Genomic DNA, 114485 nt, shown 5'->3' on the forward strand with positions numbered 1-114485 from the left:
AACCTCCTGTACAAAAAATTTTGGGGGGATTTTGCCGTCTTCTAATTCATTATTTGTGCAGAGCTTAGGGAGGTGTCGTTTTTTGAGGCTTTTGATGACATTTACAATGTTAGCATTTTTAGGACTGTACGCCTTTTAAATTTTAAATTTTTTTTAAATGGCAAAAAAGTTCCATTTTGGACTTTGGGCGCGATTTTCCGTTACGGGGTTAAACGCATTGAAAAATCGTTATCATATTTTGATAGATCAGCATTTTTGGACGCGGCGATACCTAATGCGTTTATGATTTTTACAGTTTATTTATATTTATATCAGTTCTAGGGAAAGGGGGGTGATTTGAGATTTTAGTTTTTTTTTTAATTATTATTTTTTTTTACTTTTTTTTATTTTTACTATTTTTAAGACACCCTAGGGTACTTTAACCCTAGGGTGTCTGTACGATCCTATCATATACTGCCATACTAAGGTTTTACTCCTCATTCATTACAATGTGCTGACTGTAACAGGAAAAGGAAAAGGACCTGTTCTATCCTTTGCATCTCGGGCAACCGGCAGTCTGTTCCGGCCTTAACATTTTCAGTTCTTCTATTCACCAAACATCCAGTACAAGATAAGACCTCCTGTGGCGCTCCATGTTTTGCTTAGAGTTCCTTGAGTCTCTTCCTATAGTAGTGTGCTTGGATGAATTTTTTTTGTAGATCTTACATTTACCAGCAGAAAACTGAATGGGGTAGGGGATTATCCTCCTTTATTGAAAGCTGGTCTACCATTCAGGTATTTCCACGGTTTAAATTTAGTGTTTAGATCTTGATGGTTGTCAACTGGTACCTTCCCAAACAGGACCATATTAGAGTCCTTAACCAATTCTTCTGTGCTTTCGCTAACTTAGTTGAGGGAGTTGTCATGGGTGACTTCAATTTTACTCTGGACTTGGATTCCTTGGATCAACTTACGCCTTCAGTTAAATTGAAGACCATTAAAAACATAAAATTGCAAAAAATAATTCCCTTACTTAACCAAATCCATACTCTAGAAACTTCCCACAAAGGGGATAAATCCCCAATTACTCTGCATGACTTTCTCTCTACTTGAGAAGAACTCTCACACTATTCTTTAGTGTGTAAGGTTGACTGCTGGGGCCCCCTGACACTGCAGGCCCAATAGTAGCTGCCAGGGTCGGACTGGGGTGCCTGGGGCCGGCCAGAGAAATTAATTCTGAGGGACCACCATACTTCTACCTGGAAATATTCCATAGTTCACAGGAGTTTACAGTGGCTGCATTGATGATTTTATGCCAGGGCATAAATATTAGGGATGTAAGTGTCAGTGCTCATCACTAACTTACCAATAAGAATAACTAACAATGACCCTTCATCTCCTCCGTATTCTCGCTGCACCACATAAAGAAGACTAGGTACTGACATTAAGGAAATAGTCTAGATAATTAGTCAGTAATTAAGGTTATTAAACTAAGAAGTGGGATTCAGTACCTCACATGTCACACGTCTTCTCCTTTGGGTGCTGAACTGCAGGACAACTTCTCCTTGTTTCTACTTTTCTTCAGATATCTTCAGCTCCGGGCGGCACATCTCCACACTGTGCAACTAAAAGTATCATAGCCACTACAATATAAAGGCACCTGGATAACAATGTCCCATCCTGTGCTCCTAAATAATACTTACCCATCACAACACAACTGACCACAATTTACCTCCCACAAATATCAAATATACCCCCATAATAAGACCATACTGCCCCCTCTCCATATATCAAATATTACATTGCGACTCCTCAGTATATTACAATACACACTATAGCCCTTGAGTAAATAATACTGTACACCTAATAAATTAAATTGAACATCTGTCCCATAATAAATTACATACTATATAATTTCCAAGTTATCATTTCATCTATAGTCTTACAGTGCTCCTACTTATTAATTATGTTTTACATAATGCTCTCCTTAGTTATTCTGCTTCTATTGCGTTTCCCTCTTATGAAATATTTTATGTAAAAGTCCGAATAAATGTTATACAACTATTCTGTATCTATGGGCACTGCACAGTACTACTACTTATAACCTGTATATAAGGGCACAGCACAGTACAACTACTCCTATCCTGTGTTTATGAGCACAGCACAGTACATCTACTCCTATCCTGTATATATAGGCATAGCACAGTACTACTACTCTTATCCTGTATATATAAGCACAGCACAGTACAACTAATCCTATCCTGTATATATGGAAAATAGCACAGTACTACTACTCCTATCCTGTATGTGTGGGAATAGCACAGTACTACTACTTCTATCCTGTATGTATGGGAATAGCACAGTACTACTACTTCTATCCTGTATGTGTGGGAATAGCACAGTACTACTACTTCTATCCTGTATGTATGGGAATAGCACAGTACTAGTATCTTTAATCTAAACAATCCTGCAATTGTTTCTCTTATAATTTATAGTACAGTAGTGCCCCCCTTAGTATATGCAGTCCTGCAATGACCCCCTCATTTAATATAGTCCTCTAGCGACCCTTTACTATTATATATACAATACTGCCATCCTTATTACATATTTAGTTTAGTAACACCCCTAATATAATGGCCCCACACATTTACAAAAGCCCCAGATAGGACTGCATCACCACTCTGCCGTGCAACAGGGGCAGGTGCGCCGCGCGCTGAGGAAAGTTCCCAGCCGCGTCGCACAAACAGGGTAAATGGCAGTGCCATTGACCGCTGTGTAACATCAGCGGTAGTACTCGAGCGGCCGCTTATGGCCGCATCGAGTACCAATGCTTTCACTGGCAGGGGCCACAGATGGCCATCAAGAAATTTAATCTTTTTGTGAGGAAGCACTTTGTTAAAAAAAATAAAAAATCTGCAAGGCTTTCAGTATTCCTTATCTGTTGGTTGATGTTACATTACTATTTAGTTTAGAAGCAAATCTGATGGCAGAGGGCTGTTTACAGACCTCAGACCCAAAAAACGTTAAAACTCCTCCTTTGGTGGAAATGTTGCAGATTTATCACGAGACATCACAAGGGATATTGATTCACTGATGAGTGAGTTTGTACTGTTTAACTGTAGCCGAGAAGAGCACTTAGAGCCCTTGTGCAGAATACCACGGTTACATTTAAACCACCTGACAAGGGTGGGAATAAAGTTGTTTTTGACGCTGCCCAGTATTCAGAGATATGATACAATCTCCTTCGGGATAGATCTACTTATGATATTGTAAATCCCACTGAGAACTCAAAGAAATGTTAAGCCATGCCCTTAATGAAAGGCTTATTAACAAAACTAAATATAATTTTATTTGCCCCGACACACCAATGACAGTAACATTTTATGGCCCTCCGAAGGTCCACAAGGGCATCAATCCAAGGTATCATGTCATAATAGGACGCAAAATTTAGGATCTATTTGGATAGGGTGTTATGGCAGTAATTGAAGGGTCTCACTTTAAAGGAATGGTGTATGTTGGGTAGCATTGACGTGGAAGCATTATTTTCGTCTATTCCTCACCAAACTGGGCTTCAGGTGGTAGCACATTTTATTAGATCTAGGAGTGTGCAAACCCCGGAGTTTTGTGTCACAAGGAATTGTTTTCTTTTTTCTAACAAGGTCTACCACCAGCTTAGAGGCATGGCCATGCGCCGTACACCAACCTATGCTTACTTGCCCCTGGGCTGGTGGGAGGAGACTTCTTCACTAACGAAATAGGCCCCGACAGTACCTGCATTGATCTATGGCTTAGGTACATAGACAATGTCTTTGTTATCTAGAAAGGGACCACAGATTTCTTTGTTGATTTTGTAATAAAACTCAAGGAGAATCCTATTGGTCTCAGCTTCATCTCAGAGATAAATTTGCCTTCCTTGACGTTTTTATACCAAGAGGCACCTGTGGTAACATTCAAATAGAAGTATATCATAAAGCTACTACCACTAACACTCTTTTGCGCTGGGAAAGCAATTACCCACTTCCATTGAAACAAGGAATTCCACGTGGACAGTATCTTCGTTTGCGGAGGAATTGTTACAGATACATCTACTTTCTTACATCAGACACGCAATCTCCGTGTGAGGTTTAGACATAAAAGCTATCCTGATTGGATATTGAGAAAAGCTTCACCATAATCAAAGAGATACACCATTGGCTAGACATGTGAACCAAGAAACATGATGGCTTCATAGAAGTCATTAAGTTTTATGGGATCACGAAAGTTCCTCGAAACACCAGAAAAGGCAATTGGGATAAGGCTATCCCTCAATGTAAAACTAAATGGATTTTTTGTTTGAGAACGGTGATCCCATTGGACCTTAATGCTTTGCATCTTTTATTGACTAGCTAGTTAACATGAGTTATGTATAATCTGTTCCCATGTATGGACCCACAGTGCATTTACATCCTTGAGGACAGTATCTTCCTCTGTTCTTCACTACGACTGTCTTGTTTTCTGAATAATCATGTTTTGTCAGTAAAATTTTGTCAGTATCTACAGTATGTCTAGTGTTTGTGTTTCATCATTGGTCCCCCTTCGAGATACTTGCCTAAAATGCTATTGCGATTTGGTTGATCTATTCCAGTGTGCACTCTGCCTTCTGGTTAGGATGAGTCTCTTATTTGTTCTTGGAGCATTATCTTATACTTGACAAATTACTACATCCTCCCAGCTCAGAGTGAGCTACGCGATGTTTGCTCTAACCTCGGCACAGAGTATACACAACCCTGTTCCTCCCACTGGTATGATGTACTAAGAGGTGTGGTTATTTTACGAGCCAGACAAATGGCCGGTTACCTCACACTACATTCGGGCAATCAAGCCACTGTGGTTACACCGGCATCAACCCACCACAATAAAGAGCTGTATGGGTCACTGTCCAAGGCTTAGTTTTAATGTTGCCCCCACATGGTTATACCTGGTGGGGATAACTTTCGTACACCCGATCTTGGAGCCCCTGAGGAATCTGGGGCTTCAGGTTATACTCCATTAATGGACACTTTCATGATATGTCCCTCCTGTCAATCTCCCCCCGTATAGGCTACTGGAGTGTCTACTAGCCTGGAACCTAAGGCTAGTGCACGCCCCAATAGCCTCTGCGGTTAATTTACATATTATTAAAATAAAGTTTTTTAACAAATTAGGTTAGGTTCCAGGATTATTAAATTACCGATTTGGGCAGAAGCAGGCAGGAGGAATCTACCATCATATATATTTCTTGTGGTAGGTTTCCTTTAAGGAAGCTTTTAAAGCTCGATTCTCAGATGATGTGATAGCTCATGTAATTAATCTCCTGCGGGTAAATCTACGGGACCTGATGGGTCTATGCTCAAATTTTTTAAAACATGCAGGGATATGCAGTCCTGCCTAGAACATACAATGGGATTGCTGACACAACCCTTTTGGCCATCAGACCTTTTACACAGTCATAACAGTCATCTCCAAACCTTGGAAAGATCATTCAATATGTTGAAACTATCAGTCTCAGAGCTTTGCTGACATTGTGGCACAGATGTTGGAACAATGTTGGGATAATGTTCTCAAAGACAAAAGCCCCCCCCAAAATATGGGACTTTTTCTCATATATTCTGAAAAAGTACTGTAAGAAACACATACCTTATGGGAAAAAGCATAAGAGGAACAAGAAAAAGCCTATGTGGCTAACTGGTCTTGTAAGGAAAGCAATAAGCGAGAAAGATAAGACATTTAAGGTGCTAAAACGTGAAGGTAGCGATGAGGCATTACAGGATTATAGTGAGAAAAATAAATCCTGTAAAAAGCAGATAAAGGCCGCAAAAATAGAGACTGAGAGAAATATTGCCAGGGAGAGCAAAAATAATCCCAAATTATTTTTCAAGTATATAAATGATAAGAAACTAAAAACAGAGAGTGTGGGTCCCCTTAGAAATAACATGGGGGTCATGGTGGAAGGAGATGAGGAAAGGGCCAATCTACTGAATGTCGCCTTCTCAACTGTCTTTACCCAGGAAAATCCCCTGGTGGAAGACACAATGAGGAATAATGTAAATTCTTTTTATAATGTTAACAGTTTAACCCAGGAAGCCTCCTCGCAACCACTAAGATAGGTAAATCACCGGGGGCAGATGGCATACACCCCCGGGTTCTGCATGAACTATGTACCGTGATAGACAGACCGTTATTTTTAATATTTGAAGATTCACTGAGGACTGGTTATGTTCCACAGGACTGGCGCATAGCAAATGTGGTACCAATATACAAAAAAGGATCAAATAGCGATCCTGGAAACTACAGACACGTAAGTCTAACTGCTGTGGTGGGGAAAATATTTGAGGGGTTTGTTAGAGATGCTATCCTGGAGTATCTCACTGTGCACAACCTTATAACCCAGCGTCAGCATGGGTTTATGAGAGATCGGTCCTGTCAGACTAATCTGATTGGTTTCTACGAGGAGGTAAGTTCAAGACTGGATCTGGGGGACACTGTGGATGTGTATATCTGGACTTTTCAAAGGCCTTTGACACCGTGCCACATAAAAGGTTGGTATATAAAATGAGACTGCTGAGAATAGGAGAAAATCTGTGTATTTGGGTAAGTAATTGGCTTAGTGATAGAAAACAGAGGGTGGTCATTAATGGCACATTCTCAGATTGGGTTGACGTTAGCAGTGGAGTGCCACAGGGGTCAGTATTGGGGCCACTTCTTTTTAATATTTTTATTAATGACCTTGTAGTGGGTTTACACAGTCAAGTTTCAATATTTGCAGATGATACTAAGCTGTGTAAAGTAATAAATACTGAGGTCGATAGTGTAGCATTACAGAGGGATTTGTGGAAGCTTGAGGAGTGGGCAGAGAAATGGTTGATGAGGTTAAATGTAAATAAATGTAAAGTTATGCACTTGGGCCATGAAAACAAAAAGTATAATTATGTTCTAAATGGTCAATTACTTAGTAAAACTAGATATGAAAAGGACTTGGGGGTATTGGTGGATGGTAGACTTAATTTTAGTGACCAGAGCCAGGCGGCTGCTGCTAAAGCAAATAAAATTATGGGATGTATCAAGAGAGGAATAGATTCTCATGATAAAAACATAGTTTTGCCCTTATACAAATCCCTGGTCAGACCACACATGGAATATTGTGTACAGTTTTGGGCACCAGTGTATAAAAAGGATATAGTAGAGCTGGAACGGGTGCAGAGGAGAGCAACCAGGATTATTAGGGGAATGGGGGGATTAGACTACACTGACAGATTACAAAATTTGGGATTATTCAGTTTAGAAAAAAGACGACTGAGGGGAGACCTCATTACAATGTACAAATACCTGAACGGACAGTACAAGGATCTCTCCAAAGATCTTTTTATACCTAGGCCTGTGACCAGGACAAGGGGGCATCCTCTACGCCTAGAGGAGAGGCAATTTTACCATCAACATAGACAAAGGTTCTTTACTGTAAGAGCAGTGAGACTATGGAACTCTCTGCCGCAGGAGGTTGTTATGGCGGACTCTATGTACATGTTCAAGAGATGCCTGGATGCCTTTCTGGAGAGAAAAAAATAGCACGGGTTATGGGGATAAAACATTTATTTAATTCTTAAAGGTTGGACTTGATGGACTTGCGTCTTTTTCCAGCCTTATATACTATGATATCTGGTAGGACTGTCCCATTCTGGAACTCTGTTTTTGAGATGTACTCCCAAATGATTGGCTGCCTCATTGCAGCTATTCCTCCGCTTGCCAGTCTTTATGTCCTCCCCAGGCCTTTTCAGATGGTGAAATGTGTCATTCTTTGACAAAATGAGAAAAACTGTGGAAAAAAAAATTATATGAATGAAATCCAAAAGGGCTACTTCTTTGGGATCATTTACAATAAGGTCTCTTAATAGTAAATAGAAAAATATGTCCCTCCAGCAAAAATAATACACATAAAGATATACACCTGAAATCTATATACCACAAATATTAATATATTCCAGCAAAATACCAGACACATAGATACCAATGACTAAGCCGCACATATAAATGTTTACCAGCAATGAATAGACAGCACATAATAATATCCTGCACATATAAATATATACCAAAAATGAATAAACTGCAGCATAAATATATATCAGCAGTGAATAACCACAGATAAATAAATACTTGATGTTAGGCTGCAGCTGCTTCCTTCTGTCTGTGTCCATCCCGCTCTTCTTTAAGTAGTCTCCTCATAGTCGTCAAACCTTTTCCATCAGGTAGAGAACGGCATGGAAACTTCTCCCGGTCGTGACTTATCACTGCAGAATTTACCACTCTGGTGACTGTGGCCTCTGGAGAACATCTCTAAAAAAAAAATCAGTTCATATAATGTCCCCTAGATAACAGCTAAGTGCTCTATAATGTGCCCCCTGCAAGATATTATAATATATATTACTGCCCAGCAGTACACAGGTAGCCCCAACACATGCCTCAGCAGTATATTGCGGTCCCCACATGTGTCACATCAATATATAGTGGCTCCCACATATGCCCCAGCAGTATGTAGGTAGCGCCCACACATGCCCCAGCAATATATAGGGTCCCCACATGAGCCCCAGCAGTATATAGTGGCACCCAAACATGCCCCAGCAGTATATAGGTAGCCCCCACATATGCCCCAGTAGCATGTAGGTAGCCCCCACACATGCCCCAGCAGTCTTCAGCGGACCCCACATGCGCCCCAGCAGTATATAGTGGCTCCCACACGTGCCCCAGCTGTATATAGTAGCCCCCACACATACCCCAGCAGTATAAAGTGCCCTCACACATGCCCCAGCAGTATACAGGCACCCCCCACGCATGCCGCAGCAGCATATAGAAGACCCCACACATACCTTAGTAGCATATAGAAGCCCCAACACGTGCCCCATCAATATAGTAGCCCCACAGGTGCCCAGCAGTATATAGTGGCCCCAACACAGGCACCAACAGTGTATAGTAGCCCCCACACATGCCCCAGCAGTATATAGTGGCCCCCCCAAGAAGTATATATGCAGCACTACCAAATTAAATTTAAAAAAATGAATACTCACCTGCTTGCATGCCCTGCAGCTTGCTACATGGTTCCAAGATATTCTTCTCCAGGCACTGACATCATTGCTTAGGCAACGGCGTCTGGATCATAGAGATGAGTCCTCTCTATGACCCATGCTCCATCGGACAATGGAGGCAGGCAGCAATAGCCTCCCTGCCTGTGTCCTATGATGAGCGATGTGTGTGTCTATAGACGCACATAACTGATCACTATGGAGAGCCGGGACGGTGCCCGTAGAGCAAGCAGGCTATCACCTAACCCTCGTCCCAGCCCTGTGTCCCTAGAAGCTATGTTCTCCCCCTGTCGCACCAGTAGCTTTGCCACTGCCTACAGATTATACAGTATAAAAAGGATGACTAAATTGAGGTTACTTTGCACCACTTTTTTAAGTGGACATCAATATTTGTTTGCCAGGCCTGCTTTTTGGTCCCAATCTGGCCCTGTTACATATGCTGAGAGTTGTCTACGAATCTACACTCACCGGCCACTTTATTAGGTACACCATGCTAGTAACGGGTTGGACCCCCTTTTGCCTTCAGAACTGCCTCAATTCTTCATGGCAGATTTTGGTCCATATTGACATGATGGCATCACGCAGTTGCCGCAGATTTGTCGGCTACACATCCATGATGCGAATCTCCCGTTCCACCACATCCCAAAGATGCTCTATTGGATTGAGATCTGGTGACTGTGGAGGCCATTTGAGTACAGTGAACTCATTGTCATGTTCAAGAAACCAGTCTGAGATGATTCCAGCTTTGTGACATGGCGCATTATCCTGCTGAAAGTAGCCATCAGATGTTGGGTACATTGTGGTCATAAAGGGATGGACATGGTCAGCAACAATACTCAGGTAGGCTGTGGCGTTGCAACGATGCTCAATTGGTACCAAGGGGCCCAAAGAGTGCCAAGAAAATATTCCCCACACCATGACACCACCACCACCAGCCTGAACCGTTGATACAAGGCAGGATGGATCCATGCTTTCATGTTGTTGACGCCAAATTCTGACCCTACCATCCGAATGTTGCAGCAAAAATCGAGACTCATCAGACCAGGCAACGTTTTTCCAATCTTCTACTGTCCAATTTCGATGAGCTTGTGCAAATTGTAGCCTCAGTTTCCTGTTCTTAGCTGAAAGGAGTGGCACCCAGTGTGGTCTTCTGCTGCTGTAGCCCATCTGCCTCAAAGTTCGACGTACTGTGCGTTCAGAGATGCTCTTCTGCCTACCTTGGTTGTAACGGGTGGCGATTCTAGTCACTGTTGCCTTTCTATCAGCTCGAACCAGTCTGCCCATTTCCGCTCACAGAACTGCCGCTCACTGGATGTTTTTTCTTTTTCGGACCATTCTCTGTAAACCCTAGAGATGGTTGTGCGTGAAAATCCCAGTAGATCAGCAGTTTCTGAAATACTCAGAGCAGCCCTTCTGGCACCAACAACCATGCCACGTTCAAAGGCACTCAAATCACCTTTCTTCCCCATACTGATGCTCGGTTTGAACTGCAGGAGATTGTCTTGACCATGTCTACATGCCTAAATGCACTGAGTTGCCGCCATGTGATTGGCTAATTAGAAATTAAGTGTTAACGAGCAGTTGGACAGGTGTACCTAATAAAGTGGCCGGTGAGTGTAGATGGTAAGTTACTACAATACTGATCAGACACAGGAATAGCTGGTTCCATTGGGTTCCGAACTGCACAATGATTTCACCCAGCCAAGACTTATCCCTGCAGAATTTGCTCCCATAGATGTGTTTGGCCCCTTGCATCACTTGCTTCCCTACCCATAGGAATTCTCTTCAGCCAGGATAGCAGTGTCAATGAGAGGGTGGCATAGATTGTCTGTATACTGTAGCTCCACGCCTCCATCACAGGAACAGGGGACATCTATAAAAGTCCTTTTTTTAGAAGAGGGGTAGATCTAATCCCATGAATAAAGGCATCTAAAAGGTATTGTGTGTGGTTTGGGGGGGAAGGGGCGTTTCTGCTGGTGATCGGTTCTCTTTAGGCGATGAATTTAGGTAACACCTCTTCTGAGTTCATGGAATTGTTAGAACACAAGAAGACTCTTATTAAAGTGAAGTTTTAATATAAAAAAGGACAGTGCTTACAAAGAAAGGCGATATCAAACAAAAGGGTATCAGAAAATAAACAGACATATAGAAACAATGCAAAAATAACAGTTTGTTAAAATACAAATGATAAAACACAGAACTTTTATACGCCTTATCATAAAAATCATTATATGATATCTTGCCATGCAGGAATCCTAGGAACTTGATCTTAATTCCATCCTTTAGCTCATAATGTCCCACACACATAAACACTAAACATGATAACAGTAATAATTTGTGAAATATTAATTGGTCCCTGTTGCTGGGGTGTGATTTATTTACCTCTGATACAGTGACCACTGTAGCCACATTACATTTATATGTATGGAGGTTTTTTTTTTTTTAATAGATGTGACCTCAGGTATACCCGCCTTTAGTTGAGGGTAGAATCCCCCCAAGGATCATGAGGTTTTCTGATAGTGTCTGTTGACTGTGGGCACTTGTTTATGACACAAGCACATGGCCTGGTTTAGGGATAAGTAGAGGAAATTGAAAGAAGGGGGAGCCTACTTATTTTCGTAATTTTGAAGTTTCCCTATATTTATCACCACATACTGTATAGTGCCACAACATTCTGGTCTAGTTGCCCTTGGCCACCAATCAGAGCTCATTTTCCCACAGTTTATAGAATTACAGTTAAGCTCTGATTGGTTGCTATCAGCAACTAGAAACATTTTTTTCTCTCCGTTTTGATAAGATAGAGTAGCCCATAACTGGTGTACCAGTGTCATAAAGATACCATTATTGCTCCTTGCCCACCAGGGACACCCCTCCCCAATAATTAATTGTAAATTATTTATTTTGCCCACATAATAAACCACTTCTACCTTCTCTATAGGGTCTTCTGCTATCTGACAGCCAGAGACCTGCCCTTACAATTTGTGCTGTAGCAGGAGAAACTGCAAGGACTCCGAAATATGACATTAGAAACTAGAACCCCCAACCCTCCGTTAAAAAAGAAGTTAAAACAAGCTGAAAAGTAAAACAAATAGTTACTTACAAAGTGCATACATGGTGAAAATACACATGCGTTTAGTGATTGTAACACTTCACAGATCATTTGCATGTGCCTCATTTTATTTGCATATGACTCTTTTAAGCTTATTTGCATATGCCTTTGAAGCCATTTTTTTGGAAGGTAAATGGGCAAGTTTGAACATAAATGACACTTTTTAGAACCCAACCTGAGGGTTCTTTTAGTTTAGTTCTAAAAATCCCGGAGATAAGTTCCCTTTAGGTAACGCCTGATATTTAGTTGTCTTCTCTTATTGCAGTACTTAGATATAACGAGATAAATCTCTGCTTAAACGCAGAGAAATCTGCGGTCTCTGGCGACATCTCCTCTCCCCGGGCCCTCACTCCTTCCTGACCGCCCAGCATCCGCCCCGCCCGCTCCCTCCTTAGTGTTTGTCTCCGCCCCGGAAGTGACGTATCGGCGGATGGCGGCCCGTTCTGTAGTGGTGGGCCGAAGCTGAGCCCGAAAGTGACAGGAGGAGGGGACATGGGGCGCGGCGGACTGTGGTGACCGGACAGCGGGTATGACTGGTATAAGGGAGGGCTGGCAGTGCGGGCACGAGGTGGCAGCACAGGCTGCGGTGTCCGGACCCCGGGTGTTATTGTTACGTAATGTGTAAACATCTGCTGCGGGCACTGCACGGCTCCTACATCATGTGCCACCTGTGGCGCTGCCAGGGAGCAGGGGGCATGCAGCGTGGCACCGGGGGCATTGTCACTATGATGTGAGTGCACATGGAGAGGGGTAAATAAACTTGTGTAGGAAGCCTGAGCCATGCGGCACCTTGTAGGACGGAAAACTATGTTGTTATGTGAATAAAGTTAATTCTAGTTCTCCAGAAACAATCTGTGTTAATTCCTTAAGAACAGCTCTACTTGTTGTCACTGAATGGAAAGCTGACATTTACTTGCAGAAGCTAAGTAAAGTGGATGTTCCTCGCTGTGTTATAGTTGGATTCTGGCTGCTTTTGCAGTGTACTGTACATTTGGTGCATCTGGATGAGTGGTTTCATGTGGACCGACCCACCAGATGTCAAAGGAGCGTCCTACTGAAAAGGGGCAGCCTGGTCCATGACTACATAAAAAATTGTTTAAGAATACCGCAGTTATATTGAAACTTACCCCATTTCCCTGAGGCAGTCCTATGGTGTCCCCGGTCTGTCACCTCCTAAAACACTGGTCCCAGACAGAACTTCCAATGAGTGACCTTCTGGGACCACGGGACTTTATTTTCTGTATTGTTCCCTTGTTCGGTGTGTACTCTCATTGGATGAAGTAGGATGGAGCCGAGAGCAGTTGAAATGTCTTTCCCCCCCCCCCCCAAAAAAAAAATAACTAATTTTATTAGGAAGTACACATTTGGGGCATCGTGGATGGCATGTGTCTAGAGACACAGCTGCATTTGTATTATTATGCTGTAAGGCTTGGTCCTTATCTATATAGTGGAGCCTGGATGGATCTTTTATATGTCTGACACAAATGGACCCTGATGAACAACTGTTTCCATGATCTTTTCTGTGATTTTGTTGAATAATACAATAAGTTCAGGCCAGTTATAGTGGCCTAGCTGTGGCTCTACTATGCTGTGACACTGTGAATAAAGGACACTAGGGCCACATCCAGGTTGGGACTCGCTGCATTATAACTCACCACTGTGCTGTGTTTTAATGATGATGTTAGTACAGGACACTGGAGCCATAGTTGGTCTGGAACTCTATACTGTGCATTTAGCGCAGCCAAACTATGTTCAGTTCTAGAAGTGAATTGGCCCTTAGGTTACTTTCCAGTCCTGTTTTGCAGTTTCTTGCACCCATGCATTTGGAGGGTTTCCCTACTTATACCCCTGACTCATGCCACAGTGAATATCACAAACATATGTTGTAGTATTTTTTTCCTTTTCTGAACTTCCCTTATAGAACAGCATTAGCCTTGTCTGATACTGTTCTATACAGTAACATATTATTACTAACATTTATCATCATGATAAATAGCTACTTTCTGCTATATTTGAAAAAACTAACACATATAAGTACATGTTAAAAATCTTTGCTGTTTTTGACTTAAAGGAAACTCCTCGTAGATTTGTCCTCATAAGTGTGCATTCACACGTGGTATGCCTGCCACTCCTCCCTCCATAGAAAACAGCGGCACATGGCCGCACACTAGGGAAAAGATAGAGCATGTTCTATCTTTTCCTGGTGTGCGGCGCGGAACAGCGCTGTGCCGCCATTGCCGTCTATCGGGACGTATATGTGCCCGCAGATTTATGGCCGCATGTACGTCCCTGCAGACGGCCGTGTGAATGAACTCTAAAGAAGGACACTTCAGTAGAGTCATAAAAAGTATGGTAATTAGCGTGGGGCCCCTGGCTACGTCACCACAGAGCATGAGAGTGCCTCGTCTGATAATTGATTCACCCCCCCCCCCAATCCCATCCCATCCCATCCCCCTGGCTGGTGCCTCCTATTACCTATTCTATGCACTGAAGGGCGGAACTGCCAGCGCAACTGGGGGAGTGAATAAATTATCGTACAAGGCATTCTGAAGCGTTCCAGTGACATGGCTGTAGCGCCACAGGCTTATTAGCATAATTCTTGGAACTCTATATTGTCGCAATTACGACGTATAGAGTTATAATCAAAGAAGTTCAGAGGAACATTGTTCCTCAAGAGCTTATTAGGACACTGCAAAACTGATGATAGATGTCCTTTAAAGTAAAATCTACCATCGAAATCCATCATAATAAACCAGGCACACTTGCTTATAGATCCAGGTATGTGACTGGTAATCTTCTTATATTTGTTATCCATCGCCTCCTTCCTTCTTAGATCATTCAATTATGATAATGAGCCTGAGGGCGTTAACAGAATCCCTCCATGTTGTTGCTGCAACATCTGTTACACTGTGCAGAAGCACAGGGAGCATGGGAAAGTGCCGAGGGAGCAGGAGAGAGGGTAAATGTCTGTGTAGCTACAGCTCGGGGGAGTTCTGGTAACATACCCCAGAGCCCTTGTGGCTCATGAGCTGAATGTTAATGTTGATTGTAGAAGGAAGGGAGACCATTATAGCCAATTTAAGAAGATTACCACAGTCACATGATGGTAGATTTGCTTTAAAGCAGTGGTCCCCAACCTTTTTTTGCCCAGGGGCAAACTGTAAATTTAATTTTCTCTAGGGTCTGGTGTCATAGTTTCATAGCCAAAAATGTATATTTGCATGCCCTACGATAACTCCCTGCATGCCTAGTTTTATTTGTCCCACTTGCTGAAGAAGCAACCCCCACTTATATTGTCCCCTTTCCTGCAGCATGCCCCCTCCCATTTCTCCTTTCCTGCAGCATGCCCCCTCCCATTTCTCCTTTCCTGCAGCATGCCTTCCTCCCATGTAAGTCCACTTTCCCAGCCGTACTCTGTCAAAAAAAAAAAAAAAAAATACACGCCTTACTCATTCCCCTGCAACAGTCTTCTCTTCCACATCAATGCATGGTTCGATTGCCGGTAGACACAATGTGATGACATCATGGCGCTCGCCGTCAAGAGAGCATTGCATTAGTGTGGGAATTAATTAAAGGAAGATAAGACTGCTGCAGGGGAACGGGAAAGGTGTTGTTTTTTTTTTTGTCTTTACGAAGGCCGGCCGCGGACCAGAACCAGGTGCTCCACGGCCCGGTCTTGGACCAGTAGTATGGGAACACTGCTTTAAAGGACTTTGCCCATGAACAAAAGTTTTCATCACACTAGTGGTTATCAGACAATAAAGATAATTTTTAACCCTCTACTTTTCAATTTTTTATTGCTTTTTTTTTTTTTTTTGTTCTATCACTTGGTGATGGTCAGTGTAAATTTACAGAGTGTGGGCAAGCACTAGCTGAGCAGACACTTCATGATACCTCTATGTACTGTGAGATACTTTGTGCTAACAATGTGGTTAGATACTCTTTTATTTAGCTTCTGAACTTTGAACTAGTATCTGAAACACAGAGAAAGTGAGATCAGACAGATCAGAGATGATGAGATCCATGAGATGGATACAAGACACAATGACTAAATCAGCTATGTTACCTAACGTACAAAACACAGTCAGCACTGCTATGCTCCCCTTGGTAGAAGAGCTTATCTTGTCTGTAGAGCTGCTGTTGTCTCCTCTGCACCTGCTGAAAGTCTGTGGCTTTAGTTCTCTCTGCTCCTCTCCCTGCAGTGCAAGAGAAGCTATTCATGCCAGAGGAATCTCCCCGACCATAGTCAGGAGTTTATGGTTGTATCCAGGGACAACCAAAATGCAAACACCAGGAATGATAGAGACAGGCTGTCCTATCTGTGAAATGCTGATATTTGTTAATAACAGTGAATGTGTTATTTTGTTATCCTGAGCATATTGAAGAATCTTGTCTTTGTGGGAATATCCTTTAAAGTTTGTTCTATGTTTACATCTCAGAAAATACACCTATTAATGCCTCTTATTTTATATTTATGTGATCTATCTAACAAGTTTCCAGAGTGCCCTTTGATACCAGATTTTTTTTGTCTCTTCTTAGTTTGTTTTTGTTAATACTGAGTGTTTTTTGCCCTTTGTTATGGTCAGTGAACTGTGCTTCCTGTCACAGTGGTATTGTGGAAACTATCAATATCAGGAAGCTCGTAGATGGAATTATTTAGCTTTGTGTCATTTTATAGAATAAGTCGTTTAAACCAAAAACATACTTTTGGGTTGTGACCAATGAGCTAAATAAATTAGTAAATTATATAAACTTTATAGATTTCTACAGAGAAGAACATATGGTTAATGTCAAAAACTGAATTACAGCTCCTTGTTGAAATGCAGATGGCAGCTGTGTGTAGATAGTTCAGTAGCATTACACAACATAAATGAACGTAGCTGTGTTCTATTTCCCAGGGATTAGCAATGGACAGCGCCATTACTTTGTGGCAGTTCCTGCTCCAGCTCCTAGAGGAACCTGGGAATGATGATTTGATTTGCTGGACGTCGAATGATGGAGAGTTTAAGCTCCTGAAGGCTGAAGAAGTGGCCAGGTTATGGGGGGAGCGCAAGAACAAGCCAAGCATGAACTATGACAAGCTAAGCAGGGCGCTACGCTATTACTATGTCAAGGTAAACAGTAGTTGATCATTGATGGACATCACTACACATTTCTTTTGACTACAGAATTTTGGTTTTTGACTCGGACTGGATTCACATTATTTAAACTGACTGTTTTACAGGTCATGGGGTACATATACAGATATATTAAGATATCATAGAGCATTAACATTTCAGATGAAACAATAGGAGTGAGGGCTCTCCTCACAAGAGCTTATAATGTTACATTTTAATAACCATCCTAAGAGTGTTTCCATACCGTAGAATTTTCAGTACCACAAACTATGCATTCTAACACTGCGCACACCTTCCCAGCCATAGCGAATTTTATGCCCTCTATGTAAATAAAGCCTTTATACTTTGGATTTCCTGGCGTGCTGTGGCTTCCTCCATCGATGTCCCGGACTACAGGTTCATGTACCAGAACCTTTGGCTGCGAGCACCAAACTATATGAACTCACGTGCAGGTTTTGGATTGCTGTCTTTCCTTCCCTCTTCCAGGTTTCCTTTAATGCTCATCTTCAGAATATGTCCATATGCGGTTAATAGGAGTCCAACGTATGGACCCTTCACCAATCTGCTCATCTGGCTGGCTCTGCACACCATTCGGGCCTGGTGCTTGACTTCCTTATTCCTGACAATCTGTCATCATTATGAAAAGTGGCCAGTTAGCCAGATAACCCTTTTCATTTTCATGCTATAATTTATATGGTGTGCAATGTTCAGGTCACTTACTTAAAGGGGTTTGTCCATGAAAGCAAATTCTGAAATTTCAATCCCCTATTGATATTTATACAATAAAGATCATTTTAACCCTCTCACTTTGCAATTGTATTCAGTTTTATTGACTTTTTAGCTCCTATCACTTAGTGATGGCCATTGTAAAATTCCAGATTGTTGGCGGGGACTATCTATGCAGACACTTCATGATTACCCTATGAGATGCTGTGTGCTGACAATGTGGTTAGATTATCAGGGTACAGGGTTGATCTGCACTTTTATTTAGCTTCTGAACATTGTACTAGTATCTAACACCTAGAAAAAGAGAGATGATGAGATCCATGAGATGGATATAAAGTACATTGACACACTCAGCCAGAACATGCACAACTCTGCTATATGCCTCCCCTCGTTAATGATCTTATCTGTCTATAGTGATATGTTGCTTGCTGGCAGGAAGTCTCAGTGTGTGTGAGCTCGAGTGCAGGGAGCAGCCCAGTGAAACATCAGACAGGAGAACAATATTTCTTCCTGACCCTAAAGTCAGAAGATTCAGGGTTTAGTCAAGGGGCAACCAATATTGTGTACATGAGGACTGATGGAGACTGGCTGGAATTATATCTGTGAAATGCTGTATTTTTGTGAATTAGATAATGTGTTATTTTGTTATCCTGACTATATTTAAGAATCTTATCTTTGTGGGAATACCCCTTTGAGCAGACAATTGACCAAAATTTGAGTGCATTACCATTAAAATAAATTATCTTTATATAAATCCACAGAATTCCAAGTTGTAGATCTTATTTTAAAGGGCATCTACCACCAGTATTTTTTGCAAATGAGCCTTCATATTCAGCTTCTCCTGAAGTGGGCGGGCACCTACTGGTTCTGGTATCTACGAAGGACAGTGAGGCCAGAGCACTAAGGGCATTTATATCAATCAGCACAGCATGGTTGTAATTTGCTGACCTGAAGCATGTGATCAGTCAAGGTCCTGTTTTCTTGCACTCCTCTACTACTGCCCCTCCCAACAAGCCTCCTCTCGTACTGTATGGATTCCCATGGTTACAGACAGAAGGAGATCAGCTTGGGGGGGGGGGGTGCAAAGTAAAACCTCTGCTAGTAGCTAAACACCTGCAGAGAGCTAATTAGAGTAAAGTAGAGAGATGCTTATTTTGCATAGTTCAGAGTTAGACAAAAGTTTTTATACTTATACTTTTATGTATTTCAATGGTTATGTTCTCACATATTTCCATTTTCTGCAGAGTTTGTGTCCAACATTCTTTTTTAAGAAGAAGATGAAATGTACTATGTAATGCAGTGTCACATTGACTATCTGCCTATATGTGATGTTTTATTAGCTGTTTTATTAGCTGTTGTCCAATGTCATGAAAAACTTTTATTGTAACTGATTCTTTTTTTTCCTCCAGAACATAATCAAAAAGGTAAATGGGCAGAAGTTTGTTTACAAGTTTGTTTCATATCCCGATATCTTGACCATGGATCCAGCAACACTGAATAAAGGAGAAGGAGATATTGATGGGAATGCAACCAATCCTGTAAGCACATGCATCCTGCGTGACAAGGAGAACTGTAGTAAGGAGCGACTAACGTGTCCTCCAGCCAAATCCTCAGGACGCAATGATTACATCCATTCGGGTCTGTATACATCATTCACTCTCAATTCCTTGAATTCTGCAGGTGTAAAACTCTTTAAAACCTCACATTTAGACTATACAGGTGATAAGAAAATCACCCATGAGGTTTCTCCATCAGTCATTAGGTTTGTGACAACGCCAGCTAAACACCCAGAGCCCATGTCCATTGTATCTTCAGCTCCATCCCAGGCTCCAGAACCCAATGAAAAACCCGCCGAGCCTCCACCAGGAGTAACCATTGGTACAATTCTCACTCTTCCAAGCACTTCCATCTCACCCATTCCAGAACATTCTCCAGCTTTATCTCCTGGTTTGTCTAATCAGGATATAGCTGATGAGACCAATTTGGGTTCCCCACAGCCGCTTGATTTTCCTAATGACATGGATATGGAGATCGAGGACACAGAATCAGAATCAAAGGCAGAACCAGAGCCTGAAGCAGAGTCTGAGCCAGAACCCTATGTACTGGACAATAAAAGCACCAAGTCTAAAAAGCCCAAAGAGCTCGAGTTGACTCCGACAGTGGTCATCACAAGTAGTGATTCTGGCACCCTTGGCATCCTCAGCCCTTCACTGCCAACAGCATCTCTCACACCAGCATTTTTTTCACAGGTAATGCCACTGGTTTGTATTTCTTACATTCTGATGAGAAAGTCTTTAAAACTTTATAGTGGGGGATGTGTATATAAAACATTTTTTGTAAACTTTTATTTAAAAAAAAAAAAAAAAAGAAAATACCTGACTGCAAAGTGTTCCCTGTGCATTTTTTTTAAAATGAACATTGACAGGGAGAAGCTGTATGGACCCTGTACAAGGCTATAGCAGGCAGTCCCCGGGTTACGTACAAGATAGGGTCTGTAGGTTTGTTCTTAAGTTGAATTTGTATGTAAGTCGGAATTGTATATTTTATCATTGTAATCCCAGACAGAACTTTTTTGGTCTCTGTGACAATTGGATTTTAAAAATGTTGGGCTGTCATAAGAATCAATTTTAACACTAAAGCTTCATTACAGACACCTGTGATAACTATTATAGCTGATTATTATAGCCTAGAACTAAAGTACAATAAATTACGTTTGTAACTAGGCCTCGTATTTAAGTCGAGTGTTCTTAAGTAGGGGACCGCCTGTACTTGCTGGTTCTATATATAAACATAGGACTGACTGAATTTCTCCCTTTGCTACTAATAATGATTTCTCCCTGGGTTACCCGGACTGACAGTTCCGATACACAAGCTTTACAAGAAAGGCGGTGGGTAATGATCAGAGCTCACAGCAAAGTGCACTCTTGATTGTAAATGTAAAGTTTTCCGCTGACTGTGAAGTCTGATCCCTGCCTGCCTCACTCCCTTAGTAGGACATCAGCAGCGGGGACAGTATAGAAATCGCACAAAGGGTGTCATTTTGCAGTCAGTTCTTAATAAGTTTATAAAACTCCCTTATAGAATATATTATAATACATTCTCTACATATATAAAAAGTGAAGAGACTGTTTCACTTTGGTTTGTACTTTTACTTTGTTTATATTGAAAATAAAGGAATTGGTTCAGCATATTTCCAGGAATAATGTTTGAAATACCTGTTTGCCCAGTGCTTGACATAGCAAGTCTGCTTGTGCATGCCATGAAATCACATCTGTTCTGCAGTAAGTTGAGTGTCTTGTACCCGTGATTTTTAAAGGGGTTCTCTGCAGTCCCCTAGACTGATGGCCACAGGATTGTTTCTGCCTCCGTTAATCGGATACTTTTGTTATGGGAGAACCCCTGATGCATAAAATAATGTACATCTCCTACATGGAGTAATTGGTTACTTTCTAGCTGGAGGCTCTGTGAGTTGAGAACAGTGTTGTAGTTATGTTTTCTGTGTTCTCTACTACTAATAAAAGTAACCCTCGTAGATACAATGACTGGTCCAGTTTTCATGCCAAAAGTCTCATTTTCAGGAGAACCCGTCCTTGTCATTACCATGTCATTTATTGTAGTCCAATTCACTATCTTTTTCTTAGATTGAATATTTAGTAGCAGTTGTAAAAAGCGCAAGGTTGTTCCCGTAAACTAATACCAGCCCTGTGCCAGATAGCAAAGGCAGCTGACTGATCCTCCTCTGCAAATCCACATTCTCGGATATCATTGCTTTTCTTGCATGTTTAGTCTTGTCATGAAACAGATAAGTGGAGCTCATTGTGGAGCGCCAAATACCTCTCTGTATTAACCATTTCTGTGTTGATTACTTACATTTTACAAATAATTTCAATTTCTAGAAACAAAGATTCCCACACTGTCATGGCAGGTGTGTACATCGGCATAATAGCTGGTGTGGTGCAGATCTTCTTGGTCCACTGTGTGAGCCTGGAAAAAGGCTTAGGGCGACAAAACTTCATTTCATGTTGGTAGTAACTTTTTTTTTTTTTCCAAGTAGAAGCAAGGTTGTTATGTTGAAATGTTTTAGTTAGTTGTCTTCCAGTAATTTTTTTTTTTGTTTCCCACCCGCCACTTCCAAGGTCGGCCACTGCTTCTGCAGTAATGTGCTGATCATGCCAAGGTCGTCACAAAGTCCTAGAAGGCTGCTACAATGATCACGTCATGACAGGAGACTTGCTCCTCTCTGCTGCCCATTCATAATAAAATAATAATAAAATAAATAAACCAAGGAGGGGACCCTGAAGTAGAAGCCTTGAATTAAAATTTTTAGTAATTTGATAAAATCATGACAATTTCTAGATAATTTCTAGTAATAAAAGTACAGGCGGTCCCCTACTTAAGAACACCTGACTTGCATACAACCACTAGTTACAAACGGACCTCTGGATTTTGGTAACTTACTATACTTTAGTCCTAGGCTACAATAAACAGATTTAACAGTTATTAATTGTGCCTGTAATTAAGATTTATTGTTAATCCTGGTTCTTATGACAATCCAACATTTATAAAATCCAATTGTCACAGAGACCAAAAAAATTTTTGTCTGGGGTTACAATTATAAAGTATACAGTTCCGACTTGCATACAAACTCAACTTAAGAACAAACCTACAGAACCTATCTTGTATGTAACCCGGGGACTGCCTGTAGTAGGAATTGGAGCAGATACATTTCTATGATTGCTATTATCCCTGTGCTTATTTTATAGGTGGAAACATTGTGGGAGATTTGATAAGACTTGGTGCATAGTGCAGTGGTTGTAGAAATTGTGGCATGTTAAGCAATGGTTGTAGTGATTATAAACCCCTTAACGCCGCAGCCCTTTTTCGTTTTTGCTTTTTCATTTTTCACTCCCCACCTTCAAAAATCTTTTTAATTTTTCGATGTACAGAGCTGTGTGATGGCTTATTTTCTGCGTAACAAATTGCATTTCAAAATGGTGGTATTTAACCCCTTAACGACTTGGCCTTTTTTAGTTTTTTCACTTCCATTTCTCACTCACCAACTTCAAAAATCTATAACTTTTTTTATTTTTCCACATAAAGAGCTGTGTTATGGCTTATTTTCTGCGTAACAAATTGCACTTCGTAGTGACGGTATTTAATATTCTATGGCGTGTACTGGGAAGCGGGAAAAAAATTCCAAATGCAGTGAAAATGGTGAAAAACCACATTTGTGACATTTTCTTGTGGGCTTGGATTTTACAGCTTTCACTCTGCGTCCCAAATGACATGTCTACTTTATTCTTTGGGTCGGTACGATCACGTGGATACCAAATTTGTATAGGTTTTATAATGTTTTCATACATTTAAAAAAATTAAAACCTCCTGTACAAAATATTTTTTTTTATTTTGCCATCTTCTGGGGCCAATAACTTTTTCATACTTTGGTGTACGGAGCTGTGGATAGTGTCATTTTTTGCGAATTTTGATGCCGTTTTCATTACTATAATTTTTGGGACTGTGCGACCTTTTGATCACTTTTTATTAATTTTTTTATATTTTTCAAAATGGCAAAAAAATGCCATTTTCGACTTTGGACGCTATTTTCCGTTACGGGGTTAAACATAGTGAAAAAACATTATCATATTTTGATAGATCGGGCATTTTCGGACGCGGCGATACCTAATGTGTTTATGATTTTTACTGTTTATTTATTTTTATATCAGTTCTAGGGAAAGGGGGGTGATTTGAATTTTTAGGTTTTTTTATTATAATTTTTTTTTTTTAAACTTTTTTTTATTTTTACTTTTACTATTTTTCAGACTCCCTAGGGTACTCTAACCCTAGGTAGTCTGATCGATCCTATCATATACTGCCATACTACAGTATGGCAGTATATGTGGATTTTACTCCCCATGCATTACAATGTGCAATTAGCACATTGTAATGCATGGGTTAAAAGGAAGTAGCCTCGGGTGTTCGGAACACCCGAGGTTACCATGGCGACGGATCGCCGCTCCCCGTGACGTCATCGGGGAGCAGCGATCCACAACAAGATGGCGGCGCCCATGCGGCGCCATCTCTTTGAAGCCGCCGGCAGCATTGCTGGCGGCGATCACGGAGAAAACACCCGCGATCGGTGCTAGCACCGATCGCGGGTGTTACCGGTAAGCCTTTGCTGCAATATGCAGCAAAGACTTACCGGCTATGGAGAGGGCTCGGCCCGCGAGCCCTCCCCATGCACCGGGACCCGGCGAGCGCCGTACTAGTACGGCGCGCGTCGGGAAGGGGTTAATATTCCATGCCGTGTACTGGGAAGCAGGAAAAAAATTCCAAATGCAGTCAAATTGGTAAAAAACCGCATTTGTCCTGTATTCTTGTGGGCTTGGATTTTACGGATTTCACTGTATGCCCCAAATGACATGTCTACTTTATTCTTTGGGTCGCTACGTTTACAGGGAAACCAAATTTGTATAGGTTTTATAATGTTTTCATACATTTAAAAAATATTGAAACCACCTGTACAAAACCTCCTGTTTTTTGGGGGATTTTGCCGTCTTCTGGCGCTAATAACTTTTTTATACTTTGGTGTACAGAGCTTTGGGAGGTGTTGTTTTTTGTGGATTTTGATGACGTTTATAATGTTATCATTTTTAGGACTGCGCAAACTTTTGATCACTTTTTATCAAATTTTTTTATTTGTTTTTAAATGGCAAAAAAGTACCATTTTCAACTTTGGCCACGATTTTCCATAACGCGGTTAAACGCAGTGAAAAACTGTTATTATATTTTTATAGATCTGGCATTTTTGGACACAGCGATACTTTATGACCCGAGGCTACCATGGCAACTCATTGCTGCTCTCCGATGATGTCCCAGGGAGCGATGATCCTCGGAAAGATGGCAGGGCCCATGCGCCGCCATCTTTTTGAAACCGGAGGCGGCGATCAGCGGGAAAACAACCGCGAACAGTGCTGGCACCAATCGTGGGTGTTAACGGTAAGCCTTTGCTGCATTATGCAGCAAAGACTTACTGGCTATGGTGAGGGCTCAGCCGGTGAGCCCTCTCCATGCACCCGCACCCGGCATGTTACGTAGTATTCCGTCGGTAAGGGGTTAAAGGAAATTTAACATCAAAACCAAGCATGATAAACCTGGGACACTTATTCATAGATCCAGACACCCTGACTGTGGTCATCTTATTATATTTATTATTATGGTACTTCTTATATCTCTATATATAAATATATATTTCTATTTATATAATCTTCTTATATTTATTTGCAAATAATATTGATTGTCGATTTATTTTAAGAGGTTTTCAATATCTTAGTATTGGATATCTACGCTAGGTCTATCCTGGTCTAGTTTTCAACTGTGACCTGCAAGGTTATACTAAATTATAAGTTCAGAGACTTCCCCACATCTCTAAAAGTGGTGCGATGAGTGCAAAAGCCTCAAAAAGTTGTGCCTCTGGAATTGCTCATTTTATACGTCTCGTACACCGGTTTTCTGGCAGGTTAAATCTCTCTCATTGTGTTTGTGTTGGTTGAATAGTAAATTGTATCAAATTTATCAACCTTTTTACGAGAGAAAGTTGAAAAATTCAGTTCTCATGTGGTTTTTTGTTAACATTTTAAATCTACAGTAACAATCCAGGGGTGAATTTTGCACGCCCTTTACATGTACTAATTGGCTTTAGGCACAATAAGGTCTCTTGCCCATTATTTTCTCGTTTACGTTGGACAGTACTTGGCCAGAACTCTTAATTATTGATAGTCTGTTGTGCTATGCACACGTCAGATGTTTCTCAAAGTCCGTTTATCCCATCCTATCTGTAAAATGTGCAGAAAGTGCTACTCTGATTCTACTTGAGTGTAAAACTTGACCTGGCAACTGACCTAAGGCTGGAGTCACATGATCTGCTTGCGTTCAGTAAGCAGTAACATGTACAGGCAGTCCCCGGGTTACATACAAGATAGGGTCTGGAGGTTTGTTCTTAAGTTGAATTTGTATGTAAGTCGAAACTGTATATTTTATAATGGAAGTTCTAGACAATTTTTTTTCTTTTGCCCCAGTGACAATTGGAGTTTCAAAATTTTTGGTGTAATTGGACCAAGAATTATCAATAAAGCTTCATTACAGACACCTTACAGCTGATCATTGCAGTCTGGGACTATAGTAAAGTATCCAGAGAGCTTCACCAGAGGTCACAGTGGGCAGAGGGGTCCGTCTGTAACTATGGGTTGTCTGTAAGTCGGGTGTCCTTAAGTAGGGGACCGCCTGTATAAAAATTTGCTATTTAGTGAAAGCAACTGTTTTGATCAAAATGCAAATGTGTTTGGGAGGAGTTTCCACCAATGCACTTGCAATGAACTTTAGAGTTCAATCTAAGCGCACTGCGCGAATCCAGCCAGAGAGGATGCAATAAGGCTCTGTAGTGATACTGTAGATCCTTGTCTGCATTCCCTTTTTATCATGTTGGCTGCTTTAAAAGATTAGAACTATTGCACCTCCCTATTTGTTAGATATTTGCAGAACCAGGAATCCTCCAGGTGGAAGGGGCTGTGATGGTGGTTCACATCTGTCGTTACATATCCCTCAAAGGATGATGGATTCATTTTCTGGGTCTGTTAGGTATAAAACTGTCATGCGCTGCAGATCTCATGCAGATACAACCAGTGAGGCTGTCTGTGTAGATAAAGGTGATGTGAGTCACTAGATAACTATCTGTATGCGAGAAACCTTTCTTGACATGATAATGATATGGGGCTACAGAAACATGTTGTATACCTCTGAATGTATCTCACAGGGCTACTGGATCTGTCACTTTGACAATTGAAGAAGTGATATAGAGTTTTATTTTTACACATAATATATTGTTTTCTTTAGTTTTTTTTTTTATGTCTCAGCTTTAAAAGGTTAGGAGCCAAGCTCTTAAAGAAACCTACCATTAGGTATATACCATCAGAAGTAGATCTGCCTGCCTCTGCCCTAATCTGTAATTTCCTAATCCTGGATCCCAACCTAAATTGTTAAAAACTTTATTTTAGCAATATGTAGATAAACTGCAGAGGCTACTGGGGCGTGTACAAGCCTGGTCGGGCACTAGGAGCTAAGGCTACACCACACCCCAGTAGCCTCTGCAGTTCATTTACATATTACTAAAATAAAGTTTTTAACAATTTATGTTGGGCTCCAGTATTAGGAAATTACAGATCAGGGCAGTGGCAGGCAGGATGAATCTACTGCCAGATCTACTTCTGATCTTGGATTCCTCCTGGTAGGTTTCCTTTTAAACAAATGTGAAATAATGCATATAGAGAATTTTTGTGGTGCAAATTAACCAGAATCCCCACATTTTCATTAGATTTTAATGAGATCCAATTCAAAGATTGGAACAAATTTACTATTACCGTATATACTCGAGTATAAGCCGACCCGAGTATAAGCCGTGGCCCCTAATTTTACCACAAAATACTGGGAAAACCTATTGACTCGAGTATAAGCCGAGGGTGGGAAATGCATTGGTCACAGCCTCCCCAGTATATAGCCAGCCAGGCTCTGCCCTAGTGTATATAGCCAGACAGCCCCTGCCCCAGTGTATATAGCCTGCCAGACCCTGCCCCAGTGTATATAGCCTGCCGCCGCTGCCATACAGATCGCACAGAAGATATACAGGGGTCACCGGAAAGGTGAGTTTATATATATTTAATTTTTTGACTCGAGTATAAGCCGAGTTTGGGTTTTTCAGCACATTTTTTGTGCTGAAAAACTAGGCTTATACTCGAGTATATAAGGTAGTTCTATAGTTTTGTAGTACTATTTTATTAAAACTAGTGCAAAAATGAAGTGAAGCAGTTGCTACAGAAAGTTTGAGCTGGAATCTGATGGGTTGCGATACAATTGTAGCTCAGCTGTAGCAAGGACTTTCAATAATATGTAAATGTCTTGTGTATGTCACAAAGGTCCTTTTGCGAAAAAATACACTTTTTTGTCATTTTTCTATTAATTTTATTTTATTTTTTTTAAAAAGTGGTAAAGTTTAAAAACCTTTACCAAAATAGTTTTGGAATGAATCTGTTGCCCTTCACCCGTTTTAGCTAGAGATGCAGAGTGTGCTATATCTTCTGAATGGTGGCACGTAGAAACACAGTTCTAGGTTCATGTTAAAGGGGTTGTCCGAGAGCTATATATATATAATATATATAGGTTGCCTAAAAAAAAAATAAACCTTTGTTTACCTCCGCAGTCCCACACCGCCATCTTGCCGGTCTGTGCCCCTGTTAATTTACAGTTCAGCTTCTGGCCGACCAGTGAGGCTTCCCACCGTCCCCATATGTCAGCAGGTGGGGGCGGATGAGCGTGGCCGGAAGCTGAACTCGGTGCAGCAGGGCACGGACAGGCAAGAAGGCGGCAAGAGAGCGGGGAGGTAAGTAAATGTTAAAAGAAAAAAAAAATTATGCGAACTCCCCCCCACATATAATTTTTTTTTTTTTTTAGCTCTCAGACAACCCCTTTAAAGAAGAGAATCTCTTTATATTATTTCTAGGTGTATTAGAATGAGATATTTACTGTTAAAGTTGGGAATGAAGAGGTGTGTAACTTTTAACAGTGGATATCTCCGGTTCTGTGGCACCTAGAAATGCACTTTTGGTGTGATATTAAAGGGGAGTATCTCTTTGACAGCACATCAGACCTGTCTATAGGTGCCTGTGCTTAGAAGATATAGCTGTTTGAAGTGCACCACTGTTAGGATATACACTCACCGGCCACTTTATTAGGTACACCATGCTAGTAACGGGTTGGACCCCCTTTTGCCTTCAGAACTGCCTCAATTCTTCGTGGCATAGATTCAACAAGGTGCTGGAAGCATTCCTCAGAGATTTTGGTCCATATTGACATGATGGCATCACACACACGCAGATTCGTCGGCTGCACATCCATGATGCGAATCTCCCGTTCCACCACATCTCAAAGATGCTTTATTGGATTGAGATCTGGTGACTATGGAGGCCATTTGAGTACAGTGAACACATTGTCATGTTCAAGAAACCAGTCTGAAATGATTCCAGCTTTATGACATGGCGCATTATCCTGCTGAAAGTAGCCATCAGATGTTGGGTACATTGTGGCCATAAAGGGATGGACATGGTCAGCAACAATACTCAGGTAGGCTGCAACGATGCTCAATTGGTACCAAGGGGCCCAAAGAGTGCCAAGAAAATATTCCCCACACCATGACACCACCACCACCACCAGCCTGAACCGTTGATACAAGGCAGGATGGATCCATGCTTTCATGTTGCTGACGCCAAATTCTGACCCTACCATCCGAATGTCGCAGCAGAAATCGAGACTCATCAGACCAGGCAACGTTTTTCCAATCTTCTACTGTCCAATTTCGATGAGCTTGTGCAAATTGTAGGCTCAGTTTCCTGTTCTTAGCTGAAAGGAGTGGCACCCGGTGTGGTCTTCTGCTGCTGTAGCCCATCTGCCTCAAAGTTCGACGTACTGTGCGTTCAGAGATGCTCTTCTGCCTACCTTGGTTGTAACATGTGGCGATTTGAGTCACTGTTGCCTTTCTATCAGCTCGAACCAGTCTGCCCATTCTCCTCTGGCATCAACAAGGCATTTCCGCCCACAGAACTGCCGCTCACTGGATGTTTTTTCTTTTTCGAACCATTCTCTGTAAACCCTAGAGATGGTTGTGCGTGAAAATCCCAGTAGATCAGCAGTTTCTGAAATACTCAGACCAGCCCTTCTGGCACCAACAACCATGCCACGTTCAAAGGCACTCAAATCACCTTTCTTCACCTAAGTGAAGTTGGCCCCCCCACCTTGTTCAAATCAAACAAAATTGGTGTCAAACGTTTGTGCTACGTTTGTGCTGGTTTGTGCAGCAGAAATTTTCGTTTGTGCCGCTATCGTTTTTATGATTTTAATGAAAGTTTCCAGAGGTCATCAGAGGTCAACCAGCCCCCCCACATTGTCCAAATCAAACAAAACTGGTTCCAAATAATTCTGCTACGTTTGTGCTGGTTTGTGCTGCGCAAATTTTTGTTTGTGCTGCTTTTGTTTTGAATTTATGAACAAAAAATGAAAGTTCAAAAGTTCAAGCAGCCCCCCCCACATTAACGGAATCAAACAAAACTGGTGTCAAATGTTAGTGCTATGTTTGTGCTGGTTTGTGCAGCAAAAATTTTTGTTTGTGCCGCTATCATTTTTAATATATTCACTAGGTTTGTTTTTTACCAGTTCATCCAAAACACCTCAAACACCTGAACATACCTTAAAAATTATAACAGCACAAACAAAAATTTTTGCTGCACAAACCAGCACAAACGTAGCACTAACGTTTGACACCAGTTTTGTTTGATTCCGTTAATGTGGGGGGGCTGCTTGAACTTCTGAACTTTCATTTTTTGTTCATATATTCAAAACAAAAGCAGCACAAACAAAAATTTGCGCAGCACAAACCAGCACAAACGTAGCAGAATTGTTCGGCACCAGTTTTGTTTGATTTGGGCAATGTGGGGGGGCTGGTTGACCTCTGATGACCTCTGTAAACTTTCATTAAAATCTCAAACGATAGCGGCACAAACAAAAATTTCTGCTGCACAAACCAGCACAAACGTAGCACAAACGTTTGACACCAATTTTGTTTGATTTGAACAAGGTGGGGGGGCCAACTTCACTCAGGTCCTTTCTTCCCCATACTGATGCTCGGTTTGAACTGCAGGAGATTGTCTTGACCATGTCTACATGCCTAAATGCACTGAGTTGCCGCCATGTGATTGGCTGATTAGAAATTAAGTGTTAACGAGCAGTTGGACAGGTGTACCTAATAAAGTGGCCGGTGAGTGTATATGCATGTTCTATCTTCACGGGGTATGTGCAATTTGGATGTATAAAGTAATTTGGCAGTTGTGAAGGGATTAAGATAAATAATGGCTGCCCCTCTTTTTCTATTCCAGACACCTATATTGCTAACCCCAAATGCCATGCTCTCTAGCATTCACTTCTGGAGTACCCTGAGTCCAGTGGCTCCTCTCAGTCCTGCCAGGCTACATGGCTCTTCTCTGTTCCAGGTGAGTTGGTTATGTTGTGTTTTTTTTTGTTGTTGACTGATCAAGACTATTACTTCATGCTGCTCTATACATCACCTGTTTTGGAATCATACTCCTATAAATAACTTTCTGTACTGGAACGTTCAATAATAAATAGTCCAAATAAAATGGGTGCACCAGCGGTGAGAAAACAACAAGTCCTTTTTGTTTTTCTCAGTTGCTTGCCAGAAGCACTGTTGCTTTTATCACACTCAAGGTATCAATTTACAGTGGTCATTTTGAGTTAATTTGAACATTTATTTTCCAGTTTTGTAACTTTAATCCTCCCAAAAAAAAATAAAAATTAAAAGTGGTCTTTTAACAATGTTTTTGAATTATCCCGGTGTCATGAAACAATGCCTTAAAATTATTAAGTTATTGGACCAAAAAGTAGGTAAGTTATGACCCTTAGACAAATAAGTTTAAAAATTCACTAAAAATGCCCTGTCATTAAAGCCTTTTTGACCAGGACTTAAAAGGTTTAGGACTGGAAGGGGAGGTCGCAATAACTTCTTTACAAGTGTCATAGACGCCTGCACAGGTAGCGTTAGCATTTAAAAGAAAAAGTTTCTTGTCACTTGAGAATTTGTCCTGCACCTGAGCTCTGGAAACAGCACAAGAACAGCTATTGTCCTGTTGCCTGACACATCTTAATGCCAAGCCACTCCTTTGGCTAACTGCCTAGTAAGTAACATTTATGCCTTTTTGTATGAACCTGTGTTAGGTGTAATTTGTGGGGGCTGAACAGTTTTAATTAATACTATTTTGGCATGGCAAAATGGTGACAAAGTGAGAATTGAGACATTATTTTGTAATGCAGTTCACCATATAGGATGATTATTTTGATCTAGTGATCTGGCTGTCGGCAATTCAGGAATGCATAATATGTTTATGATTTTATTTGTTTATGTATATGTACATTATAAGAAGAAAGGGGGTGTTTTGAATATCTACTTTTACATTTTTATTTATTTTTTTTGTAAAGGGCTTCTCTAGTGATGACAAGTAAATACGGTGGACATACATTGACGCTGGGGAGAATATCAGGGGATGAGCGCTGCTCACCCCCGCCCCTCTCCATAGGAATACACAGCGCACATCGCCGTATTCCTTCGAAAGATAGGACATGTCCTATCTTGCTATGGAACGGTATGGTGCCGAACGTGTGGTGCACCGTAACGCTCCCGTACGGCGCCGTAAGGCCATAAAAGTGTATGGAGGACGTATTTACACCATATATACGTCGGCTGTATATACGTCCCCCATACGGTCATTTGAATGAAGCCTAACGGTTATCTTGCTGGTCTGGATCTCTGTGATCTTTACAGATCAGATAACAAGAACAGAGTTCCATTGCACTCCAGATGAATAGAGCAACCAGCCAGACATGTGCTCTGCTGCTCTATTAACCTCTATAGCAACAAATAAAATTATAACCATATTAAGTATTCACCCACCACAAATTGCCAGATTAAAAAGAAATTCTCCTATACTGTGAACAACATATACTGTTCTATTATTTTCATGTTATGTACTACCTTCATACTGTACACTTCTAATGCATCTAATTCTTTATTATAGTTTCCATCTGTCTATAACAGTCACATGCCGCTAGCATTATCCAGCTTTGATAGTCCGTCGACTCCTGGACCATTCTCTCCTGACTTGCAAAAGTCCTAGCAGTTACACTGAAGACCAGGACACAAGGAGACGATAATCCTCCAGCTAAGTTCATTGTGAGATCGGGTTCCCTGGATCTGGTTAAGTAATAATGTACTTTCACCTCTGATTTATGTATGTGACATTGACCTGACCAATACCCATGCAACATTGGCCATTCTGTGTCCTTTCTTCATCAAAGAATAACCATTGTTCTCTGCTCTCACTGAGCTAACACCTAAACCAAGGTCTCATTGTATATCATAAGTAATAGCACTCTATTTTTCGACTGAATTTTTATCCAAATGATGAGAGCCAGGATTATTTTTTATGTATTAAAGCCAGGATTGACTTCTCAGGTCCTGTAATTTTACCAGGCGTTTAATTTTTTCGGACTACCCAGTGGAAAAAAAAGATCTTTATTGTGCAGAAAGGAAGTCACTTTTTTTTTCTTGTTTTCTTTCGGAAAGATCGGGTAGGAAATACAAAGCACTTAAATTGGACTAAATCCAAAGGAAAGGAGCAGACTTCTGAAGATGTCATTTGAAGGCAAACAATAACTTAGAAAGCTGAAGTTGACAGCACCCCAGATATCGTGCATCATTTACTCAGAACCAAAACCGCACATTTAATCTATCCAAGGAATTTGCAAGAAAAAAGGACTGACATCTTCTTCATGGATATGTAAAGTCGTCTGCTTATTAGCTCTGTAAGACAGTTGTGCCTGCTTCAAATGTCTGTAGTGCCTAATCCAGAATGTTAGAATATTGAGCTTTTTTAAAAGAAATTTATGCTCAAACCTATGCAATATTTGTTTAACGGAAATTGTATATTTTAATATATTAGCTTGTACATTGCTTGAACATAGATGACAAAGTAGACCTTTAATCTTAGCAAGTGTTTTGAAGCCACTAACAAACAGACTGTCGCAGTGTATGTATGTATGTATGAAGCATCCTATTCCAGTGTTATTGTGTGGTACTAGCAAGGCAGTACGCAGGTCTGATGATCAGTGGACTGCCTCTTATTGGAGTTGCCTCACTTTACTGTCAGCTCTGCATCACAGGAGAAGGATCAAACTGCTTTCCTTTGAACTGTCTTTAAAGGGAAACTAACTTCTAAAAGCACTTTTTATAAGCCACAAACATAGTTTGCATAGTGCAATAAGAGACACTGTTGGAACCGGCAATTGACCTTTAAAGGGAACAGTTCAAACGACAATGGCTTGCAGTGGTAACCTGAAAGGTAAGGGGAAGGCAACTTGGGCTTTTTGAACGCCAACCAACCTCCAACTCCCCCCTTCCCCGGGGCTCACCAGACACCGCTGGTAGGGAGCCAACAGGTATCGTACCTATGTTCCAATCATAATAGCAGAGGAACTGAGAGAATTAAGTTCTGCCTTGTGTTGTACAATTAGTTGGTGATTGTGTTGCCATTCCCTAACTTCCTAACCTTCCCAATGCTGCCCCCAGTTATAGATTCATGAACTGCTTCAGCTGTAAATGAGTTTGTGTTGCAGCAGACATGAGCTTTTCCGTATCGTGTCCTTCTCAGAGTGAGACAAATAGACTGTTTAGCAGATGTCCATCAGTGTTTTGTGTGCGGGTTCAGGCGACACATTGTTTGGTCTAGAAATCTCAGTGCCATGTTAGAACTCCTCTCCAAACAATCCACTGCAAAAACGCTTTGCTTTGAAGTAAGCGGATCCATTATTTTCGTTCTGTGATTTAACTGGGAACGTTTTATAAACGTGTTATCTGTGTGTCTTTATGCTATGGCTTTAAGCACTTTCTAAGGGAGAATATATATATATATTGTTTACTAATCATTCGACTAATGTTAATATTATCTGCAACTTATAGTCTTTACTATTACCAAATGAAATAGTAGTATAGCAGTAAGTTTATAGCTGCATCTGACAGGTAAGACTTGGACAACCAGCATTTCACACTAACCACAAGTTACCACCATTGCTGATATGCAATGTCTGATTCCCCTCCCCCCCCCCCCCCTCCACTAAGCAATGGGGAATAACTGAAGTGTTTCCCTAAGCTCTAGCATTGGCTGTAAGAGAACATATTGGCTCTTCTGCCACGAGAATGTGATATAATGGAGGGAAGGTAATGTGATAGTTTTATATGATTTGGAGTCCTGTATACCCTGTCTGTTCACAATCACAGGATGCCCTCCATGTACGCACACTGACACTGTGTGTGGGAAGGGTAAGCAGGGATCTTTTCTTCACTTCATATTGTATTGTGAGGTTTTACTAGAGAATCTGGTTTTAAATTCTATAGACCAATCATAGCAGAGGCTAAAGGGCTATTTTACCATGAGTTTAAGTAACTATGTATCTGTGTCTATGCTGTGGGTTTTGAGCTCTGCTGAGGAGCTCTAACCACTATGACATCATTTTAAAAATATGACACAGAAGTTTTGACTTCAAAAAGGTGCGCTGTAGTAAGCATTTGCATCTCCCAATGTGTCCATGGCTAACTGGAATATAAAAATTAATGTCCATTTACCTGCCTTATACAAGTTCTATGGACTATGTAGATGTTCAGTTTTTTTTCATTGTTTTATTGAACTGTTTGTATTTTCTGGTAAACAAAAAAACTAAAACAATAGTCTTTTAAAGGATTCTTTTGTTTGACATGTATGTGCCCTGTAATATGTTCTTCAGTATCAAATCTCTCATACACTCTGTCGGCTCATACTATTGCTGCTTTTCACCTCTCTTTCAATCTCTTTTCAATCTCTCTTTTAGGCACCCACCTCATGGAGAGTAATAGCATTGTGGATTTCATTTAAACTACTCTCATCCTTACGCCGCTAAAAAAAAAACATCCATCTGGTAGATTATATTTCACTGGATGGGAATCCTTGCATTATAGTAAAATATGATGCAAAGGCCCCTGTCTGCCAGCGGTAAAGCATGCCCTTTTATTAGACTAGTCATAGGAGTGCCAGAAAACTGTCTGAATCCCTTCATAAATGAGGTGCAGACAGTCATAATTTTAGTCCAAATTATGATGTGTACAGATTTATAAATCTCCCCCACTGTTGTTGCTGTTGTCAGCAAACAGGGAGCCCTTGCATCATAGATCAATATAATGCAAGGACTCCCTTCCAGTGCACCTTGGCCAAAAAAAATTGTCCGTCATTGTCTCACATTTACTGATTGCTAGGGTGATCCCATTCCAACTCAGATAAGTGGAAATGGTGGATAAACATATTTATGAAACAAAATTGCTTACTTGTGCCATATTGATTATATTCCTCATTTCCTTTTTTCGGCACCAAGGAAACAGAAAATTGATGTAACTGCAGTGATGCCCTAACTACCGCTCCCCCTCCCCACCCCCCAAATGTGAACATACACTTAAAGGAAACCTATCGCTTGAAATGGTAGGTGTAAGCTGCAAATACCGAGCACCAGCTCAGGGTGAGCTGGTGCCGGAGCTTACTTTCGTTATTGTCCTAAACCGCAGCATTGCGGTTTATACTCTTTTTAATCTTTAGATCTGAAGCAGCTTCAGCACACCACACGGCCGTGCGCTTGGTGCGCCGAAGCTGCTTCACATATAAAGATTAAAAACGGCACGTGAGTCTCCTGCAGATTGCTGCGGGTTTGTAAGGCAGTTATAGGCCCCTCCTATAGACCCTATTTTCACTATCCACTCATGAATGATGATACAAGGAGACCCATCAAGTAGCTGTTGTTCTGTGGGGAAGAAGGGACTCCTTGTATCATATGTCATTGTCCTGTCCTCTGGCTTGTAATCTGTTTTTGCTCTTATATGTATCTAACCTTTATTAAGATTTACAACTAGGATATATTTATTCAGCTTAACAAACTGGTGAAAAACAGAGAAGTAACTTTTCTCCTCTATTATCACATGTCAGCCATTTGTCCTTGAATACTCTTGGGCCACCCTGTACCTAGAGAATCAAAACTAAATACATTTATTGTATACAGGCTGTCTTCTACTTAAGGACACCTGACTTATAGACAACCCCTAGTTAAAGACGGACCCCTCTGCCCCCTGTGACCTCTGGTGAAGCTCTCTAGATTCTTTACTATACTCCCAGGCTGCAATGATCAGCTGTAAGGTGTCTGTAATGAAGCTTTATTGATAATCCTTGGTCCAATTACGGCAAAAAAATATTGAAATCTCAATTGTCAGTGGGGCAAAAAAAATTCTCTGGTTCTGCAGTGATAAAATATACACTTCCGACTTACATACAAATTCAGCTTAAGAACAAACTTATGGACCCTATCTTGTATGTATCCTGGGGACTGCCTGTACAGTGCTAAATAACCCAATATGTCTTATGGGGCACACACTGGGGTACTAATAAGCATGTAAGTTAGGTTTACTGGAGACTGATTTGAAGGCTGCCACAAATTGATGAACTTTTTGATAAATTAGGCACAGCTGTCTGTCCTGAAATGTCGCCCCTAGTGGAGTAAAATAAGGTCAGTTAGGCTAACCACACGCTATCCCAATCTCTTAAAATGCTACATTTTTGCACAAATTGCAGACACAGTTGCAGAACATCGTTCTGTTTCTCCTTGAGTTTTGTCATTCAGGACATGATAAATGACCCAAACTGAGTGTGTAATGTGGTTGGACTAGTATAGTGTACTGGGTGTCCAAGATGAGCTGCATTAGTGCTCCTCATGTACAGGTAATGGGTTTGAGCGCTGGCTGTTCAACACTTATTCTTTATAAATCTTGCAGCACTATTATGCAATTTTTAATATAGAGTTGACTTTTTAATCTGAATATCCACAATGCATCATTTTATATTCAAGATGTTCCCAAGTTCCACAACAGTGTAGATGTTTTATGTAGCTTTTTAACCAACTCTTTTTGTCTGCATCTTACATCATTGTGTATATGTACCATGTACAATATTAGTCTGCGAGTGTCCACAATATGTATAATTTATGCTAATATTTGGATCTACAGCAGGATTGTATTGGGTCAAAAGTTAAAAACCTTATTAAGGTCTAAGGGGCAATTTTGATGACTTTGTTATCCAGGTTTTAAGATATTGCAGATGTCCCTCAGACCATAACTGTAAGTGGAACATTCCTTTAGTATGACCATCTTTTAAGTTGATAGAAGTCTTAGTAAATTTTACAAAACAGTAGGGATATGTCTGCAGGCTACTCAAAGCCCGTCTGCCAGGGGCTGCATGATTATGAACTATCAGTACTCCTGCACATGACTGGTCCCATATGTTGGTCTGATCCCATGGGCTGCAAACCTTGCACGGAACAGGAGATATTGGGGGACATGTATCATTATTTCTGCTAGGCAAATTGTCAAATTTTTGCGACTTTGAAGTCGTTTTTCAAGTACGCCTTGGCTGCACCTTGTGCAGTGTGCCTAATGTATCATTGTTTCCCAGATGTTCCGTGCGACTTTTCACTTAGGTTTCACTTTTAGAGCCATTTTTGCATCATTTCATTCTGTTTATTTTCTGATGGGGTTTTACCTGCACCCATCTGCACTGTCTCGTATAATAATAGCTTTATAGTTCCCACACCTCAGAGGGCCTTCACATGTTCTGTTTGCTGCATAGTGCCAGGGTTTCACCCAGCTGTCATTGGCTCACAACCGTTTGTCTTCTAGGAAATCTACCACCAGGATGAAGGATTGTAAGCCAAGCACACTGACATACAGGTATGTGCCTCCTCTGGCAGGAGCTGCTCTTGTTTTAGCTTCTTATTCTTATTATTTTTACAAAAAATGCTTTTAAAATTGGGAGCTTTGGGCTCCATAGATGTTAATGAAGCCTGGAGCTCCTCAGGCTCATTTGCATAATGATTTAAGCCTTTTTATCTTAAAAACAAGGGCATAAGAGGCTTAAAGAATAGCAGATCCTGCCAGAGGGGGCACACACTAGTATGTCATTGTGCTTTGTTTATAATCCTTCATCCTGGTATTAGATGTCCTTTATGCAGGTTGCCCGTGAGCGAGTTAAGTCCAAGAAACTATTTCCGTGTGCTGGAGGGATTTCCTGGACCAAACTCTGCATGTCAGTTCAGTCCAGTCCAGTGTTTTGAGATTCTGTTCTGGAAATCCCTCCAACACAAAGAGCAAGTTTCTTGGACCGAATACACTCATGGGCATTCGGCATTAAAGGCTAGCCAGCTGTGTCTGTACCTCTAGTTTTCTGTGGTTGTGGTGGTTGTTGTCGTTTATCAAATTTTCCAGGCAATGTAAGGCTGCTTTCACGTGAAATTATGAAAAGGGCTCTATGCTACCTGTACCATACCGTTGTGATACAGGTAGCATATGGCCCCATGCATTTCAATGGGCAATACGTCCATCCATTTTGGTGGTCATATTGTCCACCGTCCCAGGCCGTACCGCACTTCTCTCTATGGAGACGGGAGATGTAAGCAGCGCTTACCCCTCTTCTCCCCAGCATGTTCCCTGGGTGTGCATATGTTTGCCGGAAACTGGCCTAATCTTAATACCAATAACCAGCTCAAGCCTCCATTGGGTCTAGTGTAGCCATTCATTTCATACTTGATCATACTCCCGTCCAGTAATAGTGCTTTGTCTTATATAATACGTTTACGTGTAGTAAGAGATGTAAGAAAATTTTCTTCCGATGCTTTCTTTAATTTCCTTCAATTTTGAGGTTTCAGCTATTGATGATGTTTTGTTGTTGTTGTAACCTGCTCTTTTTGCCATATGGTCCTATATTTTATTTGCCTCTGGCAGACAAAGATCTAATAGCATTCTGCTCTGAATATCCAGCACTTATTACGGTTGCTTATTATGTACCTTTTTATACGTGTTTTTCACACTTTTATCCAAAGTATTTTTGTAAATTGATATAAATTTAAACTCAAAGAATTAAAGAAAAATTTTTTAGAAAAATCTTAGTTTTTTTAAAAGAAATCTTAGTTAAGTGCTCTGTCTTAATAACTACTTAAAAGGAATACCCCAACTTTGGGGCTTTTAACCAGTAAGCTAAATGCGGGTCACAAATAAATGCCAATTTCAATTACTGATTCTTGCCATAATATATTATTTTTTCTTTTAGTTGGAAACGTCTAGGAGTAAACTGAAATAAAATTATTTTTTAAAGAAAATTATGCCAAAGAACATGGAAAACAGTATAGCTAGTATTTGTATATTACACTTTGGTTCTATCAAAGTAAAGTTTTAGGTCCACAGTTAATGTGATTATTAATCTCTTCACCGGTCTCTTTATAGATACAGAGAAACAAATTACCTGCAGAAACATACAAGTTGACATCTGTCGCCACCACTAGATGGAGCAAAAGAGCTTTCTCCATTATGTCTTCCTGCATTCATTCACTAGTAGAATGTAGGAATATGATCCCTCAACTGGTAGCATCAGGACGTCGGCATGTTCATGTTCCCAAATTCAAACTAAAGGAGTATTCCCATTACTGCCTTGTAAATAGCCATAGAAGTAAATGAAAGTTGAATAAACAGTTTGGCACAGCCAGCTACCCTTAGGAGTTGCAGGATCCCTGCTCAACAAATGTGTCACCTCGTGTCGCTGCAATGGGAACACCCCTTTAAAGTTAAAAACTTGAAACTCTATTGAAAAAACTCTAACTACTTCAGAAACTACTGGTAATACTCAAGAGAATTTTTATCCTCCTTAGATTAAAAAAAATAAATAAATTTTTCCACTTTATCTGTTACTTCTATGGTGAACCCAGTCTTACAACCAAAGGCCGAATTCACACGAATGTATGTCCACCCACCTGATGCGCTGGAGAGGAGGAGGAGGAGGGGGTCAACCCTCCCCTTTCCATAGAAATGCACAGCCGTGCACATGGGGAATGATAGGAAATGTTCTATCTTTTCCCCGTGTACTGAGCGATGGGGTGTCACATATCGCTCCGTGCGCCTGCTGCTGTCTATGTGGGACAACATGTGTATGGCTGCAAGCTTTTGGCCATATATATACGTCCCCCGTAGGTTCATGTGAATTCAGCATAAAGTAGGTTTCCTCTGAGGTTTTTACAGGACCGTACTGTATCCATAATTTGATATGAGTCTTGTATGTCATACACTTAATGTTTGTGTAACTTTGTATTTAATACAAAAAGGGGATGGGTATTGTACGAATCTTTGATAATCAGCTCAAAACCCAAAAACATTAAATTTATCTGCTTTGTTGGTAAATGTTTAGCCAGAAAATGCAATTATGTTTTTGAATTTTCTTTTTTTAAATAAATATTTCTATGCAGATATTGCCTCTGGTGTGGTTATTTTTACAGGTAATGCGGCATGTTTGTAGCTTTAGCAACTGCCATAGCAACTGTTATGGGGTCCAGCACACAGCATCCTGCAGCAAGTTATGTACTACTGTGGGGCGGAAGGGCAGTTGGAAAGCTCCAGTAATTATCTCTGATCTGTTTGGAGAAGATACAGTTTACACTTTTCACTCTTTGGTATAGTGGCAGCCAATTGGTAAGATCAAAAAGGTTCTTTTTTACACTCATCAATGTACACTCTGCACCCCAGAAACAAAGCAAATGTAGATAGGAAATGGACAGCATGTGATTTAAAATTCAGGGTCTTAGGAAAGGGTCTGAGTACTTATTACTATGTTATATTTTAGATTTTCTATGCCACTTCCATGTCATGTGGGTGTGGAGGGGGAGTGTAGGGACGTGACAGAGGCAGAGGAATGGACGGGCTTTTAAAAACTTTTGTTTGCAGGTTTTGATGCAAAACTATACCAGGTCAGGAGTATACCATGTATCTGCCGGGAGACAGGTGGCGTGGCCTTTATCACATGCAATTTCCCCCTTTGTCTAGCAGGTCAGTTAGTCAATCTAATGCTTGCCGAGCAATGTGCTTTATTTTGTGTTCATTTTATTAGAATTGCTGCTACAGCAATTTTATTTTTTGCAGAGCTGAGAGAATTCGCCAACAATGATGGAAGATTTTGTTAGAGAACTTTTTACTGCTGATACCGTTCTTGTCCGCTGCCGAGGTCTGGACTTTTGTCTGATGAACCTGCAGAAAGAAGTGAAAATTATTATGAGCGACAAGTAACTTTTGCAAAGTAAACATGTAAAGATAATAGGGCCATAAATATATAGCACCAACATATTCCACATCACTACACAGAGCTTGCCAAATCAGTCCCTGTCCCCGTGGGACTCACAATCTAATCATTTTCCCAGACTTGAACCCGGGAACCCAGTGCTGCAAGGCTGTAGTGATAACCACTGAACCACTGTGACTTCTACTTTCAAGCACTGGATGTTCTTCTTAAATGTTTTATTTGTACTTTCCAATACCAAAGTAATTGACAAATTGCTATATAAACACCACAAAGGAAACTAAACTAGAGCTGCATAAAACTTCTTAAAATAGGTATTTTTTTACTCCCATGGTAAACTATAAATTGACTTTTCATAGTGTAACCACATCAAAGTCTTCTTGAAGGTTGTGTTCTATCTTTGCAACTGTATCTGTAAAAGTTGCTACCAGTAAGAAGGGCTGCAACCACCATGAGGCGAGATGAAAATCTCCTCTCAGGTGGCAGATGCCCGAACCGAGAGGAAGGGAACAGTACATTAGAGGGGGGACTGTATATAAATTCAATAGAGTGGTGTTATATATTTTACACTGCTCACAAAAATAAAGGAAGCGCTCAAATAACACATCCTAGATCTGAATCAATGAAATGTTCAGTTGAATGTCTTGACAGCAAAATCACCAAAAAAAAAAAATATATATATATATCAATGGAAATCAAATTTATTAACCAATGGAAGCCTGGATTTGGAGTCACCCACAAAATTAAAGTGGAAAAACACACTACAGACCGAGCCAACTTTGATGTAATGTTCTCAAAATGATTCAAAAGGTATATTGTGTGGCCTCCACCTGCCTGTATGACCTCTCTACAACTCCTCGGCATGCTCCTGACGAGGTTGCGGATGGTCTCCTGAGGGATCTCTTCCCAGACCTGGACTAAAGCCTCCACCAACTCCTGGACAGTCTGGTGCAATTTGACTAGATGTGAGGTAGATGGAGCGAGACATGGTGTCCCAGATGTGCTCAATCGCATTCAGGACTGGGGAACGGGCAGCCAGTCCATAGCTTCAATACCTTCATCTTGCAGGAATTGCTGACATACTCTAACCACATGAGGTCTAGTATTGTCCTGCACACCAACATATGGTGTCACAAGAGATCTGAGGATCTCATCTTGGTACCTAATGGCGGTCAGGTTACCTCTGGCGAGCAAAGAAATGCCACCCCACACCGTTACTGAGACACTGCCAAAACAGTCATGTTGAAGGATGTTGCAGGCAGCAGATCGTTCTCCACGGTGTCTCACGTCTGCCACGTGCTCAGTGTGAACCTGCTTTCATCTGTGAGGAGCACAGGGTCCCAGTGGTGAATTTGCCAATCCTGGTGTTCTCTGCCAAGTGTCCTGCACTGTGTTGGGCTGTGAGCACAACCCCCATCTGTGGACTTCGGGCCCTCATACCATCCTCATGGAGTTGGTTTCTAACCAACTGTGCGGACACATGAACGTTTGTGGCCTACTGGAGGTAATTTTGCACGGCTCGGACAGAGCTCTTCCCGTTACTCCTTGCACACAGGCGGAGATAGCGGTCCTGCTGCTGGGTTGTTGCTCTCCTACAGTTGCAGGATCCCTTCTCAAAAATGTGCCACCTCGTGTCGATGCAATGAGAACACCCCTTTAAAGGGAACCCGTCATCACTATTTTCACAAATACAGGTAGTGACAGGTTCCTATAGAGCTCTAGTAACTATCTGACACCCTGCTTGTAGCGAAGAATTATTCCCCTGAGATTCCCATAAATTCAACTTTATAGTTTTACCTGGTAACTAAGCATGGCTACAGCAAGTCCAGGTGGGCATGGCCTCCTCAGGCTGAGTCCAGCAGCTCATCCCTATCTCTGGATGCTGCTATAATGTCATGTGACCAGGGTGACATCATCACAGGTCCTATAGCTTTTGTAGCATTAGGAACTGTACACTAAGCATATATGTCATGAAATCACAGCATATTTTATCACATGAAATCACAGCAGCCTGCATGGAGAGGAGTAGAAGTCCATGCAGGCTGCTGTGATTGTTTTATGTGGTCAGATATCCACATGGGGTATAGTTTTCATATTAAGTAGCTCAAGGACCTTTGATGATGTCACCCTGGTCACATGACATTAGGCCATGCCCCTGGACTCGCTCCAAAGCTGCATAGATACCAGGCAAGATTATAACTCTGATTTTATGGGGATCTGAGGGAAACTACTTTTAGCTACAAGCAGGGTGTCAGATAGTTACTAGAGCTCTATAGGAACCTGCCACTACCTGTATTTGTGAAAATAGTGGTGACGGGTTCCCTTTAAAGTTTAAAACATGTAACTACTTCAGAAACTAATAGTCAACAGAATTTTTATCCTCCTTAGATAAAAAAAAACATTTTGCCACTTTACCTGGTTACTATGTGAACCCAGTCTTGCAACCTAAGGCCAAATTCAGACGAACGTACACTCACCGGCCACTTTATTAGGTACACCATGCTTGTAAGGGGTTGGACCCCCTTTTGCCTTCAGAACTGCCTAAATTCTTTGTGGCATAGATTCAACAAGGTGCTGGAAGCATTCCTCAGAGATTTTGGTCCATATTGACATGATGGCATCACACAGTTGCCGCAGATTTGTCGGCTGCACATCCATGATGCGAATCTCCCGTTCCACCACATCCCAAAGATGCTCTATTGGATTGAGATCTGGTGACTGTGGAGGCCATTTGAGTACAGTGAACTCATTGTCATGTTCAAGAAACCAGTCTGAGATGATTCCAGCTTTATGACATGGCGCATTATCCTGCTGAAAGTAGCCATCAGATGTTGGGTACATTGTGGTCATAAAAGGATGGACATGGTCAGCAACAATACTCAGGTAGGCTGTGGCGTTGCAACGATGCTCAATTGGTACCAAGGGGCCCAAAGAGTGCCAAGAAAATATTCCCCACACCATGACACCACCACCACCAGCCTGAACCGTTGATACAAGGCAGGATGGATCCATGCTTTCATGTTGTTGACGCCAAATTCTGACCCTACCATCCGAATGTCGCAGCAGAAATCGAGACTCATCAGACGTTTTTCCAATCTTCTACTGTCCAATTTCGATGAGCTTGTGCAAATTCTAGCCTCAGTTTCCTGTTCTTAGCTGAGAGGAGTGGCACCTGGTGTGGTCTTTTGCTGCTGTAGCCCAAAGTTCGACGTACTGTGCGTTCAGAGATGCTCTTCTGCCTACCTTGGTTGTAACGGGTTGCGATTTGAGTCACTGTTGCCTTTCTATCAGCTCGAACCAGTCTGCCCATTCTGCTCTGACCTCTGGCATCAACAAGGCATTTCCGCCCACAGAACTGCCGCTCACTGGATGTTTTTTCTTTTTCGGAACCATTCTCTGTAAACCCTAGAGATGGTTGTGCGTGAAAATCTCAGTAGATCAGCAGTTTCTGAAATACTCAGACCAGCCCTTCTGGCACCAACAACCATGCCACGTTCAAAGGCACTCAAATCACCTTTCTTCCCCATACTGATGCTCGGTTTGAACTGCAGCAGATTGTCTTGACCATGTCTACATGCCTAAATGCACTGAGTTGCCGCCATGTGATTGGCTGATTAGAAATTAAGTGTTAATGAGCAGTTGGACAAGTGTACCTAATAAAGTGGCCGGTGACTGTATGTCCGCCCGCCTGGTGGGCTGGAGTGGAGGAGGGGTCTACCCTCCCCTCCACATAGAGATGCTGTAGGAGAGCAACAACCCAGCAGCAGGACCACTATCTCCGCCTGTGTGCAAGGAGTAACAGGAAGAGCTCTCCCCTAGCCCTGCAAAATTACCTCCAGCAGGCCACAAACGTTCACGTGTCTGGACAGTTTGTTAGAAACCAACTCCATGAGGATGGTATGAAGGCCCGATGTCCACAAATGGGGGTTGTGCTCACAGCCCAAAACCGTGCAGGACACTTGGCATTTGCCAGAGAACACCAGGATTGGCAAATTCACCACTGGCACCTTGTGCTCTTCACAGATGAAAGCAGGTTCACACTGAGCACGTGGCAGACGCGACAGATTCTGGAGAGGCCGTGGAGAACGATCTGCTGCCTGCAACAGCCTTCAACATGACTGTTTTGGCAGTGTCTCAGTAACGGTGGTACATTATAAAAAATTAGTAGTCGCTTTATATTAATTTTGTAAATGAGAGGGTCTGTATATAATTCATTAGGCAGGGTGGCACTGTATATAAATTAATAATAAAGAGCTGGTACATATTAATTAGAGGATATAATATTATCTTGTGGCTACGATCACATTATGAATTTGCATCGTGTTTTAAAAAAATTAGTACATAATGCAACCAAGTACATCAGTTTTTGACTCAGGTAAAAAAAAGTCTAGAATCAGCCATGCCGGGTAGTATCAAATATAGTATCCTTACCTTCTAATCCTCTGGGATGCATATTGTCCAATACTACTAGCACCACAAACAGTGACAGAGCCAATATAGAAAGACTGACTCCACAAACCAAGAAACTGTAGCTGCCTTGTGTCTGGATAACCTGCATTGGAAAAAATAAATGCAGATGTAACTTTGCAAAGAAAAACTGAGCAAAAAAACATTTTTTTGATGATCTGATAGGTCACAGCTTTTTTTCAAATTCCAGTGTATGTACAGTATAAAAGATCTGTGCTGTGACACTTTGTGGGTCATTTATCTTTTCATTTATTAATTTGTCTACATTTTTCTATTTATTTTTTATAAAATGCTTTACAAATGTCTAAAGTCACTTCTTTCCATTTTCTAAGTTCTCCTTAAGTATGGGTTTGGCTAGAGTTTTTTTTGCGCCAAAAAATGTGGCAAATTTTATACAATTTGAAAAGATAAATGTCAGTTTGTGACATTTAGCACATCTGGAATAGAAGATAAATGCGGCTTACTGATGATAAACCAAAAATTGCAATGCACCAAAAAAGACAGAAAAAAGTAAGAAAAACAAAGATAAATTGTGTGTTTCCTTCAGCATCTGCGCGTTGCCGCAAGTGAAGGCGGCATAGTACACCCCTGGGTACGGGAAATGTGCAATGAAGTCTGGGTATTTTCTCTGCTTCACTTGCCACATCGCGAAAAGAGGCGCTAGCGCAGCATCTTCTTTTGTAAGTCCGATGAAAAGTGAATTTTTAAAAACTTTTTCACCATTTATAGCCCTCAAACAGATGAACAAGAGGGTGGACCTGTGGTCTTCTTTAACCCCTTACAACCAAGCCCTTTTTCCATTTTGCCTTATTTATTTTTTACGGCCCACTTTAAAAAATTTCTTGTGGGCTTGGTGTACATCTTTCAGTCTGTGCCCCAAATGATAAGTCTTCTTTGTTCTGTGGCTCGGTGCAATCACGGGTATACTAAATTTATACAGGTTTAAGGCTGCATTTACACTGACGTATATTACACGGCCCGGCGGGCATATGTCAGCTGTGATGGAGAGGAGGAGGGATGACCCCTCCCCTCTACATTGCAATGCATCAGGTACAGCCCATAACACTGGGAAAGTCCTATTTTTTCCTTGTGTATAGAGCGGTACAGTGCCACACGTGCGGCCATTGCCCCCTTACGGTCTTGTGAATGCGGCCTTAATGTTTTTTAATACATTTCAATAAATATAAACCTTCTGTACAAAAAACCCCAAATACTCATTTCCCCAACTTTTGACTCTAATAACTTTTTCATCCTTCGTTAAATAGAGGCATTAATTAAATTTATTTATTTTAAATTTTTTTTAATTTATTTATTTTACTATTTTTCAGACCCCCTGGGGTTTATTTAACCCTAGGTCTTCTGATTGATTCCACCATATACTTATCATTTATTACAATGTGCCACTGTAACAAATGACCAGAAAACATGCAGCCTTGGATCTTACAAAGAACAAAGGCTGTCACGGAGACAGAGGGGGTCATTTACTAAGGGCCCGAATCGCGTTTTTCTGACGGGTTATCTGAAAATTTCCATAAGAAAACCCTACGGATTCGGAAAAACCGCCGCATTTAAAAAAAAAGTGTCGCTTGACATGCGCTTACCTGCACCCACGATAGGACGGTGAACTTCAGTGCATTCCGATGAACTTCAGCACATCAGCGACACCTAGTGGACGTCGGGGGAACTACCTTAGTGAATCCCAGCAGAACCCGAATCCTCCGCAGAGAACGCGCCGCTGGGTCGCGAATGGAATGGGTAAGTAAATCTGCCCCAGAGTGTCCAGATGAAGCCACGCAGCGACAACCTAAGACCAAATGGCGCTGCCCACGCAGCTGGCAGCTTTTTCAGCGCCGATCGAAGGGTTAACGCAGCACCTGCACTGTAACAGTTAATACAGTATCAACGCTGAATCCATAAGATGAATACAGCTAGAGAAGGTGCTTAACACTACAAGAAGATCACTCTGGTTAAAACTGTGGAATTAGCTCACAATCCCAAATATTTAGCAAACCCTACATTTGACTATAAAAAAGACATTAATATTTTCCCTCTTACCATTCCTACTAGAATCTGAAGAACCATCTCACCCATCCCAGCAGCAGTGACAAGAACGGTTGTGGCACATCCTGTGAACATAAAGTAAAAGTTAATAGTCTAAAATCAAAAAGTTTTCCCACATGTCCTGCCCTTCTGTCTGTTTCGAAAATGCGGCTGATAAGTGCAATAAACCCTTCTGTGCCAGTGCCCTTTTCTGTTTCTGTGCATTTCTGTTTGTTTTTGCCTCCATGTTCCTGTGTTAGCGAACAAATGATCATTGTGGCTTTCTGACAACCGATCAAGTATAGCTGGCCAATGCATCCTATCCAAAAAAAAAATATGACCCATTTTATTAACTTTCATTTTTGGTTTTTTGAACCCCGTGAATTCTGATCACTTATTCAAGTAGCTCCATAGTAGTTGAAAATAGCTCCATTGAGGGGCTGAAACATTGCACTTTATTTCTCCAGGAGTGCTGTCTCACTTTCTATTTTCTGGATCACTTATTAAATATACTGCAATAATTTTTATTTGTAGTTTATTGTTTATATACTGCACTTTTATTATACCTTGTATAGACGCCACTATTGCCGTCTATGGGGACGTACATGCGCCCGCAAATTTGCGGCCGCATGTACGTCCCCGCAGACGGCCATGTGAATGTGCCCTTAGTGATGGGAATATGCAATGTAATATGAGTCTTCTCTTTAGCCCTCCCAAGACATCATGGCTTCATAGTACATCAAGTCTCAGAAAGGGGTTCAAATCCTATAAATTAGAAAAAACTAATAATGAGGCCTTATTCTGATAACTTAAGTCAACATTGAGTGCAAGTCACAGGCCGGTGGCTACACAGAGATAAGGTAATGCAAAAGCACAGCCCACAACCGATGTGCAAATACAAATAAGGCAGCAAAGGCTATTTCCAATCCTTATTTTACACTACATGTATTCATTATTGTGAGCCAATAAGGAATGCAATAGGATAGTGCCATAGAAGGTTAAAGATACATTTTGCCACAAATAAAAATATGATTCAAGTATTCTTCAGGTCTGAACTTGACTCTCTCACCTTTGTAGTTTAGCATATCTTCGGTGTAAGCCAACATGCTAGGGAAAACACTGCTCAGAAACAGACCCAGAAAAGCCGTACCAATAAATAGACCAGGAATACTGTTCAGTGACAACAGCAGGAACAGGAAGGTGCCTGACATTCCAATCTGGTGAGAGAGAAAAGGAGATTTACACAATCTGTTACCTTGGGGCATCTGCCATGAAGTCCAATTACTTTTTGTCTTCCAATGACAATAATCTTGATTGGCCTTTACTTACATTACTGTTAGTTTTGCCCATGGTCATAGTATATTGTCAATGTAGCAGGCATAGGGTGTCAGGCATAATGTGGAGATGTGTTAGTCTTGTCTCAACTGAGACAAAAAAAAAAAGTCTCCAAAAAGGAATAGCAGAAACCAGACAACATGGCGATACATCCACCATACTGTGGATACATACAGCTGACTACAACTGGGAAAAGTAATATGGGCCTCCTCATTAACAGTCTGCACACACAGAACTGTTGATAAAAAGACCATACAGAATAATATGGGTAAATGCAACAAACTACTTGTTGTACATAAAATGGGAAGATTGCCACCAAAACTTGAGCCTGTTGTGTTATCTATAGATAGCTTGTGATACTGGCTGTTAAGAGTCTGTCACTTAGCTTTTGTTATCCGGCCAACTTACAAGGTTAATAAAGAGCATGGAACGTGGAGGAACTCTGTAGGACACAGGTATGGAAATGAGTCTTCCCAGAGTGACACATGCCCAGAAGAGACTGGGCAGGTATCCTGCTGTCTTATGAGCTAAAGACAGTGGTTCTTCCACAGCGTAACTATAGACAAAGCCAGAATATTCACCCTGTAACAAAATACAGGCTTATTAATCAAAGAATACTTGCATGCCTCTTTAACATGAAAAACTGATGTTATTCCTAGAGAAAAGTTTAAGAGGACAGTGCATAAAAAATTGTCTTCTCCCTTATGCTCTGTAAATGGCTAAGTGCATCAGTTTTGCCATGAATGTTCCTTAAAGGGGGTTGCCCATGAAAGAAAGTTCTCAAATTATAATCCCCTCGTGATGTTTACACAAGAAACATCTTTTAACCCCTTACTTTACAATTTTACTTTTTTATTGTTGTTTTATCTCTGGAATATTACACTGACATCGATAAAACAGAGTCTCTAAGCAGACACTTCATGATCCTTCTGTGCTATGAGATGCTGTGTGGTACAGGGTTTATCTACACTTTTATTTAAACATTCTATGAGCATCAGAAACATAGAAAAAGACAAATATGACAAATGAGGCAGGAGAGAGGATGAGATCCATGATATGGATATAAAACACAATGACACGCTTAGCTCTGCTAACTCATCTAATCAATAAAACACACAGTCAGCTCTACTATAAATACCTTATCTGTCTGTAGCTTGTAGCATAAGTCTCTGCATGCTGTTGCTTGCCAGCAGGAAGTGCCTGTGTCTGAGTTGGTCTTGTAATGCAGGTGGGAGGGGCAGGAGTCAGAGAGCACTGCAGTGTGCAGACAAGAGAATCTATTCATGAGAATAATCTGATCATAGTCAGAAGATTTACGGTCAGTTCCAGGGGAAACCAAAATTGTGTACACCAGGGCTGATAGAGACAGGTTGGAATTATATCAGTGAAATGCTGTATTTTTGTGAATAACAGTGAATTAAAGAATGTGTTATTTTGTTATCCTGAGTACATTTAAGAATCTTGTCTTCGTGAAAATACCCCCTTAAATGCATGCTCTTTAAAACTTTTTTTTAAAGGTATCAGAAATAGATCAGAATAAATATATATTTATATAATTTTTTTTTTTCAACCCAGTGAAGACTACCACAATTTAGCCAGAACATTTCCATCACTTAGCTCTAGCAACTAAATGGGGCACATGTATCAAACTTTTGGCTTGCAATTTTTCTTTAATTTCTTGCTTATGCTCATTTGCGCCTAAAACAGTCTCCTTTTAAAGTTCACTATTGTCTACTTTTTTTTTTTTTTTTTTTGCAGTGTTACCCAAGTTTTCACATGAATCCAGATGTGAAAGTTGCGACTTTTTAAAAAGCCGCAAATTTTGGTGCAAATTTATGGCTGGAAATCAGTGTGGAACTGATTGCAATTTCTGAAGACTATTTGCACATTTACATTAAGACCAAATGTCACATGTAGCAATAAAGAAAAACCACCAAGATACATCTGACCAGCAGAAAAGTAAAAAAAAAAACAGATGGACAAAGCCAGACTTATGATACGTGTGTCCCAATGTGTATTGAACTGCAGATGTACATGATATGTATCTATAACTCCCAAATCACCTAATGGAGGCCTAAAAAGTGTCAGGACTCCAATTTTTCATGACACTAATTCTATTTTGGGGCATAATGATGATGGACGCAGGAGATACTACTGGGATGGAGTGGACCTGATTTAGCTTTGATTAAGTGCATCCGGGGACAGAGTGGACCTACATCTACCATTAGGAAGACAGCAGACTATGGGTCCATAAGAGGGAAAAAGAATTAATTGTGTGTAAGGCATGCAATCAATTGATTACAATAGTGGACATGTCTGTGCTCTCTGCCTGCGCATACTGTATGATCAGGTGGGGCAGCATCATACAGTGTTTGAGGGCAGAGCTCACAAACCAGAGGATGAAGAGGATGCTGCAGGGATCACAGGAGGTAAGTTTTGTTTTTCTTCATATTATTAGGGGCCTGTGGTGACAGTAGTGAGGGAAGGCTGCTGCTGGACACTTCATTTGTTTAGAGAGGCTGCTGCTGGACACTTCATTTGTGAGGGGAGGCTGGTGAACATTTTATTTGTAAAGGGTGGGGTCTGCAGGACACTTCATCGGTGAGGGAAGGCTGCTGGACATTTCTTGAATGAGGGGAGGCTAATATATGGCTGGAGTATGGGGCTATGACTTTATGTCTATGTAGCATATTTGTATTCTCAAATGTAATGTGTGGGACAGAATGGTAGCAAGAGTTAGGTATATAGGGCCCCTATCCAAAGTTTGCAGCAGACCCACTGATAATATTGCAACATACCAGCATGTGGGATAATATCACATGACAAATATATCCAGCTTAGAGGAAAGGTAAAGAAGGACACTTTTGTATGGGCAACATATGTAACTGTGACATATACCGTATTGTACCGCAGTGTACCCAAGGAAATTCTCCTACCATGTACCTCTAACTTGCTTGATTGTGCAACACCCCTGCCAATGTATGGGCAAGGGAGTAGTTGCGAATTAGGCCCTCAAACTGTCAGGATCCATATAGTGAGTCTGATCAACTCACCCAGGGATTATTCAGGGAAGACTGAGGTAATTAGCAGCTGTAGATTCTGCCTGAACAGGCAATAGTAATGTGGATGAACAGGCAACATTCAGTAATGTGGATGAACATTCAGTACTGACACGTAACCTAATCCCAGGACCAGAGTCAGGAGACTCAAATCCAGAGCTGCAGATTCGTTTGGACACAGCTCCATCCCAGCCTGCATCTTCTACCAGGCTGGTGCACTATTTCCGAGGACCCTCTCCACGACCACTCCAGTAATCCGAATCTGCTGTGAGACCGTTTAGTACCGTTGTCTGCTGTTGTTCAATAAAGAACCGTGAGTTATTTTGCACAACGTTGCCTCGGTCTGATACCTGGATACGACGGTCTACCACCACGCGCTCCCAATCCATTACACAGGGACCAATCTTAAGGGGTTGCCCCAGGGAGAACCAGTATATCAGCCTCTCCCTCCATCTTTCTTGCACACACCACCTGCTGGAGACCTGCCAGGCTTTAGGACGGCCCTCCAGTATTCTGGGCCCGGCTGCCTCCAGGCCCCAAGAAAAGGCTAGACCCCGGTGGTTGTTGTTGCAATTGGACTCCAACTGTTTCAGCAACAAAGCATTTCTTCAGCAGAACAGAATGGGGGATAACCAATCATGGCGTCTGTCGTCAAAATAGCCACCACTGTCTTGCGATTGCCACTTATTATTGCATTATATAGGTTCCACTGATATGTATAAGTCACATCACCCCATGAAGTTAGCTTTCTTTTATTAACTATAAATGTCATGCTTGTAAACACTCTGAGAAAGTTTTGACAATAGTGGTTTAGAGTGCATGAAATTATGTATCTGTAAAATGGGAAATGCATGATTAATGTACTGTATGTATGATTAAACATTAATCCTTTACAGAAAGTATTGTGACTCTCTTAGAACATACCATAAAAATAGAAAGTGAGGCAGCACTCTGGTATAATCAAGGTGTTTTATTCACCCAATGTGACAGGTGGAACGTCTCAGCTCGTCAATGGAGCTATTTTCAAGCATTGGGTGAATAAAACACCTTGATTATACCGGAGTGCTGCCTCAGGGTGCGGTCACACGTCGCGTTTAACGCATGCGTTTAAAAACGCATTGGAATAGCTGAAGAGTGATTTGCCTAATTAAACACCTCTTAACACTTGTGTTTACAAAACGCATGCGTTAACCGCGATGTTAACGCATGTGTTAACAACCGCATGCGTTAACCGCGATGTTAACGCATGTGTTAACAATGCGTTAACGGTTGCGTTTTGTAAACACAGGTGTTAGCAGCTGTTTAATTAGGCAAATCACTCTCCAGCTATTGCAATGCGTTTTTAAACGCATGCGTTAAACGCGACGTGTGACCGCACCCTCACTTTCTATTTTTATGGAGTATCGTTGCTAACCCTGGAGCCGGGATTACGGAGGCTTGCGCCCGCATTGGAATTTATTCCATCCACAGTGCTGCTCCACTCGACAATTTTCTGTACTATCACAAATGACTCTCTTAGTATATTTAACAAGAAAATTTGTTCTTATCCCATACGAACAAGCCAAGTAAGCTCAGCAAATATGGATTTTTTAAAAGACATGAGCCTACAGTTGATCCTGAATATCCCTCAACCTCTTTGCCCATATGCAGTCACCCACCCTTTGACCAGTTGTCAGTTTGTTTATACATTATAGGTGTAATTGCACAAAGTAAAGTTATAATAAAAGATGCTGTAGAATTGTCCTTTGAATACAAATATTAAAAGGAAATCTACTCTCAAAATCAAGCATGATAAAGCATGGGCACTTACTTATAGATCCAGGCACCATGTCTGTGGTAATGTTTTTATATTTGTTATCTATGCCTTCCTTCCTTCTAAAGGGCTACTTGGGCAATTCCCAGAGCCCCTATGTGCTGCTGATTCACAGGACCCTCTAACTGTGTGCTGAAACTGCCTATGCTGCAGTAAGATTACATTAGGGAGAGGGGTATGGTGGGACAGTCTAACAGTGTGAATATGCAGCATGGGGGGGCTCTGGGAAACACCCCAGTAGTCTTTCAGACTCATTATCATCCTTTTAAAAGTTGATTCACGGAGCCTGGATCTGGAGTAACTGTCCCTGGTTTATCCATGCTTAAATTTGGTTTCATTTCCTATAATAAAGCAGATATAGAGACCAAATCACATGACAAGTCATCTTTAAATGTTTTCTACCATCAGTTCTAACTATACAAAGACAGTTTAAAGGGGTATTCCAACAAAGACAAGTATCTTAAATACAGGCAGTCCCCTACTTAAGGACACCCGACTTACAGACGACCCCTAGTTACAGACAACCCCTATGCCCACTGTGACGCTTGGTGAAGCTATCTGAGTGCTCACTATAGTCCCAGGCTGCAATGATCAGCTGTAAGGTGTCTGCATTGACGCTTTATTGATAACCCTTGGTCCCATTACAGGAAAAAATGTTGAAACTCCAATTGTCACTGGGGCGAAAAATGTAAAAATATACAGTTCTAACTTACATACAAATTCAACTTAAGAACAAACCTATAGAACCTATCCTGTACGTAACCCGGGTACTGCCTGTAGGCTCAGGATAACAAAATAACACATTCTCCAATTCTATGTAATTAACACAAATCCAGCATTTCACAAATATAATTCCAACCTGTCTATCAGTCCTTGTGTACACAATTTCAGTTGCCCCTGGTTTCCGACTCTGTATCTTCTGACTTTACGGTCGGCAGCCATATTGTTTGACGCTGTGGAGCTGAGCTGTTCTCTGCTTTCTGATCCTTACAGCGGACCCTTCCTGCATTCCAGGACGAGCTCACACTGATACACACGGACCTCCCGGCAGACAACAGCAACAGTGAGAGGGGAGCTGCACGCTAAAGGCAGATAATTTCTTTATTCGGGGAGGGAGGCACATCAGGTCTGATAGTATAAGAGCAAAGATATAGCAGGGCTGACTGTGTCATTGTGTGTAATGTGCATCTCATCATGTCATCTCTGATCTGTCTCATCGCTCTTTCTATGTGTCAGATAGTAGTACAATGTTCAGAAGGTAAATGAAAGTGTATATAAACCATGGACCCTGATAATCTAAGCACAGAGGGATTTTGAAGTGTCTGCTTAGAGTGTCTCCGTTCACACTCTAGAATCTTACACTGACCATCAATGATAGGAGCTAAAACATTAATAGAACTGAGTAAAATTGTAAAGTAAGGGGTTAAAAAGTATCTTTATTGTGTAAACATCACTAGTGGATTGAAATTTGAGAATTTTCTTTCGTGGGCAATTCCCTTTAAGGTAGCAGACCTGGAGAGCTTTCTGTGTGTTGTTAGTAGCAGCAGTACTGAGAAAACTGCTTTTACATTCAAGGATTGTAGCTGACTTGATGCACCCCTATGTGAGATCTCCTATTGAACTTAGCACAGCCCATCCCCTCTGCTCTGAATAAGAGCAATGGCAGTTTTTGGCATTTTTGGCAGTTTTTAGACTTTTATTAATGTAAGCCTACTGCCTCACAACTGACCCGCAAGTAAATTGTTGAGTAGATCACTTAAAGGGAACCTGTCACCACAAGCCTCTATTATAAACCTCACACAATACCTATTCAATCAATTCTATTGCTGTTTCTGTATGATTTTGCTGTGCTGTAAAAAAAAATCTTTTATTCTTCCTCAGTTGACTTCTGTATCCAGTCAGGTATTCAGGGGGAACTCTCAGATCCAGTGAAGCTCTCCCCACCACCTCTCTGCCGATTTGCCACCTAAACTCTCCCCACCCCATTGCCCCTCCGACCTGCCTTCTTCTACATGTCAATAACTGGTTGTTCACAATGGCAGCCTGCTTGTTCCTGGCTACCTCCTCAGGCACTTTCACATGTATGGCCATTGTGCAGTGACGTGGGTCGGAACAGGGGACTAGCAGACCAGCTTCAATGATGCAGATGCACTGCGCATGCGCCACCATTGTGAATGGGGGGTGAAAAGGGCAATATGGTGGGGAGAGTTTAGGTGGCTAGACAACAGAGAGGATGTGGGGAGAGCTTCACTGGATCTAAGATACATATTGGTATGCAAATGTGCTTCTTGGGGCACCCGGGAAAGGACCATGCCTGATTTCTCCTTTCTATGCTTCCCAGCACCACCCATTTGAACAAGGTCAGACATATTTAACAGAAACAATTAAAGAAAGAAGAAAACAGGAGCACCAGCAGACATGGCCCCATTCTTGATGCACCAAGGAACTAATGTGCAATACAGAATTTTCTACAAAATGACTGGGAAACAGGAACAATATGTGTGGAAAGCTTATAAAGTGTCTGATACAAATTGTCACATACGTTTTTATCATACCAAGACTGAAAATATGTTAAACCCTAGTTTTGTCTATCTAGCATCTTGTATGTACTCTTCCTTTGCTTGTATTCACATGCTTGTTTATGTTGCTTGCCACTTTTTAAATCTCCTATCTATTACTGGTTATTGTTATCTGTTATCTGGACAGTTTAGAATTTTCTAGCACATGATAATAGCTTTATCTATTCATCCTTCATTTTCACATACAGCACATATCCCAGTAGTTACACGAGCAGACACAGTACATGTATCTTACCACTATTCCATCTGTCATGAACAAGATCACTGCTGAACATACATGAATTGCAAAAAAAGTGTAAGGGGCATTCCAAAACCTTTTATTCTGGCAACAAAGCATATGTATCCCATGACCTGTGGAAACAAGCAAAGTCTATATCAGTATACCAATATATTGTATAGCAGGGGGGCCTGTATAGAGAAGGGAGGGGCAGAAGGGGATGCTGTATAGCAGGGGCCACTGTATATAAAATCATGACGGCTCTGCTGTATAAAAGAGGGGTAGAGTAATTTATCGGGGCACTGAATGACAGAGGGACTGTATATAAATTGAAGATAAGGGACTCTATAGCAGGAGGAGCCATTGTATAGCTGTATGGTGCTGTATTGAACGGGGTGTATAATTCATGAAGAGGGGTTCTAGTATTTTTGTTATTCAACAGTGACAAGTCATGGCATTAGTAATCCTGTGCCTCATAGAGAAAAATGTCTCAACTGTCTAAACGCTGTAGAGGCTTTCTCTGGGCAACTCTTTCAAACAAGTCCTATTTGTTCAATATATGTCTAATTATATTGTCGGGAACTTGAAAATTTGACCTGCAAACCAAGACCTGTAGCTCTTGGGTTTTGCAATTTCTCTGAGAATTGTATAGTAAATTTGCTAGATTCTCAGAGTAGGATGATAAACGAATGAGCAAACTGTGAAAACGTTTACTTTTAAAGATATGGCTACATCTACATAAAAGTAAAAAATATCTCCAAAAACGGCCTAAATAAACATCCACATGAAAAAAATATCCCCACAACAATTATGTATAATTTTCTAACCTCAAAACTCCCACCCATATTTTCTTACCTTTTTCTTGCATATGCTCTTCTTGTTTTTCTGGTTTCTTCTCATCATTTGGTTCAGTCTCCCGCTTATTCTCCATTGCCAACTCGTCTGCAGACAGTAGAGAACCATTCTTGCTTTTACAACCAGGCACCATACCTTTCTGATACATCAACAGGAAAACTGCAATAGGCACTGGAAGCTGCAGGGAAATTAAAGTAAAACCTGGTCTAGTAGCCAGCCACTTATCACCTCAGTATATACATATATAGTGAACTACATAAGAGAACTCACATTGATGGTAGCCATGATCCAAAAGGCATAAGACACATTGGACAGTACTGGACCATCAAGTGGAAGGACATAGTGAGACACATTGCCCGGATGATTTGGGACTATTGAGTTCCTAATGTGCTCAAGGTTGCTACTTCCATTCTGTGTGTTATTTGATTGAATACAGTTGGTATCAGAAAGGAATGGGTCCGCTATCAATGGACTCAGAAGAGCTCCAAAGCCAACAAAGAAGTGAAGTACCTAAGGGAAAAAAAGGATAATGTTAGTCCTGTCAACCCCATGTTTCTAAGGTAAATGGTAACTTATTGTATACTCAGTATATTTTTATATGTGTCTGGTGATCTGTCATAATTTTTTTCTGGTATGATTTTACTTCATTAAAAATGTTGACTGCAATCTGACTAATGGACAGTTAAGGGTCAGTAGGTGGAATGCATCCAGCTTCTGGAATCTGCTATTCTCATCTAACACTCTCATGAACACGTGTGAAGGCAGAACCAAGAACCAACAGCATTTTTTCATTCACTGGTGTCAACGCTGTTTTACTGAATACATACAGTATATACAGACTCAAATTTGCTACCATTTTCCCTAATTTTCCCAGAATATCCAGGCAAATTTGCGTTCTCCCAAAAATAGTAAGGATTACAAACTCCACCTTCAAGGCTGGAATGTCCTGAATTTATTAATTAAAAGCGAGGAAAGATAAATTTTTTATGTTGCTTTTCCAGCAGTTTCATTTTTCTGATTCTACTCATGTTAAAGGGGTTGACCAGGTATATGTATATATTTATATATGCCACACGCCATCTATAGCATAAATTTAAGGCTGCACTGCCTGCCTCTTATACAAACAAAAACTTGGAAATGACGGAAGGCACAGTGGGTTAAGAGAAACGTGGAGAGTGACGAGTATATGCCCCCCCCCCAGCCATGTAACAAAATATTTACATACCTGGACAGTCCCTTTCAGTTATTTAGCTGATACCCAATGTTTCAGCTGCTGTTACCTATGTTATCACCAGCTGAAGTTTCATTCAGGTCTACATTTAAATATTGTCAAGTATACATACAAAAAGACAGACCGCTCCAAGCAGTGTTCTGGTTCACAAAGGAGATTAACATATTAAGGACAACCTTCTATGATGTCAATATGCAAGACAACTTCTGACATAAACACATACTAAATGTAATTTATATTACAAGATGATAGGTATATCATGGCATAAAGTATAAAAGTAGCTCAGCCATTCAAAGACTTCTGTTATCCCTTGTCTCTAAGATTTTCATATTGTCATAATCAGCTTGTATTACAAAAGGACGTTCAATGCTGAGAATTCCAAACTTCTATAATCACAAATGGAAAACTTCTTTTTTAGTTCATGAAAAACTGAACAATTCTACAGAAATCCTGAAATACCAGTCCCCTTTAACACATATTGAAACTAAATATCTTAGTTTGTTGCTATGTCCCTCCATGGCAAAATATCCTCCACTATGCTTTTCTTCATAAATGCATTTGAGATTATATGTGTTATGTTAATGTTAGTCAGAACTTGTAGGCACAAAGCTTATGACAGTTGAAATCCTGAAACTTAATGGGAATCTGTCAGGTTGTTTGGTACCCATTAACTATCCTCCTGACTTTATCCATCTTTTATCGTGGAGTGGAGATAATGTCAGGCGTCATCCCTCCGGCAAACACTTTGTTTCACCTTGGCTTTACTAGCCATAAGGCCTCAGTGTCAGGGGGCTGAAGTGGACTCAAGTGTGTGGACCCCTATTACAAAAGATGTTTGAAACCCAAAACCCCAGAAGCCTTCTCAAGATGAACAGTCTCAGACGAAATGTCGCCTGCATGAGGTAAAACACCTCAGAATTTTTAACCATTTCTGTGGAGTGTGGCCTTTTTTATAAACTTATTACAGACTTCATTGGGTCAAAAGTATTGGCATATAATCATTTTATAATGTCTATTTGTGGTCAATATTTAGTTTTTTTTGGACATGTGATTAATCTGCTAATTCAGGTATAAGAGACCAGTGGCTCAGTCTCATTCAGTGAATAACAGCTATCCCTGTATGCAAATTCATATGGGAAGACATACTCATTACCAAGTAGGATCATCCATTGGACAAGATATACTGTGTCTTTTTCAGAAAACTAAATTTTCTCTTCTCTATAACATGCACCCTGCATATCGTGCAAATTTGGTTTCAAAAAGCACTACACCAGGTGATCAATGTATTCAAAAACTCTATGGACCACAGTTACCATTCTGGTTATGATAGACATAGGTCTTTTTTGTGTGCTCCAGAGAGGAGTCCAAGAATGTGGCATGCCCAAAATTTTGGGATAATTTTCTGTTGTAATCTAAACCAACAAATAGGGGGTGTGAAGTATGACTAGAGACAAGTGCCTCTCAATAAATTAGAATAACAGCATAAGGTTTATTTTCAGTAATTCAATTCAAAAACTGACACTCATATATTAGAGTTATTACAAACAGAGTGAAGTTGAGGATCATGGCTTACAGCCAAGTAAAACCCAAAAGTCATTGGGGCACATTTACTTACCCTGTCGCATTCCCCGAGGTGCGTTGTCCGACGAGGTTGAAGTCAGGCGCGATTCACTAAGATATCCTGCATGTGTCGCTTCCCCGCTCAGGTCCACCGGAGTTCACCTTCTTCTTTCCGGTGTATGTGAGTGCATGTCTTGCAACACAATTCGATTTTTAAATCCCGCGCTTAGTCCGAATCAGTCGGGTTGTCCGACGGCCCAGCCCCGATTTGTGTTGTATGAAAGTCGGCGATTGCGTGCACCAAAAACCCCTGTTAAATGTGGCGCAAATGCGGAGTGCGGACCCTTAGGAAATGTTCCGCATTATCTCAGAAAATTTTAATAATTAACCCAAAAAAGCTGCAATGGCTTTCTATGCATTTTAAAAGGTCCCATAGTCTGGTTCAGTAGGCAACAAAATCATGGGGAAGACTGCTGCTGACTTGATAGATGTCCAGAAGGCAGTGATTGACACACTCCACAAGGGGGGTAAGCCACAAAAGTTAAGCTGTCTGTACACAGTGTAATAATGGAGATTTGATAGTTCCTGGTAAAAAAAAACATTGGATTTTCTGAATTATACGTGACCTATTGATATTAGGGTGGAAATCCCATAGAGCTCCATCAATAAATAAATGGGTAATTGAACTGAAGAAATTAAAACATTTAGAAAAAATTAAAAATTAGGAAAAGGGATTTATGGTGTAAGAAATGGTTTGTAGAGGAGTGAAAGGGGAAAAAGGGTAATATGGAAAAAAAATAGTTTTTTTAATTTGCAATAATTTTTTTTTCTTTCCTCTCTGGCCGGGGAGGGGTGGGATTGTGGTAGGAGGGGAGTGGCTTAACCCCTCAGGGACAATGCACTTTTTCGTTTTTATATTTTCATTTTTCACTCCCCACCTTAAAAAATCGGTAACTTTTTTCTTTTTCCATGTACACAGCTCTGTTTGGGCTTGTTTGCGGCGTAACAAATTGCACTTCATAGTGATGGTATTTATCATTCCAAACTGTGTACTGGGAAGCGGGAAAAAAAATTCAGAATGCAGTGAAAATGATGAAAAAACGCATTTGCGCCATCTTCTTGTGGGCTTGGATTTTACAGCTTTCACTGAGCACCTCAAATGACATGTCTATTTTATTCTTTGGTTTTGTACGAGCACGAGGATACCAAATTTGTGCAGGTTTTAAAATGTTTTCATACATTTAAAAAAATTAAAACCTTCTGTACAAAAAAAAAAAATCTTCATTTTGCCATGTTCTGGCACTAATAACTTTTCCATACTTCATTGCACGGAGCTGTGTGAGTGGTGTCATTTTTTGCGACCTTTGATGACGTTTTTAATGCTATCATTTTGAGGACTGTATAGGCTTTTGATCACTTTTTATAGAATTTTTTATACTTTTCAAAATGGCAAAAAGTGGCATTTTCGACTTTGGGCACCAATTTCCGTTACGGGGTTAAACGCCGGGAAAAATAGCTAATATATTTTGTTTGATCGGACATTTTGGGACGCGTTGATACCTAATGTGTTTATGAATTTTACTATTTATTTATATTTATATCAGTTCTAGGGAAAGGGGGGTGATGTAAACTTTTTTTTTACTATTTTTCATATTTAAAAAAAAAATAAAAATTTTTTTTACCATTATTTTAGATCCTCCAGGGTAATTTAACCCTGCAGGGTCCGATTGCTAATGCTATATACTGCAATACTACTGTATTGCAGTATATAACAATATTACAATGAATTCTAATAGCCTGCCCTCTGCTAAATGAGACTCTAGGCTGCCATAGCAACCAATCACCGCCCTCCGATGATCGGCCATCCAAGGGCAGCGATCGGCCATCCAAGATGGCGGCAGGCATTTAACAGTAAGCTGGGTGCCGCGGTCAGGTTCAACAGCGGCACTTAACAGGTTAACTGCCGCGATCAGTGCCAGCACCAACCGCGGCAGTGACAGGCAGGGGTTGGCTGTTTTATTCAGCTATTACCCGGTGTGTATGAAGAGAGCTCAGCTCGTGAGCTCTCTCCATACACCCTTTGCGGCAGGAGGACGATATAGTTTGTCCTCGGTCGGCAAGGTGTTAAAGACATGTATTCATTGATGTACAAGGTCATCCTATTTAATATTTACAATGTGAAACATATAAAAAATCAATAAAGAAATTGAAAAAAAAATGGAGGGTTGAGTGGAAGGAATAAGTGTGGTAGAAAAAAAGTGAACAAGCAACTGAGATAACTGGGATAAGCCATTCAAAAATTTGTGGGAGATTCAAAAGGAGTGAATTTCTGCTGGAGTCAGTGCACCACACAAAGACTTAACCAGGACATGAGCTACAAGTGTCACTTTCCATATGTCAAGCCACTCCTGACCAATAGGCAATGCTAGAAGTGTCTTACCTGTGCCAAGGAGAAAAAGAACTGTATTTCATTTGGAAATCAAGATCCCAGAGTCTGGAGGAAGAGTGAAGAGGCACAATTCAATGTGCTTGAGGTCTAGTGGGAAGTTTCCACAATCAGTGACGGTTTGGGGAGCCATGTCATTGGCAGCTCTAGGTCCACTATGTTTTATTATGTCAGCGATGCCGTCTACCAGGACATTTTAGAGCACTTCATGCTTCTCTCTGCAAACAAGCTTTTTGGGGATGAAATTTTTTTGGCACTAGTCTACACTGCCAAAAGTACCAATATCTGGTTTAATAACCACAGTATCACTGGGCTTGAAAGGACAGCATACTCGCTTGACCTTAACCGCATAGAGAGTTAATGGGGAATTGTCAAGAGGGAGATGAGAGACACCAAGCCCTACAATACAGACAAGCTGAAGGATGCTATCACACCTCTGTAGTGCCCTTAGCTGATCGCCTCCAAAATTTTTAACAGTTGGTGTTATATAATATTCTAATTTTCTAAGATAATGGGGGAGATGTATTAATTAATCACTGTTTCTGATGCGGGATGCTTAATCTGGTGCAGTACAAGAGTAGAGAGTTGTACATTGCACTTCCTATTAGTTGGTCTAGTTTGCTGTGCCATAATATTGAATTTGTGGTACATGGACAGAATTGTCTGGAGCACAGGCTATTTTTTTGTCATGTCACACCTACTAGTTACCAAGAACACGCCTGTTTTTCTTACAAGTCGGAAAACTGACTAAAATGGCTTAAACACATCAATAAAGTAAAAACATAACACTTTCAAGGAAAGTAGAAAAATAAGCCGGCTCACCCAACCATTAGACCGTCCTAGTTGTCCACACTCCGTGGGGGTCCTCTGGTGCTCGGACCACTATTCATAGTCAAGTAGAGAATCCAGGGAAAACGCAAGAATGCCGGCACTTCAGGAAGAACGTCACAGGGTGCGGTAACAAAATGTTGTCTTTATTGTTTAAAACGCCATTACACAAGGACTGATAGGTTGACGCGTTTCGACGGAGACCGTCTTAATCATAACCTGCCAAACACTATCTGAGCTTGTTCCTTTTAAACTATGCGGTTGTCACGTGGATCGAGTCGCGCCCCCGAGTCACATGACTGAACTCCTCCCACCTTAGTCACATGACCGGGGACGCGGCTCGAGAATGCACTGCTCAGATAGGTAAATACATACTTAAAAACTAGTATTACATAAAAACATTTTGGCGAATCCATTGGTATCAGTTGTTTACAATGTTTACCAAATGGGTATCAATAACTTTGTACAAAGGGAACAACCTATGATATAGCGGAATAAAATATAGATATAAATAATTCTTAATGTGAATCTCATGTTACACATATATCATATATCATTCAGAAACGAACCCTTACGCTTGTATCATTTAGATTATCAGAAAGAATATGAAAATAATAATGTGCTATGGTCTGTTCTTTAATGACATTCCTAGGAGACTTAAAGGATAAAATGAATTGACGTTAGAACGTGATACAGTACACATAGAATGGCATATAAATCCAAATATATATCTCATGTGTTCATTGAGCACTAGGCGTTGTGTTTTTTGCTTATATGCATATCTTACATATCTATGTGCTCCAAATGCCTGTGATGTATAACCATAATGTCAGGGTCTTTTGAACTCATAAAAGTGGGCTGAAGGTTTAGAAGGGCCACATCGGGGAGTATGACAGGGAATGTTGCATGAAGTTATCTAATAAGTCAGAATTATGTCCTGTCTTTTATTCATACCCTGTGGGGTTCTGCTCTCCATTATAAAAATCCAGTAACTTTCCCTGTTTATTAATTTCCTTTTCATATTGCCTCCTCTAATCGGTTGACTGACTTTTTCAAATCCAGTCCATGTGAAAAAATTTGTGGATTTGTTATGTGACTCTCTAAAATGCCTAGAGGCTGCTGATATTCCTACTGCTTCGTTGGTAATATCTGATAAATGACGACGTATTCTAACCTTAAGGGGACCTGAGGTATGTCCTATGTATTGGATATTGCACTTAGTACATTTAATGGAATATATTGTATTGCATGTGTTGCAATTAAGATATGACCGGATGGGGTAACTTTTATTGGTGGTACTTGATGTTATATTTGTGTCTGTTGCTATGTAACTACAGGCTTTGCACTGTATGTGTCCACATTTAAAGCATGTGTCCACATTTAAAGCAATAAAGTGGCACAGGGCATTTCACGTGCAAATTTTGATACAGTTTTGATACAGATTGATACATCTCCCCTCAATGACTTTTGGGTTTTCCTTGGCTGTAAGCCATAATCATCAACATTAAAATAAATAATCACTTGAAAACTGTAATGACTCTATATAATGTAAGAGTGTGACTTTTTGAATTTCTATTACTAAAAAAAACAAAAAAACTTTTTGCTGATATTCTAATTTATTGAGAAGCCCTTGTATCTGGTGCAGTAGTGCATTTCTCACCTGTAAGAAAACGGCTGAGTCCTGCTGATAGGTTTTCACAAGCTGCATGTTAGAGATTGTATCAATGTTGCCCATGGCCAGACCAGCTACTGCCATGACCATTACAAGGACACCAACATGTTTGCAAAATGGAATGATGGCAAATACCAATGAGATGGTCAGTGAGGATATAAGCAAAATAAACAAGCACAGCTTCAATCTGTAGACAGCAAAACAGAGAGATTAGTATTAAGACTGAACTGAAATATAGTACAGCTAAAAATACAGAGAATTGCGCTTACATTATTTTATGTAGAATGCAAAACTGTAATAAATGTCAGAAAATCTGGTAGACCCTCTATAATGGAATCAGTTTCCTAATGTATACAATGTTGTTGTCAAATATTTCACAACAATAGAAACAAGACAAAAATCATATACACATCACTCATGATGAACACAGAAATATTGGGGCTCATTTAGTAAGGGTCCCGCGGACCGCACTTTCGTCGGACATCCCGACGATTTCCATTTTGCGCCACTGGGACAAGGATTTAAAAGGGGTTTTTGGCACATGCGATCGGATTTTGGCTCTATCGCGCCGGCTTTCATGCGACACAAATCCGGGGGGGGAGGCCCGTCGGACTCGGACAATTTAACGTAAAAATTTAACGTAAAAATTGTCGCAAGCCATGCACTTACATGCACCAGGAAAAAGAAGGTGAACTCCAGCGGACCTGAGCTGGGAAGCAAAACATGCAGTATATCGGGCGGATGATCAACGTGAATCGCCGCAGAGTTCATCCTCGTTGGACAGTCCAGATCGGGGATCGCGCAGGGACCGGGTAAGTAAATGTGCCCCATTGTATATCACCCTCAGCAATGGGGCTTTCTACAACTAGACTTGTGGGTCAGTAATCATCTTCTGCCTACTTACACTGATATTTTACTATGATGCTTGTAATAACATTTATATCAATCTACATATAGTTTTCTATTTTATGGCTTGTTAAATATATGTAAATAAAATGTTATTTTTTTTATTAATGTTCATATTTTTGTGGTACCTTTCACATTTTTTGGGTGTAAACAAAGTCTACAGAGTGTATAATGTTATATGCAAAGTTGTCAATTATTATCAGCCAATATACCATAATAAACCTGGCACATTTGTGGGTTGTGTGGTCTCATTTACCCTTTGTAATTAGCACAGTAGGAGTTACTTAATGACTTCTGAGGGCATCTGCACACACTGGTACTGTACAGCCTCTAAGTTCATGCATTTCCTATGGCAGCCTTATTATGAATAGGACTAAACAAGAGGTGAATCACACTTATTGTATGTTTCCTAGTCATATCTTTTCTGAAAAGACATAGCACCAAAAGGAACAAGTCTCAGAATCCAACCCCTACCCCTCTAATGTTTATGTAGGAGGTCACCTCACACAGTGGACACTGCTGAAAATCATGTGAGTTTAAGAGTGTGCAAATAACTGAGTAACAGAAAGTAGTTAAATGCTTGGCACTGCCTCTGTTAACTCTTCTATTGCCAGGTATGTACCAAAGTGTGTATAAATTCTATTAGTAAATCCTTTTGAATTACATTATTACCTAAAATGATAACTGCTAAGAGACCCCATTCAGGTGTTACTGATCACTGCAATGTAACTGAGTTCCTATAAAGTAAAATACCTGACTCTGTCTAGATAATCCGGGGTATACCAATGCACATATTTTGGCAGTTTGGGGTCTATTGAAAACCCCGGAATTGCCAAATTTAAGCCAGAAGCAGGACCTAATTGGCTGGTTCTCAGCTAACAGCTGTCATACACTGCAATATATTAAATTTTAATGTATTATGTTAATAGAAATAAACTCCCCAAATCCCATTTCATGTTTAACATACTTTATTATGTAGAGAATGTAAAGATATTCTAAATGTTTATCCATTTTTAAAAGAACTGTTAATATACCACGGTTATTTTGCCACTAGAAAAAGAATGCAAAAACAGCCCTTAGATGAAATCTACCATAAAAATCAAGCATGGACACTTACTCATAGATCCAGGCACTATGACTGTGGTAATCTACTTGTATTTGTTATCCATGGCCTCCTTTCTTCTAAAATCAACTTTGAAAATTATGCTTATGAGCATGAAAGGCTACTGGGGCTACACTGTGCAGGGGCACTTCCCTCTCCCACTGTGTGCTGGAACCTCTTGTGCTGCAGTGAGATTACATCAGACAGGGGAAGGGGGGAGCGCCAGGGGAGCAAGAAGGAGACAGCGTAACAGCCTGATTATCTGCATTGTGGAGGGGCTCTTGGAACCACCTCCGTAGCCTTTTAGGCTCATAATGGTAAAAGTTGATTTTAGAAGGAAGAAGACCATATATAAGACGATGATTACCATGGATCTATGAGTAAGTGTCCCAGTTTTATCCAGCGCTGAATTTTGATTCTAGGTTTCCATTAACTATCTTTGTCGATAAAAGAAATTGTAAATTAATTGTGATAAGTTTATTTATTGAATATCTTGAGAAATCCTAAAATGATGTGCATCTCTGGAATCATATTGTGCTGCAGAATAATACCATCATGTTGTTTATGTCATATAGTAAATGCTCATCTGGCAAAATAATCTATTCAACTACCAAGTTATGCGTCCTGAAGGCCAAAATGACTGTCTTTAATAAATTAATTAATAAATGGTTAACAAATTAGTGTAAATATTGGAATATTGCCTTTCAGATTCTATCTGCAGGTGTCAATGACTCAACAAATACATACCTAAAACTTTTCCGGTTCTCCTTTTAGAAGCCTGTGCAAAAAACTAAAAAATGTCATATCTTTACCCTTTGTGTGTCCTTCAAAAACACTTGAGCATTGTTATCTTGTTTTTCACTTCACTGTGTGTGACAAACAGCTTTACATGAATATTTATCATGTGAGAAAATGTAGTCATGCAATAAGCTCAAGTGGTTATCTCTATAGTCATGTTTGAGGCAAGCGATTTGACCAGAGCAGGACGCGAGCATTCAGCTTACAATAGTCATTGTCCAGTAGATGGCCAAAATCACATATCCTAATTGAAGCAATCTTGCATAACAAGATTCTGGAAATCTACAAGGTTCCCGAATATAACAGAGGTGTACAATAGAGTAAATGATGCAGATGCATTATGAAATCTCCTTAGCTAAAAATATAAAATAATGGAAACACAGAAAGAAAATATGACAGTGCTGAACCATAATGATGGACCACAATGGACTTAAAAAGTGTGTGTACAATGTGACAGCCTGTGAGTAGAAGGTAGGTGAACAGTCAATTAGAAAGTAGAGTCACTATGGAAATAAATAAGTACATAGCAGCAATGAATCAAATGAGGGGGACCCGATGGGGACACCAACACAGCACCACATCAAAGGGGATGAAGGGGATGATGAAGCGATAGCAAAATACGTGTCGGGGTTTGTTGCATGTAGTCCTGTTTACTACCTTCTACTCACAGGCTGTCACATTGTACACACGCTTTTTAAGTCCATTGTGGTCCAAAGTGTGAGGCTAGCGATTGTCCCAGAAGTCACATGCACAGTTACATTGTGTGTAGTCATCTTTACATCTTTCCATTAATAATAATCTTTATTTATATAGCATCATCATATTCTGTAATCAGTATTTTCCAAATCATTTCATTTTAATGGAAAAATAAATGCTAGAACTTGATTAAATACTATGAGCTAACTTTTGCTACTTTTGAGAGAGATGTACCATTTTGGGATACATAGGACTTTTTATATTCTGATTTTTATATTTATATTTCAATGGTTCTACCATACCATTGACAGATACTGAATATGTATTGTCCCCCCCCCCCTCCAAAAAAAAGAAAGAAAAAAAAACAATACAACAAATAATTGTCTTGCAAATACTGCCTTACCATAATGACTAGAATTATTACTACATAATACTGAATAATACCACCATATATGACTACTACCATTGCCATGGCATAATACTGAATAACACTACCATACTTCAGGTAAAGATATTGTTTAGACTATACTACTCTCCAGATGTGTTATACAAGATGAAAGTGAAGAGTTCATCAAAATGCTTCAAATGTGGAATAGAGGAGGCTGACTTCCTTCATACAATTTGGGCATGCCCCAGACTTAAAGGCTTCTGGGACAAAGTACCGTTTATACTCATGTATAAGCCGAGTTTTTCAGCACAAAATATGTGCTGAAAAACTTCCCCTCGGCTTATACACGAGTCAAAAAAATAATAAAAAATGGACTAAAAAAAAAACTTATTTACTCACCCTCCGGTGGCCCCGATGCGCAGCGCTGCTCCCCCGATGTCATCGCGGCTCCTCTTCTGGCTTCCTGGCTCCTCTTCTTGCTTCCGCACTGTCTTCTGTCTTCTTTAACATCGCGTTGGGCGCCGCCATTGTTCTTCTCCCGTGCGGCGCCTAGTATGACGTCAGCAGCAGCGCGTCATACTAGGCGCTGCACGGCAAAGAACAGTTGTGGCGCCCAACGCGATGTTAAAGAAGACAGAAGACGGTGCAGAAGCAAGAAGAGGAGCCGGGAAGCCAGAAGAGGAGCCGTGATGACATCGGGGGAGCAGCGCTGCGCATCGGGGCCACCGGAGGGGGGCTCACTGTATACTACTGGGGGGACACTGTATACTACTGGGGGGACGCTGTATACTACTGGGGGCATGCTGTATACTACTGGGGGGCAGGCTGGGGTGGCTGTATACTACTGGGGGCATGCTGTATACTACTGGGGGGCAGGCTGGGGTGGCTGTATACTGCTGGGGGCAGGCTGGGGTGGCTGTATACTACTGGGGGAAGGCTGGGGTGGCTGTATACTACTGGGGGCAGACTGGGGTGGCTGTATACTACTGGGGGCTGCCTGGGGTGGCTGTATCATACTGGGGGCTGCCTGGGGTGGCTGTATACTACTGGGGGCAGGCTGGGGTGGCTGTATACTTCTGGGGGCAGTGCTGTATACTACTGGGGGCAGTGCTGTATACTACTGGGGGCAGTGCTGTATACTACTGGGGGGCAGGCTGTATACTACTGGGGGGGCAGGGCTGTATACTACTGGGGGCAGGCTGTACACTACTGGGGGCAAGCTGTATATTATAGGGGGCTGGCTGGCTATATACTTGGCTGGGTCTGTGACCAATGCATTTCCCACCCTCGGCTTATACTCGAGTCAAAAGGTTTTCCCAGTTTTTGGTGGTAAAATTAGGGTTCTCGGCTTATACTCGAGTATATACGGTATATCTGCAGATAAATAAAATTTTAGAGACGCCCCTGACCCCCTCGATTAGTGTGGCAGTTATGGGACTGTTTAGGACTTGCGATAAAGTGGATCAAAAGTAGAGGTCATTGGTACTAAAGCTCATGACAATAGCAAAGGTTCTTATAGTTCGAGAATGGGGGAGCAGCAGGATTCCCAAGGTGGATCATTGGTTCGCTCTTACACAGAAGATTAAAAGATATGAACAAATACATTCTGATAAAAGTGGATCCAGGGGGAAATGGACTGAGATCTGGAGTAACTGGAAATAGGTTCTCCTTTTTTTTTTTTTTCTCTCTCTTGCCAATGGGTGGAAGGGAAAGGGTGGGGGGAGGGTGTTTTAGTATACTGTATAAGGTTAATAATGTATAAAAGAAGAAAATGTAAAGGAAACTTTGTTTTTTATTCATCCTTTGGGATGATAAATGTTTGTATGATCTGCATTTTCTATGGTATGTAAAAAAAAAATCAATAAAATTTGGAATGGAAAAAAAACCAAAAAACACTACCATACTTATACCGTATAAAATTAATAAACAAATGTATACCAAATGAACAAAAAAGAAATAAACAAAGACCAAATCTACAGACACTATGCAGATCATAAATGCAGTTATACTGTAAAATAATTATATATGATGATGAAAAGCTGATGTCTCTCTTTTCAGTGTATTCTATTAGGTCCATACAATATTAAAGCTATTATAGTGCCCCTGTTGTATGGTATCTCTAGAACAAAACAACAGAAGAATCAGGAAGGGAGAGAAAAGAGGAGTAAAGGTATCAAACCTATACACCAAGTAAGTCCAGATCCACGTAGTACGTAATAGTGTGCAGATCGGACCGGTATAGTAAGTAACACACCAAAGAAATGCTTCCCATAAGCATGAACAAAAACAAAAGGTACCCCCTTGAAGAGGGACAGGGAAAAAGGGGGAATGGAAGCACTATGAATGACCGCATTAAGTCTGAACAATTGTAGTAAAACAAATACTTTATTAATGAATATTTAAGACATGATAATAAAAGCTAAATGAAAAAATATCCCTAACGTGCGTTTCGGCTCGTAACAGAGCCCCCCAGACGAAGAGTGACCCCCAGACGAAGGCTCTGTTAGGAGTCGAAACGCGCGTCGGGGATATCGTCATCCCGGACAGTGGAGGTCCACTCAATTTCACCTTCTGTTTATTGGTAAGGCATTATCTCTACCTTTTTGTGCGCATTACCCGTGTCTATGCATGAAAGCAATTGTGTGCTACTATACACCCTTTGCATTTACTATACGTACTATCTGTCCTTACCCATTACATTTGCATGCTTTGTTCATTTGTAATTCCTCCTATTTCTGCCCAGGATGACGACTTTCTCATCTGTGTCGCCGCCCTGCACTGTCATTCCCCCTCAGCATCAGTCTGAGGATTTTCATTTAGCTTTTATTATCATGTCTTAAATATTTATTAACAAAGTATTTGTTTTACTACAATTATTCAGACTCAATCCGGTCATTCACAGTGCTTCCATTCCCCCTTTTTCCCTGTCCCTCTTCAAGGGGGTACCTTTTGTTTTGGTATCTCTAGAAGTAAAGTGATCATTTTGTTCCACGAGGCACTGAATTTTATAATGGCTCCCCCTGGGTATGAACTATTGCTGTAGAATTTGTCCCCAGATGTCATTTGAAGCGATATACATCTAAAAATACCAAAGTCAACACTAATTATGTAGCATTTTGTAAACGCTATGATGACAGCAATGTAATCAGGTAACTTCTCGCATGTGTTAATGCCACATGTGAACGCACCCTAAATTTACTACTAGGCAGGTGTTCTTTAAGGAATATTTCTGATTTTAACTTAGAAAAGCTGCAAGTGGCCCCAAGCACTTGTACTATTGCATTTACTAGAAGGCCAGAAAAATATTACTGCATTACCTGCTCCTCTAATCTACAGATATTTTAACACATACACCAGAGAGAGTGCTATAGGGCAGTAGAAGTAGGAATAAACAAGAAATAGTACAGTAGACAAGTTAATCCAAAACCTCTGTTTCTTCACATCACTACTAGAGATGAATGAGCACTAAAATGCTCGGGTGCTCGTTATTCGAGACAAACTTTTCCCGATGCTCGAGTGCTCGTCTCGAATAACGAGCCCCATTGAAGTCAATGGGAGACTCGAGCATTTTTCAAGGGGACCAAGGCTCTGCACAGGGAAGCTTGGCCAAACACCTGGAAACCTCAGAAAAGGATGGAAACACCACGGAAATGGACAGGAAACAGCAGGGGCAGCATGCATGGATGCCTCTGAGGCTGCTTAATCGCACCATTATGCCAAAATTATGGGCAACAGCATGGCCATGACAGAGTGACCGAATGAGGCTAGATAGCATCTAAAACATCCAATAATTGACCCTGACACTATAGGGGATGGCATGTAGAGGCAGCGGCAGCAGCGCAGGCTAGAGAGTGTCATGGCGACATACCCTAAATGGACTCAGGCTTCAAACCAATGGATGGCAGAGAGGAACCAAAGGAGGTGAGCAAGAAGCCCTGAAAAGATTTCCTATGTCAACAAAAGGTTGACGGTATATTTAGTCGATAACACAGCATGGTGGCGACATAGTGACCAAGTTCCATAACGTATCTGGTGAAACATTCGAAAAATGAGCCTAACACAGCTCGTTTGATAAAGGGACGACATGTGGAGGCAGCCATGGAGACGACTTCCATGATTAAAAGTGACAGTATGGGGCATCCATATTGCTTCTATTATTGAAACTTCAGGTCTCCAGCATGGCGGCGACAGATGGGCCGAGTTCCATTATCTATCTGGTGAAACACCTGAAAATTCTGCCTGACAAAGCTCGTTTGATAAGGGGACGATGTATGGAGGCAGTAAAGTAGTAGTAGATTAAAGGTGCTGCATTTAAAACTATGTTAGTTGGATCTTGGGATGGAGCTGGCGGTCCGCTGCCAGGCGAGCTTTCGCCTGTCCAAGCCCCTGTCTCTCAGCTCCTTTCCAAACAGCACTTCTAAGAACCTTTTGTATAAGATCAAGTGTAGTAGTATTCTTATAAGTTGGGGTTATGGCGGGTGAGGGGAATGTAAACAGATGCGCAAGAAGCGCTGAAATAATATCAGTAAAAGATAAAAGTTTGCCAGTATATTTTGTGGATAACACAGCAGGGTGGCGACAAAGTTAACAAGTTTATTGTGGAAGCCATGAAAACAACCCAAAATTCTGCCCGACACAGCTCGTTTGATAAGGGGACGATGTATGGAGGCAGTAAGGTAGTAGTAGTAGATTAAAGGTGCTGCAGTTAAAACTATGTTAGTTGGATCTTGGGATGGAGCTGGCGGTCCGCTGCCAGGCGAGCTTTCCCCTGTCCAAGCCCCTGTCTCTTGGCTACTCCCCAAACAGCACTTCTAAGAACCTTTTGTATAAGATCAAGTGTAGTAGTGTTCTTATAAGTTGGGGTTATGGCGGGTGAGGGGAATGTAAACAGATGCGCAAGAAGCGCTGAAATAATATCGGTAAATAATAAAAGTTTGCCAGTATATTTTGTGGATAACACAGCAGGGTGGCGACAAAGTTAACAAGTTTGATGTGGAAGCCATGAAAACAACCCAAAATTCTGCCTGACACAGCTCGTTTGATAAGGGGACGATGTATGGAGGCAGCTATATGGACGACTTTTGGAGGCAGCTATTGAGATGACGTGTGGAGGTAGCAATGGAGACAACGTGTGGAGGCAGCTAAAAAGACGACATGTGGAGGCTGCTATGGAGACAATTTAATTTGGATAGTGCCTGTATGTGGCAGTCCAAAAAAGTTTTCAAACCAGAGGAGCAGGTAGGTGGTCCTCCAGAAAAATTAAATAGATTAAGTGCCTGTATGTGGCAGTCCAAAAAAGTTTTCAAACCAGAGGAGCAGGTAGGTGGCCCTCCAGAAAAATTAAATACATAGAGTACTATAGCTAGAGCCAGTTGGCCCTGGCAAAAAATAGACAGTTTCCTCTGCTTTAGTGTACAAAGAGGAGGAGAAGGAGGAAAATGAGGAGGACAAGTGCATAAATTATTCAGGTTGAGCTTCCTTCACCTGGTGGAGAATGGAAATCCTGAGAAATCCAGGCTTTATTCATCTTGATAAGCCTCAGCCTGTCAGCGCTGTCAGTCGACAGGCCTGTGCGCTTATCGGTGATGATGCCACCAGCTGCACTAAAAAAACCCGCTCGAACAACACGCTAGCAGCAGGGCAGGCAAGAACTTCCGAAGCGTACAAGCGCCAGTTCATGCCACATGTCCAGCTTTGAAACCCAGTAGTTGTAGGGAGCTGTGTGATCTTTTAGGACGATGGTATGGTCAGCTACGTACTCCCTCACCATCTTTCTATAAATATCAGCCCTACTCTGCCGAGACTGGGGACAGGTGACAGTGTCTTGCTGGGGTGACATAAAACTGGCAAAGGCCTTGTAAAGCGTACCCATGCCAGTGCTGGACAAGCTGCCTGCTTGCCTACTCTCCCTCGCTACTTGTCCCGCAGAAGTACGCCCTCTACTGCTAGCGCTGTCAGAAGGGAAATACTGTTTCAGCTTGTGCACCAGGGCCTGCTGGTATTCATGCATTCTCACACTCCTTTCCTCTCCAGGGATAAGAGTGGAAAGATTTTGCTTGTACCTTGGGTCCAGGAGAGTGAATACCCAGTAATCGGTGCTGGAATAAATTCTTTGAATGCGAGGGTCACGGGATAGGCAGCCTAGCATGAAATCTGCCATATGCGCCAGAGTACCAACGCACAAAAATTCACTCCCCTCACTGGCCTGACTCACCATTTCCTCCTCCTCCAACTCCTCCAACTCCTCTTCTTCTGCCCATACACGCTGAACAGTGAAGTACTGAACAATGCTCCCCTCTTCTGTCTCGCCAACATTCTCCTCCTCTTCCTCCTCATCCTCCTCCACATCCTCCGATATGCGCTGAGAAACAGACCTGAGGGTGCTTTGGTTACCAACAAGGGAATCTTCTTCCCCCGTCTCTTGTGACGAGCACAAAGCTTCCGACTTCATGCTGACCAGAAAGTTTTTCGACAGGCCAAGCAGCGGGATGGTGAGGCTGATGATGGCGGCATCGCCACTGACCATTTGTGTTGACTCCTCAAAGTTACTCAGCACCTGACAGATATCAGACATCCATGTCCACTCCTCATTATAGACTTGAGGAAGCTGACTGACCTGACTACCAGTTCTGGTGGAAGTTGACATCTGGCAGTCTACAATCGCTCTGCGCTGCTGGTAAACTCTGGACAACACGGTTAATGTTGAATTCCACCTCGTGGGCACGTCGCACAACAGTCGGTGAGCGGGCAGTTGGAGGCGGCGCTGCGCTGCCCTGATACTGGCAGCATCTGTGCTGGACTTCCTGAAATGCGCACAGATGCACCTTCGTGAGCAAATCAGACAGATTGGGGTATGTCTTGAGGAAACGCTGAACTATGAGATTTAACACATGGGCCAGGCATGGCACATGTGTCAGTCTGCCGAGTTGCAGAGCCGCCACCAGGTTACGGCCGTTGTCACACACAACCATGCCTGGCTTCAGGTTCAGCGGTGCCAGCCACAGATCAGTCTGCGCCGTGATGCCCTGTAATAGCTCTTGGGCTGTGTGCCTTTTATCGCCTAGGCTCAGCAGTTTGAGCAACGCCTGCTGTCGCTTAGCGACGGCACTGCTGCTGTGCCTAGAGCTACCGACTGATGGCGCCATGCCCACGGATGGTAATTCGGAGGAGGTGGAGGAGGGGTGGGAGGAGGAGGAGGCATAGTAGGCCTGAGAGACCTGGACCGAGGTAGGCCCCGCAATCCTCGGCGTCGGCAGTATATGAGCAGCCCCAGGGTTAGACTCGGTCCCAGCCTCCACCAAGTTAACCCAATGTGCCGTCAGCAATATATAGTGGCCCTGCCCGGCAGCACTCGTCCACGTGTCCGTGGTCAGGTGGACCTTGTCAGAAACGGCGTTGGTCAGGGCACGGATGATGTTATCTGACACGTGCTGGTGCATGGCTGGGACGGCACATCGGGAAAAGTAGTGGCGGCTGGGGACCGAATACCGAGGGGCGGCCGTCGCCATGAGGTTGCGAAAGGCCTTGGTCTCTACCAGCCTATAGGGCAGCATCTCCAGGCTAAGTAATCTGGAGATGTGGACGTTGAGGGCTTGGGCGTGTGGGTGGGTTGCACTATACTTCCTTTTGCGCTCCAGCGTCTGGGGTATGGAGAGCTGAACGCTGCGCATGGAGACATTAGTAGATGCTGTGGAGGATCGTGGAGGCGAAGATGTGGTTTTCGCACGGGAGGTGTTTGGGCCGAGGTCCTGGGCAGGGGGCTGACTAGCAGAGGCAGCAGATGACACAGGGGAAGGAGCAGTGGTGTGCCCGGCCAGAGGTGAATGGGCTTGGTGCCATTGAGTGGGATGTTTAGCATTCATATGCCTGCGCATACTGGTGGTAGTTAAGCTAGTAGTAGTGGAACCCCTGCTGATCTTGGTGTGGCACAGGTTGCACACTACAGTCCGTCGGTCATCCGGTGTTTCTTTAAAGAACCTCCAGACTTCCAAAAATCTAGCCCTCACCACGGGAGCTTGACTGCGTGAAACATTTGGCGCTGATGTACCAGCTCTGGCCCTGCCTCTCCATATGGCCCCACCACTGCCTCTTCCAACCTGTTCTCGTCGAGGACTCGCCTCCGTCTCAGAAGCACCCGGCCTATCAACCCAGCTTGGGTCTGTCACCTCATCATCCTCCGATCCCTCAGTCTGCTCCCCCCTCGAACTTCCTGCCCTGACAACAACTTCACCACTGTCTGACAACCGTGTCTCCTCATCGTCCGACACCTCTTTACACACTTCTTCCACTACGTCAACAATGTCATCATCACCTACAGACTGCGACCGGTGGAAAACCTGGGCATCGGAAATGAGCTCAGCAGCAACCGGACAAGTGGTTTGTGACTGTGGGAAGGGTCCAGAAAACAGTTCCTCAGAGTACGCCGGTTCAAATGCCAAATTTTCCTGGGAGGGGGCAGACTGGGGGGAAGGAGGCTGAGGTGGAGGAGCTGGAGGAGTGCTGATTTCGGTGACATGGGTGGACTGCGTGGAAGACTGACTGGTGGACAAATGGCTAGAAGCATTGTCCGCAATCCACGACATCACCTGTTCGCATTGTTCTGGCCTCAACAGTGCTCTACCACGAGTCATAGTAACTTGAGACATGAACCTAGGGAGTGTAGCTCTGCGGCGTTCCCCTGCTCCCTCATCAGCAGGCGGTGTCTCACCTCACCCAGGACCACGGCCTCTGACCCCTGCAGTAGTTGGACACCCACGTCCACGCCCTCGTCCTCTACCCCTAGCCCTCGGGTTCAACATTTTCAAAATTAAAGTGTAAACTGTAAATTTTTTTGGATTTTTTTGTTTTTTTTTTCGTTTTTATTTGTGTTTTCTTTGTGTTTTTTTTTTACAAAACGATGCTATCCTATTGCTATGGCTAGTTTCTAACCTACACTGACAGCACACAACTGGATTTTGTGCTGTGCCTGATGACTTTGAGTTATAAAAAAAAATAAAAGTAAAAAAAAAAAATCAGCAGACTGTGCCTAATTCAATCAAACCCCTAATAAATTGTCCCACTTAGGTGTTTGAGATGTGTGTGTCACTAAGAGCTAAATAGAACGTTCCCAAGTCTCTCTGCAAATTCCTCACAATATGGTACTAGCTGCACTACTAGTGCCAGCAAGGCCAGCGACAAGCAAATCAACAAAAAAATAAATTTAAAAAAAATAAAAAAATAATATATATATATATATATATATATATATATATATATATATATATAAAACGCTATTGTAGGCCTAAGAAAGTCGGTTGGGTTCTTGCATGCCTAGTTTCTAACAGCACACAACAACTGGATTTTAAGTCACTTTAAGTTTTGAAGAAAAAAAAATCGTCAGACTGTGCCTAATTCAATCAAACCCCTAATAAATTGTCCCACTTCGGTGTTTGAGATGTGTGTGTCACTAAGAGCTGAATATAATGTTCGCAAGTCTCCCTGCAAATTCCTCACAATATGGTACTAGCTGCACTACTAGTGCCAGCAAGGCCAGCCACAAGCAAATCAACAAAATATATATATATATAACGCTATTGTAAGCCTAAGAAAGTCGTTTGGGTTATTGTATGCCTAGTTTCTAACCTACAGACAGCAAACAACAACTGGATTTTAAGTCACTTAAAGTGTTGAAAAAAAAAAATATCGTCAGACTGTGCCTAATTCAATCAAACCCATAATAAATTGTCCCACTTAGGTGTTTGAGATGTGTGTGTCACTAAGAGCTAAATATAACGTTCCCAAGTCTCTCTGCAAATTCCTCACAATATGGTACTAGCTGCACTACTAATGCCAACAAGGCCAGCCACAAGCAAATCAACTATATATATATATATATATATATATATATATATATATAACACTATTGTAGGCCTAAGAAAGTCGGTTGGGTTCTTGTATGCCTAGTTTCTAACAGCACACAACAACTGGATTTTAAGTCACTTTAAGTTTTGAAAAAAAAAAAATAAATCGTCAGACTGTGCCTAATTTAATCTACTACTAGTGCCAGCAAGTCCAGCCACAAGCAAACAAAAAAAAAAAAAAAATATAACGCTATTCTAGCCCTAACAAGGGCTGTTGGGTTCTTGTAGACTCACTCCTGCCTAACAGTAAGCTAACATAACACCCTAACGCTATCCCTGCTGCAGCAGCAACTCTCTCCCTAACGGCATCCAGACAGAGAATGATCCGAGCAGCGCGGGCAGCGGCTAGTCTATCCCAGGGTCACCTGATCTGGCCAGCCAACCACTGCTATCGACGTGTAAGGGTACCACGTGATGCTGGGTGGAGTGCAGAGTCTCCTGGCTTGTGAATGGCTCTGTTTCTGGCCGCCAAAAATCAAAACGGCGGGAGATGCCATTTTCTCGAGCTGGCGAAATACTCGTCCGAGCATTGAGCAGTTTCGAGTACGCTAATGCTCGAACGAGCATCAAGCTCGGACAAGTATGTTCGCTCATCACTACCCAATTTCAGTTCCAGATAGTGAGCAATGAATAAACCATCTAGTGCAGAGAAGTTAATATATAAAAACAATTGGGGTCTTTATTTAAAATACCCACTCACAGAGGAGTGGGTATATATCTTTGGTTTATTATATGCTACTCACAAAGAAGAAAAGTGTATACACTTATTCATAAAACCAATTCAAACACAAAGCATGACGATCCGTTCTAAGCACCAACATGAGCTTCCCCTAAATAAGGCTTCTTCCAGGGCAAGATTATAATGCTCCTACTAAAAATTATTTTACTACCTTCTATCTTATGTTTACTACCTTCTGTGGAGGACCAACAGAAAAGAGGTTATTATGCATTGGCGGGCTAAAGATAAGGGGGCATCATTGGAGGTGGACTAACTAAGCTTGGATATTATAATGGGTGCTTAAATAAAAAGAAGTAAAGCCTAAAAATCTAAAAAGTCATGTTGGCTATCTCATACTTTTACCTGCAACTATTTAGCATATGCTTAGTTATGTAGATTCTTTTAATGTTAATGTTTTGCTCCAAAAAATCTATGTTTTCCTTTTTTATACCCATAAAACTCAGGTGTACAAAAAAACTCCTCTTATAGGACGATAACATATAGCTCAACATTGGGACCACCAGTGCGACATCTGGCATCAGGAGGGATGAAGATCTCGCCTCAGGAGGCAGATGCAGAGACCTGAGGGGAGCGGCAGAAGAGCAGATGGTAAAGTGTTTGACTCACCCAGCAGAAGTACAGACCTGCTTCTAGCAGCAGGACTGCTATTCACCCACCAACCCACCGACGAGTGTAACAAACAAGTTATTCTATTTGTCAGGTGAATGAATGTTTGGCAGGCAGCACTTTGACTGTTTTTCTTGGGAAAACATCAAAGCTGACTAAGTTGAAATCCAAGCTCTCCAGTTCCATTTTCCCCTAAAGGCAAATCTCTATGTGTATAACCAACTTTATGCGGATGTTCTCAAGCCTTGAGTTTTGTTCTTGGATGAGTTAAAGATCAGGAAATGGCTGGTGCATCCAGCAACTAAGAAATTATGCTGCACCTGTTTCAAGGCTATATTTGCTTATTGGGAGGCTCCAGGATCTTAAGACTGAAGGTAATTAAAATGATTTCCCTCTCAAATCTCGCTAAGCATCCACACTAGAAAGTTGATACTAAACTGTACCCTTCTAAATTACATTGAATTTAATTAAAATTCATAAAATGCTGCCCAGTGAATGGAAATACCTACATCTGGCAGGGAAATTTCAATTTTTCAATTAAAAAAAACGTATATTCACAATGTATTTACAGTATATTTATAATGTACTACATAAAATCTAAAAAAAAAAAACATCCTTTGCAAAAAGGTAAATCGACAGTAATCGCAGTAACCATCAAAGCTTCCATATGCATATACAGGCGGTCCCCTACTTAAGAACACTCGACTTACATACGACCCCTAGTTACAAACGGACCTCTGGATATTGGTAAGTTATTGTACTTTAGCCTTAGGCTACAGTAAACGGCTATAACAGTTATCAAAGGTGTCTGTAATGAAGCTTTAGTGTTAATACTGATTCTTATGACAACCCAACATTTTTAAAATCCAATTGTCACAGAGACCAAAAAAGTTCTGGCTGGGGTTACAATGATAAAATATACAGTTCCGACTTACATACAAATTCAACTTAAGAACAAACCTACAGACCCTATCTTGTATGTAACCCGGGGACTGCCTGTACAGTAATAGCATTAATATTGCCCCTATTTGAGCCAGCTAACCTCTGGAAAAGTACAATAGATAAATATAGCCCAGTCTACAATTCTTATAATAATTTATTCTAATTTAAATTGTATTCAGAGACATAATAGTAAGGTCTGACTAATTATTGTAGGTTTAATCCCAAGGACTGGCTTAATGCAGCCCCTTCAGCTCATTGCTACATAGATAGGTCTTGGACTGGCACAACAGAAGATACTCTAGTAGGCCCAGTGGCATATCTATAGTGATTGCAGAGCTTAGAGTTCTTTTGATGTCTCACAATTTTAGCATGGTAAATATTACTTTGTGCACTTCTATTTATGACACAAGCTGCCAGTTGTCCCCCACCCGCCTTTCCTTAGTATATTTTTAAGAAATCGCACTACGTCATTATGTAGTATTAAAAAACATCTACCACCAGATTTACGTCACCCGGCTGTCTACAAGTTGTGTGCATGCGCGTTAGCACATTACTTGCGCAGCCGACTGGAGAACAGTGCGACTGAGCAAGGAAGCTCGGGTGAGGGGGCGAGCATAATTTATTAGCGGACGGAGCCAGAAGACGCTCGGCTGACGTATGCCTGAGAACCTCCGTCTCATAACCATATTTTTATAAAATCGTTTTCTTGGACAAACGGACCTCACATAGGAGACGAAAACCGATGCAAAAGGACCCTTAGGTTATGAGCAGTAAATCTGGTGGTAGATGTCCTTTAAGTAACTTCAGTATTCTGTTAACTAAATTCTCACGACATTCAGTTAACGGGGTTTTCCCATGAAAGAAAGTTCTCAAATATTAATCCCCTAGTCATGTTTACATAATACGATCATTTATGACCCCTTACTTTGCATTTTTACTCAGTTTATGTATCTGACCTGTCCAACAACAGCATAACCACAACCAGGCTTGGCACTATCTGTCAGACTAGGTAAGTGGTGGCAAACTCACCCTGTGACGTCCATGCGGGCCCACTATCAGGAACTATCTAACTAATGGTCCCGGAGTAACCCTACAAGGTGACAGGGAGGACTTACTTAGTCTGGCAGCTTCTTGATGGTAACAGGAATTCAGATATACAAAGAAAACCAACACAAATCTAAGAACAGGGAAAACACTGGGAGATACACGACACTGATGGACAATAGAATGGTGGGTAAGCAAAGCAGAGGTCAAATAACACATAGCAGCAAACAAAACAGCACTAGGTAGCAAAGAAGACTGAATACCCAGCAAGGTCTGATGGGAGTAGGAATATAAGGGTAGTTCCTGGACAGGTCCCCATCCTCAGACTGGAGCAGCTGTCCATCAGGCTAGCAACCCTTGCTCGACAGGGCTAAATTACAGAGAGCAAGGTGTGGCTCAATAAATGCAAACACAGGAGAAACCCAAACCACAGTTCACACACAAGAAACAAACATATGAATGGCACCTATTCTGCCAACTGCGGATAGAGGGACGTTGTGGAACGGACATTACAGTGTTATTGCTCTTTAGCTCTTATAGCTCAGTGATGGTCAGTGTAAAATTCCAGAGAGATGAAACACAATAACACACTGAGCTCTGATGCCTCCCCTTATCTAATCTAACCTAATAAAACATAGCCAACACTATGGGGCAGATTTATCAAGCTGTCTGAATAGTCAGAATATTTCTAACCAATCACAGCTCAGCTTTCATTTTACCTGTGCTCATGGATATTTTAAAGGGGAGCTGTGATTGGTTGCCAGGGGCAAACTAGAAATATTCTGACTTTCAGACAGCTTGATAAATCTGCCCCATAATGGCTGACCATAGTCAGAAGATTTATGGTCGGATCCAGGACCCACCAAAATTGTACACACCAGGACTGATAGAGACAGGTTGGAATTGTTTCTTTGATATGCAGATTTTTGCATTAAATTATAGAATGTGTTATTTTGTTATCTTGAGTATATTTAAGAATCTTGTCTTCGTAGAAATACTTCTTTAACCCCTTCACACCGGGACGTACAATGACATCCTGGTGCTACAGGGGATCTATGCAGATAGCTCACGGGCTGTGTATGACACAGTTGACACCCGTCCGTAACTGCCGTGGTCGGTGTTAGCACCAATTGTGGCAGTTAACCTGTTAACTAACAGAGCTACATCAGGGGTCACTGATCGGTTGCCATGGCAGCCTACAGTCTCATAGAGAATCATAGGCCTGCCATGAATAGTGATCTCTATCAGCCTGCTGATGGGAGTCTATTAGAGATCAGCAGTAAAATGACTATATTCTGCAATTCAGTAGTATATTGAATGAGCAATCAGACCCTGTAGCGTAAAAGTACCCTAAAGGGTCAGAAATAATAGTAAAAAGAAAATAAACAGAAAAAGTAAAACATTTAAATCACCCCCCTTCTCTAGAACACACATAAAAATAAATAGTAAAAATCATGTTAGGTTTCTCCATGTCCCAAAATGGCTCAAAATTTTTAAAAGTTTATATCCGGGTGTGAACACCGTAACAGAACATTGTGACCAAATGTCCAAATCCCCACTTTTTGCCATTTTTCCATCTGTGAATATTTGAATAAAAATTATCAAATAGTTATATAGGTCCCAAATTAATATACAACAAAGTGTAAAAAAATTATTGGTCTCAGAATTTCGCAAATTGGCAAATATTTATTTGTACAAAAGATTACAAAACTTTTAAATGAAAAAATAAATGAAAGCCTATTATGCATGCATGGCTTCACAGCTGCACGCTTGCGCAGTCAATTTTTCCAAAGGTTAGCCACACACTGGAGATTATTTGTAAGTGTACTGGCAATGCTTCTCTAAGATCTACCACTCTCTGCAATCTTAGGGTATCTAATTGGGTGCTGATGCCACTAGCACCTAAGCAGGAGCGGCTGTGCCAAATGCACGGCTTTTGTAGATGGGCAGCACGGTGGCTTAGTGGGTAGCACTATAGCCTTGCAGCGCTGGGTTTAAATCTCATTCAGGTTAACATCTGCAAAGAGTTTGTATGTTCTCTCCGTGTTTGCAGGGGTTTCCTCCGGGTCCTCTTGTTTCCTCCCACACTCCAAAACATACTGGTAGGTTGATTAGATTGTGAGTCCCATTGGGGACAGGGACCGATTTGGAAAGCTCTGTACAGCGCTGCGTAATCTGTGTGCGCTATATAAATAAAGAATTATTATTATTTTTAAGAGCCTCTGGTGTATTAATACTGTCAGAAACCAGTCTAGCACAAGTTGCACACACATGCAAGCTGTCTGACTACGCAAGTGCAGGTGAGCTCAACCTGCAAAGTCCCTCAAGACTGGGAACTGGCCTGCAGTGGTTAAACTGCTTCAATAAGGGCAAACCCTCTATTTGGTGCCTGCTTACTGACCCTGAGTGATCCTAAAAGGTGTAGAGGTGAACTCGCTTTTGCATGGCAGCTGCTGCCAGATGAACAGATAATAATAGATTAGTATTGCTATAGGAGGACTGGGTTTTTTCCATCTATTTGGATTTTTACTGCCCTCTCCACTTCTTAAAAAGAGGAATAGCAGAGGCAAGGAATTGGTGAAGCATCTGCTCTCTGCTGGACTTATGATTACAGAAATTTGTTGAGATACATTACTGCACCAAATCAGGGAGTATCAAGACCCCCTTAGAAAATGCTGGTCTTACATAATACATAATCCCACTTTTTTTTTGCATCTTATAGTGTAGTCATGATGGACCACATATGAATATTATTTGTGAGCTCTCCTTAGCTTTTGCCTTTCCATTGTTTTGAATGGTTAAATCTAGGATGTAAAATTAATTAAAGTAAAGGGAAAATAATTACAGCAGTGGTCGTGTGAATCAACCAATTTTCGTTAACAGGTCTGTGTGTGCCGTCCATTGGATACATATTGTGTATTTTTATCTATAGTGATTCTATCTTGCTCACTAAACGTTTCAGTGCTTCTCAGGTAGCAGATCATCTCATGGTATTTCCTGCTTGGCCACCTGTTTATTTGAACAAACAGGTTGATGGCTATTAGCATAGTATCATATTTAGTGCCATCTAATGCTCACTGGTAAAGGTGTTAAAAATAACACAAATACAAAACTGTCTACCAGCATAAGCATGATATCGAGCATCCAACTAATTTTTCTAAAAGGCAAAGCCAAGTGCAGAAACCATGTAAAGTGTCCTCATGAGCAGTAGCAAATTGTTATATGGTGTGAGCAGCCACCTGAGGCCAGAGGCTCCTGTAGGGGCTCATGGGCAACCAAACCACCCCTAAATATCGCTGTACCTTAGAGAAACAAAAGAAAAAAGTTACACCTACAGTCCTCATACATATGTGAGAACCCCAACAAATATGTATAAAACAGCACTTTAAGGAAATTTAAAAGGCCCTTAAAGAGGTTTTCCATGAATATGGAAAAACCCCAGGAACCAAGACCATGGTAAGAAAATCCCCATGATAGGAAACAAAAGAACACATGCAGTCAGGGGCTCCATCATGAGGGGTCTAGTGGGACTGTGTTCAAGGATCCACCAGTTTTCCTATAAAGAGGGGGGCCTGAGGGGCTCACAGTACCTACTAAATCCCCCATGCCCAGGCCCTATATCAGGAAAAATCTGTACTCATCTCACCTTCCGGCTTCTTCTTCCCAGCCCTGTGGCTCCATCTTTGGCTCTTTTGACCAGGATGCATGAGTATGACGCATGGCGTCAAATTGTATGCACTGTGCGGTCCCTTACATTATGTAGTCCCGTAGCCACGACACAGCCATGTCTTAGTGATGCGCCTGAGCTGTAAATGCAGAAGATGGAGCCGCGGGGAGAAGATGAAGCTGCGAGGAGAAGACGAATCCAAGGGGCCGGGAAGCTGAAAGGTCAGTATAAAGGGGGGACTGGCAGGACATTTAATTAAAAAGGGGCATCTGGGGTGGACATTTTATTAAAGGAGGCGTCTGGCAGGACATTTCATTAAAGGGGGCATCTGGCAAGAAATCGCAAGTTAATAGCAGCTCAGATTAGAGATCAGATCAATGCCACACCGTAGTTCTGGCAGCAGACACATCTCTACAACAACCTGGGCAGCAGCCTTCATGGTAAAATAGCTGTTAGGAAACCATTGCTAAGGACAGACAACAAGCAGAAGAGACTTCTGTGGGATAGAGAACACAAGGAACAGACATTAGACCAGTAGAAATCTGTTTTTTAGTCTGAGGAGTCCACTGTGAAGCATGGAGGAGGTGTGATGGTGTGGGGGTGCTCTGCTGGTGACACTGTTGGGGATTTATTCAAAATTGAAGGTATACTGAACCAGCATGGTTACCACAGCATCTTGCAGCGGCATGCTATTCCATTCCATTTGCGTTTAATTGGACCATAATTTATTTTTCAACAGGACAATGACCCCAAACATACCTCCAGGTTGTGTAAGGGCCATTTGACCAAGAAGGAGAGTGATGGGGTGCTACGCCAGATGACCTGGCCTCCACAGTCACCATACCTGAACCTATTTGAGATTGTTTGGGGAGAGGTGGACAAGTCCTATGCATCTCTGGGAACTCCTTCAAGACTATTGGATGACCATTTCTGGTGACTACCTCTTGAAGCTCATCAAGATAATGCCAAGAGTTTGCAAAGCAGTAAACAAAGCAAAAGGTGGCTACTTTGAAGAAACTAGAATATAAGACATATTTCAGTAGTTTCACACTTTTTTTGTTAAGTACAGGCAGTCCCTGGGTTACATACAAGATAGGGTCTGTAGGTTTGTTCTTAAGTTGAATTTGTATGTAAGTCGGAACTGTATATTTTATCATTGTAATCCCATACAGAACTTTTTTGGTCTCTGTGACAATTGGATTTTAAAAATGTTGGGTTGTCATAAGAACCAGGATTAACAATAAATCTTCATTACAGACACATTTGATAACTGTTTTATCTGTTTATTTTAGCCTAGAACTAAAGTACAATAAATTACCAATATCCAGTGGTCCGTTTGTAACTAGGGGTTGTATGTAAGTCGAGTGTTTTTAAGCAGGGGACCGCCTGTATATAATTTCACATGTGTTAATTCATAGCTTTGATGCTTCAGTGTGAATCTACAATTTTTATAGTCAGGAAAATACAGAAAACTCTTTGAATGAAGGTGTGTCCAAACCTTTGGTCTGTACTGTATACTACATGGGGCTGGCTATATACTACAGGGGCTAGCTTCATACTTAAGGGGCTACATATATACTACTGGGGGCTGGCAGGCTATATACTACTGGGGGCTGGCTGGCTATATACTACTGGGTTCTGGCTGGCTATACACTACTGAGGGCTTGCTGGCTATATACCACTAGGGGGCTTGCTGGCTATATACTGGGGAGGCTGTGACCAATGCATTTCCCATGCTAGGCTTATACCCGGGTCAATAGGTTCTCAGTTTTTGGTTGTTAAATTAGGTGCCTTAACTTATAGTCAGGTTGGTCTATATAATCGAGTATATATGGTACTTAAAATAATAACACAACATAAATGAATTAAAAGAAATTCTGTTAATGTCAGTACACTAGATGGATAGTGATCAGTGGACCCGACCAGCACTGGTCGTGGGAGACACAGCTAAAATGACTGTGAGGAGCAGCTAGAAATTTTAAATAAATTGACTTTTTCAAGGCAGTGTAAAGTACTGCATGTGTATTACCAGAATGGAGGTCAGATGAAGTTAAGGCATTGATCAATTGCATTGCAGAGTGCTTCAAGCTTGATCGGATTGTCTTCAACCCGCTCCACCTCTTTTGTGCACAGCCCTTCACTTCACCTTCATTCATACAGCAAGACATCTGATAAGCATGAAGCATGCTCTATATAACTCTCCTAGTTTCTAGATTCCACAGACCATCTACTTGCCCCTGTCCCAGTTGCAGACATACACTCTACCCAAATGCCCAACAACTTGTAATGGAGGATGAAGATGTGGACCATCAAGAAGACCAGAGGGTTGATGAAGATGTCCTAGACTCTACATGGATCAGAGGCTATGATAGCTTGGAGGAATAGATGGTGGTCACCAAGCTTTAAGTAGCTAGCATACAGCCCACCCTGCCCGTTGCGGAACAGACAAAGGCTGGCCCAGAGGATCTCTGTTGTTTGACATTATTTAAAGCAATTTTTGAGAACACAAAACACATGCCACCAGTCTCTGTGGATGACGCAACAGACCTGGCTGACCTGCTTTACACAGTTTGTGGCATTCACACCCTTTGGGCTCATCACCCACTTCCTCATGTGTGAATTACCGACTCTGTGAAATCAGTCTGCTCCAGAAAACTCATCAGGCCTTAACAAAGGATATAATGGTGGCATGGAAGAAAGAATATGTGTCAGGCCCGTCCACACATGGCCAGACACATATTCGGGACGAGGTGGAGAGAGAGAGGGTGGAAGTAGAGGAGAGGGTGGGCGTGGGCAGGCCGCATATGAGGTGGGCGTGCCTGGCCGGGCTTGTCAGCTGTAGTCAGAAGAGGTAGTGGACGGACAGCCGGAATATAATTTGATAATGATGTGCCCCCGGGCCCATCCTACTACCTCTCTTGACTGCAGATAACAAGTCACCAGCCCCATCTGGCCCACTGACCTCATATGCAACCTGCAGTAAGGAGAGATAGTGGGACAGGTCCCGGGGGTACATCCTTATCAAATTATAATTTGAATGCCTGTGGTGAAGGGGAGAGGGCACTGGGCAGCATAAAAATAATAAACTGGACTTCCTTCTACTCTTTGTCGGCAGTGGGAGGGGGCAGATGCACTGCCAGACTTGCTATTCACTGGGCAAGGGAGGGACAGATTAAGGGATGTACCTGGACTTCTCTCCACCATCTCATGTCATGAAACTGTGCCGCAGTGCACCATAAATAATGAGTCTCCCGTGTGGGCCCCGTAGCAGCCACTACGGCTGCTACAGCTGTAGTTACGCCACAACAGGTTGCATTTTCTTGCAAAACTTTTACTGCTTTTACTGCCATCATTTGGACATTTTCCATTAAATTACACAACTAAAGTTATAAAAGACAACTCTGAGACAAATCCCAATTAAACACTTCAAAATTATATTCAGAGTAAAACTGATACTTTACAAAACATATGAACCTGAACTTGCAAGTACAAAGGGGCCGGTCTATCAAGCGCTGGTATGTGTACCAGCAATTGATTTTGCCCCTCAGCCCATGCCATATATATCTAGAAAATTTGGCTTTTTTACACCAGATCTTGAAGAAACTTGGCTATAGCCAATGGGGCACATTTACGTACCAGTTCATGCACGTTTCCCGAGGTGCGTTCCCAGACGAGAATGCACACCTGCTGCGATTCACTGAGATTGTGCGCCCGATTTCCTGCATGTGTCACTTCCCCGCTCAGGTCTGCCGGAGTTCACCATCTTCTTCCCGATGCATGCAAGTGCTATGTTTGGTACACAATTTTGAAGTTAAATCTTGCGGTTTGTCCGAATTTGTCCGTCGCCCCCCCCCCCCGATTTGTGTCACATGAAAGCCAGCGCGATTGTGCCAAAATCCAGTCGCGTGCAACAAAATCCCCTTCTAAATCCATGTCCCGGCTGTGCAATCCCTGAAAAGTCAGAAAAAATGGCGGAAATGCGGCCGCAGAGCCCTTAGTAAATAAGCCCCAACGTGTCCCGGTCCTGCGCCGCCCACTCCACGGCCCGCACCACCCCCTCCCTGGCCAAGTTGCACAAAGGGGGAATTAGTCCTAATTTCCACTCTGCGTCAGGAAATTGTCATTGTTCACTGTCGCTATTCAGGCGTACAAGCCGCAATCGGTCCCGCCAAAAGTAAAATTAAAAGTGGAAAAGGAAGGTGAAGAGAGGCTCAGGCTTGGTAATCAAAGAAGCAAAACTACTTTGTTACTCATATACAGCTTTAGCTCAAATTGGTGCAGGGTACAGCCACATGGTGTGGAGACATGGTGGACCTTTATAATTAGGGGGCCATTAGGGGAAAATCAGTTTCTCCTGCACTCTTTACTGCTGTTATTTGTTGAAATATCCTACTTTGCTACAACTGGAAGACATTCTAGAATGCAAGGCTTGGTAAACCTCTTTATTAGATTTGCAGGACAGGCTTTTTTAGTCTGTGTTTAGGAAAAAAAAAACAACACATTGTTGAATGAGACTTCTCCAGAGCCTTTCCAGGTCAGTTGTGGCTTGAATTGCAGTTATGATTAAGCAAAAATAATCAGTACTCAGCCATCAGACACACAGTCACGAACTGAAAGCGCAATTACTTCATTATTGATTTGAAAACTGCAGTTGGCTCTTCAACCAACTGGATGCTTTCACACGATGCCTTTGTGATACCGTTTGACAAAGGACCATGCCCTTGTCACTTTAGCGTTCATATGTTTGCCTCCTGCATTCCACAGTCCATTGCTTTATTTTTTCAATTAATGAGCTATTTCAGGGCCTGTCAACTGTGGGACAATTATTACTTCTTATTGACGCTATATTCTGCATAATTAATATTCTGCACTAGGGCTGTGGAGTCTGAGTTGCAGATACCGGGAAACATTTACTAAGAACCTTGCACTAGTTTTTTGTTGAACTTTGCACAGTCTTTTTTGTGCAAACTGCTTGCACAGGTATTTAAAGGGCACCTACCATCACGATTCCACCTATAAAGGTAGATCGGGTGGTAGGTGGGTGTAAGGGACGTGAGGAGAGCTCTTTTTAGAGCTAATCCTCACGTCCCCGCTAACTTTTAATAAACTTTATTCCCCTAATATGTAAATTTACTTATGCGGCTACTGGGGCGTGGAGTAGCCGGGCACGAGGCTACACAGCGCGGCTACTCCACGCCCCAGTAGCCACGTTACTCCTCCTACCCTGTGTGTTCGCATGCGCAGAACTCCGGCTTGTTGGATGCTGCGCGCCGCACACACAGGGTAGGAAGTGTAATGTGGCTACTGGGGCGTGGAGTAGCTGTGCTGTGTAGCCTCGTGCCCGGCTACTCCACGCCCCAGTAGCCGCATAAGTAAATTTACATATTAGGGGAATAAAGTTTATTAAAAGTTAAGGGGGCCGTGAGGATTAGCTCTAAAAAGAGCTGTCCTCACGTCCCTTACACCCACCTACCACCCGATCTACCTTTATAGGTAGAATCGTGGTGGTAGGTTCCCTTTAAGCAATATCAGCGCCACTTATGTGTCACCAACACACAGTACAGAACAAAATGCCACCACAGAAATGATAAATGCCATAGTGCAGCAATAAATACCACCCCAGAAATCAAATACTACATTTATAGCAGACAATAATAATGAAGACCACAGAGTAGACAAGAATAATATCCCCTGGCTCCTCTTCTGCTCCCTGCACCACTCTGCAGCTTCTTCTCTTCTATATATATGCCACTCAGCTCTGGGTCTCCCACTGGCTGTATGCACCAGAGGAACAGTACAGTAAAGCTGACACTATGCAAATACTTAATTACTCCTAGGTCCTTTCCAGCGCTCATTGGACTCTGACTGCCAGCAGGGTGCAGAACACTACTGGAGGCTTATCAGACCACATGTGGCCCATTGGCCTCAGGCTGTGCACCTCTGCTCCAGGCTTTTAGTTGAAATGAATGTGTGCTCCACTTTATGTACAAACTTCCAAACAAGTAGAGAAGCTCCTCTGCTACATATCAGAGGGAAGGGATGCCACCACTGACTCATGTTAGAACTGTTAGAGTGAACTGGAAAACATGGCTGCAGAGTCAGAGACCATTTTGGTGAAGTTGTAGTCAGGTCAAGTCAGAAGTTTTTGGCATAGAAATAGACATGAACAGGGTGCTGGTGCGGGTTTGGGTGCGTCCCGTGTGACCAGGAAATACTGGCGATATTGGCATGCAGCCAATTGATGCCCCTACCTGCTAGCCATAGCTTTGATTGGCCACAGGGGGTACACCTGAACCACAGACCCCCAACTTAAAAAGGGATCCCGCTCATCTCTACTTACCATACTTACTAAAGAAGCTTTTCTTGAACTTAGCTGAAACTAACTACCAGGGGGAACTAAGGCTAACTTTTATCGTGATGGCACTATTTCTATCAATGGGGGCCTATTATGCGGTAATTAGTGGTAACAACCATAAGAGACACAACCCTCAAGCTTCTCCAAGTGGACAAATGGGGTCTTTAACATGTTCTGAGCTATCAATTACATGACCATTTGGTTCACCAAACATTTACAGAAAAATAAAACTCATTAGGAATAAGGAACAATATCATCTGCCTAGGTGCCTCTGCAAATACAGTCTTTTTACTGAAAAAAGACCCAAATGTGGAATGTTCAAAAAGTATATATATTTGTATCTTCCTAAGATACAATAGTTTGAGTTATTTTCAAAAGCAAATATTGTGTAGTATACTTATCTTTTCGGTTATGCACATGACTGTTCCTCTATCTGTATAAAATGCTCTAACCAGATAGAAGACAAGATTACAAACATTGATCTGTGTTTCTATTCAGAAACAACTCCACTCGTGACCATGGACTGTGTCTGATATTGCATCTTAGTCTTTTACACTTTAATTATGTTTTATTCACAGAGCGGAATTATGGATGTAAGTTCTAGGCAACACAGTTTTCATAGAGATTTTTAGACCCATATTAACCTTTCGTCTGGTAAACAGAAATATACTGTTTGATAGTATGGTTTTTACATAACTATTCAGCCCTACTGCCAATGCAATATACAAGACATATGTACATTGTATAGAATAACCATATGGCTGCACATCTCATGATGGCTCTCTCCATTCACTTCTAAGGGGAGGTTTCAGAAATAGCAGACAGGATTGCTCAGCGGATGCACAGGCACGACTTTACTCATAGCATCCATGAGATGGAGTTAAGGATTTCCTCAGTCTTGAGATGATCTCTTTAACAGTCTATACTTTTCTATTTGGTAGTATCAGACACCTAATATCAAAATTCTATTTCTCAGTGAAAAATATCTAAATAGCCCCCCTCCCACTATAAAGTTTATCTTCTCATACAGAAAATGAGCCTTTATGCAACCTAAAATGACTGCTACCCCTGCACCTCTTCAACTGGGTCTCTCCATTAGACAGTGAATAAGTAAAATATTTAGACCCCTTTAAATTTTTCACTCTTTGTTTCATTGCAGCCTATTGGTAAGATCAAAAAAGTTATTTTTTTGCTCATTATTGAATATTCTGCACCCATTCTTGGGAGGAAAAAGACAGAAATGTACTGTAGATAGTTTTGCTACTTTATTAAACAAAAAAAAAACCCTGAAATGTCACATTGTCATAAGTATTCAGACCCTTTGCTGTGACACTCATTTTTAACTCACATGCTGTCCATTTTCTTCTGATCCACCTGGAGATGGTTCAACTCCTTCATTGGAGTACAGCTGTAGTTAATTAAACTGACTGGACCTAATTAGGAGAGGCATACAACTGTTTATGTATGACATCACAGCTAACAGTGCATGTCAGAGCCCATGAGAATCATGAGGTCTAAGGAACTGCAGAAGGAGCTCAGAGACTAAATTGTGGCAAAGCACAGATCTGGCCAAGGTTACAAAAGAATTTCTGCAGCAAATAAGGTTCCTAAGGTTCCCAAGGTTCCAGTGTCTTCCATAATCCTTAAATGGAAAAAGTTTGGTAAGACCACAACTCTTCCTCGACTTGGCTGTCCAGTCAAAATGAGCAATCTGGGGGGAAAGCCTTGGCGAGAAAGGTAAATAAGAATCCCAAGATCACTTTGACTGAGCTCCAGAGATGCAGTAGGGAGATGGGAGAAAGTTCCACTAAGTTAACTATCACTGCAGGCCTCCACCTGTCAGGGCTTTATGGCATTTTGCAGAAGCCTCTCCTCAGTGTAAGACATATTAAAACCTGCATATAGTTTGTAAAAAAACACATGAAGGACTCCCAGACTATGAGAAATAAGATTCTTTGGTCTGATGAGACAAAGAAGTTTTGGTATGTGTGGAGAAAAACAGGCACTTGTGAAGTGTGGGGCCCATTTAGCATGAATTTGGCCCTCTCTGCACTGCTCCTACAGAGTGCACCAACTTTTTTTGGTGCACCTTTAACATGGGCTGTGCAACACATGTCTGTCGGACTTTGCATGTTAAATTTGGCGCAAGGTCCGACTGTGCACCAAAATGCCCATTTCAATGATGAAATTTGTGTTGCATGATGAATTGTGCAGCCATGCCACAAAAGGGTCGCATGTGACACATATGTGGCACAAGCACTTCTTAAATGCATATGCAAGCAGTTTGCACAAGAACATGCAAAGTCCGCCAGAAAACTGGTGCAAGAACTTTGGTAAATGTGCCTGTAAAACAAAGCAGTGGCTTCAAAACAACTCACAACCTAAACCCAATCGAGTATCTCTGGAGGGACTGGAGAATGGCTTCCACCAATGTTCACCATCCAATCTGAGGGAACTGGAGATGATCTGCAAGGAAGAATGGCAGAGGATTCCCAAATCCAGGTGTGAAAAACATGTTGCATCATTCCCAAGAAGACTCATGGCTGTACTAGCTCAAAAGCTGATTCTATTCAATACTGAGCAAAGGAGCTGACCATGAGATATTTCAGTTTTTCTTGTTTCATAAATTACCAAAAATATCTACATTTCTATTTTTTTCTGTGAAGATGGGATGCAGTGTGTTCATTAATGAGGAAAAAACATAACTTTTTTGATATTACCAATTGGCTGCAATGAAACAAAAAGTGAAAAATCTAAAGGTTACTTTTCGTAACCACTGTACAATACCATATGTGTGACACTACACTGTATCACAGATATAAGTTTAAGACTATTGTTGAATACTTCACACTCAACTCAGGCCAATAATAAGTTTGTTATACAGTAAAAGATATTTAAATTACTCATTTAAATTATTAGATGACTACCAGTATCTTACTAGGGGCAAGTCTTTTGCCCTGTATTCGTGAAGGGTGTGCTACCTTCATCACTCTCTGCGTCACCAGATGCTGATGGTTGCCCCATGAACATGATACATGATGGTTGAATTAATTCAATCACTGCTTGAGGACAAGTAAACTAAAGCTCCACTCACTCATATGTCGGAATATATACAAAGTGCAATACTATATTCTTATATAATTCTACATTTTTACGTTTAATAGGTACATAGATATAAAGTGTTAAAAGCTCATAACTAGAAGAAAATATGTGGCAGTCAGGTAAGACTAGTCATACTTATGGGGTACTCACGACTTCTTGAAGGTGCCTCCTACACTACTTCCAACAAGGAGGCAAAACTGCTGAGCGAAGAAGACCCATGTAATGTCCTGCAGGCTGCTGTGTGTCTGGCACCTTAGATCCAATAGTGTGGGTCCCAAAAAGGCAATGCATAGTCCAAAGCTGAAGAACACACTCCAATAAGTGATGGTGGGCTGCAAGTTCTTCCTAAAGAGGGCAAGAAGGTTCTCATCCCACCACATCCTTTACTATCCCTAACCAGGGTAGGGGAGCTGGTCCAGGGTCTCAGAACCTGAATGAGAAGGCAAAGCTGTAAATAGTTATCAGTAGTAATATGCTGGCTACTAGTATCTTGGAGAAGTAGGAGGGTAGGCAGATTGTTTGGAGGAGCCTCACCTTTCCTTCTCTCCCACTAAGTAAACTTCTGTCACTTACCTTTCAGTCACCTCTGTGTTGTTTGAACTTTCTTTGTTCTTTCTCTGCAGACTTTACACACTTTATTATCGATCCTACTTACATTCTTACCTCTGCTACACTGAATGTGTCTTGTTCCTTCTCTTCACCCGTTATTTGCTCCAGGGTTAACTTCTCTTCTTCTTGGTCTAGGTGTAACTACTTGTGTGAGGTGTGAGAAAGGAAAAGGAGCCGCCCAGAGCCAGCAATGGGAGGGGGCACAGGATGTCTATAACAAAACTTTCAAGTTATCCTCCAGTATCTTTACATCTCGAGCTCTTCCTTTTAGAAACATTTGTTGTTCTACTTTTGTCTTCCATAAATTATGGTGATAGGTCACATGGAGAATGAATGCTTTTCCACAACTTGTTACATTGTTCCTTCTCACAGCAGCAGTTTGATTTTATCTGGAGTTTTCAGTGTGACACTGCTTGTTGTTATATGCATTGTGAATTCTTCATTTTGAGACTGTGAATGACCTCCAGTTTTATATGGTGAAGGTCCTCACTCACTTTTAAGCACTTTATAAAGTTGGACTTTAGGTTCTGTACAGATATGATGTTGTGAAACAAGTCCCCATGAAATTACAATGTTTTCTGCAGAAAATAAGTGGAGCATGAGATGATGAGAAAAAGCAACTGTAATAGAAGTCCAGAATATATTCAATGTAAGTCTTACAGTAATTATGCAGATTATCCTATGAGCAATCAGACCTCCTAGGGTCCAAACATCACAAGGGAGATTACAGGGACACATCAGACTTTACCCCATTAAATCAGCCCCAACAAGTAGGTTTTAAATATCCTTATGTGAAATCTCACCTGTTGGAAATGTATCTGCAGATAAAAGATTCTATTTCATCTATTTTCGTTTTGGCACTCACAAAACCACAAGCTTGAAGTGATCTAAAAGATTAAGATTCCTATATATAAAAAGGACCTTACAGATTGATTTTTGGACCCATATCAGGTGCCAAATCGACCTATATTAAGGATGTAGGTGGGTAAAAATAAAAAAAATTACTTTTCACTCACCTAGATATGAGTCTGATGAGGCACATCAGACACACATCATCCTCTCATGATGTGGCAAGTGAAGCCGAGATGATACCCCAGCTTCATCGTGCATTTACCATGAAGCGGAAGGAGCTCACTCCTAAGCGGCAGGTTGTGGATCAGTGAGGGGAGCGGTAGATAGCCAGTAGTACTGATTTCCAGACACTGGCCAGTCCGTACTACTGTAAAAATCAATTGCATTGACGTAATTGCTGAAGCGTTGAAGGTTAGTATTATTTTTATAATTTTTTTTCTTTGCTACCTATATATTAATAAGGTAGGGGGCCCTGGCTGTATTGGGCGGCACAGTGGCTCAGTACTACAGCCTTGTAGCGCTGGGGTCCAGGGTTCAAGTCCCACCAAGGTTAATATCTGCAAAGGGTTTGCATGTTCTCTCTGCATGTACTCACAACCTCCTTTCCATCATGATGCACTACAAGCTTTTTTAAAGAAAGATATATATATATATATATATATATATATATATATATATGCGCTACTATAAATTAGTTAGGGAGGGGGGTCTGGCTGTATATATATGCTACTATATATTAGTTAGGGAGTGGGGTCTGGCTGTATATATATATGCTACTTATATATCAGTTAGGGAGGGAGCTCTGGCTATATATACTACATATATGTATTAATTAGGGGGGACTTTGGCTGTATATATATGCCTCCTATATATTAATTAGAGATGGGGCTTTGGCTGTGTATATATATATATACCGTATATATATTAGAGAGGAGGCGCTTGCTGTACCTATATATTAATTTGTGAGTGCTGTACATATTTTAAGGGACTATTTACTGTATATAGGATGTTTTGTGTTGTCAGTTATGTTAGAGTATAAATTACTTAGCATTGTTATCCAAGAGGCATTATACTGTAATTGACTATGATCATTTTTGATGCACAGTGCGGATGATATACTGCATGGAACTGAAGACCTCTGGTGGCGAATTCAAAGGTGTTAAGATAGAACCGGGAGAAGTCATAATGAAATCCTGTTCTTGACAAAGCAGATTGTCAATTGTAACATACAGTACTAGATGCCACTGTGTTCAGGGGCGTAACTACAGCGGCAACAGGGGGCCCCGTCATCCAACCTAACACAATAAAGAATGGAGGATGTGCACCATTATATCTATATTGTACTGCACATTGTCCAGCATAATATGTATATAACATATACTGTGATGTATATATGCAGTATCTGGGATGTGTATACGGTGTCTGTATACACTGTATGTGAGTATGTTGCATAGGGCACTGTATGTGTGTGTATATGCTGTGTGTGCATATGAGTGTATTTATATGTGATTGTAACTCGCATGTGTGACTATACTAATATGTATATTTTTTAAGTGGGAAGGGGGGCCCCATGCAGTAGCCTGCTAGTAGCCGGCCCTGAACATGCAGGCGCCAAAGGAACAAGGGATGAGGTGAGTATAAATGTTTATTTTTTTTCATGCAACCACATAAAAATTCCCATAGGTTAGTGCCCCAAATCATCCTGATAGGTTCCCTATATTATTTAAAGTCCCTGGGTACTGTAGAACCAAATATAGAAATGTCTGCACTGACACTCTCCCTGCAGCCTCTTAACTTAACTAATCTGAGGTAAAATACTCTCTTCTCATTTTCACATGACTTTAGAGCATATTGGGGCTTATTTACTAAGGGTCCCGCGGCCGCGTTTACATTGTTTTTCCCGATTTTTCGGGGATCACATTGGGGATTGTTTTGCATGCGATCATTTTGTGTCGCAATCACGTTGGCTTTCACAAGACACATCGGGGGGCGGGCCATCAGACGATCTGACGGATTCGGACTATGCGCGGGATTTAACAACTCAATTTGTGTCGCAAGACATGCACTCACATACACCAGGAGGAAGACGTTGGAATCCGCCGGACCTGATCAGGGAAGCGACACATGCAGGAAATTGGGTGCACGATATTCATGAATTGTGGCAGATGGGCATTCCGGCGGACAACGCACAGCAGGGATCGCGCAGGGACTGGGTAAGTAAATGTGCCCCAATGTTTTTATAGGTAAATGGGTGAGATTTCTCTTAACAGAGGATATGCAAGAAAGGATATTTCATACCTGACGATGCTAGTAGTTTAATCAGATAAAATCTGGTGAGTCCCTTTTAAAAAATTTAATAAAAATTAAACCACACTATGACTGGCCTATATTGGCTAAAGTTTTTAGCCATGACTTTTGCCTACTCCGTGTGGGCACCATGAATATTGGCTGATGTTGTGACTGGATCCACTATGGAATGTTTAAGGGGCAACAAGAATTTGAGCTTCTGGAACCCCAGTGACTGTATTGGCTACCATGGGGGCACAGTTACTATACTGTACTATAGTGTCGTAGCTAGGGGGGGGCAGGCTCAGGGCCCTGGAACTTTCAGGCATCCCGACACTGGACCCCCGTAGGAGTTACTGATCTGTGCCAGCAGCAAGAGACTGAGTGTTTGTGCTGACCGCTTCTGGGCACAGCAGAGGTCACGGAGTTTGACTACAGCTCTGGCTCCGCCCCTCTCCCTGGCTGCACTCACTGTTCCTCAGCTGTTGGTTCAGTGCTGTGTGTGGAAGGCTGCTCTCCCGCCTCCAGGGATCATTAGTTCAGTAAGTTTATGTCTTTGTCGAGAGCATCATCTGTAGGGTGGGGGCATCTAAGAACTAAGTGTCCCATATGCCCAGTGTGCAATTATCTTGTCACCTACCTCCCCCTGATTAATCTATAGTACAATTCTGAAAGCTGGAAAAATAAAAGATCTGGTCCTTGTTAGTGCCCCTGCGGTGTGCTCTGTCCCCTGGTCAGAGCAGAGAAGGTGACAGTATGTATGAGTGTGCATATATAGGTGCATGATAAGGAAATATTACATGCATAAGATGATGAATACATTATTTTCATTTGTAGTGCAATATATATATGCTGGGTTTTTTTTTTTTACACATTTTAAGTTTATGTATATGACTGGGTTCACACTGATTTTCCAAATGCAATGCAAAAGTTGGAGCCGCAATCAGATGATCAGTTAACACTATGTTTACATTGCGGTTAGTAAACGCAGTGTTGATTGACCGTCGAATTGCATCTGCAGCCTTTGCATTGCATTACCAAATGCAGTGTGTATGCATTGAAAACGCCACATGTGTCAGCACGCATTGTCAAATGCAATTCAGAGGCTGTGGTAGATGGGCCATGCAAAACACAGGGGCCCAGATTTATAAAGTTTGCTGTGCCAGAAAACTAAATGGAACATGCAACCCTATTGCTCATCTATTTTCTTAAAATTTTGCAACAGCTTTGCATTGCTGCTGCACTACTTCAGTCTGTGCCGACAGAAGGGGCTTTCCAGTGCTCAGTGTGAACGGTGCGGAAGTCCCACATAATTGTGGCGCAGGTCAGTCAAAATGAGTACATCAAAAATAAAATGGTGCAGTCGGCACTGTGCAGGCTACTCCAGATTTATGTACAGTTTCCAACACAATTCATAAATCAGGAGTTTATCAATGAAACACATTAGGCCAAGACCCTCTGAATTGCATTTCAAAACACCATTCAAACGCTGCATGTGAACGTAGCATCAGGGAGCTGATGGAAACAGAAAGGATTCCATTTATTATGAAAATTGCAAAGAAAACAGAAAAAGTAGAAAGGAGAACAAGGGAGTTTCTTATCTGGACTGAAAACAAACCAACAAATCTGTATCATAAAGGTGAATTTGTACATTTTGGAATAAAAAAAATTATGTTATTCTGCCCTATAACAGAAGAGAATAGATCAGAAGTGTAGATAAGGTGCACTTACATTGTATATTGACTATTGTATATGGGTAGTATTTTTATAAAGGAGGTTATAACACAGGGATGGTATTTTTATGGGGGCATTATATAAGGAACACAGTGTACAGTATATGCAGTACAGTAAAGCATGCACCATTATAAAAGTGGGCAACATAATATTATGCTATATAAGCTGTAACTATATTAGCTAGTGGGGCGATCCTATGGCACGGGTGCCAGAGGTGGCAATCAGAGCCCTCTCTGTGGGCATCCTTGCCATCACCCCAGGACACATTTCGTCAGACAGGCTTGAACGCCTCCTCCTGTAGTTCCAGACAGCTCAGGCATTGTGCCATGTCAAATCTAAGCGATACATACTAGACTATTTGGGATTGCCGGAGGACCAAATAGATGTTGATAGGGTTGGATTATCACTGGAGTTCTGGCTCCATGCCCCAAGATTCGTCCAGGGGATTCTGAATGTAATCTACAATAATCAGAATTCCTCTTCCTACTTTCGACTGTATTGGTGTCCTCAGGATGCTGATACAATTGAAAGCTGTGACATATACTGCTAAAATTGTTGTTTTGGTACTTTTTAATAAATGAGTGGAATTTGGTTGTAGTTTGGGCACCAAAACATCTAAAAGAGGTTCCCCGTCAATTGTATAAGTGCTAGTTATTTACATAAGGGCATTATAAGGGGACAATAATTTATATATAGGCAATAAATAGAAGCACTACTTATATGGGGGAAGCACACAGAGCATTATTAATTTTAGTATTTTTAAATACTATATATTTTATATATAATAAATATATAATAAGGTTTGGGAGATATATTTATCACTGTATCGTAGTAATATAGGGATTCCTCATTTGGGGCCCCCCAGATGGATTTTGCCCCCCTCCTGCGCTGAACCCATAGCTATGCTATTGAAGTAGCACAAAATGTTTTATTAATGCAACACTAATGAGGGGGCCTTTATTATCACAATTTATCACAATTAGAGATGAGCGAGCACTAAAATGCTCGGGTACTCGTTATGCACAGGGAAGCTTGGCCAAACACCTGGTAACCTCAGAAAAGGATGGAAACACCACAGAAATGGACAGGAAACAGCAGGGGCAGCATGCATGGATGCCTCTGAGGCTGCTTAATCGCACCATTATGCCAAAAGTATGGGCAACAGCATGGCAATGACAGAGTGACCGAATGAGGCTAGATAGCATCTAAAACATCCAATAATTGACCCTGACACTATAGGGGACTATGCAGAGGCAGCGGCAGCAGCGGCAGGCTAGAGAGTGTCTTGGCAACATACCCCAAATGGACTCAGGCTTAAAACCAATGGGTGGCAGAGAGGAACCAAAGGAGGTGAGCAAGAAGCGCTCAAATAATATCGGTAAATGATAAAAGTTTGCCAGTATATTTTGTGGATTACACAGCAGGGTGGCGACAAAGTTAACAAGTTTGATGAGGAAGCCATGAAAACAACCCAAAATTCTGCCTGACACAGCTCGTTTGATAAGGGGACCATGTATGGAGGCAGTGAACTAGTAGTAGATTAAAGGTGCTGCAGTTAAAACTATGTTAGTTGGATCTTGGGATGGAGCTGGCGCTCCGCTGCCAGGCGAGCTTTCGCCAATCCAGGCCCCTGTCTCTAGGCTACTCCCCAAACAGCACTTCTAAGAACCTTTTGTATAAGATCAAGTGTAGTAGCGTTCTTATAAGTTTAGGATATGGCGGGTGAGGGGAATGTAAACAGATGCGCAAGAAGCGCTGAAATAATATTGGTAAATGATAAAAGTTTGCCAGTATATTTTGTGGATTACACAGCAGGGTGGCGACAAAGTTAACATGGAAGCCATGAAAACAATCCAAAATTCTGCCTGACACAGCTCGTTTGATAAGGGGACCATGTATGGAGGCAGCTATATGGACTACTTTTGGAGGCAGCTATGGCGATGACGTGTGGAGGTAGCAATGGAGACAACGTGTGAAGGCAGCTAAAAAGACGACGTGTGGAGGCTGCTATGGAGACAATTTAATTTGGATAGTGCCTGTATGTGGCAGTCCAAAAAAGTTTTCAAACCAGAGGAGCAGGTAGCTGGTCCTCCAGAAAAATTACATAGATTGAGTGCCTGTTTGTGGCAGTCCAAAAAAGTTTTCAAACCAGAGGAGCAGGTAGCTGGTCCTCCAGAAAAATTACATAGATTGAGTGCCTGTATGTGGCAGTCCAAAAAAGTTTTCAAACCAGAGGAGCAGGTAGCTGGTCCTCCAAAAAGATTAAATAAATTGAGTGCCTGTATGTGGCAGTCCAAAAAAGTTTTCAAAGCAGAGGAGAAGGTAGCTGGTCCTCCAGAAAAATTACATAGATTGAGTGCCTGTATGTGGCAGTCCAAAAAAGTTTTCAAAGCAGAGGAGCAGGTAGCTGGTCCTCCAAAAAGATTAAATAAATTGAGTGCCTGTATGTGGCAGTCCAAAAAAGTTTTCAAACCAGAGGAGCAGGTAGCTGGTCCTCCAGAAAAATTACATAGATTGAGTGCCTGTATGTGGCACTCCCAAAAATTGTTTAAAACAGGACAGGGTAGTTGGCCCTCCAGAAAAATTAAATACATAGAGTACTATAGCCAGAGCCAGTTGGCCCTGGCAAAAAAATAGCCAGTTTCCTCTGCTTTAGTGTACAAAGAGGAGGAGAAGGAGGACAATGAGGAGGAGGAGTGCATACATTATTCAGGTTCAGCTTCTTTCACCTGGTGGAGAATGGAAATGCAGAGAAATCCAGGCTTTATTCATCTTGATAAGCGTCAGCCTGTCAGCGCTGTCAGTCGACAGGCGTGTACGCTTATCGGTGATGATGCCACCAGCTGCACTGAAAACTCGCTCGGACAACATGCTAGCGGCAGGGCAGGCAAGAACCTCCAAGGCGTATAGCGCCAGTTCGTGCCACATGTCCAGCTTTGAAACCCAGTAGTTGTAGGGAGCTGTGTGATCATTTAGGACGATGGTATGGTCAGCTACATACTCCCTCACCATCTTTCTGTAAAGATCAGCCCTACTCTGCCGAGACTGGGGACAGGTGACAGTGTCTTGCTGGGGTGACATAAAGCTGGCAAAAACCTTGTAAAGCGTACCCCTGCCAGTGCTGGACAAGCTGCCTGGTCGCCTACTCTCCCTCGCTACTTGTCCCGCAGAAGTACGCCCTCTGCCGCTAGCGCTGTCAGAAGGGAAATACTGTTTCAGCTTGTGCACCAGGGCCTGCTGGTATTCATGCATTCTCACACTCCTTTCCTCTCCAGGGATGAGAGTGGAAAGATTTTGCTTGTACCGTGGGTCCAGGAGAGTGAATACCCAGTAATCGGTGCTGGAATAAATTCTTTGAACGCGAGGGTCACGGGATAGGCAGCTTAGCATGAAATCTGCCATATGTGCCAGAGTCCCAACGCGCAAGAATTCACTCCCCTCACTGGCCTGACTGTCCATTTCCTCTTCCTCCAACTCCTCCAACTCCTCTTCTTCTGCCCATACACGCTGAACAGTGAAGGACTGAACAATGGTCCCCTCTTCTGTCTCGCCAACATTCTCCTCCTCTTCCTCCTCATCCTCCTCCACCTCCTCCGATATGCGCTGAGAAACAGACCTAAGGGTGCTTTGGCTATCAACAAGGGAATCTTCTTCCCCCGTCTCTTGTGACGAGCGCAAAGCTTCCGACTTCATGCTGACCAGAGAGTTTTTCAACAGGCCAAGCAGCGGGATGGTGAGGCTGATGATGGCGGCATCACCACTGACCATCTGTGTTGACTCCTCAAAGTTACTCAGCACCTGACAGATATCAGACATCCACGTCCACTCCTCATTGTAGACTTGAGGAAGCTGACTGACCTGACTACCAGTTCTGGTGGAAGTTGACGTCTGGCAGTCTACAATCGCTCTGCGCTGCTGGTAAACTCTGGATAACATGGTTAGTGTTGAATTCCACCTCATGGGCACGTCGCACAACAGTCGGTGAGCGGGCAGTTGGAGGCGGCGCTGCGCTGCCCTGAGAGTGGCAGCATCTGTGCTGGACTTCCTGAAATGCACACAGATGCGGCGCACCTTCGTGAGCAAATCAGACAGATTGGGGTATGTCTTGAGGAAACGCTGAACTATGAGATTTAACACATGGGCCAGGCATTGCAGAGCTGCCACCAGGTTACGGCCGTTGTCACACACAACCATGCCTGGCTTCAGGTTCAGCGGTGCCAGCCACAGATCAGTCTGCGCCGTGATGCCCTGTAATAACTCTTGGGCGGTGTGCCTTTTATCGCCTAGGCTCAGCAGTTTGAGCACCGCCTGCTGTCGCATAGCGATGGCACTGCTGCTGTGCCTAGAGCTACCGACTGATGGCGCCATGCCCACGGATGGTAATTCAGAGGAGGAGGTGGAGGAGGGGTGGGAGGAGGAGGAGGCATAGTAGGCCTTTGAGACCTGGACCGAGGTAGGCCCCGCAATCCTCGGCGTCGGCAGTATATGACCAGCCCCAGGGTCAGACTCGGTCCCAGCCTCCACGAAGTTAACCCAATGTGCCGTCAGCGATATATAGTGGCCCTGCCCGGCAGCACTCATCCACGTGTCCGTGGTCAGGTGGACCTTGTCAGAAACGGCGTTGGTCAGGGCACGGAGGATGTTCTCTGACACGTGCTTGTGCAGGGCTGGGACGGCACATCGGGAAAAGTAGTGGCGGCTGGGGACCGAATACCGAGGGGCGGCCGCCGCCATGAGGTTTCGAAAGGCCTCGGTCTCTACCAGCCTATAGGGCAGCATCTCCAGGCTAAGCAACTTGGAGATGTGGATGTTGAGGGCTTGGGCGTGTGGGTGGGTTGCGCTATACCTCCTTTTGCGCTCCAGCGTCTGGGGTATGGAGAGCTGAACGCTGGTGGATGCTGTGGAGGATCGTGGAGGCGAAGATGGGGTTTTCGCACGGGAGGTGTTTGGGCCGGGGTCCTGGGCAGAGGGCTGACTAGCAGATGACACAGGGGAAGGAGCAGTGGTGTGCCCGGCCGGAGGTGAACGGGCTTGGTGCCATTGAGTGGGGTGTTTAGCATTCAGATGCCTGCGCATACTGGTGGTAGTTAAGCTAGTAGTGGTGGAACCCCTGCTGATCCTGGTTTGGCAAAGGTTGCACACCACAGTCCGTCGGTCATCCGGTGTTTCTTTAAAGAACCTCCAGACTTCTGAAAATCTAGCCCTCGCCACGGGAGCTTGACCACGGGCAACATTTGGCGCTGATGCACCAGCTCTGGCCCCGCCTCTCCGTCTGGCCCCACCACTGCCTCTTCCAACCTATTCTGCTATAGGACTCGCCTCCGTCTCAGAAGCACTGTGTTCACCCGGCCTATCAACCCAGCTTGGGTCTGTCACCTCATCATCCTCTGATCCCTCAGTCTGCTCCCCCCTCGGACTTCCTGCCCTGACAACAACTTCACCACTGTCTGACAACCGTGTCTCCTCATCGTCCGACACCTCTTTACACACTTCTTCCACTACGTGAATAATGTCATCATCACCCACAGACTGCGACTGGTGGAAAACCTGGGCATCGGAAAATAGCTCAGCAGCAGCAGGACAAGTGGTTTGTGACTGTGGGAAGGGTCCAGAAAACAGTTCCTCAGGGTATGCCGGTTCAAATGCCAAATTTTGGTGGGAGGGGGCAGACTGGGGGGAAGGAGGCTGAGGTGGAGGAGCTGGAGGAGTGCCGATTTCGGTGACATGGGTGGACTGCGTGGAAGACTGACTGGCGGACAAATTGCTAGAAGCATTGTCTGCAATCCACGACATCACCTCTTCGCACTGTTCTGGCCTCAACAGTGCTCTACCACGAGTCCCAGTAACTTGAGACATGATGAACCTAGGGAGTGTACCTCTGCGGCGTTCCCCTGCTCCCCCATCAGCAGGTGGTGTCTCACATCGCCCAGGACCACGGCCTCTGACCCCTGCAGTAGTTGGACGCCCACGTCCACGCCCTCGTCCTCTACCCCTAGCCCTCGGGTTAAACATTTTCCAAATTAAAGTGTAAACTTGAAAAAAAAAAAAAATTTGTGTTTATTCTTTTTTAGTTTTTTATTTTTTTTAACAAAACGATGCTATCCTATTGCTATGGCTAGTTTCTAACCTACACTGACAGCACACAACTGGATTTTGTGCTTTGCAAGATGTGTTTGAGCTATAAAATGAAATACAGCTAAAAAAAAAAAAAAAAAATCAGCAGACTCTGCCTAATTCTACTCAAACCCCTAATAAATTGTCCCACTTCGGTGTTTGAGGTGGATATGCGTGTCACTAAGAGCTAAACACAACGGTCGCAGGTCTCCCAGCAAATTCCTCACAGTATGGTACTAGCTGCACTGCTAGTGCCAGCAAGCCCAGCCACAAGCAAACAAAAAAAAAGGAAAATATAACGCTATTGTAGGCCTAAGTAAGCCGTTGGGGTTCTCCTATGGCTATTTTGTAGCCTACAATGAGAGCACACTGCTTTGCAAGATGAGTTTGAGCTATAAAATGAAATAAAGGTAAAAAAAAAAAAAAAAAAATCAGCAGACTCTGCCTAATTCTACTCAAACCCCTAATAAATTGTCCCACTTTGGTGTTTGAGGTGGATATGTGTGTCACTAAGAGCTAAACACAATGGTAGCAAGTCCCCCTGCAAATTCCTCACAATATGGTACTTGCTGCACTACTAGTGCCAGCAAGCCCAGCCACAAGCAAATAAAAAAAAAAAAAGTATAACGTTATTGTAGCCCTAAGAAGGGCTGTTGGGTTGTTGTAGAATCACTCCTGCCTAACAGTAAGCTAATATAACACCCTAACGCTTTCCCTGAGCAGCAGCAGCTCTCTCCCTGGCGGCATCCAGACACAGAATGATCCGAGCAGCGCAGGCAGGGGCTAGTCTATTCCAGGGTCACCTGATCTGGCCAGCCAACCACTGCTATCGACGTGTAAGGGTACCACGTCATGCTGGGTGGAGTGCAGAGTCTCTTGGCTTGTGATTGGCTCCGTTTCTGGCCGCCAAAAAGCAAAACGGCAGGAGATGCCATTTTCTCGAGCGGGCGAAGTATTCGTCCGAGCAACAAGCAGTTTCGAGTACGCTAATGCTCGAACGAGCATCAAGCTCGGACGAGTATGTTCGCTCATCTCTAATCACAATGCAAAGTCATGGCAGGGGTAAGTAAAATGCTTACCTCTGCCATTTACTCATTGGCCTCTAAGGAGTTACCATTAGCTCCAATCTCTGAACAATGCTCCTTGGCGCCACTAAACTGCCTTTATACATTAGCGAGCAGTAAAGCGTTAGTGTACAATTCATCCTGCTGTTGTAGTTATGTCATCAGCTTTTAAATGTTGACATTTATCTATTGAGAGTTTGATTCTGGTGCCATCTGTTTTATTATTACGGTTCTGGTGCCGTATGTATCTTAGGAGCTTTGTCTTGGTACTATATTTAGCCTTGGAGCTCTGTTTTGATTTTGTATTTTTATTATAATTCTTGATCTGGTTCTGTATTTATGCCATAAACAAGAATCTGGTGTTTTATGTATATACTGAGCTTGGTTCTGTTGGAGTATGTATGTTATGAACTTGCTTTTTGTTCCGTATTTATGTTGTAATGTATTCTGTATTTTACTACTTTATCTTATGATATCTGTTCTAATGTTCTATTTATGGTATTACCTTAGTTTTGTTAATGTTTTTAGGTACTGAGCTTAGTTCTTCCTTAGTTCTGTATTCATCTTATGTGCTCTTTTCTTATGTCATATTTATGGTATTACCATGGTTTTGTGCTGTATTTACCATACATGTTATAAGGTTGGTTCAGTGATTATATTATCAGCCTATTTCTAATACTGTACATATATGGTTATAATATAAGCAGCAAAACAAAACCATTATACAAAAATATAGAAAAAAGACCATAATAATAACAGATCTGCTACTGGGGTTGTTCTATATGTATGTACTGCAATAAGTATTGTTTTGCTGTATTGGTCTGTTTTAGGTATATGTAGGCTAGTTAAATACTTTATATACACTTTTATCTGGCTTCTGAACATTGTACTAACACACTGACACATAGAAGGAAAGATCAGACAGATCAGAGATGAGAGATGATGAGATCCATGAGATGCATATTACACACAATGAAAGTCAGCTCTCCTACATAGAAAAAAGATTTGGTTCAGCTCACCTCCCTGGTAAGCGCACTCCTGGCCGATTGCACAGGGAGCCGTGTGGGAACAGCAACAATAAGGGAGAAATCTGAAAAGGAATCCAGTATCCAGGCAAAAAGTGAAAGTATAAAATCCATCACTTTATTGAAAAAGGGTTAAAAATATAATACTCAGAAGTCACATAATCTGAATTATGTGTCTGAGAATTTTAACCCTTTTTCAATAAAGTGATGGATTTTATACTTTCACTTTTTGCCTGGATGCTGGATTCCTTTTCGGAGCTCTCCTACATCTCTGCTATTCCACAACACAATAGATCTGCTGTGCCTTCCCGGATAAAGAACTTATCTGTTTGTGGTGTTGTGTACACCAGGACTGATAGAGACAGGTTGGAAATACATCTATGAAATGCTGTATTTTTGTTAATAAGTGAATTAGACAAATGTGTTATTTTGTTATCCGGAGTACATTTAAGAAGCTGGTCTTTGTGGGAATATCCCTTTAAATTGTCTCTATCTGCTCTTATTCTTGTTTACCAGACCAACTTTCCCACAAGTCTAGATAGGCCAAAAGCTATTTAAAATGCAACACCAAGGTCCCAACCAAGATGTTTGCAGATGTTTAGGATACACTGGGGCACATTTACTTACCCGTCCGAGTCGTGATCCCGTTTCTCTGACGATGATGCACTGTGCCGCGATCCACGTAGATCCTGCGCCCGATATCCTTCATATGTCGCTTCCCTGCTCAGGTCCGCCGGAGTTCACCTTCTTCTTCCCGATGCATGTAAGTGCTTGGCTTGTGACACAAATTTAAATGTTATATCACGCGCTTATCCAAAGCGCCCCCCGATTTGTGTCGTGTGAAAGCCGGCGCGATTGCAACACTATACGATTGCGCGCGACACAATACTTCGCGCAATCCCCGAAAACTTGGGAAAAAACGCGGGACCCTTGGTAAATAAGCCTCACTGTGCGGAAACGCATGTCAGGGTGTTTTTCATCCCAGTAGATGCGGTGAATGCTATTCATGTGTATGTGTAAGCGGTTATTCCTCTTGTAAAAACCTTTGTACTATTTGTGCCAATTACTGATCTCCTGCATGTATCTAAATACACTATTACCCTTTAGCACTTTAATTTTCATGCACGACTTACCAATGAAGGTTTCGATGGTTACATGTCAGCAGTACTTATTCTTATTGATTAGTTGACCCATTAATTTACTGCATTCAGAGAAATTTATGTTGTCATATATATTTTATTGTAATATACTGTGACATATAGTATGTGTTGAAATGAAAATGTAAACTATTTCTGTCTTTGTAGGATGCAAGGAGTAAAAGTTTCCTCAGCCGATAATGATTTCTCATTAACAATTCACAGGTAAAATTAGTCTTCGGAGAGGTGCAGACCAAGACAGAATAAAGAACGGAACCTTTTCCCTTGATAAAAGAAAGATACAGAATATGATACAAATAACACACAGTAGTTTGTAATACTCAGTATTCATACACATGGTCATATGAAGCTGTGAACCTATAAAGCCTCCATAAAGGGGAGTGGGCTTTTGCTATATGAGTTCATGCATCTATTGTCCAATTCCAAATGAAAGAAGGTATTTAGCCCTTGAAGAATAGCTTCTAGGCTAGATAGATAGATAGATAGATAGATAGATAGATAGGAGATAGATAGATAGATAGATAGATAGATAGATAGATAGATAGATAGATAGATAGATAGATAGAATTGTCTTCATGTGGATCTATCTAATAATTCATATAGTATCTGTGTAATGCCAAACAGGTTGAAGGCATATAGCTCTGCTTTGTAAAAAAAACACATATCTGCCTCTATTGCTATTTTGTTCTTACAAGGCGATATCCAGAGGAGTAGGGAAAATCATTTTAAAATCAAATTTTTTGAACAAGAATAGGAAATCACTGAAGGTTAATTTATAGTGGCAATGGTCCAATATATAGTATTTGGAATCGCCTAACCGGCTCCTCAATTCCCACATATACACCAACCCTTAGGTTTATTTAAAGAGGACCTGTCACCTGTAAAAACGGCACTAGGAGCTGCTTACTAAAGTAAGCAGCTCCTAGTGCTACAGCAGTTGTAGCAGTGTTACACCTCCGATAACGCTTGCAGACACTGCTGCGATATACACTAGAATTCATGAGGGGGCGGGACTAAGGGTGGTGACTGCCACATGAAGCTTGGCAGTCACTGCGGGCCTATGGAGTGGGCGGGGCGGTCCAGGGAAGAAGCAGTGCCTCGGGCCACTCCCTCATGAATACCCCGGACCGCTTACAGCACAGTCTAACGTTTCTATTGTACACGGCAGTAGTGTCTGCTATCAGAGGTTTCCGATAAAAATAATTTTACAGCAGACATCTTGCTTCCTACTCTTAAAATGTAATTTTAAAATTTCCAAAGTCTCCTGTATGCTGTTGAAATGAATGTTAATTATGCTCAAGAATTTTTAATAAACTTTATTATAATTTTATTATATAACATTCACAGTTCACAGATAATTTGTCAGGAACATCATTTAAGTTATCACAGCATTTCACATACAAAAAAAAATCTAAACAGTTTTTTTTTTTTTTTGGAAAACATTCCGAGCGGCATTTCCATAATACAATCTCTGTCGTTCTTCATTAATACAAACATTAACCCTTAATGAAAAGGTCTACAATAAACAATTGTCAAAAATACTCTCTAAAAAATGCTCAAACCTACCATTAATCTTTGGAACCCAATATTTTAAGCAGTTTCTATTTCTACCAGTCAATTGGACAAGTGAGCAATTGGACTACCAGCAAGATGACAGATTTTATGCAAATGAGCCTGAGGGGTCCAGACTCCATTAACACCTATGAAGTCTGGAGTCCCTCAGCCTCATTTGCATACAATATTTAATCCTGGTGGTAGATGGCGTTTAAGGGGGTATTCTCATATAGGTCTCCACATTTGATTTAATTAATCTGCCATATATATATATATACACATTTCTTCAATTGCACGTTATTAAAATAACTACCAGCGGAGGATAATTTCCCATATATGTAGCCATGTTGTCCCTTAGGAAAGAGATAGCTGTCCATGGATACGACCACCCAACACTCTGGCACTGATGGCCAGACAGTGGCTATTGAGCCCTGCCTAACCACCTGGATTTAGCATTCATTACCACAGGAAGTCTGTGGGACATGCAGTAATTAACGGCTTTGATATGCAAAAACTAGATGTTTCCTTGTGAAATCTAAAGGACGTGTCTAAGGTCAGCTGTCTCGTTTCTAAGGGACAACATGGTTATATTTATGGGAAATTATTTTCATACAGGTTCATTTTTTATATAAGATCCAATTGAAGAAATATATGTATATGGAAAAATTAGATAGAATGTACATGCCCATATGAGAATAACCCTTTAAGCAGTAATAAATTGTATTTAAAGAGTAGCTGTCATTTCAAAGATTTTTTTATTAAAATAATACCTCCTGTTAATATATTTATAAGAACTATCAGATATCTGTTCAACCCTAAATGTTGTTTAATGGGGAATTACTGTTTTTTTTGTCTCTCCTAAATAGATACTTCTCCTTCCTCAATATACATATGAAGTATATGACAGATATAAGCAGTGAAATTAACCGCTGAGCATACAGGAGACGACAGTTAACAGGAGATTGAAGCATTTTCCTCTCATAAGATATACTGAAAAGTTTCTTATTTTCACACAAACTATTAATCAGCAAAATGTCTTGAAACCCCAGTTTACACTTCAAAGAGGACTTTTCACCACTTCACACATGTGGGGATGAACACATGTTATCATGTCAGAGAGGAGGTGCTGGAAGGGGGCATGTGTTAGGCTAATCTTCTCTGACAAGTAAAAAATTATCATAACACACACCCCTAACTCCCGCTTCTCTCTGACAGTGGAGAGGATTATAATGGTCAAATATCTTTATTAATATCTCAGAAACCGTGGGGGCTAGAAAGAAAATTCAAAGTGCCAGCCTCTACAGCATGGTATCATCATGTGTGAAGTGGTGAATGGTCCTCGAAAAAAGGGTCAACAGTTACACACCTACAAGAAGTAGATCTTAATGGTCATATTGCAAGGGTTAAAAACAAAACTACAATTTTATCAAGATGGCACTCTGGATGGCACTCTGGATTTTAATATCGAGATTAACATGCAAAGGCATATAAGAAGTTACAATCTAAGTCTACACTCACATGGGTGTATGGCGAGTGGGCATCTGGCGGCACGCTGGAGAGGAGTAGGGTTGACTCCTCCCCGCTTCATAGAAAATAATGCTGCACGGCAGTTCTAATGGGTGAAGATATAGCATGCTATATCTTTTTTGTGGCCATGGCTTGGAACGGTGAGCACTCATTGTGCTCACTGTACCAAGCCTAGGCACTATAGCTGCCTACGGCGACTAAAATCCTGCCGGATATACGTTGCCCCAACGTTGCACCCCGAGAATGAGAGTTAACCTAATAGTTCAAAGCTTATGTCATTGGTAAGAATATTTATGAAAGTCTCAAATCTATACACATCTGCTTAGCTCTACCATGTGTGGCTCTGTTGAT

At 41.8% G+C, this 114485-nt stretch overlaps 2 protein-coding genes across 5 annotated transcripts; one reads left to right on the top strand and one right to left on the bottom strand.

Moving 5' to 3' along the window:
• The first annotated feature begins 12529 nt into the window (after nucleotides 1-12529).
• Nucleotides 12530-55705, top strand: ELK4 (ETS transcription factor ELK4). 2 transcript variants are annotated; one of them, XM_072137505.1, is made up of 5 exons: nucleotides 12530-12704; nucleotides 17076-17291; nucleotides 19430-20269; nucleotides 30995-31108; nucleotides 55574-55705. In XM_072137505.1, exons 2-5 carry the CDS (start codon nucleotides 17085-17087, stop codon nucleotides 55664-55666), a joined length of 1254 nt encoding a protein of 417 aa, XP_071993606.1. In that variant the 5' UTR covers nucleotides 12530-12704; nucleotides 17076-17084; the 3' UTR covers nucleotides 55667-55705. The 2 variants fall into 2 exon arrangements, with proteins under 2 accessions (XP_071993606.1, XP_071993605.1); XM_072137504.1 differs by lacking the exon at nucleotides 55574-55705 and adding an exon at nucleotides 32708-41398 and having other exon boundaries at nucleotides 12533-12704.
• On the bottom strand, nucleotides 41635-97048 carry MFSD4A (major facilitator superfamily domain containing 4A). 3 transcript variants are annotated; one of them, XM_072137502.1, is made up of 11 exons: nucleotides 96876-97048; nucleotides 96363-96642; nucleotides 65957-66155; nucleotides 58502-58741; nucleotides 58232-58409; nucleotides 57395-57510; nucleotides 50117-50290; nucleotides 49443-49590; nucleotides 48389-48459; nucleotides 46298-46418; nucleotides 41635-41817 (listed from the first exon to the last, which is right to left on the bottom strand). In XM_072137502.1, exons 2-11 carry the CDS (start codon nucleotides 96590-96592, stop codon nucleotides 41762-41764), a joined length of 1533 nt encoding a protein of 510 aa, XP_071993603.1. In that variant the 5' UTR covers nucleotides 96593-96642; nucleotides 96876-97048; the 3' UTR covers nucleotides 41635-41761. The 3 variants fall into 3 exon arrangements, with proteins under 3 accessions (XP_071993603.1, XP_071993602.1, XP_071993604.1); XM_072137501.1 differs by having other exon boundaries at nucleotides 96786-97048; XM_072137503.1 differs by lacking the exons at nucleotides 96363-96642; nucleotides 96876-97048 and adding an exon at nucleotides 94459-94544.
• Between the last annotated feature and the right edge of the window lie 17437 nt (nucleotides 97049-114485).

Source organism: Engystomops pustulosus, chromosome 2 (assembly GCF_040894005.1).
Source record: "Engystomops pustulosus chromosome 2, aEngPut4.maternal, whole genome shotgun sequence".
Classification (NCBI taxonomy): Eukaryota; Metazoa; Chordata; class Amphibia; order Anura; family Leptodactylidae; genus Engystomops; species Engystomops pustulosus.

Coding starts and splice junctions, on each gene's coding strand:
- ELK4 (XM_072137504.1), top strand. CDS start 17,085: ATGGACAGCGCCATTACTTTGTGGCAGTTCCTGCTCCAGCTCCTAGAG. Junction 17,292..19,429: donor TACGCTATTACTATGTCAAG/GTAAACAGTAGT, acceptor TTTTTCCTCCAG/AACATAATCAAAAAGGTAAA. Junction 31,109..32,707: donor ATGGCTCTTCTCTGTTCCAG/GTGAGTTGGTTA, acceptor TCTTTATTATAG/TTTCCATCTGTCTATAACAG.
- MFSD4A (XM_072137502.1), bottom strand. CDS start 96,592: ATGTGGTGGGATGAGAACCTTCTTGCCCTCTTTAGGAAGAACTTGCAG. Junction 57,511..58,231: donor AGAGCATATGCAAGAAAAAG/GTAAGAAAATAT, acceptor TTGTTTCCACAG/GTCATGGGATACATATGCTT. Junction 41,818..46,297: donor GCATCCCAGAGGATTAGAAG/GTAAGGATACTA, acceptor TTCTTTCTGCAG/GTTCATCAGACAAAAGTCCA.